Genomic DNA, 130,890 nt, shown 5'->3' on the forward strand with positions numbered 1-130,890 from the left:
TTGATGGTCATTGTGTTTATTGCTCTAATTATGTTGTTGTTAAATTTTATCCTCGTATTTTAATTCATAAAAAAAAATTTTTATTGATACTTTCGAAAAGTGTTTTTAAGTTTTACAAATTTTATCTAGTTTTGAGATAATAACAAATGAATCGATAATGCTTACATTTGTTGTTATTTTTGTCTTATTCTCTTTTAAAGCTAAATTTTTAATGGAAATTTTGAAAAATATTATCTTTTTATCGATATTCGTGTGACAATTCACATACATTTTATGCTAACATGGTATTGTTTGTTAACAAATAATTTAAAAATTATAAAAATATTCAAAAAAATTAGCATGATGTGCATGTAAATTGCCATGTGAGTGTTCTATGTAAAAAATAATAATGTTTTAGTTAATATTTTTATTAAAAATTAATTCGACTCTTTTTAAAATTTAATAGTTAAATTTGACTATTTTTAAAATGTTATGGGCCAAATTTAATTTTAAAATAAAAGATCAAATTGACGAAAAATATAAATATTAAAGACTAAATTTATCATTAAGTATATTTTTAATTGATTTTTCTAAAATTTTCATGCCACTTAAAAATTGAAATTGAATTTCTCATATGTTTGTATTGGTTTTACAAAATTAACATTCTATTTTTCAAAAAAAATTAATTCACATTGAACTAGAAGCTTTCAAAGGAAATAAGTAAAATAATTTTCGATCTAGCCTATTCAAAATCACTTTACAAATCGATTTCTCTATCAATTCCGATCTAATCAATCAGATTCAAACAACACTACTTCATATTCGATATTTCTATTTTGGTCTTAGTTCTTAATTAGTCACAAATTGATAGTGATACATCAATTAAAATAATTTTTTCCTAAATTAGAAATATAGGTACAAATTTTTTAATCCACTTGTCACACATCCAATTGTTACAAATTGCTTAACATAATGGTATACTTTAGTTATCTCAATGTGGGATATTATCAATTTTAGCCCCTTCTATTTTTCAAGCATTCATTTAAGTCAGTTTTCAACATAACTTCTACCTTTGCCCCCTTAAAATTTTATAATTTTATTTTGACCCCAATACTGAATTCTTGGCTTCATCCCTACTCAAAATCAAACATTGCTAAGAAAAAAACTACGAATTAGTCTTTCATAAACCGTGAAACAAACATGAACAATAAATGAAAATTAAATATTGTAATTCACCTTCTTAGAAACTCCTAATTAGCTAAAATAAACTATAAAACATTTACTAAGTGGAAAATTGCAAATTTTCTTTTTGGTCACAAAAATAGAAAAAGCTTGACTTTTTTTTTTTTCCTTTTAAGAACTTCCCACACGTTTAAGACCAAACTGGCATGGGTGATGGACAACTTGCTTTTTAGGTTAATGCATATTACTAAATACAAAAATTGTATGTATTTTAGCCGAAATTTCCCTAACAAATAGACCCATTGAGTCTTACTTTGTGTTATTGTTTTTTCTTGAAGTCTTGAGGTCAAGTGCAAGTGGACCTTTCCTTGTCTTTATCATCATTTACTACTACATTCATTACTTTCAAATATTTATCTTCTTTTTTATAGAAAAAAGAATCGTAATTTAGTGATAAGAATAGGTTAACTTATGGGCAAAGTAAGCCTTTTAGATAATCTTAAGCCAAATGTCGTTTCAACCTTGTTGGCATATTTTCTTCCGGGAATAGGATTACAAGAGTTTTAAAATAATCATGTTGAGTATGAACTTTCAGAATGTTTTATCTAAACTGACAGTATGAAAGCAGTTAAAGTTATTTATGACTATTTTATGTCGTCTTCGAACTTTGCATTGATTAGACGTATACGTCAAGCGCCGGAGGAGGTTGGTAATTGGTTTTTGTAGTATATTCTCAGATAGATATAATAAGGATGATGATTGTATAGCTAATGTGGCATTTGATAGAGAAGAACTCCTAGAGGGGTTCCTAGAGTCTTAACTTAATGTAATCTTTGTTATGGATTGAGTTTTAGCTCAACTGGTATTAGTATTATTGTCAATGCAGGAGGATGCGAGTTCGAATACGTTGAAGCGCATTATCTTTCTATTTATGAGTTAGAGAGAGGTTATAAGTAATTCTAGGTATTGCATCAAAAATAACATATATATATATAAAAATTTGCCTAAAAATCAATTGAAGCTATAGTTATAATGAGAAAATTAATTGCTTATCATACATAGTATTTCGGGTTTAAATTTCATTATGATCAAAATTTTATTGATTTATTATAAAAAATAGCTAATTTATTCAGGCCCGGCCAAAAAACTATTACCCAAGGCCCAACCTGTTTAGGAAATAAACCTCATTTTTTGTCCATCTTTTGGGTCTATATTTTCTTTCAAACCCTCCAATTTTTCGGCCGTACCGAGCTGGGCGGCGTGACCATGATTAGGTCTATTTGTTATGCATGTAATTTTTTTTAATCAATCCAATATCTCTATCATATCTAACTAAAATATTCCCTATACTAATATGTATTTAATGGTAGAAAGTTTCTTTTTTTTACCTGAAACACAGTTAAGTTTTCTTTTACTCTAAACTTTACATGCATATAATGGTTAGATTGTTAAGATATAAATCATAAAGAAAGTTATGAAAAGATGTTAACCCAAATTAATTTTACACCGATGTAAGTAAACTGTGATTCATTATTCACCTTATATGTCTTGTCCGATGCACAAGGACAAAAGAGTAATTTGAGTGAGTATATTTTGTTGATTCATACATATATGAGGCTACAATTATTGAAGGGTTAGAACAGAAGGTTACTTAGCTGGTAAGTTAAAAGATATAGAAATCAAATAATGAATAGAGCAATGGACTATTGATTAATTTAATTAATAAGGTAGATAGAAACTATTAAATCATTTTCACTATCACAATCCTCATTAATTCACATTTCTCAAACAATTTTATTGCATTAAGCAAACCCTAATTCACTCTACAGATTTTAAACATGAAAATATTATCTACTAAGTCGTGAGTAATTTAGGGAAAAAAATTGACCAAAATTTCATTAATGATAAATTAATGACAAAAAACAACAGTTTTAAATTTAATTAAATCAACAGCTTTATTTGATAATTCGTTAATAAATTAAATCAATTAAAATTAGTTTAGGGTTTCGACTCCTTTTCATTTTGACATTTTAAAATTTTTAAAATTTAAATAAATAAAGATAAAATTACACTTTGATCCTCTAAAATAATAAACTTTTATTTAATCCTTTAAAATTTATATTTTACTATCATAAAATTATAATTTAATTTTGACTCTCTAAAAAATTTCTCGCTTTGCTACTATTTTTAATATAATATTATACGTTAAAGATCTTTAACGTTTAAAATTTGATTTTGGTTAAAATAACTTGAAATTTTTTAAAATAAGGATGATAATTTAAATTTTATATTTATAAAATAAGTAGTAAATCATTTACAGAAAAAAAATTATAATTTAAATTCAATTAATTGTTCATAAATTGCATATAAATTTACAAATATTTGACTACAGTGAAATTCTTTATAAGCTCTAATCATATTTTTTTTTAACATAATGTCTAGAAACTATCCGTAATCTCTCTCAAACCCATCAATAAGAGAATAATACGCTTTAATACACTCGATCGTACATCCTCCTGCATTGACAATAATACTCATATCAATCATAGTAAAATTCAATTAACATGAGTTGAATTTCTTTTGCATCATTGAATTGCTAAATTAAAATAATTAATGTGAACAAAAGAATCTCAAGTTTACGAGAAAAATACGAAACATCCTAATAGAAAAAAAATCTCATAATTTTAGGCCAAAAACATATGGATATGAATAACACGTTCACGTTTATTATTATTTTTTGAATATTATATCTTTTCAAAGAAAACGTGTATAATAAAATTCTATTAACAGTTCAAAATTAAAAATAAAATTCTCCCAAAAATATGTCATTGCTCACCTACCTGCTTTAAAGATATACATGCTTAAATTAGATAATTTTGAAGAAAAGAATAATATTATATTATGGAAATGAAGTTTAATTTTTTTGGTGAGTTGAAATTAAATTATATATTTTTATGATAGTAAAAATATAATTTAAATCATTTAATAATATATATATCTTTATAACTTTTAAAAGATTAAATCAAATTTTTATTATTTCGAAGGGTGAAATGCATTTGTACCATTACTAATTTAAAATTTTATAAATTATAAAAAGTTTAAATGAAAAATTTTTCATTTTAGTCCCCGACTTTAGGTATTGTATTTGTATTTAAATTTTTTGGTACAACTAATCATTTATATACTATTCATTTTACACTATCAACATGAGGTTGGAGAATCTTTTGGATAAACAAAAGGCATAGAGATAAATTTAGTCTCTAATATTTATTCATTTTGTTATTTTGTCCCTTATTTTCTTTTTTTTTTCATTTTGGCCCCCAATATTTAAATTTTAGTTACATTGCTTGCTTTTTGATAAAAAAACTGTTTGAACCCATGTCACTGGCATCTATAAAACTTTATCACATTCAGTAAAGATTTATTTTAAGAAAATCTTTAGACTTGTTAATGTGTTATTATATTAAAGATACTATGGTCCATTTATGGAAACCAATATTTGGTTTCTGAAAATTGGATTGGATACGAGTGAAGCAATTCAACCCTTGGAATGTAGAGATTTGATCGAGATTACATTGCTGAATATGGAGTGTATATCTTCGATTGATTGCACTTTGAATGTTAATGATGTAATAGTTATGTCCAATAAGTTACTTTGTATTCACTTAGATTCTATGTTAGCAAACCAAAATTGATATATGCTTTGAGGCTTGTTTAAGTTTTGTATGAAAGGTTATTGGAGTGCATTCTAATCTATTTATTGAGGAACTGTTTTTGTTAGAGAGTGCCTACTGAATTGTAAACATTTTTGAGTGTTTACTGTCCAATTTCTTAGGGAGAGGATTTGGAGGTGAGTGTTTTAGTCTTTAGGTACAAATGTGATATCTCTATACTTGGGGAGTGATAAAGTATGAATCAATTGTTGTATTTGTGATTAAAGATAGTGGAATTACTCACTGAGTTAGGTTCCATAGACATAGGGAAAACGAACTGTATAAACAAAATTTTTGTATTTTTTATTTTGTTTGCACAGTTTTCGCAGTGTCAAGTTGTAGTGGTCACTACAGTCGAGCACTTCCATTTACATATTTGTATTTCAGCAAACAAGCTACTTAAAGTAGCAACAATTTACAATTTGACTAAAATTTAACGGTTGAGGTCCAAAATGACCAAAAAATCTAACATTTGAATTTTTTGTTGTTGTAATATTTTAAGGATTATTATTTGATACACAAATAGTGAATTTTTTTTTTTAAACTTCACAAACAAGGTTAAAATACCATTACGTGTCTCATTGATATATTTTTATTTTTAAAATATTAATTCAAGACACTTGTCAATCTCTTAACCTCATTTATGGAATTTAAAATTTTCCTTGTATGTGTATCAAATAATTATTCATATTTTAATTATGAAAATACCTAATATATTTTAATTAGATTAAACAATGTAATTAATGAATTTAAAAACAAATATGTAAAACCATGTGCAACACATGTGAAATTAAGGACTGGTATATTATAAAGCAGGAGGATCCACTTACACCAATACTAAAATAGTTTTACACCCTTTTGGATATTTTTGTATGTTTAATATTTTGACAATCTAACAGATGAATTTATTGATATAAGTGTACTTGTCATGCAGGTAAAGTTTTGAACCGATCCAATATCTTTATCATATTGATCTAAAATATTGTTTATATTAATATCTATTGAATGGTTGAAATTTGTTTACATAAAACAGATAATTAATTTTTTACATCAAACTTAGCATGCACGATCTATATAAATGAAACATAAAATTCAACGGTTGAATTGCTAAAATATTAATTGTAAAAAAAGTTATGAAAGGAAAGGGTGTAAAACCGTATTAGTTTTACACTGGTGCAAGCAGATCTCTTCCCATTATAAAAAAATTTAAAATATATTTTTGGTCATAACCAGGGTATTCACCATCAATAACAATGATTAATCCTCTCGTCACGGGTGATCTACAAAAAGGTAAATGGCTAGCTATGAAATATGTTCCATTCCCATTAGTAGGATCAAATCCTTGATGAAACGAACAACCATCACACCACATCTCATAATTATATAAAAATATTTTTTTAATTAATTTAAAATCGAGTTAGATGGATTAATTTTTGTGAGGTTTGAACAAAGAAACTTGTTATAGAATTGGCAATGAAAGTATGAACAAATTATTAGCAGCCATGCTCCCCAGCCTTCAAATTTCTGTGAAATTTAACATATAAAGAAAAATGGTAAGCACAATATAGAAACTAGACCAGTGGGCAGTGGTAGTTAGGTTAGCTAATTCATATTAATATCAATAAAGAATTAAAAAAAATAGAGAGAGAATATTTCATAATGCACTCAATTTAAGTTTGGTAACATGTTCGGTGTTAATTCATAGCACTCGAACTTATATCCTTCTGTATTGATAATATTTAAATGAATTAAGACTCAATCGAGATGCAATTTACTAATTATTATTTATCATTAATAACATTTAAATGAATTTTCATTTACACAAATTTTTTTTCTCCAATTGATGATTTCATTACATACTTAAAAAAATTAAAACTTTGAATATGACTTAGAAATATTGACTTGAAATTTGCAAATTTTCTGAAGCTTGTGCTGCTCACTGGGTCAAATTCAAAGATCCACTAGGTTGGCCCTTTGGATAGGCAATTTGAACCTACCACCACGCACTAGCGAAGTTAGCTGCCAAAAGCGACATAGACCCCCCAAAAAAAACCCAATTTCTATTTCAGACCTTATATTGTATTTTGTCCCGTTTACTAAAAAATGAGTAAATTAGTCCTTAACCGTTAGATTAAAGAGTAAATTACTCTTTTCTATTAAAAATTCCATCCATTCTTACTGTTTAAAATTAGTGTTGTTGACAAAATAATAAAACAGTTATACGTGGCTTTCTCACGTATGCCTTATTCTGACATACAAAGACTAAACTTTAGTAATAGAAATGGATGAAATTTTTAACAAAAGGATCAATTTGCTCTTTGATTTAATGTACAGTGACTAATTTACCCATTTTTTGAATAGAAAAAATAAAATGCAATCCTACTTTTAATACAAGGACCTCTATAATATTTTTACCTATTTCATTGCACTAAAATAATCAAAATTGAAATGTCTAGTTTTTCAAAACTTTGAAGTCCCATAAATTAATTTCCTATCTTATTCATACCTAATACCCCTAATGTATTCCATTAGTTGATTAAGATATTGGGAATGTGAATGAAATATCAAAATAAATGGAAAAATGTTATAATTTTAGTCATTTTCAAAAATTAATAATATCATTTTTAAGTATTTATAATACAAATGTTTTAACTTTGACCCCTCAATTTTATAATCTTATCTCAGCCTTTTCTAAACAAAATTTCTAGCTTCTCCCTTATTTGTAAATCTATTCTATGATCAAATAGAATTTCGGTTTAATTTTTTTCTTTTTACCCGACTTATTGACTTGAATTGACTATTCATTTAATATGAAAAAATCTTTAAAAATATTTTTATTAACTTTTTAAAATATTTTACAAATAATTTTAATATAAAAATAATCTTTTGAATTAATAGATAATAATTCAATTGAAATAAGAATGCCATATAATAAAACTGAAAACAGATAAGCCTTTAGAAGGGAAACTTGTGTCCCGGGATTTGATCCATTGCTGTCGATCTCGGTTACCATGGCATGCGTTACCACATCGCCGAAAGACTTGGAATTTTGCCGGTGATGGCCGGTGTTGTGATTATGGGACAATGACATATTGTTTACCACATCCATAAGAATGTTGTGCAAGAAGCAGCAAATGAGAACAATGCTCGGCCTTCTGAGAGCAACAGCTACTTGATTGTTTAGGAACAAAGTGCCATTTTTATAAGACAAGCTCGATTGTCTAGCCATCATATCTTCCTTCCCTAATGAGCAGATATAGTCGAATGTCTTTGTTGAAATTTTGAAAAGGATTAAATGTCATTTGTTGAGGTACGTATTTGGTAACTGTTCTCACATTGGAGTTAAATTTTTTTGTTGTCAAAGTTAGGCTAAGAGTTTAGCAATTGTTTTTTAAACGGGTCGGGCCTTAGGTAGAATTTTGACATGGGCCTAGCCCAAATCACATGCCTATATATATATTTGTATTTTTAATTTAAGTAAACTATAAAAATAGTCACTTATGTTTAAAATGTTACGTTTTAGTCACTTACTATTAAGCTCTATTACCTCCCTAACAGTGGCCATATGTGATAGTCTAAATAAGCTTTAAATGTCAACTTGGATGTCCACTCTGACAGTCCAAATTAAATTTATTTAATTAAAAATATAGTTTCATACCAGCATCTAGACATCCAAGTTGGCATTTAAAACCTATTTGGACTACCACGTAGGACTGCCGTTATAGCGGTAATAAAGTTTAACGGTAAAGTGACCACTTCATAATAAAACAATAACGTAAGTAACTAAAATATAATATTTCAAACATAAGTCATTAAAATATAATCTGAGGTAAACAAAAGTGACTATTTTTATCGTTTACCCTTTTTTAATTTGTGGAGAAATATTTATTTTAATATTTTAATGTATTTAATATATTATATTTTTAAATTTATTTTTATAAAAATAATCTAAAAATTTATTACAATCAAACCGAAAATATGAACCAGACTTAAACTAGGACAAAATCCAAACCTAAAAAACAAAGTTAAAATTCTATATCGAACCCACCTGACCTAACCATAATAAAGTCCAGGTCGAATGCAGATGTGATGTCGACAACAACATAAATCATCCACAAAAATTCAAAAGCATCAATTAACATCAAACTCATTTGCTAACAAATGTCCATTTGTCACAAAAGAGCAATAGTAATGGTTGAATGTCCCTTCATTCGAAACATATTGGCTTTTTTTTATAAAAATAACCCTAAAAAAAAATTAATTATTAAAATAATCCACTTTTTTAATTATGTACAAAAATAACTCATTTTTTACAGTAAAAAGTGGTGGAGCCATATAATATGGCGCCATCACTTTGCCACGTCAACCAGAGGTATTAAAAAATTATTTTTTGATGGAGCCATGATGAATGGCGCCACCAGTATAAAATACTAGAGAAATACTAAAAAATCTGGAAAAACAGGAGACTTAAAAAAAAATTTATTTTTGGGTGGAGCCATTCTAAATGGGGTCACCACTTTTCTGATTTGTCAGGTTCTAATATTTTTTTTTTACTTTTTTTTACTTTTTTTACTTTTTTACTTTTTTTCTTATATTTTGTCTCTTTCTTAGATTTTTTCTTTTTAAGTTTTATATTATTTTCTTAATCTATTTTGCTTATTTAATTTATATTATTAATTTCAAAAATTTGTAAAATATATTTAAAATGTTTTATAATATTTTTAAAATTTTAATTATTATTTTTAAAAATATTTTTCAACTTTATATATATTTGTGAAATTAATTTTTATAAATTTTAAAATGTATTTTTCAAATTAGTTTTGAAATTATTAGTTTTATAATATTTGAAATGTATGTTTAATATTTTATTAATTTTACATATAATTTTAAATATTATTTTAAATTCTTTTTTATCATTAGGTATATATATTTAAATTTTAAAGTTTAAATTAAAATATATTTAAATTAAAATATATATATTTATTATAACTAATCATATCATGTCATTGATGTGACTATTAATAAATTTAAATATAAATATATTAAAAAAATATTAAATATTATTTTATAAATATTAAATATACTTTTTCCTTTTTGACTCTTTTTATTGTTTTGTTTTTTTATGTTTAATTATTATTATTAACTTTAAAAATTTGAAATATTTTATTAATATATATATATTTGTAAATTTTAGATATGTATTTTGAGATTATTTTTAAAATTTTAAATACAATTTTAAATACATTTAAAAATTATAATTTTTAATAATATAAGAAATCATAATATTTTAAATATTTTTTAAAATTTTGTCTTTTTCCTTTTTTACTTTTTGAAATTTTATGTTTTTTCTTATTTTATTTTGTTTATTTATTTTATTATTAATTTTAGAAATTTTGTAATGTATATTTAAAATGTTTTATAATATATTTTTACAATTTTAAATATTATTTCTAAATTCTTTTTTAACATTAGATATATGTATTTAAATTTTAAAGTTTAAATTAAAAATATATATATATATATTTATTATAACTTGTCACATCATATTAGTGATGTGACTATTAATAAATTTAAATATAAATTTAAATTTAAAAAATATATATTAAATATATTTTTATTATTTTAACTCTTTTATTGTTTTGTTTTTTTTAAAATTGTTATATATATGGGTGGGGCTTGGTCCCCTTGTATAGATGAAGAAGTTGAGTGAGAGAAAAAAAAAAAGGTACGTTTGTTAAAATTTTATTTTTTGTTTTTATATTTTATAGTTAATGTAATATAATAAATAATTGTATTGTATGTTTGTTTTTTATATTATACTGATTTGAAGATGTCTTCTAGAGCAAATCGGATCACACTTCATCGATGATCGATTTAAACAGTAAAATTTATTATAAATTAAAAAATTCGATTTAGTTTTCCAATTTTTTTGCTAATCACTACTCTGTTGAACATGTTTTGACCGCTTTAAAATACTTATCTCTAATTAGTTGTTATTTAGCTTCATTGAACATTTTAGATTATTAATTTGATTATACTTTATAATACTTTATTTTTGTTATAATTGATTTAGATATACATTATTTGTAATTGTATTTGTATACTTTAAAAAAAAGTTAGTAGCACTCACCTCCAAGCGTCTAATTTAATCACACAAATTATAATAGAATGATATATTATAAAATAAATTAGGATATTTTCATTTTTTAAATAACTACCCTTAAAATCGACTTACTTAAAACTTTACTCTATTTTTACTAATTTCATACTTAATTTATTAGACGGTGTGTAGGGATTAATCATAAAACTATTACTTGACGAGCTCGATTTATGAAAAAAATTCTTTTAATTTTAATTTTAATATATATTATTAAAACAATAATAATAAAAGTGAATATATTTGATTATTTACTAGTTAATTTATAAATAACTAGAAAACATAAGTATTTGTTTAAAAATACTTTATGTTTTTAAATTTTATCATATAAAAAATATTAGTATTCCTTGAAAAATAATTTTTCGCTATTACTCACTTTAAATTTTGAATAAGATATCATAAAATTTTAAAATTAGAAATATATATGTATTGTAGTCATTGGTGTCAAATTGGACTTGCTTGAACCAATCATCTTCTATTGGATTGCTTTCTGGTTTGGACTTATTTTTTACACTGGTTTGGAAATCAACCTACGGTGGAGGTAAAGGATCAACATATGGCGGAGCCCGACTCGGAGGACCAAGTTTTAAACACATCGGAGCAATGGGTTGACACTTTTTGTGATGAGTCCCAGAGTAGTTCATATAACCCGGACATAGGTGGTTCGAGTTCATATCACCCGGACATGGGTGGTTCGAGTTCATATCACCCGGACATGGGTGGTTCGAGTTCATATCACTGGGATATAGGCGGTTCGAGTCCATTTGACCTAGAGCAACCACCGACATCAGTTGATATGTTTGGTAATAACATGTACTCCACCCCGCCTCAGGCCACGATCGACCCAGTTGCCAATCCTTCAGATGTGTACAATACACCTCAACGTCCACCCCGTCAACGAAAGCCCATAAACCGTTATACCCCGAACGATGATACCACTCCTGGTTCTTTCCAATTTTAAGTTATGTAAATTTCAAGTATTATGTGATGTTTGTTGTATTGGTTTAAGGTTTCACAACTTAAATATTAGTGTTTTTTTATTTAATTTATTATAAAATCTTTTAAAGTATTAAAAGTTGCAATTATTAATTTTAAATATAATTTTAACACTAAATAATACAAACTTTATTTCTAAAAGATCATAATATAGACAGACCTCAGTTACAACATTTAATTTCTTTCAGACCGTGAAGATTGGCCAGTGTAGACATTTCCATGGGGACATTTGCTCCGATTGTGGCCAACTGTTCTACATATGGTGCAACACTTTGGATCGACTTGTTCTCTTACATCCATGTCGTTTCGAATCCTCGTTATTGTCGGTCTACCTTTGACTCTCCTACGTAGTGACCGATCAGGCAACATCTCGAATGCAGGCGATTGCACTTCCCATGTCGATATATCCCTTAATACAGGGAACTCGTTACCCCAAATACGCAACGTACGTTTAAGTGTGTATACATCATCGATATATTGTTTGACATTCAAACTATAGGTAGCACAAGCTGCAACCACATGCGCACACGGGTACCGTAGTGATTGGAACATCCCGCACTCACACTACCTGTTTCGGAGATCAACTCCATAGGACCATGGCGGGATCCCTGAACGACGACTGATATACTCTGTCACTCGAAAAGTTTCCAAATTTCGAGAATATAGTTCTACATTTATCAACCTAGCCCTTTGAGTGTTATCTTTCATGGCATCTCTTATTTTTTCGACGTACACGTGTCCTGCCTCTAATTGTTTTGCTTGTTTCAACCCCATTTTTGTCATTAAGGTTGCTAACCTGTAAAATGTGGCTGAAAAAACAACTGCAATTGGCAAGTGATGCGTACGCCTTAAAACGGAGTTAACGGCCTCAACAAGGTTAGTTGTTATATGGCTATAACGGTACCACTCGTCAAAATATTGAGCCCATTGCCACGACTCCATGCTACTCAACCACTGTGTAAGAGAAGGTTTGCAGCCCGCCATATCAGTCTATAACCTCGCTAACTTATGTCTAAATCGGTGTGGTTCCAGCTCGTACCCTATGTATATATTCCGATAAAATGCATTAAAATTAGGAAATAGACTAGAAATAATTACAAATACGAATTTAAATACGATATTTTTACCCATGTTGACAATTCGTTTGCGCCAGTCTTTGTTCTTATACTCATTGTGGAAGTTTATAGCGATGTGACGAATACAATAGACAGACCTCCACGGAACCTCCGATTGCCGAATTGCAGCAACAAGACCCTTCGATCTGTCAGATATAATGCAAATATTGTCTTACCTGACAACATGTCTCCATAAGTTTCGAATGAAATATACCCATGATTCAGAGTTCTCCGACTCTACGATGGCAAAAGCGATTGGTAGTACATTTCCATTACCGTCTTGTGCAACCGCAATCAGAAGTATCTGCGTGTATTTTCCATAAAGCCATGTTCCATCAACTTGCACTACCGGTTTGCAGTGGGAGAAGGCCCTAACACATGGATCGAAAGTCAAGAACAGTCGACGAAACACTTTTTTTCCCAGTTTCAATTCTCCATTAGGGCCTCTATAAGGCAATGTTTGCAAGTCCACGACAGTTCCTGGGACATACTCTACCATTACTAAAATCCAACTCTGAAGTTCATTGTATGACTCATCCCAGTCGCCGTACAATTGTTGCATGGCCATTTATTTCGCCCACCACGCTTTCCTGTATGACACTCTGTACTGAAATCGAGCTTGCATGTCTGCAATCAATGTCGACACAGGAATGATTGGGCTATCTTTCACCAGTGGCATGATGCAGTTGCAAATACTTTTGGCATCCAATTTTCAGTGGTCTTGAGACATGCGTGCAACAGTACATGTATGACGCCCTTCTTATTTTCGTATTTGCCACTGTTAAGTCCTCTGTATAAATGCAGCACGAACTCGCCAACCACACCCATCGTCGGCTCTCCAACATTCCCCAATGTATAATGTCGGTGTAGATTTGGAAACCTTGTAATCAATCGACAACTTCATGCTGTACTGATTGATGGCAAACACACAATCCGCATTGTTCTCAAACTGTTGCCCAACGAACAACTCGTCGAACTGTGAATTTGACGCCAATCTATGAGCAGGTACTATATCAGTGTACTCAGGGAACTCGGATGCAGGCGTTGCATCTGGATCTACGTTCAACATGTTGCCCTGTGTTTATTTAAGTAAAATAATACCATGACTCGGGTTCTGAGAATGAAGGGTCAGTAAACATCTTCAACCTCCTCCAAGCTTTCGTCATCGATATCGTTCGGAACCTCATCAACATCGGGGTCACTAAAATCTTCAACATCTTGATCAGAATCTTCACCATTATTGGTCATTTCTCTGACATTTGTCTCAGTGCTTATTATCACCTCCAGATGTATTTGTAGACGGGGACCGAGGGTTGGGTTGTTGTACCAACTCCCACCATAATTAGGAATTTTGGGTATCTGGAACGTTCCACCGCATTCTAATTGGCCTGTCCATCCAACATTAAGATCAAAATCAAATTCGCGATGTTGACTTATTGGGCTAACATTCTCAACAGGCTCTAAGTCTGCTAACTTAGCAAATAATTCAACTGGTTGGGGGTTCACACTCCCAGCGGACCACCATATTTCCATCATAGTGCCCAAGTCATCATCATCTAACAGTTGCATCGCACAAAATTTGAACGGATCTGTAGAGATTGGAAACTTGTAAAATAATTTGGACATCGCCTTTCCACAACGGATAGCTATTTTCGTACTGATCTTCCTTTTCATTTCGCTAGCTTCACATTTTTTTGAATCATAAACCTACTCTTTTGGCCTTGAAATACACACCAATATCACCTTCTACAATTTCACCATCAAAAACAACATACACCAAAAACACCTCATTATTCATTTTTAACAATTTTTTTGAACTTTTCCACTTAACACAACAACTATACCACTCTATATATAGAAGAGAACCAGGAGGTGGAGCCATAAAGAATGGCTCCACCAAAATACTGTAATTTTTTAGAGTATAGGGGGCCCCATAGCAATTTTGCCATTTCCTAGTGGAGCCAAATAATTTGGCACCACCAGTTTTCAAGTCTGACAGTCAACTTATTTGTTTCAGTCTTTTTTTTTTTTAAAGTTTTGACTTTCTTTTTTCTTTTTTAAGTCCTTATTTATTTATTTATTTGAAAAACTTGAAATGTATTTTTAAAAATATTTTATAATATATTTTTATAAATATTAAAATATATTTTCAAATTATTTTTAAATATTAAATATATTTTAATATTATAAAATATTTAAAATGATTTAAAATATTTTTAATATTTTAAATGATTTTAAATATTTTTAAATTTTACATAGAATTTTGAAATTTATAATTTTATTTATTTTAAAAATATTTAACATTTTTAAATTTTTATACAAATTTTATTTAAAAATTTAAATGTTTAAATGTTTTATATTATTAAGAAATAAAACAAATAATAAACTTGAAAGATCATATCTTTAAATTATTTTAATATTTTATATTCTTAAAAATATGGTTAATATTTAAAAATAATATTTATAATTTTCAAAATTAATTTGATAAATATACATTTAAAATTAAAAAAAATCTAAAACTGATATTTAAAATTTTAACAAATATATATTATAGAACATTTCAAATATACATTACAAACTTTTAAAAATTAATAATAAGAAATAAATAAATTAAATAAACTAAAATAAAATAACAAAAAATTTAAAAATCTTAATTTAAAAATTCTATGTAAAATTAATAATATATTAAACATACATTTCAAATATTATAAAAGTAATAAACAAAATACAATAAGAAAATAATATAAAACTTAAAAAAGAAAAAAAATTAAAGAAAAAGACAAAATCTATGAAAAACTAATCTAAAATTTAATTTGAAATGTATAATAAAAACAAAATAAAATAGATAAACAAAATAAAATAAGAAAAAATTAGACTTCAAAAACTAAAAAAAAAAGAAAAATAATTATTTTTTAAAATTTTAAAAATTAATTTGAAAAATACATTTTAAAATTTATAAATAATTAATTTCACAAATATATATAAAGTTAAAAATATTTTTAAAAATAATAATTAAAATTTAAAAAATATTATAAAACATTTTAAATATATATTACAAATTTTTAAAATTAATAATATAAATTAAATAAGTAAAATAAATTAAGAAAATAATATAAAACTTAAAAAGAAAAAAATCTAAGAAAGAGATAAAATATAAGAAAAAAGTTAAAAGTTAAAAAATAAAAAACTAAAAAATATAAGAACTTGACAAATCAGAAAAGTGGTGGCGCCATTTAGAATGGCTCCACCCAAAAATGGAATATTTTTTTTAAGTCCCCCATTTTTTCAGATTTTTTAGTATTTTCCTAGTATTTTATACTGGTGGTGTCATTCAACATGGCTCCACCAAAAAATAATTTTTTAATACCCCTGGCTGACGTGGCAAAGTAGTGGCGCCATATCATATGGCTCCACCACTTTTTACTGTAGAAAATGGGTTATTTTTATATATAATTAAAAATGTAGGTTATTTTGATAATTAATTTATTTTTTAGGGTTACTTTTATAAAAAAAGCCAAACATATTTTAATTCACAATAAACCTAAAAAAAATAAACACTAAACAACACCAGTCTCTTAACTTTGTTAAATTTACATTTTGATCCTTTAATTTTTAAAATTATATAATAGTCATTAATATTATCAACATTTACATTTTGATCACTTGTTCATAAACTTGGTTAAGAGGATGATATGGCACGTTAATTCAAATGGTTAATAACTATTAAAACTTATAAAAGGAACAAAAAGTAAAATCAATAAATATTAATAGAACTAAGAAGTACCCAAACAATCACAACTTTGAAATGAAGAAAAGAAAAAACCATATACATATATAGGGATAATTGCACTAAACATCCCTAAACTATGACCCTCATATTAAATTAGTCTCTAAATTTTAAAACATTCTAATTACATCTCTAAACTATCAATGTTATATCAATTATGTCCTTTCATTATTAAAACCATTAATTTAATCACTAAATGACATGCCAAATATTATATAGTTAAATTTAAAATGAAAACTTTAAAGAAATAGAATGTTATCGCATAACTTTTAACAGTAAAAATTAAAAATAAAATAAAATTGAGGGAAAAAGTTAACAATAAAGCTTATGTAAAAACTTTTAAGACATCCATTTTCATAATATTCACATTTTTTTCAAATTATTCATTTTGAATCATGATACATAACAATTTTAATAACAAAACACTTAATTGATACAATCTTGATTTTAGTAACAATTTTTATAATATTGCCATATGTCATGGTTGAATGCCCCTACTATCAAAGCTACTCCTATCCATTTTACATGTTGCCATTGATCGATCAACCTAACTCTAGTAACTAAATCGAGAAGAGATAGTATGAAACTGTGATTTCACGTCATTCTTATCCCTTTTCAATAGGAGAATGATAAATCAAAATCTTCCTCCTGATTTTTAGCTTTTTCCTCTGAAAAAATTAATTTCAACTAAAAATACTAAAAATTTGGAGGAAAAATCTAAATTGTCATCCTCCTATTAGAAATGGATAAGAATAATGTGAAATCATAGTTTTATACAACCCTTTTTCTCTCTATATATAGCAATAAATAAAACAACAAAATTACATCAAATTAATTGTTCAAAAGAGCCCTTATTTTGTCTTATTGTAGAATCCCTAAAACTTCATTAGAAACAACATCAAAGACTTGTATGTTTATCTTCCATGCTAAACCCAACTTAGCCAAACGATCCGTAATTGTGTTGTCTTCTCTAGATATATACCTAATCTACTATTGTCCTTCAGATCTCAAAACTTGGTGGACCCTCTTAAGTACTGTGATATCTGAATCCTCCAACATATTATTAGTCAAGGCTTTGACCACATCTAAGTTATCAAATTGAATTATCAAATTGAATTGTGACCTTTTTTATATTTGAATGACAAAAAAATACTAATACTTAAGTAATTATTAATATAATTCACCCAAACATTTAATGAATATTTAATCAACAATTACTAATACCATAAGCATTAATATATGTTCATTAAATTCATTCACTAATTTTTTTTCATAAAAATACACGGACATAGCATTTGATTCATTTTAGAAAATTCAATTTTACAAATTGAATTTTATAAAATATTATTTATATTAATATATATTTAATAGTTGAAAATTAAATAATAAAACTCACCAAAATAAAATTATCGAATGATGATTTAATAAGAGTAATTTATTGGTTTAGCGTTACTAATTTTGACTTAGTTGTACGGTGTACCTAAAATACAACGTTAATTAGGCCAAAAACCGGTGGTTGAGCTTCCACGTGACCACTCACGTGCTATATCTACTCCGATCCTCGCCAAGTATTTCCCTACCTACCACCACAAACAGGGGCTATATAAAACGCACCGTTTCGCTCCCATTTCCCACCCCTTAAAAACAAAAATAAAGAAGATCAGCTATCGGAAAATGTCTACGTCACCGTCCGTCACCGAACTCCAGGTGGAGAACTTTACGTTCCCTCCGACGGTGAAGCCTCCTGGTTCCACCAAAACTCTGTTCCTTGGTGGCGCAGGTTAGTATTCCTCGCATTCTGTTTTCGGGAGCCGTTTGATTGCTTCATTTGTTTTCTGCTCATGTTAATGGGTCAATGCTAACGTGCGCCAGGGGAGAGAGGGTTGGAAATCCAAGGGAAGTTCATAAAGTTCACCGCAATTGGAGTTTACCTGGAAGATAGCGCCGTGAATTGCCTCGGCGTTAAGTGGAAGGGTAAGAGCGCGGTGGAATTAACGGAATCCGTTGCGTTTTTCAGAGACGTGGTTACAGGTAATTTCTTACGTTTTGTTTATTTGTTGTTTTGTGTTTGGTTGATGGGGAAAGGTAAAAGAAAATTTTGTTTATCGAAATTTGTGCTAAAAAACTTAGAATAATTATTTTCCTAAAATGTGAGGGAAATGCAAGGAATGCATTGATTATGTTTGCTCATCCTTCATCAATTTCACACATCACTAAACTTCGAATCCAATTTCAAAACATTTTGTCCAGAATTTAAGTTCTTAAAAAAGAAAGTAAATTCACAAAGAGCGGGTGAGAATTGAGACCAGAAAGTTAGAAAAGGACTAGACTTAGCGCCCTTTGGACGAGTCTTTGCCTCCTGCTCGATAGGTTTAACTTTTTTTTTTTTTTAATCTTACTCTGTAGTATCACTATAATATTTAACCTTCCTATGACCGTGGTTTTTACATTAACAATGCACCGTCCTTTAAGGAAGCAATTATTTGTTATTACAATGGATAAATATTCGTTTTGGTACCTAGATTTGACTTAAAAAATTCAAATGGGTACCTAAGGTTTTTTCTCCAATTAGGTACTTAAATTTGACCTCAATGTTCAATTTGGTATCTAAATTTTTTTTGGGTCCAATTAGGTACCTTAACTTAGCTTCATAGTTCAACTCGATTCAAATAATTAAGTATTAATTTGGAAAAAAAAACCAAGTTTAGGCACTTAATTGAATCAAAATAAACTTTAGGTACCAAATTAAACCTTGAAGTCAAGTTCAAGTACCTAATTAGACAAGAAAAACCTTAAGTACCAATTTGAACCCTAAAACTAAGTTAAAGTACCAAAATATATATTACCTTATTAAAATTTTATATTTTTCTTAAATATTTATATATTAATTTAAGAGTTGTTATTCTATACATCGAGTAAAATAAACTTCACAAATAAATTTAATATGACGTCGTTTATTCTGAAAACTCGTATCTAATTTTTAATTTACTCGTAAAATCTAAAATGAAGCACATTTCACAAAGTATTAACAAGTTTGACTTTTAATAAGGAAATAAGTACCATAATATATATTTATGATTACTCTATTCAATATTATACAAAATGACACATAAATATTAGATATGGATATTTTATTATAGGTATCATTTAAACTGGTAAATTTATCAATATAATCATATTTGTCATGCATGTAAAATTTGAATTAATCCAATATCTCAATCATATTGTTCTAAAATATTGTTTATATTAATCTATATTTAATGGTTGAAATTTTTTACTTAAAATAAATAGTAAAAAATCTTTACTTCAAACTTGAAATGCATGATCTATAAAAATATTTTTAAAACATATATAAGTTAATAAATATTTTTAAAAATGTTAAATTCAAGTTTTAATTTGGTATTTAATGTCAAAACTAATGATTAGATTAATCAAAATATTTGATTAAAATAATACTTTAATTTAAAGATTTAATTGAAATATTTTTAAAGTTTAAAATCAACTTAAAATTTAGTCAATTTATTAGGGCAGTTGGTGCAATTAAGCTCTTTTTTTCTTTTTAAGTAGTTCATCTTTTATATCAAGGATGTTTGAATCGAGAACCGACAGATGTATCGATCTGGAGAAAGGTTTTGAACTGATAGACTAGAAATTGGTATAGACGGATTGAATCTGTTAAAAATCAATTGAATTAGGGTTTTTAAAATTGTTTTAAATGTTTGATGGTTTTTCAATCGAATTGATTAGATTGATGGAGCTAGCAAACCGTTGGTCTTGATTTAAAAAACAATTGAATTTGAGTACAAAGACACTTTATATAGCACTAATATTTGAGAATGGGGGGTGATGTATATGTATGTAGGTGATTTTGAGAAGTTTATACGGGTGACAATGATATTGCCATTAACGGGTCAACAGTACTCTGAGAAAGTATCAGAGAATTGCGTTGCTATTTGGAAATCTCTTGGAATCTACACTGATGCAGAAGCAAAAGCCATTGAAAAATTCATTGAAGTCTTCAAGGATGAAAACTTCCCACCTGGCTCGTCCATTCTTTTCACTATTTCAGGCCAAGGTTCCTTGACTGTAAGTCCAAATACCTTTTCTAAACAAAAATGGAAATTCTGAATTGCCTAATTGATCAACAGTCCAAATTACTAACATGGGTCAAATTCATTGCTCTAAAACAAATACAGATTGGGTTCTCCAAAGATAGCTCAGTACCAGAAGGTGGGAAAGTAGTGATAGAGAATAAACTACTTGCAAACTCAGTGCTGGAATCCATCATTGGTAAGAATGGAGTTTCTCCTGCAGCAAAGGAAAGCTTGGCATCAAGATTATCACCATTGTTCAATGACTGTGGAGCCGACAGTGAAAAACCTCAGTCTTAAGTTGAGTTTCAGTGTCTGTTTCAGACCAGCTGATGTTATTGTTTTCTTAAATCTTGTGTGGTCTTTTTATATAGCAATGAAGCAAATAAAGTGTAATTTGAATTCTAGTTTCAAACTCAAATATTCCACTGAATCATCATCTCTGGGTTATCTTTGTTTTCAGGAAATGTTTCCATATTTGAGAATTCAAAGTCTATGTATTTTTATGTATTAATAAATTGGCTGCTCACCATTTTGATCTTGTGCACTGTGATGTTTGGGGGTAATATTCCTGACACAGTGTCATGGTGAAAAGACAAATTGGCAAAATTGTTTGAGTCTAATACTTTTACTCGTCCAAATTTCTGGTGGATTTGAGGTTTAAATGGATAACTCGGCTCATGAGCTAGTTTAGTTTAAAATAGACATTTTATATTTACAAAAACACTTTTAAAATTTTTAAAAATACTTTTTTCGGTTTTTTTATCAAATTAATATAAAAAAAATTAATTACGAAAATGGTATGAGAAACAGATTAATTACGAAAATATGCATTTGTTACAGTGTTTCGTCGGTGCCACTTGATATATTGGCAGCACCAAACTTAAATGTGATGACTTAAAGTATTTAGGGATCTGATATGAAAATTTCCCATTTTGATTGGCTACTAAAAAATGCTTTAAGGGTTTAATTGTTTTGTAAATCCTCCTTGTTATCGATTTGATTCAACGACACGATATAAAATTATAATTATAAAAGCATTAGAAAAACCTTATTATGTATAAATTATAATTATTAGTTAAATTTATAGTTTCTAGATATAATATGAGCAAAAGAAAACTATTCTCAATCCCGTTAACTGTTATATAGGATATGATTTGAACAAAAATTTATTTTTCAAAAAATAAAAAAAAATTATTTCTAGTGGGAATTGGCTTTTTTATAAAGATACTTTTTGTTAAATTTTTTTTTTTGAACTAATTGGTAACAGGCTCTCTACTTTTAGCGTTGAAAGGGAATAAAAGAAAATAATAAGAGGCACTCTTGAAGCCTTATTTCAGCAATCATCTAAATGGGAAATTTATTATTAGATCCTTGAATACTTTAAGTCATTACATTCCAATATGGTGTTACCAATATGTCAGACGGCACTGTTAGAACACTGTAACAAATGTCTATTTTCGTAATTAATTAGTTTCTCATATTGTCGGGCTTTTATATATATGATATTAATACACTATAGTTATTCAAATTTGGTTCGGTTCTAAATATAGACTCAAAATTTTGCATAAACTCCTCATATTTGTAAATAATTAATCAAGTCTGTATTAGATCCACTTGTATTATTGTTTTGAAAAAAAAAAGGTATATATTACTTTTAATTTAAATTTTAGCTGTCTTTTCTTTTATTCAAATTTTAATTTTTACAGCTTAACATAGTTTTTAATGTTTACATGGTATTACATTATTACATATTTAATTTTATGTGGCATAAATTACATAATATATGAAAAAGAATTAAGAAAAATATTACAAAAGTACAAAAACATGTTAGGTTGGACTTGAACGTTAAATGTTAAAATTTAAGCCCGACTCCTATTTTAAGCAAGTCCATTTTTTATTTGTCCAAATCCATTGTTCGAACCTCGTATTTTTGTCCAAATTCTTACCTATTTCAAGTAGGTCTTCAGGATTAATCCAAATGACCTAAGTCCACACTTCCAACAATATCATTTTATATATGAATTTTGATTTAATTTAATTGTAAAAATGAAAATTTTATTTTAGCTCGATTTTCATAAACCACTTATTTGTGCACTAACAATAATATTTATTTGTTGTTCTAAATTTTTGCATAGAATCAAAATAAAAAATTTATGAGTAGAATTAAATTATGATAGACTGAAATCAACAACTTTAGCATAGTTCTAAATTTCACCTAGCCTTCTGCAAATGACTTCAAGCAAAACTACCCCGAAGGATTGAACATGATTTCTCTGTTAGTTTTTGCGTTGTCAAGTATTTCGGGTCGATATATCCAAAGCTTCCTTTCACCGTCGTACTCACATGTGTCCGATCAATATCTGGACTGGTCTTTTTTAGACCGAAATCAGCAACTTTAGCCATGAAATTCTTGTCGAGTAGTGTGTTAGCAGACTTGACATCGCGGTGAATTACTAACTTTGTTGAACCGATATGAAGATAGTGAACTCCTTTGGCTGATCCAATGCTTATCTCGAGCCTCTGTCTCCAACTCAAGCCTGGATGACTTGAGCCATATAGATGATTCTTGAGTGTCCCATTCTCCGTGTACTCATAAATTATGATTATCTCATTGGAGGAGGTTTGTGCAGCTTCAATTCAAAGGATAAATTTTGATAAATCCAGTTTGTTGTTCAGTTCCAATGCTTCAGAGCGGTTCAAAAGCTAGTTGGAAGACCTATTTGGGAGTGCCAGCTTTATGGGGAAGACCTAAAAGTCAAGTGCTTGATGTGATTTAGGATAAAATGATAGCAAAGATGAAGAATTGGAAGCTAATGACTTTATCTGTTGGAGGAAAGGATACTCTAATTAAAGCTGTTGTGAGTGTTGTGCCTACCTATCTTATGTTTTGTTTTAAGTTCCCAAAAAAGTTGTGTGGTGAGATGAATTCAGTAGATAGTTGTTTTTGGTGGGGAAGTCAACAAGAGAAGGGTTCCATTCATTGGAAAAATTGGAAAAATATGACTTCTTTCTAAATTGGATGAAGGAATGGGATTTAAGGATTTGGAGATTTATGGAGAATGTAGCAAGAGCCTAATGCAATGTGAGTAAAGGTTTTAGAAGGTATATATTTTCCTAATAGTGGATTGATGGAAGCTAGAAAGGGTGGTCATGCTTCATGGGGTTAAGAGTAGTCTGATTGAAGGGAAAATTTTTCTTGTTAATGAACTCCAATGACAGATTATGAATGGGGAATCAGTGGATATTTGGAGGGATAAATGGGTGCCAGGACTTTAGGAAAGAACGTCTGAGTTTTCATGGTCAGATTGATACTCCTCTTCCTAGGAGAGTGGCTGAATTGATAGTCAAGGAGGAAAGGGTTTGGGATTTATCTAGTACTGTTGACTACTTAGTGGAGGAAGAGGCTGAGGCAATTAAGGAAATTCAGATAAGTGGTACTGGTGATGAGGATAGGATGGTGTGGCCATATAACGAGGATAGGATGGTGTAGCTTTCAAGTTAAAGCAGTTTCACAAATTAAAACATGAAACTGAGATGAAATTTATAAGTAAAAACGTTTCAATATTAATTACACTATTGTTGCATATTCCCACTTATAAATATCTTATTTCGTTGATCCATAGACACCTCGCCAACACAAACAAAACAAATCCTTATAAGGTCCTCTCCTACTAAAATCTAGTATAATGTCGATATCAAGAAACTCATTGCTTATGTTCCTAAATTTAGCATTCATGGCTATGTTTGTCACAGCAGGAAACGTTCGACAGCTGTTGCCACCATTTCCATTTGCGCCAACGCCGGGCCTGGCACCTTTTCAGCTTGGTGCAGTGCAAAATTGTTGGTCATCCCTTACCAACATACAAGGCTGTATGACGGCGATATCTGATTCATTTTTCTTTGGACAAATAGGTGCCATTGGCTCTGCTTGTTGCCAAGCCATTACTCATATTAGTGATGATTGTTGGTCTAAAATGTTCCCTTTCAACCCTTTTTTCCCCCCTTTTCTCAGGATCTTTTGTTCATCTCCAACACCACATGCAAGACCGATATTGAATGGCATTAGCGAAGTGCTGCCGCAATTGTCGTCTCGAAGTGAAGTTGAAAAATGCTGGTCATCTCTTTCCAACGTTAATGGGTGTATTATGGAAATTTTGAAGTCACTTTCTGGTGGTACAATGCCTAGTCCTACTTGTTGCAATGCCATCATCAAACTCAATGACGATTGTTGGCCTAAATTGTTCCCTTTTAACCCACTCTTCCCTCCATTGTTGAAGAATTACTGCGGTGGCACAGCAGCAACACCTAAATGAACTAAATGTCCTCAACTAGTTCAAGCCCTTACAAAGAGAAAATCAAATAGTAGAAGGAGAGATCCTATGCTTAGATGTTTTCTCTAAGCATATTTAGGTTTCGTAAGGAGGGTGGTTTCTTTTTGGTGTTTTTAGGGCTGACTTTTTATTTTTGATAATAAAAATTTGATTTTATATATGGTTGCGAGATAATAAGTTATATTAAAATGATTTTAAATTTAAGTAAAATATAAGAATTAAAATTGAAATTCGATTATGATCTCAAAATTATATTTAAAACAGAAATTTATGCGTTTACCATTGAGGTTGAAAAACAGTTTTCAACCCAAACCATGGTTTCATGTTAAAAGATTTGGTAAATAAGTAGCTTTTTAAATCAAATATTTATTTTAATATAAGATTTTAAGCATACAACCCAAAATTTTTTGCTTTTTGACTTTTGGAAACAAAATTACCTTTCTTTATCTTATCATTAAATCTTCTATTTTACGACATCATGTTTAGATGTGTTTATGGGCCAAGTCAGATTCGGGTTAGGCTCAGAGATGATATCAACACACTTCATACTTACCCAAGTCTTATCCAGCCCAAAATATAGGCCTAAAAATTAGCCCAAATCTGTTAATATTGGTAATTAGCTAACCCAAACCCTAAAACAAAAATATATTTATGTTATTTTTAATTTTGATGGTTAATAATTTTATATACTTTTTTATAGATTTAATTTTTATATGTTATAAATTAAATAATATAAAATATTACAAACTTAAAAATATGACTCGGGCTTGAGCCTCGAATCTTTTAAACTTGAGCTCGGTCCATATTTTAAATGGGCCTAAGTTTTTTTCTAAACCTATTTTCTAAGCCTAATATTTTTACCAAAATTTCGGGTAGGCCTTCAGGCTTGGACACGTGAACAAATCTAGTCTAAAATAGACATTTTGTCTTCCTAAAAGCACTTATAAATAACAATAGTAAACACCGTCAAATTTTTTAAATGCAGTTTTTCATAATACTTTTTAAAAGTACTTTTCAACCTAAATGAAAAGCGAACCCTTTAGTCATTACCTTTTCATAAAAAAAATGGACAAATATATGTAAAGAAGACCTTAATACCTTCGTTATACCTAGAGGTGCTAATGGTTCGAGTCGAGCCCAGTCAAAATTTTAGGCCAATTTCTTAGGTTTGAGCTTGGCCTAGCCCAAAAATGGGCCTAAAATTTTGTCCAAGCTCGGCCCAGATAAAAATGCTAAAATTTGGATCCGGTCTGGTTGTATTAATTTTTCATATTATTTTTAAAATTATATATTATATCAAAAATACTAAAAATATTAAAATAAATATTTCTCAACAAATTAAAAATAAATTTTAAAAAGAACATATGTATACTTAAATAACACTAAGATAAATATAACTTAACAAGCGAATATTTCTAAAATAGTAACAAAATTAACAATGAAACAAAAGTTATATAATAACAACAAAATAGTAGTATCATAATAGTGAAATGATAGTAAAATAGTGAAAAAAAAGAGAAAAATAGCAACAAAATAGTAAAAAAAAATAGCAGTTTTTTTGTTGCATATTCAGGCTGAGCCGGGCCAAAAAAAGCCTTTCCCAATGCTCTAAATGTGTCTTACTTTTTTGTTCAAACCTATTTTTCGAACTTATATTTTTACCTAAACCCTCTCACTTTTTTTAGTGGATGCTGGACCCGGTTGTAGTTATACCTTTGTTTTATATATATACATTAGCAAAGTTTTGTTTTCATTGGAAGTTCACTTCAACAGCATTCTTTAGTACTAAGTATAAAAATATTTTGGAGCTTCAATTTGTAGATCAATTTTCTTCAAGATTAAATATAAATTTTTTTAGATTTGTGGTTGCTTTTTTAACTAGAAGTGTTTATGAGTAGGATCAATTAGGTTCGGGCCTATATATTATTAGTATATTATATTTATTTAAATTGAATCTACTTTAAATATAGGTTCAAAATTTTACTTAAATTAGTTCATATTTGTAAATGATTAATCTAAGTCCATTTTAGGTCACTCATATTAATTTTGTAAAAAATTTACTTTTAATTTAATATTTTTATTTTATTAAAATTTTAAATTTTCACTAACTTAACATATTTTTTGATGTTTACATGGTATTAAATTATTATATATTTAATTTTATGTGATATAAATCACATAATATATGAAAATAAAAATATATATATTACAAAAGTATAAAAATACGCTAAACTAGACTTGGGCCCTAAATGTTAAAGACCAAGCCCGACCCTACTTTAATTAAGCCTATTTTCTTTGCTCAAATTATGAAGCCTTCAAGATTACATCTACTCCCAACAATACCATTAATACCATTGCTTATTTGTACACTAACAATTATATTTATTGTTCTAAATTTACATAATTGAATTAAAATAAAAATTTTATGAGTACAATTAAATTAAAAATATTTTTTTATGAATATAATTATACTAAATTAAAATTCATATAAGTATTTCATATTAAATCGAAACTTTTGTTTAATTTTAAAATTTCACCATTAAAAAAAAAGATTTGGTAAAATTATATTACAAATGGCCCGGCATATACAAAACTCAAATGTCAAAATTGACGACATCATTTTTCACACAGAAATATTGACATAACTGTTAAAGTTTTGTGACTTGAATCCATCATTTGATTTTTATCATTAGTGAATATGTTTTTCACATAAAATTTGTATTTTCTTAATTTTCTTTTCTTTCTTAGTGATTTGCGATTGTTCTACTGTGGTTATCGAATTTATTATAACAATAATAATTTTGGAACAATGCAAAAGCATCAAAGCTGCTTCAGGTAATAATGAATCCATATGATAAAATCCCAGTAAATAGAAATGCAAAAAAAAAAAAAAAAACTACAGAATTTGCAACCATAACAAAAAGCTTATACAGACACTGGAATGAAATGAAATTCAGCCCCTCATTTGCTCTTGTTCACTCAACAGTTGAGCAAAAACTGTAGTCATTGAAACACCAGCAAGTTCGCCTACGCTACCGGTTCGGCTGAACTCTAAGCTTGTTTCCGAGTGCCCGCCATGGCTGATTTCGGAAGAAAGCTCACCATTGTGATTGGTGTTTGTTTCATTCCCTTGAAGTTGAAGTGCAGACTCCAAGTTCCATAGGACATCTCCCATTGAAGGCCTATAAATTCCATGTTTCCCCAAACATTTCTCAGTTATCTCCCAAAACTTGTTTAAAGACTCTTTTCTTATTTCACCAACAACACTAGGATCTACAATGTCTTCCAATCTCCCATTGCGGCGAGATTTCAATGCCCAGTCGACTAAATTCACCTTTTCTCTCGGAAGGGATGGATCGATAACTGGCCTTCCACAAAGGACTTCAAGCAAAACTACACCGAAGGAGTAAACATCTGATTTCTCTGTTAGTTTTTGCGTTGTCAAGTATTCCGGGTCGAGATATCCAAAGCTTCCTTTCACTGCCGTACTCACATGTGTCCGATCAATATCTGGACCGGTCTTTGATAGACCGAAATCAGCAACTTTAGCCATGAAATTCTTGTCGAGTAGTATGTTAGCAGACTTGACATCGCGGTGAATGATTGACTTTGTTGAACCGGTATGAAGGTAGTGAAGTCCTTTGGCTGATCCAATGCTTATCTCGAGCCTCTGTCTCCAAGTCATGCCTGGATGACTTGAGCCATATAGATGATTCTTGAGTGTCCCATTCTCCATGTACTCATAAATTATGATCATCTCATTGTTTTCATCACAGTAACCGATCAAAGATACTAAATGGCGGTGCCGGAACTGAGATAACATTTCGATCTCGGTCCTGAATTCTACGAGACCTTGACTCGATTGCGGAGTTCCCCTTTTGACTGCAACTTCGGTTTCATCTCTCAATACTCCTTTATAAACTTTACCGAAACCGCCAACCCCAATAACCAAATTTTCATTGAAATTATCAGTGGCCTCTACGAGCTCTATGAAAGGAAAGCGGGCAGTCCCATTGGAGTATACGCTTCCTGTCATAGGAATATTTTGTCCTCCACCCCCTGAATCCGGCTTTCTTCTTCTTCTTCGGCAGAAAAGGAAGACAAGTGCAGCCAAAACAACGAAAACAAACAATCCAACAGCCACACCAACTATTAGTGTTGTCTTGGAAGTTCTTGAGGGGACAACTTCAGGGACATCAAGCCTGCCCTTATCATTATTTATTTTCATGATCTCCAAACCATTGAGAATGACACTAAGGAAGTTGACTATATTCGAGGAACCGACGCTTACATTAAGCTTGCGACTTGCACTGGCCCTTGTGTAGACATCCATGAAATATGGGACACCTAAAACATGTGATGTCTGAGAACCAAGATCAAGATGACCTGCTGAATGTGTATTGATGAAAATCTCAAGAAAGACACCTTGCTGAGTAGAATTACTTACGATATCGCAAAAATGAAGCCGGACAGCATAATCGAACCCCGGGTCAACATCAAAGCTCCATGTCAAATTCGCATTCAGGTTCGGGTCATCCAAGTTAAACCGAGTGGCAGTGCCATATACAGAAGCTGGAGCAATATCTTCAGTCACCAATCCTCCAGTAAAATTAACAGCTGAGACAATTGACACAAATGATCCTAGATTTTTGTCTATCAAATATGAATCATCTGAAACCCAAAGTCTCCATAAGGTATCATTTTGTGGAAGCACTGTTGAATTCCCCATATCCACCCTTGCAACTGTCTCCAATGCAAGTTCCCTCAAGCTTTTCTTATCGCCTTTTCGATCGACTGTTTTAGCGTCTTCGGGAACGACATTCTCAGGGATCGAAAGAACTTCCAAGGCATTAATGAAAGCAAATGACTTGGAATCCGGGATAAAACTAAGAACCAGGTTATTAGAAGTAATGTTTAAGCTGTATTCCTTAACAACAGAAACATTCCCTGATTGGGGTTCTCTAGTAAGGCTAAAGTTTTGAGCTGAAACAGAGAATTTAGCCTTGCTCATATCATACCCTTGGAAAGCAAATGGAAAGAAATGAAGGCGAATCCAGTGCCTCCCTTGTTCTTTGATTGAAAAGCTGTAATGGGAAGGTCCATTGAAGATTCTAGCAGTTTGATACAGTGTTGAATCATAGTAAAGTGAGATGGAGTTCGAACTAGAATTGGCAGAAATATGCTCTGGGGTTGAAAGTGTATGAGATGAAGTATTTGTATTATCAGCTACAAACACTCGAACACCGATTGATCTATTTTTGAAGGATCCACAATCTATCAAATAGTTATCTACAGGGTTGAATCCTAGTGAAAGATTAAGTAAACAAAAGAGAAATGAAATCCCAAAAACCAATCTAAAATTCCCAGGATTCTCCATGAGAGAACAAACTGCACTTAAAAATGGAATATATATATAAACCTAACAAACTATAACATAAAAAGAAGCTAACCTGAGATTTGTAGATAAGAAAACTGACGAGCTAAGAACTTGTAAAAAAAAACCAGTAAACAAAAATCAATGAAAAGAATGATAAAAAGAGGGGAAAAAAAACCCAATTTGAAGAAAGGAACAAAAACAAACAAAGATATATCACATTACGAAAGTAATGAGGTTCACAAGCTGTTCAAAACTTCAAATTATCTTTCAGAACACCTTATGGGAAAGAAACAGGTAATGAGAAAAAGACTAGAAAAAGTAGATGGTTTAATTGAGTAGAAAAAGGCAAAATAAATATAATAAATAAATGAAAAGGAATGAAAATTCTGGGTCAAAAGGATTTGAAAGTTTGAATAAGAAGTAGATATAATTGAAGTACGAGAGGACAGCTATGGAGGGTGGCTGAGTCTCTCACCTTCCTCGCGTGTCTATGTTAAATACTGTTTGCTTTTTGTTAATTACATTTTACCCCTTTTATTTTAAAAATCAACAAATCAGTCCTTATTTATTAGATCAAATAGTAAATTAGTTTTTTTTTTAAATTTAATCAATTTTTACTGTTAAAAACTGGTTCTGTGCGTTAGCATGAGATATACGTGGCACACCACATGTCATTATTTAGTTATTTTGTCAGCCATGTTAATTTTTAACCGTATAAATAGATAAAGTTTTTAATAAAAATGATCAATTTACTCTTCGGTTTAACATATATATGGACTAATTTGTTCATATTTCTTTTTAAAGGGTAAAATGTAATCTAACTTCTAGTATAGGGGCCTCTACAATATTTTTAACATTTTATATTTCAAAATAAATTAGAAAATGTTAATTTATAAAATCCTAAATTATATTTACATTAGAATAATATTTTTATTATTAAAATTTATATATTAGAAATATATTTTATGAAAAGTTGAAAGAAATTGTTTGAAGACGATATTATTAAAAGGAAATTTATGAACATCAAAAGGAGTAGTATTCATGAATTATAAAGCAGAAGAGATATGATAGTTGTAATAAAAACATTTTGAATTTAATTATTTTTTGTAATATTTTAATTATTTAATTAATTTATTAATTTAAATAATAGTAGTATTAAAATAATATTTTTATATAACATTGAAAGTGGGATGGAATGAGAAGGTTGAAACTTTGTGTTACAAGAGCTTAATCACTGCTCCATATAAATCTAGATTAGTATAGTATTAATATAGCTAAAAGTATTATAGAAGTCCTTATATTAAGAGTCAGATTACATTTTGCTCCTCTATTTAAAATGGATAAATTAGTCATTGTACATTAAATCAAATAGCAAATTAGTCATTTTTATTAAAAATTTCATCTATTTGTACTGTTAAAAATTGACATGCTTAACATAATAGTTAAACAGTGACACGTAGTTTGTTATATATACATCATGTTAATGTACGAAGACCAAATTTTAATAATAAAAATATATGAAATTTTTAACAGAAGAACTAATGTACAAAGGCTAACTTTCTCATTTTTGAATCGAAAAATAAAATACAATCTGATACGTAATATAAAAACTTTAACTATACCTTTACCTATTATAATATTATCTTTTATCAAAAGAATAGAATTATAATGTTATCGAATAAAGGTGACATGTTTGAACGTAAAATTCATGGTTAGATTACAACTTGGACCCACAATTTTAATTTTATTATTTTAAGTATTTTGTCTGTTTTTGGTTAAGAATTACGTTTCGTAATTTTATTTTGAAAATACAATAAAAACAAAATTTGCCAGTTACAGTTTTGAAAGCATATTTTCGTTTTCACTTGTAAAACATGTTTTTTTTTATATTTTTTAAATTTTATGGGTAAATTATTAAATTAGTCATTTTTATTTAGTTCCGGTTATATATTAGTCGCTTATGTTTAAAATATTACGTTTTATTCACTTACATTAACGTGTTGTAATATTTTAGTCACTGAGTCATTAATTGTTGTTAACGGTATAACGATAAGCTAACGTAACATGTTATTATACAATCGGTCTCCGTATTTTTTTGTTTTGAGCATTTTTTCTTTTATGTTCTTTTAAATTTTTTTCTTTTTTTTTTTTCATTCTCTTATGCTTCTTTCTCTATTTTTCTCCCTTCTCCATCTCTTTTAATGTAGTTTTTCTATATTTTTCATTTGTTAAAACTAAAGGCGAAGAAAAAATGAAAATAAAGAAATAAAAAGAAAAAAATAAATTGTTCAAAAAAATAAAAGTATAGGGCCTAGTTTTAACAAATAGAAAACATAAAAAAAAAACTAATTTAAAAGAGATAGAGAAGAGAGGAAAACAAAGGGAGAAGCAGAAGAGAATAGAAAATAAAGAAAAAATTAAATTGCTCAAAACGAAAAAATATGATGACTAATTTTATAATTTAACTTAAAATTTTATTTGAAATGATGATTTAATGTGCCACGTCAACTTATCATTACACCTTTAATAGTAATTAATAACTCAGTGACTAAAATATAATATAAGATAAACAAAAATAAATATTGTAATAATTTACCTAAATTTATAAAATAAAATTATTTTCAGAAAATAAATATAAATATAAAGATGAACTAAAATATTTATTTTAATAAAGAGGATAATATAAATATAATTTTTAATGAAACATCCCATTGATGCTGTTTTATTTCTTGTCGCTATCGGAATGATGTGGAAACGCGTTTTCTAAATCAAACCGGCGCAAATGACGGCGAAAAGAGAACATCCTCTGCGGCCACGTTCGCGGGTTCCTTTTAATACCCAAACAAATTGAACAGTACAACAATCGTATGATGCCCGGCGTCATTTACTTTCCCAAATTTATTTATAGAATTATAAAACAAAATTTAAACACAAATTATTTTAATTACGGGAGAATATTTTCATAATTTTCTTAATCGAGTTGGTGTTCCATTAACTAATGACATCAACTTAGCTAATAACTTAAATAATATTATAAATACTAGAAATCTTATTGCACTTGTATGGGTGTAAAATTACAAATTTAGAATACAAATGTCTGTTAAAAATAACTTATTTAGCGAGAGTATATAAAAGTATGAAAAGACTAAAAGACCATCAAAATAATAATAGTAGTCATTTAATAAATAGATATATTAGTCATTTCCTAGTCGAAATTTGGTACAGGTTAACCCGTGACACAAACTCAGTCAAGAGTTTTATTAATAGTATAATATTTTAATTTGATTATTTTTAGGTGTGTTTCATTATATATTGAAAATTTTTAATATTTATTTTTGTAAATGTTTTATAATTATATTAACTTTTTCCTTATTATATAAAAATTTCAAAAAAAAGTGTTGAATATAATAAGTAGATATTAATGTTGAAAATATTAAATTAATTTTATTTTTAAAATTTTATTTATAAAATAAATTATTTTCTATTTTATTGAAAATAAAATATTCAAATTATTAACTTTAATTTTATCCAAAACTAAAATAAATAATACCATATTAATAATATTAAAATTATGAAATAATTAATTTTAAAATCAAAATTTACTATTATCAAACAAAATAATTATATAGAGTGCTTATTTTTATTAATATATAAAATTGTTTTATAATATAAGTTTTGTGCTTATAAAATTCAATTTATCAAATAAACCCTTAGTTTTTATACTTTTCAATTTTTAAAATTGTCAATTTTGATCAAACGATAATTGTTAATCTTATTAAGTTAAATTATTTTATTTTCAAATTTTTATGCAGCAAACAAATTATCACATGTATAATTTCATGTTAACTTATTATTTTCACATAATACTCATAAAAAAGCTACATTATTTTAGTTAATAGATTTAACGCCTATCATTTATCGAAATTGAAGTTTGAAATTTTGAAAAGTATATGTGTTAAAATGATAAATTAGATAACATCGATTAAATCTACAATTTAAGAGGACCAGTAACAGAATTTGACCTAATGGATTAACTGATTCAATTTGGTTTAGGATTAAAATTTTAAAATTTGAAAAGTATAATAGCTAGAAATGAATAATTTAAAAATCACAGGGCAAATTTTGGCCAAATCATAGTATAGGGATTACATCCACAGTTTATACATAGTATAGGATCTAATATCAAATTTTGACCCATAATTGTATAAATGTATCGCATATATTTTACATTAAATCAAAGTTTGTAATTGGTAAAAAATATGGGACCGACAATTGAGTGTCTAAGGGAGCTTCCACTCCTTGACCACTAAAGGTGTTTGAGACTGTTTTCATATTTGTAATGTTAGCAATTTATGAACCATGTTTATGGGATGTGTTAATTACGTGGAGGATATCTAACCCATCTTGGGAAACACATTTGGAGAATCGGAGAATCTTATCTAATCCCTTAGATCATGAATATTGGATTGGATTGGAACACTGCATCCTTAGCTGCCAAGAGTCTATATTTACTTTGTTCTTTATTATTATATTATATTCAACTTATAATGTGGTTGTTTTATAATGATTGATATAGATATTCTTATGTTATCAAATCTCGAAATATTTTATATAATTGAAAGACTTGTTTAGGTTGTTATAAAGAGAGAATTGAGCAGTTAATCTATTCAAGTGATGAACTTTATTTTATGAGTGCATATTAATAGTAAAACCTTTTGTATTATGGTTTTATTTGTATTTATAGGGGTGAATTTAGTGATGAAAGCGTCATTCTTCAAGGATTCATGGTACAAAAGTGAGGAAATTGTCACGAGTGCGTGATAGATTAGTATCACTTGTTGTAAGTGTTGAATATAGTGAATATTTCTCATTGAGTTAGGCTTCACAGACATACCGCAAACTTAAGGAAACCGAACTGCGTAATCAACTCTTGTGTCTTCTGTTTGTTTATTATTTACATTGTAATGCTTGAAGGAGTGTCCACTCCCTTATCACTCCTTTCAAGCATATAGCTTATATCTCATCAACGGTTTTAAAACTTCAATACTAATTTTAAGATTTTTACCTCTAATTTTTTAAATATTTTATAGAAAAATTCATAAAAATAAATAAATGTCGAAATAATTTTTTAACAAAAAAAATTGTCTTAGTAAACAAACGTCGCATTCATTTTGAAACATTTTATTAGATAATTACGTTTATTTCCTTTAGATTAAGAGTTATTTTTTTAAGTTCATGTATAATTTATTTATGTTATTATTTTTCACATATAATTATCTTTCCAGAACTTTGCTCATAGAATGAATCTATTAAATGATTTTCATAATACACTCAATAATTAAAACCCTAACTACCAAAAAAACATAAGGATAAAAGTAGCCTTACAATGTACAATTGTCTGTACTCACTATTCCCAAATTGTCCTCACATAGAAGTGAAATAACTCTCCAATAAAGCTGATAATATGAAAGATGGATCTACCCTACAAATGTTCTCAAAGTCAACTCAATAAAGCCCTCTAAACGCATGCTTAATCAAGCCATTCAATAGCCTTTATATAGGCAGTGCATATGTAGTATTTCGCTTGGATAACCTCATCCTATCAACTTAAAATTTAAACTTTAAATGGCCTTTGAGCAATCAGGCGATTATCCTTGATTTAAATAATGTGCTAAGCCTTTTAAATCTTTGTCTTGCTGGCTAGATTATTTGTCTCTTGAATAGAAGAGTCATTGTGAAGTTAAAAATTGTCAAAGCTTTTTATAAATAATCTTTACATTTGCTGCTTATTTCGAGTTACAAAAATATCTATCAAGATAGATATTGATTGTTACTATTTTCGGTTGAAACTCATGTTGCAACATTAAGTGTAACAAAACTTTGCGTCCATCAATGTTCCAACAAACTCTAAACAACACCTAAAGTTAAAATTTTCATTAGGCAAACATGTCATGATGCACTAGCTACCGAAGACAACATGGCCAAAAAGAGCAAGGCATAAAGACTCGAGGTGCTCGAGGTGGTGTAATGGAAACAAAACCATTTTGTCCATTTGCAAGTGTAGTGTGGGAGACATGGCCAAAAAGAACAAGGCATAAAGACTCAAGGTGCTCGAGGTGGTGTAATGGAAACAAAACCATTGAACATGTCTTGTTCTTTTGTCCAATTGCAAGTGTAGTGTTGGAGGCTTGCAGTCTCAACTATAAACGATAAGGAATGACTTACAAAAATTTTTAAGTTTGGTTGGAAGGTATTGTTTCCTCCTTTTCGAACTTTGGCTCTTTTCCTTTTTTTTTTTGTCAGGTTATTTTTAGAACGAAAAATAATTTCGTCATTAATAACATTAATAAGGATCCTATTTCAACATGGTAAGGAGCTTTCCTCCTTTTCTCTAAAATCATGATGTACCTGTAAGATCGGTCACATGATCGTATTACCGATTACTTGGAAAAGGTTACCTCCAAACTTCTTTTAAGATCAATTATGATTCTTCAATGGCAAAAGGTGAGACATATGCTAATATTGTGATTGTTTGTAGGGATAGTAATGAGATTATTGTTAATGGTTGAAAGGCAAAATGTTCTCATTGAATCCAACCATAATCATGATATAGTTCATCACAAGAGAAGCCAATATGCTTGCATGTAAAATTGCTAAATGTACTGGTCCAAGAACAAAAGAAAAAAAAAAAAAGCCACCAAAAGTTCATTTAAATAAAATTATAATTAATGTTTCCCATACTTCTTTACAATTCCCATTTTTAAATTCAACTCTAATGGTGCCGGTTGAGTCTTAGTTTGATTGGCATGAATATTATTGTCAATGCAGGAGAACATGGATTCGAGTGCGTTGAAGCGCATTATCCTCCTATTTATGGGTTGAGGAGGAGCTATGGATAGTTTTTAAGCATTATGTCAAAAAAATAAATATGATCATAACCTATAATGAGAACGTATAAGGACTAATTTTTAACAGTAAAAAATGAGTAAAATTTTTAACAGAATGACCAATATGTTCTTTGATCTAACATTGAGGGATAAATTTATCTAATTTTTAAATAAATGAGACAAAATACAATCTAACTTTTAATATAAAGGCGTGCATAATATTTTTACCTTAAAAATAGTAATAATCCCAACTTAAAATTTATTGAATTTTACATGAATTAAGTTCTAATATATATATCCATATGTTTTTATATTTCATTCAAATCATAACATCAATGTGATAATAAAAAAACTAAAATATGCTGCTAATCCTTGTATTTGTATAAAATTAGTAATTTAATCCTTATATTTTAAAAACTAAAAAGCCAATCCTTTTATTTTAAATTTTATCAAAATACTGGGATTAACAATATATTTTAACCCTGCTTGCATTATTTATTACACAGCTTTCTCTATGTATATATCTAAAATATTATCATAATATTTTGTTTGTATGTATGACAACAAAGAAATCACTGTTTCCAATTATTTTTAAAATAAACTCAATTAATTGATTCACAGAATCACGGACACAATTTTATATAAATTAATATTTATTTTTGTCAATTTGATCCATTTTAGATTACACTTAATTTAACCATTAATGGTGAAGATAAATGATTCTTCAAATTAACTTTAGCCATCCCTTAGTCCTTATATTTTTGTATATTTAAAATTTAGTCATTGTATTTTTATTTCAAGGAATTTACATTTTCTACTTTAATTTCAAATTTAAAAGTTCAAGTCTAATTTTAACATAGATAAAACTCTTTTGTCAAATTCAGATTCATTACAATGTAGAGGAAAATTAAAGTAAAAAACTAAATTCTAATTTTACAAAGTATTAAGGACTTATAGTCAATTTTAACCAAAAATACCATGTGCAACGTGTTATGCACCCATTGGTCAGAATGATCGCCCACGTACACCTTCTCTCCTAAGAAAAAAGAGGCTTCGTAGATCTCAGATCAGATAATTTGGTTCAGCCAAAGAGTATTTACAGTACTTAATATTATTATTTATAATTATTTTTAAATATTTTAAATTTAATTCATTTTAAAAATATATAGTTTTATAAATCTTATTGAAGTTACCTTTTCAGTTTTCTCTTAATCCGTTACACTACCCAACGAAAACTCTAATAATAAAATTAATTAATGATAATAATAATAATAATATAATTACCAAATAATTAACATTTCACGTGAATTCTCAAGTTCTATAATATAATAACCAAATTTGCAGAGATTCATCACGCAAAAAAAAAAAAAATGTCTCGTATTATAGCTGAAAACAATGGAGGTGGTCAAGTACTAGACGCCGCGACAGGCGACGGAACTCCGGTCTGTGAAACCAGCGTTGATGTCGCGAAGCTGCCGTCAATGCCATTTCTTCTTTCTTTCAACCATCTTACTTACAGTGTAAAGGTCGGCCGCAAGATGCCGCTGTTTCCCGGCGGCGATAGAACAAAGACGTTGCTTAATGGTATCTCTGGGGTGGCTAGAGACGGCGAGATACTTGCGGTGCTCGGAGCAAGTGGGTCAGGGAAATCAACACTCATCGACGCTTTAGCTAATAGAATATCTAAAGGCAGTTTGAAAGGTAACATCACTTTAAACGACGAAGTTGTTGAATCTCGGGTGTTGAAATCGATTTCGGCTTACGTTATGCAACACGATTTGCTTTTCCCAATGCTCACCGTCGAGGAAACCTTAATGTTCGCCGCCGAGTTTCGGCTTCCTCGAACCATGTCTAAATCCAAGAGGAGAACTCGTGTTCAAGCTTTGATTGATCAATTAGGGTTAAGAAATGCCGCTGAAACTATTATCGGTGACGAAGGCCATCGAGGTGTTTCTGGCGGAGAACGACGTCGTGTGTCGATCGGAATCGATATAATTCATGACCCCATTATTTTGTTCTTAGATGAGCCTACATCAGGGCTTGATTCCACAAGTGCTTTCATGATAGTGAAGGCATTGCAAAGGATTGCTCAAAGCGGAAGCATTGTTATAATGTCAATTCATCAGCCAAGTTATAGAATTCTTGGTTTACTTGACAGATTGATAATTTTGTCTACTGGCCAAACTGTTTATACCGGTTTACCGACGAATCTGTCGCTATATTTCTCCGAATTTGGGTACCCCATACCGGAGATGGAAAATAAAACGGAGTTCGCTCTCGACTTAATTTGGGAACTCGAAGGATCTCCTGAAGGAACAAAAAGTTTGATCGAATTCAACAAGAAATGGCAGAGCAAAGAGCCGGTCCGTCTCTGTTCGTCGCTAAAAGAAGCAATTAGCGTCAGTATTTCTAAAGGCAAACTTGTTTCTACTTCAACAGCCATGGTCCCTAGATTTGCAAACTCTTTCTGGAAAGAAATACTTGTTTTATCAAACAGATCGATCTTAAATTCAAGGAGGATGCCGGAGTTGTTCGTTACTCGATTAGTGGCGGTTTCAGTGACAGGGTTCATTTTAGCAACCATGTTTTGGCAACTAGATAATTCACCAAAAGGGATACAAGAAAGATTAGGGTTTTTCGCATTCACAATGTCAACGATGTTTTATGCTTGTACCGACACTCTCCCTGTTCTTCTCCACGAAAGGTACATTTTCATGAGAGAAACAGCTTACAATTCTTACAAAAGATCATCTTACGTTATATCAAATGCTTTGGTCGCTTTACCGGGACTAATCATCCTATCATTTGCTTTCACGACGATAACATTTTGGGCAATAGGCCTCAACGGCGGATTTTCAGGGTTCTTATATTATTTCTTGATCATATTCGCTTCGTTTTGGTCCGGAAGTTCACTCGTCACATTTCTATCCGGTATTATCCCACATTTGATGTTAGGTTACCCTATTGTCGTCGCTATTTTAGCATGTTTCTTGCTCTTTAGCGGCTTTTTTATCAATCGGGACCGAATCCCGGCCTATTGGATTTGGTTTCACTATTTATCCGTTATCAAGTATCCTTATGAAGCGGTTCTACAAAACGAATTCAATAATCCGACGGAATGTTTCATGAGAGGAATTCAGTTATTCGACCACATGCCATTCGTAACAATTCCAAATGCCATGAAAGTGAGATTGTTGCAGTCATTTAGCGATGAATTAGGGACGAAGATTACAAGCTCGACATGCTTTTTAAGGGGAGTTGATATTTTGAGAAACCAAGGGATTACAGATTTGAGCAAATGGGATTGCTTGTTCATTACCTTGGCATGGGGATTCTTTTTCAGGATTTTGTTTTATTTCTCTTTGTTATTTGGAAGCAAAAACAAGAGAACATGAACATTGATAAAATAAATTTGCTTTAATTTGTGTTTTTTTTTTTTAACTTCAATTTGTCTTTTTATAGAGGTGAGTTCATCAACTTTGAAATTAATTGTGGGATTAGATAGTAAGTGCGTTTACTTGCGATTAATATATGATAGTGAAATTAAATATTGTAGCGATATTGTAGTGTAACTAAATGTATCGCAGTGCCCATCCAAACCTATATTAAGAATTATTAATCAAGAAAAAAAACGCTAAAAATAGACTTTCATGTTTTAACATGAAATCAATACGTATATATTAACTAAATCTCATGCATTATTTTGGGAGACCCGTCTTGAAAATGGCTTTGAACTAATTAGATTGAGAATCGGTATGAATCGATTAAAAAACCGGTTGAATCAACAATTAAACTGAAATTTTTGAATTTTTTTAAATTCTTTTTGAAGTTAATATCTTTTTAATCGGACTAACAAACTAGTGTCCTAATTTGTTGGACCGCCGGTCTGGTTTAAAAAGAGCATTGCTCCCAAGTATATCACTTTTATCATTTTTTTTACAAGCATAAAATTCAATTCGCCCCCAATATTATAAAAAAAATTCATTTTAGCCTTCTATTTAATTTTCACCTTTTTAGTTTTTGAACTTGTAATTATTTGTCAAATCACCTTCAAAATGAACAAAAAAATTAACAAATGTTAACTTTGTTGACGTGGTGGTATCACGTGGAATGTCACGTTAGTAATTAATTTATCTTTTCAAAAATTTAAAAATATATTATTTTATAATTTTTAAAATTTTAATTAATTGATGATATGACAATCCACATGTATATCATGTCATCCAAGTTAAATGAATGTTAATTTTTTTATCTATTTTGAGGCGATTTAATAAATAGCATAAATTAAAGACTAAAAGAGATGAAAAATTAAATGAATAGCTAAAATAATTTTTTATAAAGTTGAAAAATTAGATTTTTATAGTTAATATAATTTTCATTAAGATATGATACTTAAAAGTTTCCTTCTGTTTCATGGTTCAATCCAAACGACATAAAAGAAGGGCTAAATTTTTAACCTAAAAATCGCACCACGTGTCATATTCAACCTATAATAACACACCATGTGGCACATATAAAAATACTTTAAATTAAAATTTCAAAATAAAATTATTTGTATTTTTATTTTCAAATAAAATGAAAAATAATAATAATTATGAGTAAATGAAAATTAATTACTTTAATGTCTTTAATTAGTGAATAATTATTATTTTTCTAATTGCTTCAATTAATAGAAAAAGTTACAAATACTAATAATTCCAACTTAAGATTTATCAAAGTTTACATGAATTAAGTACTAGTTTAAAAATAATTAAATCAATCTTGGATTTATTAAATATTGACATAAATTAACTACTAAATTAAAAATACAGATTGATATACATATAATTTATATCCTCATATGTTTTAATATTATATTCAAAAATCATATTAATATGATAAAAGATAATCAAAATAAATTATTTATTATTAGATTATATGTGATTAAAAGAATATTTTATTCAGGCCGCTCCTTAAAATAAAAAATTTTCATTTGAGCTATTTAAAATTTTTAAAGATAAAATTACACTTTAAACTCTTCAAAATTATAAAAATTTGATTTAATCTTTTAAAAATTATAAAGAGATAGAGTATTAAAATAAGAAAATTACCTTTTTACTATAGTAAAATTCCTTTGATTTTCTTGATAAAGAATTTATATATAAACCATAACTAGCTGATCAGTTAAATTCTGAAAACAGTGGATTATACTTCCCGTGTCTGTATTTCTTATTTTGGAATGTTTGCGATTGTAGGGATGGTAAGTTTTGTTGAGAACTAAGGAGCAAAAGGTGACCAACAGCCATCAATTTGCATCAAAATCTCAAGGGTAAAGACATATATACACTAGAGTTGCGTTTGCTAGGATCAGTAGAGCTAAATAAGAAAAAGGAAACTAGAAAGGAAGAGGATATCCACGGAGATACGTCGAATCCACACCCGACTCCCGCACCAGTGCCACTCTTCCGGTCCGAGCCACCTTCAACACATTAAACAAAATAAATAAAGGTTGACCAACCATCTGGGCGTTTTTACCAACTAGTTATAAAACTTGGTAAAAGAAACTTGAGCCACAAACCTCACAAATTCCATAGGGCTCTAATAATTTCTGAAGAGCAACCATCTTGTTTAAATCACCGGTAAGCTGTAGAAAGCAGGACAATAATAATGATCATCGAAATATAAATTCTGAAGAAGGAAGCAATATGTCAAATGCGTGAAGGTGACTTAAGGTATATAACAAGATTTGACCTCGAGAGTAATCGTGTGATCAGACACGTCAACAGCTTTGGCTCGGAATATGTTAGCAATGTCAAGGATGTCCCTTCGAGCAGGAGGGCTCACAGCAACTTTTATCAACATTAGCTCTCGCTCTGCAAATGGTGAGTGAGTCATATCCTGCACCTGAACCACATTATTGAAATAAGTCATTTTTTTCTTTACCTCAAGGCTGAATTTTCTAAAATTTAAAGTTCTTATCCTATGCCTCTCACCTCATATAGATCTACTAACTTTCGAAGCTGCTGAAACAATTTTGCTAGTGTCTCATCTGTCCCAGGAATAACGGTTGTAATGCGAGAAAGTCCGTCTTTCTCAGCAGGTCCCACAGCTAGACTCTGGGATAGTCGATAAGCCTTAGATGAGCTAAATAGAAGGCATAGAAAAAGCAGCATGAAACAAAAACCAAGCTGACCTGAATGTTATAGCCTCTTCGGGAAATAACCCCAGTAACCACATTTAGAACACCGGGAGAGTCATTCACAATCATAGATAAAGTATGTGACCGAAGCCCACTTGACTGAAGCATTGAATTAAGCACAAAAGGAACACACATGAGAAATAGATTATTAATATAATGTGAAGATCCATCAGCGAAAAAGAAAAAGTTATCTTACATCTTCATCATAGAGAACCCCCCAATGAGGATCAAGAACTTCATTTACGGGGAAGCCGTCAAAAGGTTCCACAGGATATACATCACCCTTCATGCAACAAATAGAAAACTTGAGATTATCTAATTTCCTAAGACTTGATGCATGGTGAAAGTACACAAAAATATTAAATGAAGAGTGTAGAACAATGATAATGCAAATTCAGCAAAACACATAGACCAAGCTATCCAAATCTATTTGCAAGCTTTTGATTTATCCTCGTATGGGACTTGGGATGCATAAATCAGAAAAGGAAAAAAAAAAAAAAGTACCCCTTGTAAGTGTCCCTTCAATTTCCCAATGGCATGATATGCATAATTTTAAATGGAAAATTGTTTAATAATCGTTAAACAAAGAGGCGTATACAGAGAATAGCATGTAAAGCCTTCCAAATAGAAGTAAAAAGTGGATACCTTTGAGTATGTATTGATATCACCATTAACTAGTCGTTTTGCATCCCTTATAACCACACCATTGGTTGATCTACCTTCAAGATCAGGATAAGAGGAAGCAGAAAATCCCCAAAAAGGAGCTGTTTCCCCCATCTTCTCACGCCTAAGAGCAATCTATCGTCATGTTCAACCTTAGTAAACATAATGATCTGATATCTTGATAGGAGGCCTCAAAGGTCCATTCTTTTACGTTACTATAATTCAATGAAACTTTCACATTAAGTCACAGTAAGTTCACAAAAGTACGAAGCTAAAGTGTGATAAGCATCTAACCTAAAATCAACTGGCAAAAGAGGAAAGATTCAACTTTAATATAAAGCCTCAGAGAACTGAAGACTTAATAGTTGTCGATAAAATTAAAATGGGTGGTCCATCTCACATGAGGCTAGGCAAGAAGATGGACTACATTTGGGTTTTGTTACCATGTTAAGCATCCAATCTAAAACCAATGGTAAAATGCTAAGTGCCACCTGCATGAATATAAGACCATAGGAAACCCAAGACCTCATAGATGTCGAATAACACCATTTAACAATGTGAGAGAAGAAAATCAAACGAAATACTTTTGCTCTCTTTAGCAAACATCTAAGCACATGCACAACAGAGGCAAATAAACATACGTGAAAGGAGAGATCAAGTACATTATTATGATATAGAAAACCGAAAACCAAACCATCACGCATTAATCCCAATAAATAAAGATATAGTACAAAGAAATTTCATAAACATAACTTCATTTGAGGCATGTTCAAGAACTACATCGATAACACATGCAAAGCATAGGAAACATTATTGACACGATCCTTTAAACATACCCAGTGACCTTTCCAAGTAGTGTAGCACACCAATGATTCCCGATTCATAGTTTATGAAAGAAGATAGTGACTTATTTGAAGATCTCAAGTATAGAAGGCTGGTTAGGAAACTGAACTATCTTACAATAACTTGTCCTGATATTGCATTCTCTGTTCATGCTGTCAGTCAATTCATGTCTTCTCCAACAATTAGATATTAGGCGGCTCTGGAACAAATTCTTTGTTTTTTAAAGGGAACTCTAGGACAGCATCTATTAAGTAAAAATTATGAACACACTAACGTTGAGTGTTTCTTAAATGCAGATTGAGCAGGATCGGTGATTGACAGAAGATCCACTTTGGGCATATTGCATCAACTATTAAGTGAAGTCAGTTTAAAAACTACATTGCTGGCAAAACTTTGGTGTGAATCCAAGCTGCTCTTCATATATTCCATAATCCAGTGTTTCATGAAAAAACTAAGCATATTGAAATTGACTATCATTTTGTCCATGATAAGATTCAAAACAATTTCATCTCTACAGGCTATGTTAAAATTGGAGATCTACTAGGATACAACGTGAATGCATACAAGTTTTTCTCTTCTCATAATCTCTTCTTAATTTTTTACTTATGTAACAATTCCAATCATACTCTAAAATGCTACTAACGAAAATCTAGTGAAAATCTAGTGAATCTCATGCACATACTATTTTTTCTTCAAGAAAACTATTTATACAAGTTCATGGGAATTTCATACCTTCCCAGTCCTTGCAAGTTCTTTTATCCCAAACTTGCTCAAGTTTCTTTGAACCGCTGCCATCTTCCCTGGGTCTCCAGTAACCTAAGATATGCACATGCATTCAAATAATAAATGAATAAAAATTTCAAAACATAAAGATCAATTTTGCTTTTTAATAAAATCCGCATATTAAGAAGCTTGTAATAAAATCGATTCATTCACAATGCTGATGTCAAGAGCAACTATGACACTTACAATGCCAATGGACAATAATGTCCAACTTAGTAGTGTTGATTATCATTTGACTGTACAAAGATTGCAAATTATTGTAAAATGAAATAATCACCTCACCTCAAGAAATAAACATCCACCTAAGATTATAAAGTTGTGATAATTTACAGTGTTTTTCTTTTCTTTTCTTCAACAATTTTGCTTGTCATAGCTTTTGATATTTTCACTAGTCCCATACCAAGATATTTAAAAGTAAATATGTCTAATTGCCAAAATCATACATATACAAATAAAACTAATCATGAAATATTAGAAGATCAAGAATCCACCTCAATAGTTAAAAAGTGTTCTGATGTATCCACAATCCTTGCTCGGAAAATGTCTACTAGCCACATGATCTAAAAAGTATAGTACAAATTAGAGATTGAACGCAGAGATGTAGGGAAAGAAATAGAATTGAAATCAAAGTTTCCAATGAAAAAGGATTGTATGAAACAATGACGCCACGTTATTTGTATCTCTTTCCAATAGTTTTATGCCACATCAGTATTCTTATCCTGAATTTCAGGATTTTATCCTGAATTTTAGTATTTTAATTTGGACTTAATTTTTTTCAGGATAAAATCCTTAAATTCAGGATAAGAGTACTGATGTGGCATAAAACTATTGGAAAGTGACACAGATGACGTGGCGTCACTGTTTCATACAATCTTTTTCCGTTTCCAATAACCCTTTAAGAGAACAATTTCCATCAACTTGGCACAAAAATTAGTTGAGCAAATAATTTTAGATGCTCACGTAATAACAAAAAATTAGCTACTCCAAACAGGTCAATACTTGCTTCCAAACAACACGATACCTCAGCACGAGTGGTTGGATTAGTGTTGAGTTTTATAAGCATTAATTCACGTTCTACATGTGGTTCCATCGAGATATCGTCAACCTAATAGACAAGGTAGTTAATGCACAAATAGAAAAATAATAGATATTCGTCAGTTCCAATAGAAAATATAAATAATAATACCTATGAGCATTTACTTCAAAAAATTCCAAGTGATATAAATTCCGAGCAAAGGAAAAAACTGAGAAAACATTGGTAAGATTATCTGCATTACTATCAGTTTGAGATGTATGACGGCTAACTAAAGTTTAGGCAAGCAAATTTATTACTAAAAATAAATGTGTCATTTTAGTATTCTATAATCTTTTAGCTTAAGAAAAGTGTACATTATTGAACCCTCGTTGACCAAAAACAACAATCAAGTAGATCCTTCCATTAATGAAAACCGTCAATTGACTGATTTGACCGTTAACATCAGACTAACAAAGCTGATGCATGGCATGCCACAAGGATAATATTCTGATGTGGCATGCCACAACCATATATTTGTTTTTTTTTTTTTTTTTGTGATTTAGTTCCTCATGCTTTGTATTTAAGCACTTTATCAAATGAATACAAATACTTCATTTCAACTGGTCTATCTGCTAATAGCAAGGCCTGCATTCAAAGGCGGACCATAATGGTGGCTTAGGAGCCTTAGCCCTCCAAAGATAGAAAAATCTTGATTCATCCCTTGAAACTTTTAGAAAATTTTAATTAAGCTCCTTAAATTTTTGAAAATTATCACTAATCTCAGAAAATTTTAAATATTTTAATTAGACCCAAATTTTTTTAAATTCTAATTAAACTACTATCATTTTTGAAAATTTTTTTAAATTTTACTAGGCACTGCAAAACTTAGTTCCAATATCCTCCACTTCCTGCATTGTTTTGTTTGTCAGCAGAATATGGAAATTGGGTACTTTGGTTGAATGAATATTATGTTATCAAAGTCTGTTGTTATAAAAACAGATCAAGAAGCTGAATTTATAAAAGCATATCATGATGTAATTGGCAATTTAGAAAGATCAAACCATATCTTAAAGCTAAACTATAATTGGAAAAAAAGACAAAAAAGAGTTGAAAAAGTTGAAATTATTATATTACCTTGATGACATTAACAAGCTTGTTTAATTGTTCAACGACTTGTCGCAAAATCCTTTCAGTCCCAGATACAACTATGGTAAAAAGAGCCTTGTCCTTGTTGAGACCAACAGCAAGGGACTCAATATTGTAACCTCTCCTCGCAAACACCCCTGCTATTCTGTTTATGATCCCACTCTCATCCCCAACGAACACTGAAATTGTGTGGCGTTTAACCCTGTCCCTGAAGTTACAATTTTACAAATCAATTTACAAGAAATGATTCTAAAAGAGAAATAGTTAGTAAAGGCACTGAAACTGTGAATACTTACTTGGAAGCAGTGGGAGGAGATACAGTATCTATGGGAGGCAACGCATTGGCTTTGTCAGTAGTGGCAGAGGGTACATGCAAGGCCTTTGAGCTTGAGAGTTCAAGAGCTAATTCCTTAGCTTTGAAACTGGGTTTAGACCCAATATTGTTACTACGAATGCGGCTGCGGTTTGTGGAAAATGGGTTCTGAAATGGAACAGTGGCTGAAAGTGAAGCCGCCGCCATGTATGGTTTCTTTGCAAGTTACTGCTACTGGACTTGGCTTAGGAAAGGGGGGAGAGAGTTAAAGTTTAATCAGGCAAAGCAAGAAACAAACTCTTTTGTCGCGACTCACGAGCTACATGTGAATATGCAATACTAAGACGCATTTTGTCAGGTTCATTACAACACGTGCTTTCATTTGCCAATTTCAAAAGATTCCCGGGTTAATTTAGAGAGCAAACTAAAAAGAACAGTATATCTGCTTGTTTCTCATTATATTTTAATTATTTATATTTAAAATATTACGTTTTAGTCACTTACGTTATTTTTTTACGTTATTTTTTTATTACAAAGTGGTCACTCTACCATTAAACCCTGTTACCTTCTTAACGGCAATTGTACAACGCAGTCTAAATGGATTTTAAATGTTAACTTAGATGTTTAGTTGTTGGGATAAAAATATGTTTTTAATTAAATAAATTTAATTTGGACTGTCACGTAGAATATCTAAGTTAGCACTTAAAACCTATTTAGACTGCCATTAGAACCGTTTTTCAGGAGTTAAATAAGTTTAACGATAGGGTGATCACTTTATAACAAAACGATAATGTAAATGACTAAAACGTAACATTTTAAACATAAATAACTAAAATATAATCTGAGGCAAACAAAAATGACTATTTTTATAGTTTGCCCGTTAATTTATAGGTATATATCGTTTTCTTTCTAATATTTATGATTTTAAGCGTCTTTTTCTAATATTTATGAGAGTAGGTTGTTTTTCGAGAGATAATATGAAAACGCGTTTTGCAATGTCATGCTAGTCAAATCGTATCCTACAAAGCACATTTTCCTTTAAAAATTGCAAACTTAGTTTTTCTTTGAAAGTTAAATGTTAACTTTTTTTTTATTCTTAGGTCCTAAGTTCAATTCTTCTCTTACTCACAAAGTAATTTGATGAAAGCGTAATTATATCGTTATTCCTATATCATGTTTGGTAAAACAAATTATAATTACATAGTTATATAATTTATATTTTAAAAATATTAATTGCTATAAAAATTAGCAATGTAATAAATTTTTTTCTAAATAAGTAACAAAAATTAAAATTAATCATCTTATATAATATGTTAGTTTAAGAAAGTAGTCGATAAAACGGTTACCAATAAAAGTAAAAAAAAAAAACATCGTGTGCAATTTTATGTAATTGATTTAGCATTCCATATGTGTTGCTCAAGCTATTCCCTTAACATTTAACATATACTCATTATCATCATTTGTTAGTCATTAACTGAGGTCTTCATCGTCTAAATTTGATTTTATATTATTGAGATTATTAATATCTTATTCTTCAATGTTCTCTTCAAAAAACGGATCATTCCAATTCTATCCACGAATGAAGTTATGAAATATGCAACATACTAATATGAACCAATCTTATTATTTTATGCTATACTAAGGTGATGTTAATATGATTTTTTTAAATAACAAATGTCCACTCAAACATATTTCGAAGTTTTGAATGTCTCAAATTAAATAGCTCGCAAGCCATTTCTAGTGCGTGTACCTGACTCCATCCTTTCAAATAATATTGTAACACTAAATATTGTGTAAAAGAACATTTTGTATTTGTATAATTAGCATCTACCACGTAATAATATGGGCTCATAGTGCAAACAATTAATGCTTTTGATTATATAAACTTAATTTGGAGAAATATTCATACTAAATTATAACATTTTATAATACCTAAATTAGGTAAGTAATAATATAAAATATAACATTTATAAAAAAATTAGGCTATAACTTTAGAATTTATAAATAAATTATGGCAAAAACTATAATATATGTTTATAAATAAGTATATTATTTTTATAATATATAGCATAGAAATTAAATAAGTTATATTTATATCTTTGGGCCATAATTTTTTATAAATAAGTATATTATAATACGTAAATAATCTTTATAATATATTATTTGACCAAAATTTTAGAAATATTTTATGATTTAAGTAATATAATTTTTTGTTATAACATTATAAAATACACATAGGGGATGTTTAGTAAATAGAGTTATGAGCTTTTTCATCTAATTTGGGCACAAATGAAAAATTGGGCAGTCAAACCCTCAAATTGCAGTGTTTGGTGAATGGAGGTTCATAATAGCTTATTGAGCTAAAACCTTCAAAACTAAAAACGTTGGGTTAGACAATTTTTTTTCAACAATTGATTGTGAATGAGATATGTGATATGACATATCTCACTATACTTGCTAAAAAATTATTCCATTTGCCATATGCTCTCAAATCTAATAAGACTGTCAAGATATCAGTAGCCTCGATTCTCTCATTTTCAGTTTTAACTCCAAGTCCAAAGTAAATCTAAAAAAAAAAAACCTCCATCGTGAATTTACAAAAATCAACATTGTCGTTAGAAATTTTCAGTCGAGCCCATTCGTCCTTGAATATTTATGCAGTCTTAATTTATTTTCAATTTACTTGTGAAAATGATTTCTTATTTAACTTTATATTAATTGAAATATGCTACTTGACAATTTTATTCAGTGACATAATTATCACGAATTTACATACTAAAAACATGACATAATCATTACTAATAATATAATTTACAATTATATTGATACAATATTAATATTTATCAATTTCCACAATGTTAATATTTGTAAATGAGGAACTTAAGAAATTTATTTATATAAAATTTAAAAATATTCACTAATTAATTTTCATAATGGATATTTTAATTCATTGGAAATAGCGTTTTATTTCAATAAATTTACCCAAGACTAAAATATTATAAATAAATAAATACTTAACAATAAACAAATAGATATCAGTTAAATTTTATCAAACACTCTTAAATAAATCATTAATAAAATAGGGCCATAACTTATTTTTATAATATAATTTTTAGGATTTATAATATAACTTTAAAAATGTTTGGCTATAATAGTCTTAAACACTCCTGGTATTCATTCTTATAATATAGTTTTTATAACTTAAACTTGAGTAAAAGGTTAATTTTTAAAATTAAATTATAAGTGTTTAAAAATTATAGGATAATTAGATTTAATCCTAAAAATTAAAGCTCTAATTACACTAAATTTAACTAGACCTGTACGTTATAATGATTAACCAAATATACAAGCTCTAAAAAACCTTCAAATTCTCGTAAAAATAAAAATATTAAAATAAACACATTTTAGAAAATAATCCTAAATTCAGCATGTTTTAGAATTTAAAAAAAAAAATTCAAATAAATTGGACGGGGCCTAGAAATTACAACTGGTCGGGTCGGGCCGGGCTCCAGTAAGACCAGCAGCACCAGTGTTTGGAAAATTGCCACTTCTGCAAGCCGAATATTGTGATTCCACGAATGTGAATAAGGGTTCTTTTGGTAATTACAGAATCTCTGATTTTTCTTGACCGATCCTTATCCTCAGCCCCTAAATATATAAGGAAAACGACGGGTTTAAATTCTATCTCTGTATTCTCTCTTCGATAACTCTAGGGTTTTTCACCTTCTTCGTCCCTCTTCTCAAGTTTCATCGTAAGCTTATTTTCTTCTTTCAATTTCTTATTTTTTAAAAAAAATTGAATTCTAATGCTCTTATTTGTTTAATTTCTTGATTTTTTTTTATCTGTAGATCTGAAAGATTATTGAGCTTTTAAATCTGAATTCGCTCGTTTTTATGTTACTTGTTTTTCATGCATATTATTCACTGTTTAGGGCTTAGGATCTGTATTGTTTTTGGCTTTTTACATTGTTACAAATTGAATTCTGAAAAATTAAATAATACTCAAGGTGTTTACATTTCATGTTTAAATATAGGTTTCCATAAAAAAAAAAAGATTGTGTTATCTTATGATACTTGTAATAAGAGATGATGCATAGAAACAACGAGTTCATTTAGGCACTGTTCGTTGTTGCTTTTATTTCTTTATTTTTACTTGTAATTGGATCCAAAGCAAATGATATTTTTGAAGAATTGAAAAAATCTTACTGAGTTAGTATTGCATTCCAATGATGTTATTTTAAAAGTAATTACTAATTTTATGTTCTACAACAGTAACCTTTTAAGATTTCTCGAGCTTATTGTATACTATTGGTTTTTATATTGAAGAGAAGAAGTCTTTCTTCTGCTATTTGTTCTAAGAACTAGAGTAATTTTATTATGTAAATATGTTTGATTGTATTGTTTTGGTTCTAATGGAAATAATTACTGCAGGTAAAGAAATATGCCTAGGTATGATGACCGACGTGGTGGCACTCGTTTGTATGTTGGTCATTTGTCTTCAAGGACAAGATCACGTGATCTAGAGGACATGTTTAGCAGATATGGGAGGTAATCAAGTCTTTTTTCATTGTTGAGTAATTTGTGAAATTTGTAGTTATTGCAATTAGCTCTGATTGGTTTACCGGTTGCATTTTTTTTATTTATTCCATTTGGGAGTTATATTCATTTTTTATGTAATATGGCCATTCAGATAGGTTCAGGGTGGGAGAAAATAGAGTCCTTGTTTTAGTGCTTGACATCTGGTCTTTCTTATATGAGCGAGAATGTTGTGACCCTCCACGTGTCTGTGTGGTTAACTTGAATGATCTTGTTGAAGGCTGTTGGCTTTTGCCTAACCTGGAGGTCTATGGTGAGAGGGTGACCTTGGTGGATTTGGCGTGTCTTTCTATAGTGTTATTGCGTGTTTTTAGCGAAATGGCAACAATCTCAAAAGTGGTGTTTTTGGTTCATCTGTGAGGGGCGAACTATCAACCCTTCAATAATTGTGTCATGATGGCCTTACTGTTTCTGGCACCCGTTTACGCAGAGTACGTGATGTGGATATGAAGCGTGACTATGCATTTGTTGTACGTATTTCTTTACTCTTTTTGTTTAATCCCGACGAACATTTCTTATCTATAATATTCTTCACTATTTTAGTAAATATGATCATTTTGCTTGGAACTTTTTTCCTTCTTTATGTTTTGTATATTGTTGGCCTCCTTGATTGTAGGAATTCAGTGATCCTAGAGATGCCGATGATGCAAGATATGCATTGAATGGTCGAGACTTGGATGGAAGCCGGATGATTGTTGAATTTGCCAAAGGAGTAAGTTTTCTGATGACTTTTCCACATACTGTAGATTTTGCTAGCTTCTTTTTCTTTTTAATTGTTAATATCTCAAAAATGTAGAGAAGGTGGTAATTAATATATGTAAGCCTTTGGTAATTTGATCTTTTAGTGGTTAATCTTCTGGTCAAAAACAACTCTTTTATGTAACTACCTGAGTCAATATCATTATTTGCCACTCGGTTTTCACATTTTGATAAAAGTGGTAATGGGGAAAATCGTATTTTAGATGAACTTTCATTGAAGTTGTGGACTGGTTTTCCTATTTTGAAGGTTAAACTGGTCTGCATCATTTTATCTTGTTTTCTGTGACTCTTTTATCATTATTGTCCTAGGATTCTTCTGTGAGCTCACTAGCTGATATTGTTTGAATGTTGTTCTGATTTGATTTGCAATTTAGGTGCCCCGTGGTTCAGGTGGATCTCGAGATTACCCTGGAAGAGGTCCCACTCCTGGGTCAGGACGCTGCTTCAACTGTGGAATTGATGGTCATTGGGCTCGTGATTGCAAAGCCGGGGATTGGAAGAATAAGTGTTACCGCTGTGGAGAACGAGGCCATATAGAAAGAAATTGTCAAAACAGTCCAAAGAAACTAAGGTCATCCCCCTATCCTTCCCATTGGTTTTTCTTATTCTGCTCGGTTTTATCTGTTAAACATTCAAATCTTCCATTTATTTACTTTGAAGACAACTCTTTTGATGCAGCCGCAGACCACGCAGTTACTCTCGCTCACCTAGCCCCTACCGTGGTAGAAGCAGAAGCCGCAGTTACAGCAGGGGACGCAGCGACAGGTTTGGATTTAGCTTTCATTGGCATCTGCTTTTGGAATGCAAATTACATTTGAGTTTTTATTTTAGTGTTGACCTGGAGTAAATATTCTTCCAATTTTTTCGTTAAAGTGTGCCTATGCAATTCAAGAATCAAGAAAAATTAAATCTGTCAGGAAATGATTGTTCTTTGTGCTGAATCTTGGCCTTTCTGCAGTAGATCAAGATCACCTGTGAAGAGAGACCGAAGTTACGAGCGCGAGGATAGAAGATCAAGGAGCCCTAAGCGCCACAAGGGTTCTCCATCACCATCTCAAGGGAGGAAGCATAGTCCAGCACCCGATGAAAGAAGGCCCCAAGAAGGGGGTAGTCCTTCCCCAAAGGACCGCAGGCATGCGAATGGTTCGGATTATAGTGCAAGTCCTAGGGGAAGGAGCAGAAGCCCCGATGCTGATGCTGGGGCTGAGGATGGGGCTTATCGGAGCTCTAGGAAGGAAAATGGCCACAGCCGCAGCCTTAGTCCACCCCCTAGGAATGACAGGAGCCCTGTTTACAATGATGATGATGATAATCATGCGTCTCCCAGACGCAGTGAATCAAATTAAGGCAGGCAGGCAGGCGGTGGTTCGAATTCATGTTTTAGGGACATTGTGTGTTTTCGCAACAACTTTGAATTTTTGTTTTATATATTGATGGATATTTAAGGTGCTGTTAAAGACTATATGGATTCATCTTTTTTATTTTTGCATTTGGTTATAATTTCAAAAGTATGCAGAAGGTTAGAAATATTGAAATTTAAACAAAGAGGAAGTAGATATCAATGAATAGTCAGAAAAGATCTCGATTTTGTTTGGTAATGCTTCACACGTCTTAAAATAGGAAATCCTGCTAATTCTGACTTTGTTTTTTATAATTAAATAAATTTAGCATCATTTCTTTTGTTGTTATCTGGGAGCAATGTAATTAAAAGGATGATATAGTAAATTTAAATTTAATAAAATAATTTTAACACTATTAATAGTTAAACTAAATTCAAAAAATTAAATTTATAAAATAAAAATACAAAAATTAAATTGAAAATTTTTGAAGAGTATAAAGGTTATGGTATGGTAGTATTTGTCTGCTTTTACTTATTTAGTATTTTTGTGTAATATGGGTGATTAAGGTGACGGAGGTCATTTGTCACATAATATATACACATGTAAAATAAAATCCAATAATAATAATAATAATAAAACAAGAAAAAGAAAAAAAAAAAGAGACTATTTGAGTGAGTCCCTAAATGGAGATTGGGTTTTACGTTGGGGAGACATAGGTGTGAAGTCTGTAATGACGGAGGCTTTGTGGTAGTTATCTTTAAAACTTTATTTTAATCCTCACATTATCATATTTCTTCTGTTTCTAGTTTCAGGTTGTTGTAGATGTATAAGCATATGGTTTTGGTCCTTCGCACCCTCCAAATCCAAAATTGATAATGTGAGAATTAAAATAAAGTTAACGCCATACATATATTTGGATAAGTAAATTTCATTTCATGCACAAAAAAGGAAAAGAAAAGAAAAGGTAATGCTTTGTTTTTGCTACAAACAAACAAAAGCAAACTTAAGTTACTAATCATCTAACAAACCCCACAAAAGTTTTTCGGCCTTTCAACCAATAATTCAAACGCTCGTCTAGTATAACTTGAGTGTGACAATGCCCTTCTAGTAGAAATTTTGTTAGCTAGTGGAGTTGTTTTTAGTGGGTTGGTAGAACTACGTTTAACGAACGATTTATTCCAACGAGAGAAAAAATCGTATAAAATTGTGATTACACATCATTTATATCCCTTTTTTATATTTTTTTCTCCTCATTTTTAGCTTTTTCGGTGGGATTTGAAATTTTTAGGAGAAAAAAGTTGAAAACCTGAAGGAAAAAGTTGAAAATTAAGGGAAAAAATTTGATTTGTCATTCTTTTATTGAAAAGGGATAGGGATGACGTAGAATCATAATTTCATACAACCTTTTCTCAGAATTTGACATATCCAAAAGATAATAGAATCTGACAGTAGATCAAATGGCTAAGTATGCAAATAATGATACACTAAGACTATTATTGTTAATGGATCTACCAAACTTAATTTAAGAAATTCTAAGTAAAGACAGAAATATCTATACAAGAAGTTGAGATTTTAATGTAATCGTTTAGAGGTATTATTTTCTAAAATAAAAATAAAATTCCAACCAATAATTCAAACAATAAAAACATTCAAATTTATAATCTAAAGGCCGAAGATATTAAAACACATAATGCAAATTCCATTTAAACTCCAAAATTTAAAAGCATAATCCAAACTAATCCAATGTTCCAAACTCAATTATCCATAGTTTGCATATGAAACAAAAACAATAGAACACATTTTAATTTTAATAATCTTCATTAATATTCCAATTGTCTTTATTTTCATATTGATCATTGCTTCCACTAGCCCCAACACATGAAGATCCAATCCATTTTGAACTACGAAAACATCACTAACATTATCATTGGACACTTTATTATCAATATTCGACTCATCTAAGGAAGTTAATGTTTAAAATGAGAATATGAATAATTTTAAACATTATATTAAAAATAGTTCCGAACTTATATTTTTCTTGAATTTTTCTATTCTTTTTGCTTAATTTTTTTAATATAATAAATTGGTTTAACTAATTATCAAATCGGTTGAACTGAAAAGTGGTGTCTGGATAGACCAAAAACAGCTATATTATGTTGGCAGAAAACAAGTAACCCATATCCTAACACTTGCCTCAAAACCAGCCAGACATGGCAGTTTGCTATATTAGTGGTATTGGCTTTGGCCCTTCCGCTACCTTTCAGGATTCACCAAATCGTACAATACCCTTCTCATCCAATCAAATAACAACAGCAGCACTACCCAGAACCAAAGCCTTATCTTGTTTCCACCATGCCACAACTTCTGTCCAACCAACTTTCTCTTTTCACTGCAAAACTAGAACCCAATTCCCATTTCGCCCTCCATTGCCTGCTTCAAACAAACCTACCACCATTTCTTCAGCAATGTCATCTGGGTATGTAATCCATTCTTTCTCCTTCTTCTTTACTTGATGATGTCAGTCAGTAGGAAAAGCTCTTGATTTCTGGGTTTTTTATTGTCTTGATTCTTGGTTTTGTATTATTTTATTTCAAACCAATATATATCTACTTACAGATATGTGCAAGAGGATCTTCCACCAGCTCTTGATTCTACTTCAGACCCACCTCCAATCTTTGATGGAACAACAAGGTGAACTATTTTAGTAATCTGTCGTTTGGCTTTGCTTTTTCCTTTTTTAATCAGTTTCGAAGTTTTCAATACCCATATGATTGTTAATTCCATGTGAGTTTTCTAGATTTGTAATTAAGAATCTGGTTCTTAACTTTGGTTGGTTTTCCATCGTTACAATGTTTAAGGTTGTATATATCTTACACATGCCCCTACGCTCAGCGTGTTTGGATTACTCGAAACTGTAAGGTACTTTTCTTTTCCTTATCTAAGTTCAAGCTGAGTTAGAACAAAAAAACATGAATTTGATTTGTTAATTATCAAGTCAAGCTCAAGCAGATCGAAATATTAATCAAGTCGAATTCGAGCTTAGTCTTCTTGGCTCGAATGACTCACGAGCCTACTCAAGCTTTTCATTTTTAATATATACTTTTATATTATTAAATTACGTTATTACTCTTAATATATATTATTAACCCTAAGCTTAAATTATCAAGTCAAGCTATAGTTCAAGCTCGAATATGAAAATTGATAAACGAACTTAATCAAACTCTAATTTGAATAGCTAAATTATATCTCAAATCTAGCTCGAGCTTGACAATATTCAAGCTCTTGCGACTTGATTACACTCCTACTTTTGCCGTTTGTTTGGTTACCTTGATAAGTAGAGAGGGAGGGGAAATGTGTTATGTTATTGTTAATGCTGAAAAACCTGAACAGGTGGTCGTTAAACCGGTGAAACCTTTGGCTCCAGTTGGACTGATTAGTTTGATACATATATACATGACTAAGGGTATAGGATATGATCTTCCAAATATATGAAAAACTTAGCTCACTTTGTGTCTGGGTTAACCAAAGCCAATTTTGGGTTCATTTTTTTATTTTCCCTGTAGGACTGAACAGTATCATTCTTCTTTGCTATTTCTGAAAGCAGGGATTGCAGGACAAGATAAAACTAGTTCCAATCGATCTAAAGAACAGGCCTACTTGGTACAAGGAGAACGTCTACCCACCTAACAAGGTCAGACCACATGTCTTATGATACAGCCTGGACACTATATACAATAACATAAGATGGTTGCATATTTGTTCCTAGACCACTTGCCAATTAACTCTGTCCTAAATATTATGGAAATGAAACTGCCAATTACTAATTTAAGTTTCTCTAGTGATGGTAATGGCTACCAAGAGCACCTACCAGACAAGGATGATGGTATAAAGAAAGTCAAACATTAGATTCTAAACAATGTTTCTCGGACTTGGGTGTGACGTGTGAGTGTTGGATACAAGTATGCGTCAGATATGGACATGTTTCAATTTTTTTCCAAGTCTTTTCTTGTATTTGGAAAGTCCTTGAAGGGTTATATTCTCGTACCCAATTACTTTGAAGAGTTAGAGCAACATATATGCTAAAGGTCTGGAAAATGTAAAATAACAGAGTATTGTAGTCCTCTTTTCTGCACTAATGTGAAATCAATGCAGGTGCCAGCATTGGAACACAATAATGAAGTGAAAGGAGAGAGTCTAGACTTGATCAAGTATATAGACAGCCACTTCGAAGGGCCTTCACTTTTCCCCGATGTACAATCTCAAAAGCTCTTGATTAGTTTGTTTTTCAGCTCCATGGTTCTTATTTCATGCTCATACACTAAAAAACAGGACCCTGCAAAGAAACAGTTTGCAGATGAGTTATTATCCTACATTGACTCATTCTATAAAACAGTGACTTCTTCATTCAAAGGAGAGGGCACTGAAGCAGGTGAGTTTGAGCACTTAATTTCACTTGATTTTGGATTCTGTAAATGAACTTGTGTCACCGTAATCTTAGTCTGTAAACTACACCAGGCATTGCATTTGACAACATCGAAACAGCTCTTACCAAGTTTGAGGATGGACCTTTCTTCCTTGGGCAGTTTAGTCTGGTATGTGACTAAAACTGTATCATTGCTCTTCAGTTATTGATATGCTCCTAGTTTTCATCAAGTTTCAGAAAGTAGATTGTTAAACATTGACTTCCTTTCCAATGTAATATGTATGCATATATGTATGTGTACATATATAAATATATCTGTGTCATCTTCAGGTGGATATAGCTTATGCACCGTTCATTGAAAGATTTCATCCTTTTTTGTTGGATGTGAAGAAGTATGATATTACTCTTGGCAGACCTAAATTGGCAACTTGGATTGAGGTACCGCTAGACATTGCTTTATTCTTGTTGTGGCATTGCAGTTTATATATACCTGAAACTTTTTTTTCGGCATTCCAGTTAAGGGTGGGAAACATGATATTTTGAACTTTGATATCATGGCCTAACCATGGTTCAAAAGTTCTATTTTTTTTAAGTCGATTCTCTATCAAAGGGTAATTGATTATCTAGAAAACATGTTCAATGTCAAAATGGCTTCATGATTCTGTACAAATTGTAGCAGTTTGGGCTTTTTGGCCTTTAGTACATCAATGGGAAATCTATCCTTGACAGGAGATGAACAAAAACGAGGGTTACACACAAACCAGGTATGATCCAAAGGAATTAGTTGAGAGCTACAAGAAACGCTTCATGGTAATCAAAATTTAAGGCTTAAGCAGTATTAAAAGTTGTATGGGATATTACCCTCTATCCTCCCCAACCCACTTTTTTACCTGACTTGTTTCTTTTGCAGGCTCATCTTTGAACAAATGATTTCCTAGTACAAAATCGAGGAACCTAGTCTGTTATTTCCAATGGCAAGCACTAGTATTGTCTGGTTCATGCTTTTATCATTGTTGAGAAAAATAGCTCCCTCTTTCCGCCGATCAGAAAATGGAAAAATAAGCATATTACTTCAGTTATGCAAAATTGATGTACTCTTACGCAAATGAGCACTCAACTTGGATTGAAAAAGTTGCTTTATTTCTAAAGCTTTTGCCTGAGATTGGGTAATCAATGGAGAAGTATCCATTGTTGCTTTGTTCAACAGAATAGAGGACCTGTTGTTATTAAAACAATGAAACAAGTATTAACCAGAAAAAATACGCTTGTCTATCTGTTATGTATGGCAGAACTTTTAGAATCTAGTTATGTCACCAATCATAGTTTTCTGTTCTCTTCATTTTTTCTATAACACCCGAACACTCATATAGTTGTTTGACACATTCAAATATGAGTACCAGGATATTATATTTGTGTTAGATATATACTGGAATCAATTACATCAAATCCTGAAAACATAAAGAGGTCAATGCCTAAAGAAACATTACTCATGGGGAGGTCGACAGCAACTTACTATTGAGAGAGAGACCTACATCCAAATGTTTCAGAAAAAGAAGCTTTCTTATCAGGAAACTCCATGAGGAACTAAATCTAGAATTTGCTGAATACCCTGTGAAAGCATAAGCCTGCCTTTATGCTGATTGAAGAATATTCAAGGAATGTGCGCTGATTCTTTAACATCAATTTCATAATCTATTCAACATAAAACTTGGTTCATAAAATGACAAACGTATAACAGGGAAAGCAATTACATTATACATAATATAATCTGCTTCAAATATTATCCATCACTTGTGTATAAGCTGTGTCCAGCTACTTGACTAGTAATTGGCATTTACAGTAGAATAACTCAGTAAGAATTTATCAGTCTCAAGTTGCAGTTGCAAATTATGGTGTAAAATGTGTTTCTATTGGGACTCAATTTAGGTACTCAGCATCCTCCACAAAAATAAAAGATGGCTCGTCCCAACATCTAAAACCTCATATCATTTAAAATGACCCTAAAACAATTATGAATTTTAAAACATAAGAACAGCCCATGAATATATGAATGCTGTCATCACCAAAATAGCTTAATCAAAAAGGACATTCCAACACGTGAACTTCAAGAAGCAAGGGCTTTCTAGTTAATCCAGTGAATAATGGCGGCAGCTTCAATGTGTGAAAATATTCATCATAAAGGGCATGAAGTAGCATGAGAAATTGCCACAAACAGTCCACGACAAAAGAACGCAGCCATTGCAATCCAGCAGGTGAAGTTCACGACTCCTATAATACTTTCCGTATCTTCTCCATATACACGACCAATGACATTACTGAGAGACCAGCTGAAAGATAAAGAAAAATAACACCCAAAGCAACTAAGATCCCAGTTTCTCCGAGACTGCATAAAGAGGGAGGAAGAAAAAACATGACAGTCAGATACTGCAACCAAGCTTGTTTGGCATTTATCATTTCATATTGGTCAAGGAAGAAATTTAATAAACCTGCTATCTCGTGTAGCCAGAAGGATGGTTAGTGCAGCCATTTGCGTGGCAGTTTTCCACTTCCCCAGCTTATTTACGGCAACAGCCTGATTTATGTATCAAACTTAAAAAATAAGCTAGAAGCAAAACTCAAGCATTTCCTACTTTAATATAGTAAAATAGGTAGTTTTTTGACATCCAAGGGAGAGAAACATACCGCTAAAAGCTTACCATTTTGAGAAGCAGCCCATTCCCTAACAGCGGACATAGTTATCTACAAACAAAATGTCAACTATTTGTAAGATATTTATAAATAATTCATACAAAGTATAGAACAAGACCAGCTATGGAATATATTACCTCCCTTCCAATGATGGCAATTGATGGTACATTCAGTAGCCATGGCACTTGCCCAAACACAGCAATGTTCAAAGGTCTAGAACATAATAAGACCAATGTAGCAGCAACCATAAGCTACATTCAACAGGCAGTGATTTCAGCAATTAAACTCAATCCAATGAATAACTTAAACGTTTGGAAAATAAAAAGGAAAAAGAGAAAACACCTTGTCTGCAACTGGATCCAAAAGAGCACCAAAGGCAGAACATAACCTCATCTGAAAGACAGAAAAACGATTTTACTATGATGAATTATATAGAATAACTAGCCTCTTATAAAACAAGAGGAAAAAGAAAGGCTTCCATAGTATTACAACAAGAGGGTGTGGTAGAAAGCATACTCTTCGAGCAATGTACCCATCAAGCCAATCGGTTATAGCAGCCGCCATAAATATGCTAGTAGTAGCAGTCCTTCCCCACCAACTATCAACAGAAAAGGCTAAAAAGAAGAAGAAAATCATTTCATTACTCCCGCAACATTGGCAATACAATTAACAATTGCCACTAAGAATCCAAAAGTACACCATCCATACAGCTAACAATAATCCATAGATTTCTTTACACCATCTAAACCATATCACATTGCAACCTATCATCATTGGTTGTCATAATTCACAAATTTATTCCAAATGCAACTAAAAGCTACAATTGCCAAAAATCATCAGAGTTTATCCTAATTCATGGCCCAAAACATGAAAATAGCAAACAAACCAAGCTGACATAAACAGTCGCATGATCGTTAAGCATGTCATCACTTAAAACGTATAAAAAACCCAAACGAAAGCAAACCAAAAACCTCGTTAATGGACACTTGATTTTTTTTATTTATCCAAACATTAAACAGATCAAAATTAAAGATCCAAACCATGGAGTAAACAACAAATCCAGATTGCACTGCCTCGAAATCGAAACGCCATTGTCAAAACATAGTCATCATAATTAGAAAATCCGAATAAATATTCAACAGGTAAACCAAAATCTAAAATCGCAGTTGACAAGAATTCAACTAAAATATTGCAATATACGAAAGTAAGGAAAAAAGAAGAAACTGAACTGAAAATCAGCAACGGCACGGCGGCGACGCGGCCGAGAGTTAAAACAGTGGGCAAAGTTAAAATTTTGGAAGAAGAATGATTAGAATAAGCTAAACTTTGGTGGTGGTCCAGTTGCTGTTGCAGCAAAGGCTCCGAATCCATATCCGCGAGAATGCCGGAAGACCCGGATCCCGACCCGTTAAAGAATCCTTTATTGATCGCTTTTGAAGAGGAAGAGAAACAACGCAAAGCAGATCTAATAAAAGGTAAAGATATTTTTGTGTTGTTACTGGGATACAAAATTGGAGATAGGGTTAAAAGGGGAGATAAAATGCGCCGGGTTAGGATGGTGGCTGTGGCGGTCACGGTTACGGTTCGCACTTTAATTTCACCAACTTTCAGGTTGTCAGCAGTAAATCTGTCTTTTTTTTTGTTTAGGCTTGGTTAAAAAATATCATTTTTGTCAAATTATGTTTTAAAAATATTTAGTATATGACACATTAATAAATAATTATTTTAAATTTTTTATAATTTTATTTTTTAAATAATTTTAATAATACTTAATTTTTAAAATATTTTTAAATTTTTAAATTTAAAAATAATTAATTGTTGACGTACATACTACATAAATAAAATGATATAAACAAATAATATAAATTTTAGAGTTAAAATTGTGAAAATTAAATAGAGCACAAAAATAAATTTTTTATAAAATTAGAGGTCAAATAAATTATTATACCTTCTTCTTATTTAATTTTAATTTTTATTTAAATACTAAATGCTTTTATTTAAATACTAATTTTATTAATATATGATATTTTAATTATCCCATCGTTAAATCATTAATAAATTGTTTTCATGGTTTCTTTATTTTCATAGTAATAAATTTATTTCTTTATTTATAAAAATTTATCAATTTAATCTTAATTTTAAAATTAATAATTTATAGCTTGATTGATTTACTAAGGCTGTAGCACCTATGAATGTTCCACGAGAACCGAATGGACGCATTGAAGCTTGGAGGTATAAATTTCACAGCATTCACAATTTTTACCAGGGATAGCAATAAGGCGAGGTGGAGTGGATTTTATCCCCTTACCTCGACTCTAAAGAAAAAATTCACCTTAAACTTAAATTCGAAATTTAGTAAAAGGTTCGATTTTGTTTTGTCTCATATCGAATTTTATTTTATTATTTTATTTTTATTTTGAAGTTATATATTTATTTATTGAAAGTAAAATTTTAGTACATATATATTAAGGGTATTTTTGTGAATATCTCAAGATAGGGCGGGGCAAATTTACCTTAAATCCGACCTTGGCCCATCTTGAACCTGATTTTTCAAAAAAAAAGAAATCTAACTTTAATAGATCGGATTGAATTGAAACTATCGGAGTCGAGGTTTTTGCCATCCTTAATTTCAACCTTAAAGATCACATGGGGATATGATGATGACTATTAATTGTAGCTTGAAAACTACTTGTTGGTTAGGGATCACCATAAAATTCTCAGCAATGATGAAATCATATACCATGGTTAGGACGGATAAGAGAATATTCACGTTCAGTGATTTTAAAGGAAAAATTTAAAAGTTATATATATTTTTATCAAAAAATTTAAACAATTTTATATTTTTTGAAAGTATTTTAAATTTTCATCTATTTTAATATTTTTTATAGAACTTAAATTGAATGAATGTATAAAATTAGGGCTAAATGTGCTATTCTTTTAGAATTAAAATCAATGTGATAGAATCAGTAAACATTCGAGAGTTAAATTTGTTATTATGTCAAAAAGGCTACATTTATGTTCTCTTAATGATTTAACAATGTATGACCAAATTATTAAATGTCGATAACATTATTATCTAAATAAAAAATTTTGGAGTTAGATGACTAAAATAGAAGTATTTTAATAGTTGTGCAACTATTGTTATAACTTACGTAAATTATTTAAGAAAATATTTTTAAATTTGTTAGTTTTTAATATTACATGTTTTACATGTAATTTTATATTTTACAATTTATTGAATAATGTATCTATTACCATATTTAAGTGTTTTCTTGGTTGATATCAACCTCACTCTGGTCACTCGTTGAATTTATCAAAAATCCCTCACTCTTAATAAGAAATATATATTATTCTAAGAGTAATTTTGTCTTTTTCATATAAAATCTAGAAAAATACTTGTATGTAATAGTATTTGAACCCAAATTATTGTGATATTTGGCCTGTTAACTTTACCATTTCAGTCAAAGACATTTTATTGTTAGGAATAAATATCAAAATTATATATGAATTTTGATACAATTTAAACTTGAAAATATGTTTATCATTTACCAAGACATAATAAATGTCTTATGAAATTGATTATCCTTTTTTCTCTTCGTCATCCTTATAAAGAAATCACAATAACGTGGATAAAAGTATCATGTAAATTCTTGTATTTGAAATTAAATTGCATTTGTCTTTACCTAAAAAAATGAACAAATTACTCATTGTACATTAGATCAACGAGCAAATTGATTTTTAACAAATTACTCTATTTTTACTGTTAAAAGTTGATCCATGTACACCAACATGTGGTACATGTGACACGTCACGTGTAATCATCTAATTATTTAGTCAGTCATGTCAATTTTTAACAGTAAATATGAATAAAATATTTAACAAAAAATACTAATTTACTCTTTAATATAACATATAAAAAATATTTACCTATTTTTAAATAAAAAATTAAAATATAATCTAACTTATATTTTTATCGTAGTTTTACCCAAAAAGGTGGCGCTAATCTCGCCTTTCTTTTGCATGGGCCTGCCCGCCCTTCCATCCATTTTCCCTCCCTTTTCCATCCTAACAACCAAAACCGAAACTCCCTCTCCACCCTTTCTCTCCCTTCATTTTCTCTTCGCTTCTTTCCTTTCTTTTCCGTTACCACCAAATTCTCCGAACGATCCTCTCCATCCGTAACCGTCACCCTCCAAAATCTCAGTCACAGACCAATCAAATCCATCCACCTCATCAAATACTGTAACCAAAATGACATCCTCCACCACCACTACCACCGCAACCACCACCACCAAAACCGTGAACCCCCATTTAACCTTCGAACACAAGAGGTACGCTTTGCTCGCCACGTGTCCCTTGTATTCCTCTCTCTCTGATCCATGACAGTTATGATCAGATCCTTTTCCCCTTTTTTTAGTGAAAAATATTTAGACTGTTCTTTTTTTTCTACTCCGAATTTTTATCCGCGTTTATTGATTTGGATTTTGATAATGTGAGATGTGATTTAATTCTTTTGAAAACTAATTTGAGTGGAAAATATGAGCATATGTTGTTTTCTACCGTAACTCGGCAATCTTCGGATGCCGATTTCAGGTATATTCAAGCTCCATTTTCATTGAAATTTTCATTTTTATTTTGATCATTTTTTTGTGATCAAGATCTTAACGAATTTCATCACGGTTTGTTTTAGTAACCGAGGATTGTGCTATCTGGTTGCTAGCGATTTAATTTTGTTTGTTTCTTTATTTTTATGAGAACTTTGTTTGAAGTTTGTGATCTTTCATTGAGAAAAAAAAAGTTTCATGGAACCTGGTGTGGTGTTTGTCCAAATTGAGTGGAAAATATGAGCATATGTTGTTTTCTACCGTAACTCGGCAATCTTTGGATGCCGATTTCAGGTATATTCAAGCTCCATTTTCATTGAAATTTTCATTTTTTTGTGATCAAGACCTTAATGAATTTCATCACGGTTTGGTTTAGTAATCGAGGACTATCTGGTTGCTAGCGATTTAATTTTGTATGTTTCTTTATTTTTATGAGAACGTTGTTTGAAGTTTGTGATCTTTCATTGAGAAAAAAAAGTTTCATGGAACCGGGTGTGATATTTGTCCAAATTGAGCGGAAAATGGTGATAATAAGAAGTAGACTATTTTAAGGTTTGACTAGGATACGTTTTGTACTGTAACTAGGCAATGTGTGGAAGTTGATTACAGGTAACTTGGAGCTGTGCTTTTGATTATTTTACATTCTATTTTGCTTTTTAGTTTGATGCTTTAGCTTATTTCTTGCTCTAGATTTTATTTTGCTGTAAGTTTAGGTTAGAAAGTTGTGGAAATTTGCAATCTTTCTTTGAGCTTCTTTTCTTGGAATAATCTGCAGTTAACTTGAAGATTTGTTGAATTTTGGGGTTATTAAATCTATCTTTTTATTTTTTTTCATTTTATAGGGATGCGTATGGATTTGCTGTGAGGCCTCAGCATGTACAAAGATACCGAGAATATGCTAATATCTACAGGGTATTTTTCATGACTCTGTTACTCCTTTCTGTTTTAAGCTCATCGCCTTCTTTTGGCTTCTGAGGAAAGGACAGGAAAATTAAATGCCAACTCTTATATCTTGGTGAACATTGAATTTTCAAACCTCTCTCTCTTCCTCATTGTTTGGATACTAAATGATTACAAACTCTATAGTCAAAAGTCAGAACTTTGATTTAATCTCGTATATTCTCATGACTTTAGGAAGAAGAGGAGGAAAGATCAGGTAGGTGGAATGATTTCTTGGAACGCCATGCAGATTATGCTCAATTGCTTACCAATGAGATGCCCTCGGAGGGAAGAAAGGAGGTCTCGCACATTGAAGTTACAGAGGATGGGAATAATGAAGCACGAAAGGGAGTTGAAGGAGATGATTTATGCAAAAAGAAGTTGGGTTCTGATAGTCTGTCTGCTAAGGATGATGCAGAAAAAGAGAAGGTGCTGCCTGCTCCAGAGAAAAGAGGTCGTCAAACTGCAATATGGACTGAAATTAGACCATCCCTTCTGGCCATTGAAGATATGATGAGTACTCGCGTAAAGAAAGGCCGTTTATCTGAAGAAGAGCAAGAAATCAGTCGAGTAAAGCCACTATCTCTTGCAGAAGATGCTAGATTCAGTAAGGGATCATCAGAAGATGATTTTGAGGATGAATTTTTTTATGCTGAGAGATCTGACCCAGTTCAGGATGCCCCTACACTTGACAGAACCAGAAGTATAAGAGGTGCTGCTGCAAATGCAGTTTCTACAGAATCTTCATTTCCCTGGAAAGAAGAGTTGAAAGTTCTTGTCCGTGGTGGAGTACCAATGGCTCTTAGGGGAGAGGTATGTATTTGATAAGTCTCTCTCTGTTTGCCACACTCTTTCTTTGTCTCTCTTGTGAATTTGGTCATTACAGATTTGGCAAGCCTTTGTTGGTGTAAGGAGACGCCGAGTAGAAAATTATTACCAGAATCTGCTTGCCAATGAAACTAACTCTGGCAATAACACCAACCAAAAGAGCTACCAGTCAGATGGTAAGGGTTCAGCCACCAAGTCTGCATGTGGGCCTGAGAAATGGAAGGGGCAGATTGAGAAGGTTGTTCCATTTGCAGTTTGAAATATGTAGTAGTTTTATACCCCTGCAATGGGTGCTGCCTTTTTTACTGGTGTTATTAGTTTGAGATCCCTAACTACTGGTTCTGGAAACAGGATTTGCCACGAACGTTCCCTGGTCACCCTGCTCTGGATGATGATGGTAGAAATGCTTTGCGACGTTTACTTACAGCCTATGCTCGACATAACCCCTCTGTTGGATACTGTCAGGTATTAGGTTCAGAAATATATTAGCTATGGTCATGGTTGCAGTGTTATGGCTTTCTGGGTTAAGTGTTTTCTTATGCAGGCCATGAATTTCTTTGCTGCCTTTTTACTCCTCTTGATGCCTGAAGAAAATGCGTTCTGGTATGTTGAGAGACTTAGTTGAAAAATTCCTTGCAAATCCAAGTATCCATTGTTCTGTGAAATTTTTTAAGGTTACGGAGCAGAGCATATTTTGTTGCTTGAACATGATAATTTTTGTAATCCCATGATTTGCATGTTCTATTGTCTTGTTTATTTGGTGGGGGTTCTCTATTTTTAATTGCAAGCATAGCTTTCCAATTTTAAAATTAAGCACATGATTGGTTTTATATTCTTCTAAAATATCGTATTTGCTTCAGGACTTTGAAGGGTATTATCGATGAGTATTTTGATGGCTATTTCTCGGAGGAAATGATTGAGTCTCAGGTAATAACCTGCATTACTCCTTTTATTCTTTGTTGATTGATTTCTACTATCTGTTTCTCCTAAATGAGATTGTTAAAGTGGCTGATGGAATGATTATTCTTTCTATCTCTCTTGGTAACATTGTGGCCTTTTGTTAGGTTGACCAACTTGTTTTTGAAGAGTTGGTGCGTGAGAGATTTCCAAAACTTGGTTTGTTTTTTCAATATTCGTCCTTTCTTGTGTTTGAAATTTCTCAGATGTTATCTTCCCATCATGTTTTTTTGGGCAGGCAGATTATGATTGACAATTTCATGTTTATTGCAGTCAGTCATCTAGATCACCTGGGAGTACAAGTGGCGTGGGTTACTGGACCATGGTTCCTTTCCATTTTTATGAACATGCTTCCATGGGAAAGTGGTCAGGTTTCATACCATGTCTTTTAGCAATATTTAACGAGTGCCTTTGTTTCTATTTTACTGGTGTTTGTACTCATTTTATAATCGGAATAACCCGTGCTTAGTTACAAGATTCCTGATGGATTTGTCCTCACTACAGTGCTTCGAGTCTGGGATGTGTTCCTATTTGAAGGAAATCGTGTTATGCTGTTTAGGACAGCACTTGCTCTTATAGAGTTTTATGGTATGGAGTAAAAGACGCAAGAATTTTGAACTTCTATGATATCTTTACGGTAATTGAAGCCTGGAAATTATGACTAAATGAACTGCTTTATTAAAATGTTAATTTTCTTACAGGCCCTGAATTACTTACAACTAAGGATGCGGGAGATGCAGTTACTTTGCTACAATCATTAGCTAGCTCAACATTTGACAGCAGTCAACTCGTATTGTCAGCTTGTATGGGTTACGAAAATGTAAATGAACAAGTATTACTTGAGTTAAGGGAGAAGCACCGGTCAGTTGTAAAAGCTGCAGTTGATGAAAGATTAAGGGGGCTTCAAATTTGGAGGGAATCACAGGGCCGGGCATCTAAGCTATATGCTTTTAAGCATGATTCTATGTCAGCGCTTAGGAAAACAAGTAAGACAGGAGAATTGGTTGATTCAAAAACTAATGGAGATCTTTCACGTTCCAAGTCCGAATCAATGAATGAGGATGAAAATCTTCTTTGTCTGACAGGAGATGCTAAGTCGGATTCTGTTCCAGATCTTCAACAGCAGGTAGTATATAAGTTTTCCTTTTGATGAATACAATATTTTATTACAGACCAAACTAATGTTTGGCAAGTTGAATAGATAATAGGCTACGTCTTACTCAAAATGTATATTTGCTTGCCTTAAGTTCATGCATGAGAATTTTGTTGGCCTCTTTTGTGATGTTTCACTCTTTAATTTATTATAAACATTCACATCAGGTTGTAGGGTTAAAGGTCGAGTTGTGCAGGTTGCTGGAAGAGAAAAGATCAGCTGTTCTCAGGTTAATAATTTATATTATGTCTATTACTTTTGGTTCTTCGATTGTCAGTTCTCTATTACCTCTGTTATGTCATAATGTTTTATAAATTGGATATAAGTGACTATTTAATCTTTGCATTTTAAGGAGGAACTTATCTGTTATTTACTTTAGAATTGTCTTTCTTCAGCTGAAATAACCCTTGACAAATGTGACATTGAATTCCTCACTTGTATCAGATCTGATGAACTGGAGACAGCATTGATGGAGATGGTTAAGCAGGACAATCGACGCCAATTATGTGCTAGGGTAAACTGGAATAACATATTCAATTTGCCAAAATTTACAGTCAATTGCTGACTTGTTTTTAAAGATAATTATAAAACTATGTCATTCCTATCATGCAACTCATTTTGCTTGCTTTTACCTGGCACCTTAGGCTGCTTCATGAAATTTAATGTCAATAGCATTACCAGAACTTGCTAAAAAACCCTTGTTTCTGGTTTTCATGATTCATGAATTGAAAGTTGCTAGTTTTCTTAGCAGGAATATATTGCATACTGAGCATCTGTTTCTCTTCTTTAGGTAGAGCAATTAGAGCAAGAAGTTGGTGAGCTTCGTAAGGCACTGTTTGAGAAGACTGAACAAGAAACTGCAATGCTTCAGGTTTGATTTGTTCTCCTCATCTTCAATCAGTTTGAAGATTATTTTCCTCTATCGATATGTATGTCTTTATGATAATGATGTTTGTTAAATATTTCATAGATCCTAATGCGAGTTGAGCAAGATCAAAAGGAAACAGAAGATGCTCGTAGATTTGCCGAACAAAATGCAGCTGCACAGAGATATTCTGTTGAAGTGCTTCGGGTACTCATCGTGTTTAAATCTCTTGTTTTTTTGTTTATAAATTTTCCCCTCAAACATACCTTACTGAGGCACTTAAACTCCTTTTTTTTTTCTTGTGAAAAGTAAGCAGATATTGTATGTAATTTTCCCGGTCCCCTCACTGCTCTTAGCTTCAACATTTATGTTAATGCAGGAAAAGTATGAAAAGGCCATTGCTGCGCTTGCTGAAATGGAGAAAAGAGCGGTAATGGCAGAATCAATGGTGGAGGCTACCTTACATTACCATTCTGGACAAACTAAAGCTCAGCCGTCTCTTTCTCCACGGTGTGTAGTTGACTTCCCACTTTCAAATCTTTTATGCTTGGGTGAAAAACGTTTTATAATGGATGATAAAACCAAACCAGACCAGCTGGTTCAACTAGTTCTACAGAGAACCTGGTAGTTTGACAGTTCAACTATATAAATTGAACTGCAAAATAAAAGAATCAGCCAAAACTCGGGGACTGGCGCAAAACCGGTCAATTAATTGCTGGCCGGTCGGGTGTGTGGTTTGGGGAAGACTCAATTAACTGTTGTTTTCTCTTTCCTATTTTTTTGCAACGCCTTTTTAAAGCTTTGCTCTTTACAATGCCTATTATTTATATTTTCCCTTTTCATTATCTACCCTCTTCTCACCAACAACTTAGTGAAGAACTGAAGGAAAAAATGCTTTAATTTTCAGCACATTATTTACATGTAAAAAAAATGTTGTGAGCCTCTCTGTTTTCATTCTATGCTTATCGTTGCTTTTGGATCGGTTTCTGCTATTTGAACATTGGCTTGCAGATCACCCCAGCCAAATTCACCACCACGCAACAATCAAGAGCTACAACAAGAGAATCCTGCCAGCAAGCTTAATTTACTTGCTCGACCATTTGTACTTGGCTGGCGAGACAGAATCAAGGTTAGTTTTCACACGTTTACCTTCTTCCTAGTTGTGGGTGATCAGATGTGTGTTGGACATACATGTGTTTGACACGAGTATACTCAATTTTTTCTAACTTTTTCTATGTATTTAGAAGTCCTCGTTCTACTTCAAGATTGCATCAGACACTAGTGTCAAAGAAGTAAACTTCTCAATTTTGACCCGAACTCAGAAACTCAACCTATTAACGCGAGGCAGCTCAATCCGATTTAATTATAAAACATCAACAATTCAAATTTGTTAAACTTGAACCAAAAGTGATCCAAATCCAAAATTATCCGTACTAAAAATGATTGAACCCTTAAAACTTTGACCATCAAATTTGAGCAACAAATTTGACTGACTTCAACACATAAAACACGAGTTGCAAATTCAAACGACTTGCAAATTCAAATGACCCGAATTCCAAATAAAGCTGAACTTAAAATAATTGAACTTGAAATGATTCGAATAAAAATATTATGAACCTAAAATGATTCGTAAAATGTAGAACTCAAATTGACTTTACCTGCGTTGATCGCTTTCAAAACCAATTTAATCCACTTATTTTCCAGGCCTATCTACTTATAAACCTTTTTCATCATTTATGTATTAAACCAAGATTGTTATGACTTATGGAACAAAACAGGGAAAGATCAGTAATGCTGATCGACCAAATGATGGGAAGTCCTCTAGTGAAGATCAGAATACTGCAACACATCAGGAAACAAACACTAAGGAAAACAACGCCGGGAATACAGATGACAAGGAAGCAAATGGCAACGAAGTTCATGGTAAGGAGTGTACGATTGCCGGTTTTTCATGTTAATAATTGCATACATATCCTTCATTTGCTGCCTTCAATTCTTACATTCATTGGCCTCGGTATGTATTTTTTTTTTTAACACTGCCATTTCTAGAGAGTAGTTGCTTGTTTGCCTCTATATTAGAATAAAGATAATGTTAATTATAGTTCATAATACTTGTAGATATTTGAAATCTTAGCTTATATTTTTCGTTTGAACATATTTGGATTTCTCTCTGACAGCTGATTTGATACATCATGTTTCAGATTCAAGTAGATGAGTTAACCTATAAATTCTAAAATTGCTAAATGTTACTGGGACTGGAGAAAAAATTTGAATAAAATATTGACAAGCAGTTATGAATGATCTTTAACTATGCTGTTGGACTTACCTTTTGATAAATGAATAAGGACTAACTTGATTCTATTTAATGGTATAGGGACTGATTTTGAACTAATCCTTATAATAGAAAAGCTTTTAAGTACTTTTACCGATTTGGAATAGGTAAACCTTTAAAAAGAATCATATCTGTATATTCATATCCAAATAGGTAAAAGTAATCGAAAGGCTTTTCTATTATAAGGATTAGATCAAAATCAGTCCCTATACTATTAAATAGAATCTAGTCCTTATATTAAAAAATGTCATTTTTACTACTTAGGTAAGCTTTTATGGTTTTACAAATAAAACTTTTGTTTGGAGTTGAATTGTAAGTGAAAAATAATAATTTTTGTCATTTTTAAATAGTAAATTTATTAAAATTTTAGTTTTTTTACTAATACATAAATTAAATTGATCTATTTAATAATAAAAGGACTAATTTGAAACAATTCCTATAACAGGGTATCATGAAATTTGACCCTACAATTATTTAGCTACTAGGATTACGTTCTATATTATTCTTTTCATGTTATAATCGCATTTAAATTGTAATATCTATAGGTCTTCCTTCTTTGATACTTGACTTGCTCCTCTTTTTTCTATAACAATAATGGTTAATTTTTATTTTAGTCCCTCTACTTTTTAATTATATAAAATAGTTAAATTTCAAATTTGGTTTTATACTATATTAAAATTTGAGAGGCCTTCTTTCCTTGACACTTGGCTTGCTCTTTTTTTGATTCTTAACAATAGTAATTAATTTTCAATTTTAGCCCTCTACTTTTTAGTTATATAAAAATAGTTAAATTTTAATTTTGGTCCCTATACTATATTAAAATTTGAGATTTGATTTTATACTTGAATTTTTTATATAATTTATTACGCCAATGTTTATAATGTCATTAGTTAGTCTAAATATTTAAAGATTTGTTAACATTGTTAATTTTTTTGTTAAATTCAAGTTCATTATAATGCCATTTTGTATGTTATGATTATCGAGTGAGTACTATTTTTAAAATTTTAAAACATCACACCAATAAATTTAATAGAAGAATTTTAATGATGTTAACAATTGGACCTAAATTTTTAAATTTAAAAATAGAACTAAATTCTTATAAATAAAAAATTAGAGATTAAATTCCAAATAAAATGACAACATGAGTAAGAATAATTATGTAAAATTTGAGTTGTTAATAATTCATTTTAATATATATATAATTTTTTGTTTTATGTTTTAGGTTTTTCTCGTATCATGTCTCTCAACTTTCAAAAGTCCACATCATGGAGGCAAGCATGGAAGTAATATATAAAAACCTCAGCCAAGCCCAAGGGATACATTTCTTGCCTTACAAGCAAGGCTTTTGTTCCCCTTAGCTGCATTGTTTCTTTTTCATTCTTGGAGTGGAGGAATCAACCTATGCCACAATCCTTCAACTGATCCAGTTTTAGGATCCTACTTTCTTTCTTTTTGATAGACGCAAGTTATATATATGTCAAAATTTTATTTAAATTATAGTTCTTATTCAATTATTTGTATAGATTTTTTTAAATATTTGTAACATTTTCATACCTGATCTGATTATTTGATCAATGCACCAGAATATCACATTAATTGTCTAAGCAATTACAATTAATTGAATACTGATTTAATTTTTTTATTCAAGTTTCTATGCTCATTACACATTTATAGCTTAATTTATAAACAAACTTTATGCAAGCTTATGAAAACTCTCTTGATGTCCTATAGTTGATTAAGGACTAAAATATAAAACTTTAAACTTTACTCACTGACTTAGCTCATCACGACAAGATGAATTTGACGTTGCGATGTGTGTTCTGTCTCTATGAGTCCCATGAATTTCAATTCACAACTCCTAAAACAATGTTCATGTCTAAGGTATTTCTTGGGCCTTGAGGGCTCAATATAGGGATGATGTGTGTCCATATGAATAGTTTAGTTATGTTTATGATATTGAATGAAATTAAGTTAAATGTTTTGATTATACGATAATGCTCCATAACCCTAATTTGATGATGGAAACGAGTTAAGGGTGTTGCAGTTCATATACCAAAATTTAATCAAATTCAACCATTTGTTTCAACTAAAAATATTTTACACATTCTGTGTTTTACCTATGTACATCTCCTATTCTATACCATAAAATTTTTTTCATACCACTTTTCTTCCAACATTTGATGATGTGATGAGATTTGTTGAGATTTTTACTTCCAACAACTTGAATCTAGAGCTTTAATCCAATATTTCATCTATGCATTTAAAACATGCATTAAGTTCATGAAAACTTAGTAAGTATATCAAGAATTAAACTTACAGTTACCTTAATTAAATTTAAGGCGTCAATACTTTAAATATAACAGAATGAATTAATTAAATGATCATTAAATATTTACTTCCACTTACAATCTTATCCTATTTCACTTACAGGCTCACTATTGATTTCACTTTACACTTTTCATTTAGCCCACAATATACTCAAGCAAGATATGTAGAAAGAACATTGAAATGCACCAAAGTGCAGAATCAATTAAATGCTCTAAAGAGTCACTATCACTTATTTGCACCGAAGTGTTATTGTCACTATGCACACTTAAAGTTTCCTAATAGCATGCCATCTATATCCAACAGGTTCAAATATTGTCTACTTGAGCATTTATATTAGCAATTTTCATCGTCGTCACTTAGTAATTAATAACATATAAAACTTTACATTCTTTACAATTTAGTCTTTATTTTCATGAAAATAAATATTCACTTAATTATAACTTTGATTTCACTTAGAATTAAATTCACTATCATAAACACTTCATTCGAATTTTCAATTCGAGTGTTTTTATTTCATACTTCTAATTTTTTTACGCTCTTTGCAAATTAATCCTCTTTACACTAATTTCACTACACTTAACTTTACAATATTTCCAATTTAGTTCTTGCTAACATATAATTAAATAATCACTTTCTCCTCACTTTAGGATACATTTCACTTCCATATATTACTTCGTTTAAACATTTCATTACAAAATTTTACAATTTAGTCCTTATCATTATAAAATTTCATAATCACTATAAATCCACTTCAATATCACTTTAAATTTAACTTGCTACCATATAACACTTCAATTAAGCACTTATTCATAATATTATGTTCTACACATTAATTTTTGTACACTTTACAATTTAATCACTTATTCCATATTTTCATTACACAACATTAATTCACCTAGAAAATTAAATTAAATGAATATCTTCACTATACTTTAATCAATTTCAAATTAAATAATAACACAAATATTTTTAAGTTAATCACACAACTACTAATATAACAATTTCACATATTTTATACTTGATTTTAATAGGTATAGCAAAATTCTTGAAGTACTTGCCTCTCTTTTGTTAGAATTTCACTATTTTGCCTTTAATTTTCTTCCTTCCTCACTTTTGTCACTACCTTTACGTTGTTTCCAACACTTGCATTATTTATTCTCTTTTTCTGTTTCATGAACACATTAAATACATCATCAATTTTTTTTTTTACTAGAAATCACTTTCTCATATCTCTACTTCAACTAAACATAAAATTCATAAGAAAATGCTTAAAAATTCTTACATTGCCTCTTTAATCTCTTTGCTTTCTTCTCGATTTCTCCACTTTCAATTCTAATTTCTTGTTTCCAAGTTGATAATCAAGCTCTCTAGAATCTCTACTTCACTTTTTATTTTTGTGGTTATGGAAATTATCAATATTTTTAGTGAAAAAGGTGAAATTGATGGAAAATGATTAATTTATGAATAAATGAAGGTTTCTTTTTTTATACTAATTTTTTATAATTAAAATAATAATAAAATAACTAAATAAAATATTATTAAAATAATTAAATAATTTAAAATATCACTAATATAATGATTACAATCTAATGTTCCATATTTTATACTTCAAGGCTAAGCAAATCCAATGAATTCATCCACACATTCAATGGCATTTTGATAATTTTTTCCAAAATTATCTTTTTAGCTAAATGACCATTTTGCACTTGATCGAATTTTATATCTCCAATTATTTCCTTTCCACTTTTGGGCATTTTCACTTTTAGTGCTTTAACTTTTTAAATCTACAATTTAATCCTTCAACTTTTGAATATTCACATTTTGACCCATCACTTTTTACTTTTTCATAATTTAGTCAATCCCTCATATTTATATCTCACAACATAGTACCTTTTTCAACTTTCTCGGCATCCAATACCTTCATTTACTAACACCAATGTACATTATTTCATTTACTCGATAAATTAATTATACACATTTCGAGTATAATACTTTACAAATTCAACATAATAATTTTAGAGATGTTACAATATTCTTGTTTAAAATTAATATTTATTTACATTTAACTCAGTAGATTACATTTTTGTTTGTTACTTTCAAATATATGTTTCGATCTACTCAGAATTTGTAGAAATTATATTTATGAATGATTTTTAAAACTATATGTACAAGGAATTTAACTCTTATTGATGATTTAAAGATATGATTACAATGATTAAACTAATAACTGGTATTGTAAATTTTAACTTATAATAAAATTTAGATTAAAAATTATATATAATTTACATAGGATAAAATTTAAACTCAAAATTTAAAAAACGAATTCAAGTTTTAATTTTATCATTAAATTAATGTCTCATTGATATTAAATTTGTACCCAAAGTTCACTGATAATAGATTAAAAAGTGAGAAAGGATTGCTTAAACAAAAAAAAAATTTCACCATTTTAATAATTTATATTTTTTAATTTTTAAAAGATTAAATCAAATTTTTATCATTTTTAAAAATCAAAGTATAAATATTTTATTAATTTAAAATTTTAAAAACTTTAAAAGATCTAAATAAAAATTTTCTATTTTACAGAGTTTGAGACCCTTTCCAACCCCTATCTAGCATTGTATACTAATATATATATATATATATAAAGCATTGAAAAGATACTTTATAGCTTTATATTTTGATTATAATAAACAGGCATTAGCATTTATTCCTAAAAAAAAATCAAATTACACATTTTCTAAAGTTCCTCCAACCTATTAACATCAATCTCAGGGACAAAAATTAAAAAAAAAAAGTTGAATTTTTAAAAAAAAAAAAGAATATAACCAAGTTGATTAATCAAACAATCCTGAGAGCAAATTTTAGCTTTTCAACCTTAAAAACCGTAATCTCTAAAAGATACTTATACCAATGTCACTAATTTAATTAAAAAATATTTATTTGTTAAGAAAGGGTTGGTTTCAGATTCTCAATGAAAATATTATTTTGTATCGAAGTTTTATTTTTGTATTTGAGAAGTGTCCAATAAATTTACACAGTAGCGAAGCGTAGTGGATGATCTCCTAAAATAATAAAATTTTAATTTAAATTATTTATAATTTATAAAATTTTAAATTAATAATAATAAAATTATATTTTAGGCCCAAAATGATAAAAATTTTATTTAACAATTTAAAAATTATAAAGATGTAAACTATTAAAATAATAAAATTATATTTTATTATTATAAAATATATAATTTAATTTCACTTTCTAAAATAAAATAAAAATATTTCAAGACAATACCTCCTTTAAGAGTATAAAATTGAAGATATGAGAACCAAGACTCCAACACCAGGAGAATATTTTCATTGAAAGTCTCTAAAATTTTAATGAATTTAGAATTTAAATTTTAAAATTTAAAATTAAAAAGATAAAAGTTTTTGAAATAAAAATTTGACATTAAATTTTAAATTTTCAAATATATTTTAATAAAAACAGCAGAAATATGAAAGAACTAAATCCAAATCCCAACTTTTCTATGTTCCTATAAAAAATATTTGATTCTCCCTCCATCTTCCAGTCTATTTAGTTCCCTTCCCATTACAAATCAATTTTCCATTCCAAACCCTAACAAATGGCACCTTTGGACCCTCACTCCTTCACTGACTCTCACCACCCTTTAACCACTGACATCTCTCTTTCCCTTTACTTAGACTTCCCTTCCGCCACCATCCACGGCGTCGCTTTCTTCATCCTTAAATCCCCTCATGTCGGTCAACTTTCTTTTGATACCCGTTCCCTTTCCATTCACCAGGTCCTCTCTCCTATTACCCTTTACCCTCTCCCTTTCTCTCTTTCCTCTTCACCTGACCCTATCAAAGGAACCCAGCTTTCCATCTCGCTACCAGACGACGACGTTTTGAACTCCTTCTTCATCGTTTTCTCTACTTCCCCTTCTTCTTCTGCTCTCCAATGGCTATCCCCGCCGCAAACGTTTAACAAAAAACACCCTTTTGTTTATACTCAATGCCAGTGTATCCACGCGCGTTCCATTTTCCCATGTCAAGACACTCCCGCGGCGAGAATCCGTTACTCTGCTTTGCTCAATGTCCCTCGGGAGTTATCCGCCGTTATGTCCGCCCGCCATGTCGATAGGAGGTCACCGGTTTCCGGTGAAGGACATTCGCATTTGTTGCCCGGTGGGTTTAATTCGTTGTGGTGTTCCGAAACGAGGGTAGTCGAGGAATTTCAGATGAACCAAACTATTCCGCCGTATTTGTTCGCGTTTGCAGTTGGGGAGCTGGGTTTTAGGGAAGTTGGACCGAGGACTTGGGTTTATTCGGAGGCAGTGAATAGTGTATTGGATGCTGCGGCTAAAGAGTTCGCCGGGACGGAGGAAATGATCAGGCAAGGGGAGAAATTATTTGGGGATTATGATTGGGAAAGGTTCGATTTGCTTGTTTTGCCACCGAGTTTCCCATATGGTGGAATGGAGAATCCAAGGATGGTGTTTTTGACCCCAACTGTGATTAAAGGGGATGCCAGTGGAGCTCAGGTGGTCGCGCATGAGCTTGCTCATAGTTGGACCGGCAACTTGATTACTAATATGAACAATGAGCATTTTTGGTTGAATGAGGTAATTTTCTTATTGGTCAAATTTTGATCTTTGCAAATTGGGCTAATTTGATTTCACCTTGTTTTTCTTTTCTTTGTGGCTATAGGGTTTTACAACATATGCAGAAAGGAGAATTGTTGAGGCTGTTCAAGGTGAAGACAGGGCTATATTGAACACTGGAATTGGTTGGAAGGGTTTAAATGAGGAAATGGAGAGATTTAAAGACAATCTAGAATTCACCAAGCTTAAAAACAATCAAGAAGGAGTCGATCCTGACGATGTTTATTCCGAAGTTCCATACGAGAAAGGGTTTCAGTTCCTATGGCGAATCGAACGTCAGGTATGTTGAATGCTTTTTCCTTTAAAGTTTTAATAAATCATGTTAGTACGTCATTATGTATTTGTTTCTTTGTGGAATGTTTAGATTGGTAGACCAGCCTTTGATGAATTTATCAAGAAATATATTGCTACCTTCAAGTTCAAGTCAATTGACACCCACACGTTTCTTAAATTCCTTAAAGCTAATGTCCCTGGCATAGAGAAAGAGATAGATCTAGTGTTGTGGACCGAGGGGACTGGTATTCCACCCGATGCATATGAACCGGTATCCAATCTATACACCAAAATTGTGTCATTGGCGAATGAATTTAAACTCGGGAGGATGCCGAGGGAGGATGAAGTTGCAGATTGGCGAGGGCAGGAATGGGAGCTTTACTTAGAGAACCTACCTAAAGTTATTGAGGCTTCTCAGGTAGTACTGGTTTTCTCTTAAAGCTTCATTTTCGTATGTTTCTATAAGATGTAATGATCGTATAATGCTTTCTTGAAAGTTTTTAAGATTACTCGAGTTACCTTGTACTGCATTCCACTTTCTTTGGCTGCTGTGAGGGTTCAATATCCTTTTTGCAGAGGATGAATTTGCCTATGTTGCTGAATATAAAGCTTTACTGTTTACTCTGATTCAAGACCATTTTTAAGGTTTTAGTGTTTTTGGATGTAATCAGCTTACTTTCCCTGGTAAACTCTAGGTTGTTCTTGAAGATGAGACTTTTCTGCACACCTTTAGATTTGCCTAAATCCTGTATGTGGTGCTGCATACCATTAGATTATGCTTGGCAGGCTATTAAATTGTCTCCTGTATGTGGTGCTGCATACCATTAGATTATGCTTGGCAAGCTATTAAATTGTCTTTGTGCTGCTAAATGTCTTTTGGGAGTAAAATTACTATGGAGGTCCCTGTAGTAGAATTTAGATTGCATTTTGCACGCTCTACTCAAAAAATTGGCAAATTAGTCTTTGCATGTTAAATTAAAGAGCAAATCTGTCCTTTCTGTTAAAAATTTCATCCATTTCTATTGTTAAAATTTGACAAGGTTGATGGACTAACTAGACAGTGAAATGTGGCGTGTCATGAGTATCTCATATTGATTTACAGGAATTAATTTTTAACAGAAAGACCAATTTGCTTTATGATTAAAAGTACAGTGACTAATTTGCCAATTTTTTGAGTAGAGGGTTAAAATGAAATCTGACTCTTGGTATAGCCGTATAGGGGGCCTTCATGGTACTTTTACCGCTTCTGGGTTGCCAAACTGGGATATATTTGACATTTCTACTTTATCTTGGAAGATAGTATCTTTTGTTTTTCTTGTTTGGTAGTGTGTGTGTAGGTTTCACTAGAGCTCATGTGTATGTCTCCTTCTTTGATACAATTTCCGGAGTTGAAAACTTCAAATCATCGCATTTCATAATTGTCTCTGGTTTACAATACTGTTGTTTGTGTCATGCAGGTCTTAGCGTTGGATGAACGCTACAGGCTATCAGAATCAAAGGATTACGAGGTAAAAGTGGCTTTTCTTCAACTAGCAATTATGTCCCAGTGCAGGAATTTCTACGGCGAGGTGGAGAAAACTTTGAAAGAAGTTGGGAGAATGAAGTACCTTCGGCCACTTTATAGGGCTCTCGTACAAGGTAAAGGGAAAGAGGAAGAAAAGATTTTGGCCAAACGAGTGTTTTCGGAGGCTCGTGAGTGTTATCACCCCATAGCTCGAGGAGTTGTGGAGTCCATCTTTGCCAAGCACCTCTAAAATGGAACATTAACACTTAATGTAATAAATGGTATATAGGATTCTAAACCGAAAACAATGCCTAGAATAGAGATTCACTTGTGATGTTGTTGATAGATGCTTCTTGCTTGGGTGACATGCCTTGTTGCTTTTGGGCAATGCATGCTGAATTCTTACGCTTGAACTTCACTCTTATGTTATCTTTAACACCAGTGGAATATTGTTTCTGTTGGGATTCTTTTTCCTTTGCTAATGAAGGAATATTGGATTTGATTGGACCCAGAATATGTCGGGATATTGGTCTGGGCTCCGGAATAAGGGGTTAGAATGCTTAACCGTGTGCATGAATGACCGGTGGTTAACTCGTTTTTTTCTCTCTAATTTTTATGTTATTTTAATTTATTCAATTAAACTGGATAAATCAATCAAATCGGTTGAATTAAAAATAGATAATTTGATTGATTTGACCACATGTTCGATTTTGGAAACTTATGTAGGATAGGATTCAAGAACCAAGAATTTATAGCAAGTATGCTATGTCAAAAACACATACCATTCTTTTTTATCATTCAAACATGCATTGCCTTTTAGTTACAAACTCTTAACTGAAGAAACTTCCTTGATTCTAAACAATATTGACACCTTTGATTAGGGTTTTATAATTCTGATGTGCAGGATCCATATATATGGCAAGCAAAGGGCATACTCTATCAAAACTAATAGTTAACTTATAAGCTCAACCTTGTCTAAAAGGAAATCCAGAGAGAAAGCAAGAGAATTTAGAAAGCTCTGGATCTAAAATACACTGATATCTTATTAGATAAAAACTCGATAATCTTACAAGGTGAAATACATCTTCTTTTATAGATAAAGGAGATAGAAACCGACAAACATAGTTGTACAGACTAATAATGCATCAATACAGTACACACTCATATCTTAAAAAGCAAAAGTAAAGATTCTTAATAGTACACACTCGTGACTTATTAAGGAAAAGCAATAAAACAAAAGTGGATTCTTCAAAGTGCTTTAACTGTTGGCATTGGAATGAGGAAGCTGTGCACTGTCCATAGAGCTTCCACTATAGTTATCTCTACACGTATCCTCATCTTCATACTTATCTTCTTGAATTGAGCTATTATGAAGTCTTATTCTTTCCATCTTGACTTGGCTATGGGACGTTGGATACGCTTGGGACCATTCAGTGGGATTTGGAATATTGACTTTATATTCATGAAGTGCTTGAAGAATTTGTTGATAGGCCTAGCATAGTATCCAAGGAGCATCAATATTTGGAGGCTTGAATGTACTTTTTTTCTTGCTTGGAGGTGCTATGAATCAAAGTTTTTATAGACCTAATAGGAGAAAAATGAGTTTTTAAGTAGAATAAAGATTTACAGTAAGAAGACCTATAGGTTGAACCTTATCTTCTTCCTTAAGATAATCTATTTCATTTTTGATCTAATCAGTATTTGGACTTATATTTTATCGCTCAGATGGGTACTTAAACTAACTTCTTCAGTTTATATTGATGTAGCATTAATAGTTAATCTAGTGACGACACATGAAAACTTTTCAATATGCCATGTGATATACATAAATTAAAAAATTAAAAATAAATAAATTAATAAAAAAGTATAATATTTTTTCATATCAAGAACGAACTCGAATAAAATGGTTTTAAAATACATATGAATCTAGGAGCTCGTTTGTCTAAATTTATTCTAGATGAATTTTTTTAGTAATTTCATATATTTTAAATTTTATAAAATATTAATTTTAAGTTATCAACATTTCAAAATATATAAAAAGCTTATAATATTTTGAAAAATATATAAAAATTGTAATATATAATATATAAATTAATAAAAATAAAAATTTACAAAAAATAAAAGAATTAAAAATTACAAATTTATAAAAAATATATATAAACAATAATTAAAGTTTTGTCTAAATTATCAATATAGATAGTTCAAATACAAATAATAATTAATTACTTTTTAAGAAATTGGGAATCAAGTATTAAAGCAAACAAAAACAAAAACTTATGAAAGCCTTGAAAAAAGAAAGTATGTTTTGTTAAACAGAAACTCTGGTATCAGCTCATCCATGTGAGGCTTGTGAGCTTCTCTTTCTGCAACTATTTTCTCTCTTTCTGAGTCTTTTTTAATGTATATCCTTTTTGGGACTGACAAATCTGCTTAGAGAATAAGATTCTAGGGTCACATTTTAAATATATTAATATAATCAAATAAAAAAACAAACTAAAAATATTAAAAGAAAATTAAAATATCAAGACAATGTTTCCTACATCTTCCATTAATTATAAATGAAGAACTAACTGCTCTTTAGAAATCTAAAGGTTTATAACCATCCTTCTCATAAATGTTTCGTCCTGTGATTTTGTTAGAGCATCGATTTGTAGAAATAATGAAATAGAAAAGGTAGAGAAGATCGAACATAAACTTTACGTGAAATTTTTTTTCGAAAAAGATAAAAGTCACAGATCAATAAACGAGAGTTTGCTTCCATGAGAACCTTATGGAATAGCAAATCCACAACACCTTTTAAGTCTATTAGAAGTATCCGTCAAGGATGCTCACTTCCACCCTATTTTCAGGGTGAAGTCAGAATTAAATTATATATTTTTATGATAGTAAAAATATAATTTTATCATTTTAATAGTGTATATATTTATAATTATAGAATATTAAATCAAATTTTAGCATTTTAAAAGGGTCAAAGTATAATTTTACTATTATTAATTTTAAATTTTATAAATTATAAAAATTTAAATAAAAAAATCATTTTAGAGTAGATTGGGCCCGTGTCAGCTCCTTAGATCGGACCCCAGGGCTTATTTGTTCTTTGCATGGAGCATTAGTGATAAAGCATTAATTATGCTGTGGAGACGGGCTTGTAAAAGCCTATTGTTCTTTCTTTAAATAGACCACATCTTTTTTTTTTTTTTTACTAAAGATTTAGTACTCAAGTGAAAATTTACAATGCTTTTAAAAATTGGATTGGTAATCAAATAGGGTAGCGTATCAACTCGTCAATCCAATCTGTTTGATCGGTTTATTCAGTTCAATTAAATAAATTATAAAAAAATCATAAAAATAAAAATATTGGTTCAACTGAATTTTTTTCTTGAATTAACCTATCCAATGTCTTTCTTCAAATTGATGCTGTTACGATTTCTAGTACAATCGGTCCGATTCAACCATAAAGATTTAAGCTATCCATGTGTCAAAATTCTAGGACTCCGCATAAATATATTCATCTTTTATGAGAATTGAGAAGCTTCAGTTTTAAATATTATATATAATATATAAGATTTAATTATGTGGAATTAAAGAAATAAATTTAATTTTAAATAAAAATATTATTTTATCTATTCAATTAAACCTACCAAATTAGATAATACTCTATTTTTGGTTTTTAAATTACTGTTCATTTTATAGTAAAAGTATATTTTATATTAATATATTATAATCTATATTCTTGAATATCTATTATGTTGGTTTAAAATAATATCTATGACATTGTGCTTGGCAAAATAGAATTAAATTATAAAAAATATTAACTGAAAAATATCACAAACATATAAAATAATATATATTCATCATAATTCATATAAATGTATATATGTGTCAAAAATAAACAAAAGAAGGCATAGCATGTGGCTGCTGGGATTCGAGCCCAGGTCTCTACGGCCACAACGTAGAATTCTTACCACTAAACTACAGCCACCGCATCTGTAGTTTGTAAACTATAGAAGACCATAACTCATTTCTTTTCTGTCCGATAAAAGAGACGTTTGTAAGGATCGACTAATGTAATAAATCATAAACAAATTTGGAGAAAGAAAAAGAACTGATGAAAGATTGAAGACGAGGCACTTTCGAAAGGGTTTCTTTAGTATACTAGTTTTACAAAGTAGTTCTCCAGTAAACCAACTTAAATAATAAGAAAGTGGACTCGACTTAAATCAAGAAATCAAAAAAAATGTGAAATTGATCGAGAACTATTTTAGATAGATAAAAAGCATATATTAATCTTAAAAGAAAGGATATTGAACACAATGTTGGTGATGTGAAAATGAAGAATAGAAAGAGAAAATAGTAAAATCTTGAATATAAGTGAAATCAAGAGAAATCACGTTTACGTAACAAAGTATGGAGTAATCGCTCTCTCTTTCTAAATTCAACTAATAACCCATGGTGGGTTGGGTGCAGAGGTGATCATGAGTCGATTTAGATAAAAATGTCAAAACTCGAGTCTAATCCACATTAATTTTTTTATATTATTATTTTTATATAAAATAAATTTAAAAATATAATACAACAAGTACACTAACAACAATTATGAGAGAACGTGAATAACAAAAATTTACAAGAAAAGTAATGAATGTCAAAAGTAAATAAAAATATTAATGATTTTTAGGTTTTAGTATATAGAGATAAATTAATTTTTTATGTAACATAATTTATTTTATAAGTATTTTTTTCTCAATTTTCTGGGTAAATTTACTATTTATATCAATTTTTTATAAAGTAGTTTATTAAAATTTGTGGGGTCAATTGACCTCAAAATCTCTTACTCGGTTATATCTTATATATACTAATAATCACTTGTTTTTTAATTAATTTAACTTCTTTTATACAATATTTAGAACTATCTATAATCACATTTCATCCCTTAAATAAGAGGATTAATGCACGTAAGCACGCTCGAATCCACGTCTTTCTGCACTGACAATAATATCGATGCCAATCAAACTGAGATTCAATCAAAAACCAACATAACTTTTTTTTGAGAAAAAAATGAAATCCATTAATGAATAAAAGCTTTAAGACAACAAACAGACTAAGGATATAAACCCGAGCCATCAGGCAACCAACATAACTTTTATATCTTAATTTTTATAATTTTTATAATTTTTTACTTCATCATATATAATCTTTTCCAAACGTAGAGTAGGTGTACCAATTTTTAGTTTTTAATGAGACTATGATGGTAATTTCTTTGACTAACATGACATGAAAACTATAAGTTTTAATTCAATAGTTGGCCCTCAAATTATGTCATTTGTTTGAATTAAGTACTTAAATTATTTTTTGGTCGAGTTAAATATTTAAATTTTATTTTCACAACCCCTTACTGTGACATTTGATAATAAAAATCCTTTCAACCAATTAAAAGGTGACAGATCATTAAAATCTAATTTAGCTAGGGCCAACTGTATAATTAAGCCAAACTATAATAACATGGGTTCAAATCTCATGATTCTCGTTATCAATATGTACTTTTCTAGATTTATCAAAATATAAAAAGACTTAAATACCCTCAAAATAATATTTGTTCATTTATAAAAAGGACGTAATTTTAGTAATTTCACAACTGAGTCAAGACCCGATTAAGGGTGACACAAACTCAATCAAACACTTTATATATAAAAGTAATATTCAAATTATATTTATAAAAAAAAAACTAACTAGTAATTGAAGGCTCGGGTACATTCCTTAGACCTTACATTCCTTTATTACAAAAATACTTTTAAGTAATCTCGTAGACTGAATTGGTGTCAAGTTATGATAACACATTATATATAAGTGTGTGTGTATATATAGATAGATAGACAAATAAAGGATCCAGCATTTACACCAATAATTTTACACCATTTCAGTATATTTTTGTTAGATTAATATTTCAACGATCCAATTGTCATATTTTTATTCTATTTATATAGATCATGCATGTCAAATTTGATGTAAATTAAAATTTGCTAACTAATTATTTTATGTAAAAAACTTTTCGATCATTCAATAAAAATTAATATATACAATATTTTAGATCGATATGATAAATATATTTGATTGATTCAATAGTGGGAATCTACTTATACGAATATAAAACTAATATAATTTTATGGTATCATGACTTATTTAGCTCTCCAACTTTATAAAAACAGTTATTTTAGTTTTTTATTTAATTTTTCGCCTCTTTTAGCTTTTTAACTTGTGTTGCTTATCAAATTACCCTAATATAGATGGAAAAGTTAACGGACGTTAACTTTACTGATGTGGCATCCACATGACAATTTATGTCACGCTAGCAATTAATTAATTTTTTATATTTACAAATTTTATAAATAAAAAATTAAATGAATTTTTAATATTTAAAATAATTAATTGCTAACGTGACATATATATAAATGTCACATTATCAAAGTTAACAAATGTCAACTTTTTCATCCATTTTGAATTTAATGTAAAATTAAAATAATTTTTTATAAAATTGAAGGACCAAATAAATTATTATTCTTAATTTTATATCATTTCGTAGACTTTTATACGATTAAATTAATATTTTAGGAATTGAGTTTAATTAATTAAATCTAATCGTTGCACACCACAGAACCAAAATGACCAAAAAATGGTCGCTAATTGTGGCTGCTGGGATTCGAGCCCAGGTCTCTACGGCCACAACGTAGAATTCTAACCACTAAACTACAGCCACTTTGCTGGTTGAAAAACAGTTCATTCGCTAGAAATCATAAAATATAATTACGGGTAGTATACAATGAGCTCTTCAGAATTTTGAAATTTAGTCCTATACGTTTATTTCTAAAAATTTAGTTATCTACTTTTAGATTTTAAAATTCAAGTCAAACTATTAACACTGTTAAAATTATTTTATTGAATTCATTTTTATTACAACGTTATTTTTTAGTTACATTACTACGAAGTGAGTATTAGTTTTATTTCAAAATTTCACCACTAACAAATTTAACAAAAAAAAAAAAGAAATTAACAATGTTCACAATTAAACTTAAATTAAATCTAAAAATAAAAGACTAAATTCTTAGAAATAAAACTACATAAAATAAATTCCAAATTTAATAAATTTAAATTATGTAAAAGCTTCAAATTTGAGTTTTTTTTAACAATTCTATAAATTTTACTAAATTTTACTTTCGTAAATTTTCAACACCAGCACTATGGTTGGGCAATGTGAAATATTAAGTTGGTGGTAGTGCTATTTACTAAGTTTATATTTATATAATATTAATAAAATAAAACTAATTTACAAATTGGGTTGCAATTATTAAATAAAGTGAGGGATTCTCTTTTACTGATTGATGTGTTGGATTAAAATCCTCAATTATGGACGCATATGTATAATGCATAATGCTATTATAAAGTGTGATACAAAATTAAGTGACCAATTATGTTATAAGTGTTATAGGTATTAAAGTGTCATAGAAATAATGTGTAGATACCATAAGTTGTATTTATAATTTGATGAGGGGTCAAATTATAAATACCCAAAATTGATTTAATAATAAGTTATTTAAAGAGGTAGTGGTCCCAAGAACTAGGGTTATCTCGTATTTCTTTTTCATCCCCATCAGAGAGATATACTAGGAGAAAAACTATTTACTTGGAAGATCAAAACTTTCTGGGTGATCTCAAACAATAGATTTAGATACTCTTTCGCATATAATATTATTCTTAATTTATTTTTGATGATCGACATAACAGATATTGATTTATTAAATTTTATATTAGATCTTATTTTTACTATTATAAAATAATACAATCACTTATAAACAATATTGGAGAAGAAAAAAAAAATGAAGAAAGATTGAAGGCAAGGCACTTTCAAAAGGTTTCTTTAATATGATAGTTTCTTGTTACGGTACAAAGTAGAACTTTATTATGTTGGACTAAGCTTGGTGAGGATAAGCTAATAGGACCGGACCTGATTCAAGAAACCAAAGTAAAGGTGAAGTTGATAAGGAATTATTGAAAATTGCTTCTGATAAACAAAACTCATATGATGCGTTTAAAAAAGGGATATCGAATATAATGTTGGTGAAAAAAGTATTTTTGAAAGTGTTACTGTGGAAGAAGGTTTAAATTTAGTGGAAACAACAAGCTAAGTCGAGGCTTATTGGTGCGTATGAGATCCTTGAATGTATTGGCCTAACCTACAAATTAGCTCTATTATTAGAGTTAGAAAAAATTCACAATGTTTTTCTTGTTTCAATATTGAGAATATATAGGTTTAATACTTTTTATGTAATCACTTTTGATACGGTTGAAGTTTAATTAGATTAGACATACGAGGAGGAACTGATAAAGACCTTAGCTCGAGAAATCAATGAATTGAGAAACAAAAAGACTTATTGGGTAAAAGTTTTATGGACAAATCATAATGTCGAGAAAATCACTTAGGAGAGTATAGAAGTAATGTGACATAATATCTTCAATTATTTAATTTAAGTAGATTTTAGGGATGAAGTTTCTCAAGAGGAGGAGAACTGTAACATCCCCAAAACTCGCGGAATTTGATAACGACACTATTCTAAAGCATGGATAGTAACTCTAGAATATTTACGCTTAAACTAAATACCTTGAAATGGAGTAGCTAATGGTAAAAATAGTTGAGGGACTGAAATGACAATTAATTACCGTTCAATTGAATAAGGTAGAAGGATGTAAATGGAAATTATACCATGGGTAAATTTTTCACGTCAAACATCATGTCATCATTTTTTCTACAAAAGCTATCATATTATCATTTAACAACCCTTTAGAGATTTCACTGGAAAAATATATTTCAAGAATTTACTTTCGATTAAAAATTTAATTAATTTCGATTTTCATTTAAAAATTTGATTTTACATCTAATTAAATCGGTTTAACCATACTAAAATGAGAGATGTTAAATATGTAAATATTATTAAAAATGTTTATAAACAACGCCTACGTAGGTATATAAAATGTGCAAAGGCAAAGGAGCAAGTCCCTGTTCGTCTAAGCACAAAAAAAGCAATGTGGCGTTCCATTCGCCAACTCCCTTCTTTCTCCGTCCGTACAACCAGTACCCAAACGCTGCCTTACTCTTCCATTCTCTCTCTCTCTTCACCTCTCCCTAAACCCCAACCCTCCTCTTTCTTCTTCGCTCCCGCTAAAACCCTACGATCCGCCGCCACGTCATATCCCTCCTCCATCATCTTATGGACATTCAACAGAGGTTGCTGCAACGCTACCCGAAGTATCGCCGTCAGGTGCATTTCCTCGTTCCCTACTCCGCAACCGGAAATGGTGGTCGATTGGAACGACGCCGTTTCCTGCTCGGAAGTCGGAGATGGTGTTGAAGACAAAAACGGCGATGATGGAACGTTGGAAGAAGGCACTAAACGCTCTATTCCAGTTCGAGCTTATTTTTTCTCCACCAGGTTTTTGTTAATTCAATTGTTTTTTTTTTCAATTAATTGTTGGTTTTTTAATGGAAAATGATTAGAATCATTTTGTTCTCGAAAGCTCCTTTTTTATGCTGGTCGAACTTCTGAATTCTGATATTAAACCCTAAGTTTATTTACTTATTATACACTTCAATTTGTTTTTTTTTTTTTGGGTGTAGTGTGGATTTAAGAGGATTGGTGGAGCAGAACAAGCAGAATTTTATACCGCCGACATCACGAATGACTAATTATGTAGTTCTTAAGTTTGGAGATCTTTCTAGTTCCTCTGTAAGTTAATTTTTAACATTTATTGCTAAGATCGGTTACTCTAATCAATTACAATTTTGTATGATGATATATATATTTTGAAATGCTTTCTAATCACTGATAGTGTTTGTTTCTTGTGTAAAATATTTTTTTGAAGCTAAATTTATTCATTTATTTTATTTCACATAACTGTGACAATCAGGGTAAAAAAATTAGCTATTTTATAGAGGAAAAGATAGTGAGTTTGAATTGGTGGTAACTGCCTATGAACCAACAATGAACCCTTGAAATGAGATTATGCTTCTTGAGTTTCAGCACTTACTTAAAGTTAGGGTTTTTTGAGGGTTTCTCGAAAACAATGTAGGGAGGAACTTGGTTCTGCTATGTATTGTTGCGACTGCCTTTTTATTTAAAAGGGTTTAACTGTTTATGTATCAGGTGTTTAGGACGGATTAGGATTCTGTTGTTTTCAGTATGGAGAAAGTTGATGAAAAGCTTTCTCTGTTTTTCTTCTAGGGATGACGTATTTGAGATATTGCAAGTAAAACCGAAAACTTTTAGTTACGAATATCATTCCTCTTAAGAAATATTGGAAAAGTTGAAGAATAAGGAACTTCCTTGTCTCACCTGGTGTGCAAAACTTAATAATGCTTGCTATAATCCAGATTTAATTTTAAGATGTGTCATATTGTTGTTTATACATTTGCAGCTTGTTTGCTCTCTATCTCCTTTTGGATTCAAGTGGCATTTATCTCTAAGCCTTCTGAGTTTCTTTTAGAGCTTAAATTACAAAATGACAACAAGAGGAACGTGTACAAATATATGGTTTTCATCCTATAAACAGCCATATGTGAAAATGTTTCTCGACAGATTTTAAATTTTTTTATGAAATTTCTGTATAGATGTGAGATTTGCCATCATCGTATGAGCATTCCCATACTCCTGGCTATGTTTTCTAGAAAGCAATGTCTCTAACATTTAAATGACGCATCTTAGTATTCTCTGGTCTCTTTTCATATACATGTGTGTATGTGTTTGTTTCTGGATTGTTCATGTATGAGTAATCAAGTAAAGTGTGTTCTTGAATTGATAAGTTCCTTATTTCAGGGTCCTGGTGTTTTCACAAGTGGAAGCGATTGCTGTTTCATGGTGGTATTCCAGTATGGTTCCATTGTTTTGTTTAACGTTCATGAATGTGATGTGGATCAGTATCTTAAAATTGTTGAAAAACATGCATCAGGATTGCTTCCTGAAATGAGAAAGGATGGTGAGTTTGTAAATTCTTATTTATCACTATTTTACAATTACGCGTAATTTGAAGTAGCTGGGAATAGAGACCGACGACCATTAAAAACCAGTACATATACATAGGATAATTAATGTGGTCATCATGCAAATGAGTTCCTTGGTTGGCCATGTCCTTTCTTTTTTATTTAGCACGGTAATACAAATTCCTTTCGCCATCTATCTCCATACCCTCTTCCTGTGAAGGATTGATTTGAAGTCGTGGAAAATCAATGGCTTAATTATCTTTTGTCTATTGCCCTCATGTATTTTCCTCAACTATATTTTATTTTTAATTTTCTATTAACCAGATTTCTTGCCAGTTCCTTTCTCTCTTGCTTATGCATGCCCCACACTTACATTCTCTAGGTATGTTGTGGTTTCTCATATATATGTTACCATATGCACATAATTACATATACAAGGGCATGTGAAATGGGTTTTGGTGGGAATGTCATTTTCCGTGTATTTCTTCTTGGTAAAGATTTTCATTCACTTGATGCTATATTTTATCATTCTGTTTTTGATGAAACATTTTTTTCTGAACATATTTGGGTTAATCATAATAATTTTTCTGCATTATGACCTTGTTGTTAGAGCTAGATCTGTTGCAATAGAGTTTTTGTTTTTTTTATTGTGTTTCAAACTTGCAGAGTATGAGGTAATAGAGATGCCTACTCTAAACACATGGATGCAAGCTGGGTTGGATTACATTATGTTGCAGTTCTTGAATATTGATGGAATCCGTACCATTGGGAGTGTTCTTGGTCAAAGTATTGCTCTTGACTACTATGTGCGCCAGGTGTGTAGTACTATATTGTCAACCTCTATTTTTGAAGTATTTAGCTTGATAATGACAATCAATACTTCTTCCTTAGGTTGACGGGATGGTTGCAGAGTTTACCGACATAAATCGTGGGATGGAAAAAACAGGAACATTTACCATGGACAGCAAAAAACTTTTTCAGATAGTTGGAAAGGCAAACTCTAATCTTGCTGATGTAATTCTTAAGCTCGGACTTTTTGAGAGGTAACTTTTTACAGCCCGTTATTCAGAAGGTAATCGACCCCCAATATGTATTATGACCATAGAACTTTGTATAGGGCTACTATTTCCAAATTAATTTGTAATAATCCATGATATTCTGGGTTCATCTAATAGTGGGACAAAAGTACCAATAGGAATGTATCTCTTGGAGTGTTACAATTTAGCTCATGTGTTTTTCTTGGTTCTAACAGATCGGATATCGCTTGGAAAGATGCCAAATATGCCATAATATGGGAATTTCTACGAGACGAATTTGAATTAACTCAAAGATTTGCAAGTCTTGATTTTAAGTTGAAGTTTGTTGAGGTATGATATTTCTCTCTTACTCTCTTACACTTATATAATGTATATACATAAATGATATTCTTTTATGGTAAAACCGTATAATGTATATACATAAACATATATGCATGAAAACGAAGTCGTCATAAATGATCATTTATGGTAAAATCGTATGAAATATTGTAGATTACATAGCTTCCAAGTTCTCTAACATGTGACATCCTTTTCTCTTTGCCTTTGCAGCACAACATTCGGTTTCTTCAAGAAATTCTTCAAAACAGGAAATCAGATTTTCTGGAGTGGCTCATCATCGTGTTGATAAGCGCCGAAATCGTTATATCCCTTTACGACCTCATCAAGCGGTCGCTATGACACCCTTGGACAGGGGTTAGTAATTTTTCACATCGATATTTGTAGTAATTGCAATTCATAAAGAGACATTAGTGAGAAAGCGGTTTCCGAGCAAAGGTGACTGTGATGTACATTTACTTTCTCTAGTTAGCTTTTTGCTTGTAACGATTAGATTAATTACATGACCATCTAGTTTGTTGTAAATGATAAGGGTTCATACATATTTGACTTTCATATATATTTTGACTTTCATTTTCCTTTTTTCAGAAAACAAAATCTGAGTTTCTTTTTTTTTCTGAATTTAGTAAATAGTTAAATTTTGATCTTGGTATTAAGAACATTGATGGATTTAAGGAACTGTTCATCATTTCATATTATTTTCCTTTTAATGCTGAAGTGAAACCTTGGCATTCAATTGCCCCATTAACTGAATCTGGTTTTAACCTCTAATCTTTTAGCTTTATATTAAAAACAATGTTAAAATATGCTATAAGCACCTAATACTCTTCTCAAATTTGAAATTTAGTCTTCATATTTTTAATTTTAGGAGTTTAGTCCATCTATTTTTTGGATAATTTAGGTCCAACTATTAACATCGTGAAGATTATTTCGTTACAATGTAACATTAATAAATTTAACAAAAAAAAAGTTAATAATTTAATCAAATATACATGCATGTAGTAGGGTATAAGTCTTATTTTGAAAAATTTATTAAAGCATCTCGTACAACCCCATAATATTATTAATTAATTAGTTAGCAGACATTTAACAGTTGACATGACTTAACCAAATTCTATGTTATATCTCATGCATACCAGGCACATGTTTGTATCCAAATCACACAAAACATCTAAGGCTTACCTCGATGACTAGCGACTCTTCCACCTGCACTTACGAATTAGTCAAGCTATTAATCAAAACATTCATCAAGTAATCATAATCTATCATTCAATTATCTATCTAAAGCACTAGTAAAACTTCCAAATTAAACCAATTAAATAGTCTATAGCGTCCAATTACAACTCGACAATTGTAACTAAGTCTAATTTTAAATCTCATAATTTAGCCCCACATTGCTTTTCTTATTGGGTTTGGGAACACAACAACATACTTTGGTGTAGCATCGTTATGGATCACTTGCACACTATATCACTGCAATATTATAAAAGAGTGTGTAAGTTTATAAAAACTCAGTGAGTAGTTTGACATACTACATTTAAACTCCTATGCATAGGCTAAGGTAAAATATGCGAACCTCTACTTAATTAATATGCGAACCTTGATTTCTTCTGTGCAAATCAATTTTTTTTTTTAATGTGTTGTGTATTTTCTTCTACCACTAAAAACACTTTTATCACAATAAGAAAACAATTGGTCTAACAAATAAATGTAGTAAAGGCAAATCCTTTAATTTACAAAAATATTGACATACTATTATAAATAAGGTGCAACTTCACTACAATATTTTGGTTCAAATTAATACATCTTCATTAAAAATTATATTATAGTTTTAAAACAACAATACTGTATAACAAAACTGATCTTTGAATGGTGAGCATCCAAAGAATAGGACCAACTTTCATTGAAGATAATGGGATTCCACCTTTGAAGGCGATGACTTATGGTTCTTACGCACATACTTACGAGCCCAAACATGCTTTCCATTGATTGAGAACTTAGCTTTCTGCTTCCCATTCAGTATCATTTCAATGTCTGAACCATAGTTCACTACCAACTTTGCATATAATGGCTGCTCCCCTTCAACCACTTCTTGCATCTCAATTCCTTCAAAAATTTTCCCAAATTTCCTATTACACCAACATCACATTATCACTATCAAAACTAAATAAATTCTATTTCATATATAATTAAGGAAAAAAAAAATAAACACATGTATAAACACCTGGTGAAGAAGTCTCTCACTTCAGCCTCAGAAACAGAGTACCCTTTAGAGAATGTTAAGAAAACAGTTCTATCATCTGCTTCAACTTCTTTATTTTCTTTCTTCTTACCATTATTCTCTTCCAAGCTTTTAATGTTAATATTATGTATACCTTTCCAGAGATCCTCCATTTCATTGCTCCTTTGAGCTCCAATGAGAAAACCCAAATTTGGCTTCAAATTTTGCTGATTTCCCATCTTCTTCTCACTATAAACAGGCATAATCAATGGATCATGAATCAATTTCATTATATCATCGAAGGCTCTTAAACAAATGTGGCGAACAAGTTGAGTGATCCTACAAACAATCTCGACACGATTTTCGTGAAAGAAACGGAGAGAAATTTCGTTGCCGGTTAACTTTCGAATCAACGGGATTGTACATTTATCGTCATGGAAATGACTGAAAGGGAACTCGTCGGTGTTTAAACAAATCAAGCATTGGACAGCTTCATCGGCTAATGCATTGATGAGTGGATCAGACCAGGGTTGGATATTGTAAACAAGGTTCAGACCAGGGGTACAACTATAGTTTTCGAGCCAAAGGAATAGAGCCATGACGTGCATTGACTCGAAGGGTTGGCGTTGAAGGTTCAAAACAAGCCTGGAGAAGATGGCTCGGTCTATGGTGTGGAACAGCTTGAGTTCTTCCAAGGAAATTGTGTGGTTCATTGAAGATGAAGATGAGTCCATTGTTGGGTTTTTTCTGGAGGGAATGGGGAAATTGGGTTGTTAATGAGAATTGATTTAGGGGATTTAAATTTATAGAAGGGAAAGGGCGCCATGGAAGAAGGGTTGAGAGTGATGAGTTGGGAATTCTGAAGAGACGCCATGTTTGAGGTTTTTGGCAGAAATGGAAGGTGTGAGAGGGGTTACTTCATTAAGAGTTTTGGAGGCAACGGTCATATATTGAGCAGAGGCTTCGTTTGGTTTAAAGAAAAAAAAATCATAATTTATCAAAATTATTTGGCGGCAACAATTACAAAACATAACCCCAATGTCTAAAGTTTTATAGAAACATGACAAATATTTTTTAAAATAAATATATTAATTAATTTTATTTAATTTAAAGTATATTTTTGGATTTAATATTTCTTTTCTTTTACTTTGGCTACCAACTTACCAATTTTAGTTAAATTGTTTTCTTTCGTACCTATAAAATTTTAATGATAATGACATGATAGTTTATGTGTATTAACTTTTAACATGGATAAATTTTTTAAATCTTTAATAGATTTTTAAAATTTTTGAATTTTAAAATATTTAAAAATATTTTTAATTTTTATGAAATATACGTGGGTGCCACGTGAGTGAACACGTGAGTGCTGTTAAAATTTTAATATGTTGTTTAAAAAGATTTTAGAAAAAAAATATAGATAGTGCAAAGGATGTGTTAATGAAATTATTTATTTTTCTACTTGCATTGAAAATTTAATATATGAAAAAAAGTTATAGTAACCATATAGTTAAAAGAAAAATTAAATTAGTTGATTGAGTCTTAACTCGATGCATCAACATTGTTGTCAATGTAAGAAGATATTGATTTGAATGTGCTGAAATGCATTATCCTCTTATTTAAGAGTTGGAGAGATGTTATGAGTAGTTTTAAGTATTGTATTAGAAAGAGGAGATATGATAAGAAGTTAATGAGATAAATGTTCAAAAAAGAAAAAAAAACTAAATTGTCACACTTGATCAATTAAGTAACACAAAAGAAATAAATTAGTTTTATTATAGGCCTCGTTCATTTATTTTGAGCAAACTCTCTACCAGTTCACTTTAATAGGTAACTTTTGGTCTCATTAGCATTGTGTTGATAAATGTGTATAGGTATTACCTTCTCTTTAGATGTCACGAGCAACTACCTTAAAAATTTTAAACTTTGAAGAGAATTTAAAAACACCTCTTAATATATGAATAAAACTACTTGAGCTTGTGAAATTTAAGATATAGTCATCATAAATGTAAATATGGTATCACTTGGACGACCTTTGATATGACCTCTATCTCTTAGAAATCAAGAGACACTTAAAAGGGCGAAACGTTTCATGAGCAGGAGAACTTTGGTCCCCCAACAATTTTTAAAAAAAAAATTAATTAATATATATATGTATAGTTAAATCAATCAAATTAACCTCAAAGATTTTTTTTAAAATTCTTAGCATATGTTATAAATTAAATTAAATTATTAATAAAACTAAATTTTATAATTTTGTTTATAATTTAATTGACACTTTAAAATGAGCTAAAGATACTCGGTTGGGGTTCTGATTTTTATTCTATATGCAGTCTAATAACAATGTTTGAAGCAAGTTGTTTTGTGCTTGAAATTATTGAAGTTGAAAGATTTACTTATTCTCAACAAGAGCCAAATAATAGGTTTAGCATGCAAGCACTGCATGCTTTGAAACCAAATGAAGAATACACTTAGCTCAAAAATATTATCATTTTGAAAGTTGAATTTGAGATTTCAATTGAAGCGTTTTGAATATGACATGCACAATGATGTGAAGCTACAAAATTTGTTCTGCTTGTCACAACTATGCCTCGTTTTAACAGAGACAAGAAGATCAAAAGTTTGTTATCTTCTTGACAAATTTATTAGATTTGTTTTAATTCTTTCGGTGTCTACAACAATTAGTGAGCGGCTTTTTTCAACTATAAAAATTGTTAAAACAAGATTGTGGAATAAGATGAAGGACGAATTTCTTGCAAATAACTTGGTTGTCTACATCAAAAGAGAGATTGTTAAAATGTTTACTTCAGATTCAAGTCTTGAAGATTTTTGTTTCTTTAAAAGAACATCTTCACTAAGTTACAAAATAACTAAATCTATGCCACCTCTAAGTGAAAATGGCAGAAGTAACTGTAGTTGTTATTTTACTTTTTGAGAGCCTAAGGTTTATATCTCTAGGTTAGTTAAGTTTGGGGTTGATGGTTGTTGATGGAATACTAGCTCTCTTATTGGAATAAGTTTTTAAAATGTTTTTCTTTGAGGGGTCGATTCAGACCTTAAACAGTTAAGTATTGCTTGTAGAGTATTTATATCCGAACAACTACATGGTGTTACATGCATGCTCCTCCTATTAGTGCAATCTAATTGCAAATCTAATCAGAACCAAAATCATTCAAGTTAACCTGATCTAACCCCTAATACAACAAAGCGGGACGAACAGTGAAGAAGAATTGTTACAAAAGCTATTGGAGAACCAGGCTCAATCATCATGCTTTTGTAAATCAGCCCAATATCCTTGGATTTTGGGTATAATTTCTTTCATATTTATTTATTATTCATGTTAATTTCAATGTTGTATTTTTTTAAAAGAAAACAAAATATTACATTAACTTAAGACATGAAATCTTTTTAGGAGTAGCTTCAAATAATATCAAATGTTTCTCTCTATTAAAAGCCATTTTAGTTATGCAATCATTATTTTTGTTTCCTTCTTTAGAAATATATTATAGGAATAATCGTCCAATCTTCATCAAGAGTTAATAAATCTATATAATCAGAACAAAGTTCGAAAATGTCGTGACAAAGTCTTGAATAGCCTTCACAACTTCCACACTATTAGTCTGAATCAATACTCTCTCATAATTTCAAGGTTATATTATATATACTCTTATTATATATATTTGTTTTGGTAAGAATTAAGGTGTATACAAATTGAGCTTAATAATTTTTTAAAAGATTAATTTTTATTGTTATTTTGTTTCGGTTTCTTTAAAAATATTTTTGTTTTTTCTTATTACTGTTTTAGGCCAATATCTTAATTGGTTCATGGATAAATAAAATATATATAAAAAAACATAATTTATATATAGTAATCATATATTTGTTAAATCTTATAAAAATTTAAAAACAAAAATTATTTAATCGAATTTAATTTAACATATATAATTAAATCGTGCATATCACGAAAAAATTAATTAATTATTTTAAAATTAATTTTTAAAAATATTTTTATTAAATTAATATCAAATTTACTCGAGACACACTAAATTAATCAAGCGCTTCAATAATGTATATATATTTTTCCTTATTTATTTTACTATTCTTTTGATAAGTACCCTTTAAAAATAATATAACAAATTATCAATTTGTAAATATTTGAAAAGTTATTAATTTGTTGGCGAAAGTATACTTCATGCAACTATACACGTGCCATGTTTTCATTTGCCGTTGAATATAAAAAATTACCCGTTTTGGTTACGTTATTATATTCCCATTTTAAGACAAAAATTTAGAATCTTTCCATCTTAATTCATGCTCATAACATCCGCTCCAAGACTCAAATTAATTAGTAATAATTACATATTAATTGTCAAAAATCTTCAATTTTTCTAAATTTTTTAAAAAAGCTCACACTTTTTCCCTCTCTTTTCTGTCTCACTCTGTTTTCTTTTCTCAGTTATTTTCTTTATATGCCTTTCAATTCCAATGCAAGAAATAGATAATAAAGAAGGAAAGCGAAATCTTGAAGAACAAATTGTCATCCCAAATGAATATTTTGCATGAACTTCAATTTCCTGGTACGTTATTTTTTCTGGGTTTTTGGTTTTTCTTTTTGTTTGGATGCTGAGGGAAAACAGAGGAATTTTAGGAACACTTTCTTGAATTCTTAGTGATTCATTGTTTCTTTCTTGGCTTTGAAATGATTGGGTTTTATTAATTTTCTGTAAAGAATAAATCTTTACGTTTGGTAGTTAATCATATTTCAAGGAAAACAATATATTGATGATCTACAAGTTTACTAATTTTAAAAATGATATCTGGATTGAATTTTGATCAAATTATTGTGAAAAAATAACTTTAAACCATTGAATTGGGGTTGATCTTTCCCATTCTTACTGTTTATTCATTGAGTAGATCAATTTCTTGATGGAATGTTATTGATTTAGCAGAGGCTTCAAGGACCAGAAAGAAGGTTGATATTGATGGATTCATGCTGATGGAGGCTTCAAAAGATGAAGCATGTCGAAAGGAAGAAGAGAAAAAGACCGATGGATTGGAGTCCAAGTATGATCTTCGCAAGAGTTTGGCTTGGGACAGTGCCTTTTTCACTAGTCCAGGTTGGTTTTTAAGCTTTTAAAATGACTGGTACAATTCCCCAGTAAATATCAACTCATTCATTCGTGATTCATGTTATTAGGAGTTTTGGATCCTGAAGAGTTGTTTGAGACTTTGAATATTAATGGTGGTGACAATGGACTTAAGGAACTAAGTGCTTTACCTTCTGAATCCATGGCAGCAAGTAGGATTGGTGAGTGTATTGCCCGTAGAAGTTTAGCTTGGGATGCTGCCTTTTTTACCAGTGCAGGTATGCGTATTTACACTTTTTTTTTTTGGTCCTATGAAGGAGTTTGTAGATGTTGAGATATAAACCTATACTAGCAGAATATTGTATCTTTAAGAGTTACTGTATGAACCAATTAAACTAAACTCGAGTTCCATATTGTATTGTTTTCAAGAATTGGTACCTATTTCCACTTTTTTTATGCTTAGGTGTATTGGATCCAGAAGAGTTGTCTTTGGTAAATAATGGATATAAGAGGTCTGAAATAGTAACACATATATTGCCTGGAACTGAAGAAGAGTTCTGGAAATCTACTGAATCAAACTCAACAATGGAAAGTGAATACTCTTTGTCAAGTCTTGAGATTGATCTCTTTGATGATATGAGAGCATCCATGCACAAATCATGCAAAGCGTCAGATTTGTTGAAATCAAGTTCCAAATTTCAAAGTCAAACAGGCATTCCAAATCCACATTGTAAGTATCTACTTCTTTCAGCAATTCTTCATGTGGAACTCATTGAAGGCCAATCATTCTCTAGTTTGCAGCTAAATCTATTTTATTATAGGTTTGACTGTAAAGTTATGCATGTAACCTATGTTACTTGGACTCTTGGAGTTGGTTGAGTGTAGTATATGCGTATGTTAAATTTTTTTATGTATTTAGAGGATTTTTTGAATGTCATATTCCATAGCCACATTCGATTTGGTCCAACATAGCAACTAACCTACTTGCTATAGGCTTCTTCAGGATTAGCAAGCCCAAATTTAAGTTCTAGTAAAATAATTTATAACTTGTTCATATGATTCTTTTACATCATGAATTGGTTCTTGAACTTTTTTGCCTTACTATCAATTCTGCTTCTCCTTTGCAGCTTCAAAAAGGGTGGATACTACTTCAATGAGGGTTTGTAGATTTTCTTTTTGATGTCAAAACTGACACCATTTATGTTATTTTTGAGACTCATTCGTTTCAAAATCTTAGGTTAAAACCTTGCCAGCTTCCAGAAGGCCAAAAACTACGGCAGATGGAGTGGGGAAGACATTAAAAGAAGTTACCAATCCTACAAAATCACAGGTAATTTTCAGTTCAAGATACTGCTACAGACTTCATGGTTCTGTTACTCAGACTTAGGGGTAAGTTTTGGACGGATAATGTGTCTGATATTTCCATGTATTTGAAGTGCCCTTGAAGGGACATTATCCCGTACCCATATATGAGTATGTGTCAAACATGAATGTTGGACATGGATGCCTTGGGTAAATGATGAGGTGGGATTAACATAGCTTCATGGTATTACACATGTGCGCCTCATCCATGTTTCATTTGAGAGCTCAGATATAAGCTGACCTTTATAGATAAGCAATTTCCTATATTACCTTTCACATATGGTAGGCTCAAATTCTACGTAGTCGTATTTTGCTCATGTTATTTTTTCATATAGTGTATTGTGTCATGTTTTAGTTATGTTTTTCGTATAGTATTCGTGTAATTTTCATGCATGATTGAGTTGTTACGAACTAACCTTTGGATCTCACTGACTTAACTTCATTACTTATGGTTAAACAAACAGCATGGCACTCGAAGTGGAGAACTTGATTCATCATCTTCCCTTAGGCTGTCCAAGGCATCTAACCAGGCCAACCCTTTCTCACCTGGTGCAACCAAAAGAGCTTCATTGGGTGCAAACCAGATGAAAATTAACAATAAAGTTAGAAAAGCTGTATCGGGTAAACATTGCCATTAACTTTGATTTACTCGTACAATGTTTATATATCTTTTTTGCTTAAATATATATTTTTTGGATTCTGTTTGATTAATGATTATAGGACAGAATATGTCAAAGAAACCTTGTATTGGTGACCGTGGTACACCACCTCCCGAATCAACTTCACGTGTACATATTGTCTCTAAAGATCTTTCAGGATCTGTTTTTGGTCACAATGCTTCTACCCTTAAGTCTCCGAGCTCTCTTAGAAGAAAGAATGATTTGATTGCTTTGGATTCAGATGCTCGGACTCCTTCAAAATCCTTAACAGGGCACAAAATCAAACAGATAGATTCTTCTCAGCCAACTGGTTTGCAATCCACACCAAAATCTACGAGCACATCTCTTTGTAATTCCATGGATTGTTGGTCTTCTGAAACCTCAGCTTCTTTGAATCATGTCAACAATGATGCTTCTCAAGGTTTAGACACTCAGAACTGTTCTAATGATCAACTTGTTCCAAGTGGAAGTAAAGAAACAAGGTTGCCACATCAAGATGTCGGTAGATTCTCAAAGGGTAGTTGTCATCCACCATCGACTGTTTCAAGAGAAACAAAGCCTTCTGGCCTTCGACTGCCATCCCCAAAGATCGGATTCTTTGAAGTGGTGTGTTTCTTTATTCATTTGCTTTGCTTTATCTTGAGTTTTAACATCACATTCTAGCTGTTGAATGATTTGTTTTTTTTTTTTCCTCGATTGACAGGGAAATTCCAGGGAATTTACTCCAAATGGTGTGAAGTTCCATTCTGGTTTACAAAATAATTGTAAAACCAGAACAAGTGTGAATCATATCAATGGCACACCAAATAGATCAAGGTCTGGAAAGCTTCAATCACCAAGAACATCATCAAGAACTTCAAATCTAAAGGAGAAAAAACTGGGTTCCCTTCAAAATGGAACCCGAAGTTCCATGGATATCAAGCTTAATTGTGCTGCAAAGCTTGAAGTAGAAAAAGCATCACCCGGGACTCTTGAAAGCTCTTCAGCTGCAACTTCAATGGCTGAGACTGAATTATCTTGTGAGTCAAGCAATGGATATCGCTTGAAAATTTACGGTTTTGGATCATATGTAAAAGGAGATTACAAGGGTAGATTTCAATCTGAAAGCAAAGAACATGCCACTCAATTGGTTGAAAAGTCATCACAGGATCAAAAAGAAGAGATTATAGCACCTAAATGCGATGAAAATGAAAACTTATTTAGTTTCAAGAGTCGAGTGGATGTCTTAACTAAGCAGATCGAAGCCATTGATGTCAATGGGGGGATTCGGTGATAGATTTGTAAGGTGAAAAAGAGCGAGATAATCATTCAAAATGTGTTTAGCTTTGATGTTAATCTTGTAAAACATGGTTCATTAGTCCATATATTTTCCGAGTGTAGTGTGTAAAGGCTGTGTGTACTTGTGTGTACTTCAAAGCATTAGAATCAAGCTTGTCAATTTTGCCCAAGTAACCTAAAATGACTTTAATCCAATGCGACCCAAAACTGAAAGTGACAATTTTTAAAACCTAATTTGACTTGAGGTTGACTTGACGTCCAATTGACAAGAACTTAAAATGAAAAAATGTGAAGCTTGTGCTATTTGTTTTTTGATTTTGAAATAAGTAAACAATATTGAAAGAAATTGCAAAAAGGAATAAGTATACTTGTATCAAATGCATATCCATATACCTTACACTCATCCTCAAGTCCAAATAAACATAGGCTATGAATGTAACAAAGGGGGTAAATTTGGTACAAGGTTTTGTGATGGTAAGAAAGAATTACCAGTTTTCTTGGTTTAAGGATAAAAATCACACTCCCAATCAAATGGGAAACATATTACAAAAGTATATTAAACAATTTTGGCATAAAAAGGTATTTGCCATCAAACCGAAGACATAATGAAAATTAGCAGTTCAGGTCTGCCAAGACACTGACAAATTCCAACAAATTCAGGTTGCTGCCATGTTTTTCCTCATCACATCATCTGCACGATAAGTTAAAATGCATAAAGTACGAATCATGTCCATGTAAGTTGATCTAGTTTCCATTTCAAATAAGAATATGAGCCAGGGAAGTTGTAACTGCAAACAAGTTGCATTGCACAAAGTGTCCCAGACTATGCTCTTGGTTTTCGGGGATGATTCTATATAATATTGTTTTTTTATGCCAGGAATTTCTTATGATAGAAAACAATAGATGTATGGATATGTCGATGATAACCTTGAATAAGTCGCCAAACATCCCTTGAAGCGGATTTCTACGCTGTACACCATAGAACTTTTCTGCAATTTCATCTAGCAACTGAACCATCATGTTTGTGTTAGTATCATATACGTGTAAGCTTTAACAATAAGCCAAAGAGATGATAAAAACGAAACATAATGGCCAGAACAGTTACATGCCCGTTGGGAACTGAAAATAAAGTCGAAAACATGTCTTAAAGGAGAGGAAATAACAATTGGAATAATAAGAGTATTTATGATCTGCAAAATCGATTGCCCACCTCATTGAATGCCGGTTCTCTGTCTATGCTAGACTTGTAATTCATTCTCAACATGTTAAAAAGTGGCAAGGCATCTCTCTCCAACCTGCATGCAAAAAGAGTCTTCAGAACAATGTATTGGACTATGTTAAAATTACCAAATATGGAAAGAATATGCTCTTAGCCAAAAACCAAATACGATGGTTTTAAGTCGGTTTTTTTCATGGATTAAAAAATAAAATACAAGCATTACTTAATCATCATTATTGCAATTTTATGGTTTTTATCCATGTTACTTGGATTGAGGTGTAAGCAGATATGAGAAAGTGCCCGACATGAGTATGTTCACTTTTTTCTAATTTTTTCCATGTACTCAAATGGTTCTCGGAAGATCATATCCCCATATGCATGTCCAAAAATGTGTTGGAAATAGTGCTTCAAGAAAAATGAAGATGAAGAGTTGTAGTAACACAGGTTTTTATAGCTTCCCAAACCAAAACCAAAAAGAGTTGTGATATGTTTTGGAGATGGGAGCAGGTTTGTTTATTATACTTTCTTCATCAGTAATTATCTTAAGGCCAAGGAAGTTCAATCCAGTCCAAGCACATAAACCTCGAAAATCTGACCACTTAACTGAGGATAAAAACTAGGTCGGAAGGTGAAGTATATGCACCAATATCATCCTTAAACTAAATTGTAGAGAATGCCGACTTCTAACAAGGAAGGCAGTATTGTCAACATTACATGATACCCAACAACATTGCATCGACACCTATTCGCATCGAGAATAGGAGGACCATCCCCTATACACATGGAGCATGAAGTGATGAAAGAGCAAAAGAAAAATAACTTACGTTAGCAACAGAAAGGTGATAAACTGAACCAAATCTGATTCAGGGAAATCAAGCTCCTGGGATTCCACTTGCCTCTTCAATTCATCCATAAGGCAATTAGCACCCCGAAGATTACCCATGGACAAGTACCTATAATGTAAAAGTCAAATTTTCTTCATTAGCTCACAATTTATGACCACATTAAAAATAGAAGAAACAGTCTCCATTTTATCAAGTTTGGACCACGTAAAGATTGAGGGGGGGAAAGGAACCTAAAATCCTGATCACAGATGGAAATTTATAAGTCACGTATGAAAGTTCAACAGATTTAAGTGACATAAGAAACACAAAAGGCAATGGCATATCATTGTAATTCAGTTGTTTTCCATCCATGGATTTTGTTTAGCCTACTCAAATGAATCAATGTATGCTGAAAGATCAAGCAATAGCTAAGTTCTAATTCTGCAATCCAGTTTACTTTTGAAATCAACAGAAAATTTTCAGTCAATGAATATTTTTTAATTAAAAAATGAAATTAATATATAGGTTGAAAGGGAAAACCGGCATGTTAATAATCAATGTATATAAATGTACAAAGGACCACTTTGAAAGGGGGGAAATGGAACCATAGAATTTTGAATTTGAGAACAGAAATTTATGATGTAATGTCAAGATTACAGCACATAGCGACTATAGGTTTCAACGGTAGTTACAACAGGAACAGTAAATTACAGGCCAACTGAGCAGGTTTTCAGCAGGCTTACATAAGAACTGCGCGTGCAATTGCTATATCATCTTCATCAGGATAACACTGCATGGTGGAAAAGCATATCAGTCGATCGCATTGAATAAGTATCAAAGGAGAAGTAATCCCTACAGTTGATCATAGAGATGAATCAAAACCCAAGTTCATCAATTGAGTTATGCCATCTTCCATGCACTCTAACTCAAAACTCTTAATTATTTAGAACTCAAAATCCAAGTACATCGACTGAGCTATGCCATCTTCCATGCATTTTTTATGGCAAATATTCTAATTCCTTAAAACAAGCATAGATTCTTAACCCAAAACTTTAAATTATTTATATACCTTAATTCTTTTGAATACTAATAAGAAATAGGCTTAGATGTAGGATCACCCTAGCAGAAGTAGCAATACATGCAATCGAATTTGAAGACTGAACCTTCCCAAAAAGTATTTATGTCCGTCTTTGATACACTAGCATTGGAACTTTTTAACTCCACAAGCAGGTAAAGAGTTTGTTGTGTGCCACACTTTCTAATTTTAAATAGCTTTTTTTTTTAAAACTTTTTATTATACCTAAGGGTATGTTTCACCCTGTTAAGGTCTCACTGTTCATCTATTATATATTGTATTGCTGCGCGGGGAATATGACTTTGAACTGTGTGCCTCCAACCATATTCATAACAAGGAGAGAGAAAATAAAAAGAAATTTAACCTTGCTCATGAAATTTACTAAAGTAGAAGCAAACTTCTTTGGGTTGTTTCCTCTAACAAAATGATATGACACTTTAGCCATGTTCTGCAAAAGAAAAAAAAAATCATATAATTGTTGGCATCCACAATCCACATGCATGTTAAATAATGAATGGACAATGAAAAACAATGTACAATGAGGAGCAAGAAATAAGGTCACTTTTCAAAGTCTTGCATGGATTAAAAAGGAAGCATCTAATTTATTGACCAAGCATATTTTAACAGAGAGACAAAGGACCTCAAGAAAGACACCACAATGAAAATGATGATTTTGCCATAATAATAAATACAATGAACGTAATAGGCTTACTAAAGTTTTAAATGCAAAATCCCAAAATCTCGATACATGACTAAAGCTGAGAAGGTTTCAATAGGTGTAAATAAACTAGTTCAAGCCAACCAATCAACCAACAAATATGGAGATATCATTTTCGAGTACATAACGAACAATGTATGGTTACTAGAACAGTGTACATGTTCTTTTACTCATTTTGAAGTGAATATAGGTTTCAGATTGGGATCATCTCTGCATGAAGTGCTCATACATACCATGCCAAGAGCCTGCTTCCTTTTTATCATGAAGGATGCATACATTTACTGAAGTTATTCACATTTAGAAATTATATAGAATCTACCCATCTTAATTACAAATGTAAACGAAATGAATGTATCAAATAATGCTAGTGCATTATCTGTAAAATATTAAGTTTTTCATTAGCATACAGTAAATTATTAAAACCTTGTAAATCAAGACAAAAGAAAAATGTGGTTGAAGCAAAAGCAAAGTCAATTTTACGTCAAAACCTACCAACTCGGTAGACTCGGAATATATGTATTCAGCCAGCATAGCATGCAGTTGCGGATCACCATTTCTGGAAGCACCGAACTCTGCAGACCACCTAAAACCGAAAATAATAAAAACAGTTCAGGGAAAATAAGTAGTGTTACCATTAAACACAAATAAATAAGTCTTTTATTCTCTCTTCTGTTTTCATGTCTTTCATTTTCGTATTACTCGTGACCGTAAACAGTATAATCTTATGCCCCCACACATATTGCAAATGTTGAGAGGATGTCATTCATCTCTCAAATAAGAAGTATAACTGGAGAGGCCGTTCCATAATAACTTCAATCGACATGCCAATACTTGGTATAATAGCAATTGGATAATCTGCCTAATATAATTTATCTCATGAATACATAGCACAGAAATCATAAAAAGAAAGAAAACAGCTAATCAACAAAATAATATGGGAGTGATGCCTCACTTTATTGCAGCTCTTAAGAACGATGAGCAGCCCTCTAGACGTGTTTTTGCTGCCCCAAGAGCTTCAGTAAATTCTCGAACATCTTCATCATCTAACATGTTACTAGGCAAGGGCACCTTAGGAAACACCTCATAGATTTTCCTGACACGGTCTAACATACACATTTTGTTATAATCACAAGAGAAGAAACGGCAGAACTAAATAAACTGAACAGCTATATTTAAAATGGCATAATGAACTTTATGGTATCTTTTTTCCACACTGATAAGCAAATCAAACTACAAGCATGTACTGACCAAGGATGTCTTCATTATATGGAATTTTCCCTTTGACAAGTGTATCAACAAACAAGACAGCAAGCTCTGCCCCACAAGTAACCTGAAAATTCATTCCTGTGACTTCAATACAATGGCCTATGAAGGACAACAATGAAGAATACCAGCACAATGATTTCTTCATGCAAATTTCACATAAAACAGCACAACCGTTTTTAAGTGATTATCAAGTAAAATCCAATGCTAATTTGCATTTAAAACCATGAAATAATGCTAAGCTGCAGTAGATAGCTTATCCTAGCCTTTCCAATGCTAATTTGCATCATTCTTACATATGAAGTTATATTTTGAATAGGAGGAAGGTCAACCATGTATGTAAAGCTTATAAACCATGAAATAATGGCATTACTATAATGATGTCATCTTATATTACTGTCAATTTAAGCTTTACAGTAGCCTTTCCAATCTGAAAACCCACACTCTAACCTGAAGAATCCTAAGGAGATAAACGAAAATAGACTGATACCAATCATCTTCACTACATTCTGAAGCCAAATTTCAAATAACCAATGTAAACTACATTATGCTTTAGCACAAAACATTGAGTAAAAAGTTTACTAACAATCTCTGGACCAATGTAATTGAAGGAGGAAAAAGAAAACCTGGCCATGCTTCAACTGGAGACATGCACCCGACTCAAGCAGATCCAAGGCCTCAGAATATCTTTCAGCAGATACATATCTGAAATAAAAAATGCATGTCTCAAAATCAAAGATAAGTCTTCCAAAGTAAACTAAGGCATCAAACGTGGTATGCACCATTGCTAAATTTGTCCCAACTGCATAATTAGTAACATAAAATAAAGAATAAAAAGGGAAAACTCAAATTACTTGCTCCCTTACTTAACTACTAAGATAGAATCCTAAAGCAAATTGGAAACAAAGAATAATGCAAGCAGAACATGCTAACCTACTCAATCTTAGAAGCCTTTTATCCAACCATAAGGGGATTTACCCCATTAAGCCCCATCCAAGACTAAGTACAGTTAATTCCTATGTTGCTCAGGCTCTTTTCTTTTACTTTATTTGTGAAGTCCCTCTGTTTGACATGTACAATGGGCATGGCATTCCAACCCGACATACACCCGAGAAACGTAGAACAATAACAGTTCTAGAAATTTTTAACTCTTAAAAATAATAAAATAAAACTGGTGATGGCAAACAGTCATAGTGTCATACCGTGCACTTATTGATTTGTACATCTGCTGAGCTCCATAGAAATTACCCTCATTTATAGCTTTCTCTAATTTATCAATATTCTGCATTTCATATCAAACGCAAAAACCAAAGCAATTAGAAATCATTCTTCACCAAAAAAATAAACTCATACTTCGATAGAAAACTACACTATTAATTGGTCTAATTAGAAACCATTCCTCAGCATAAAAATAAAGTAAAATCATACTTAAATCTAAAGCTACACTCTTTATTAGTTTTCTCTTGAATTATAATAAGCTTGTTTTTTCAAAGAACAGAACTTTCCACATGCAAATACTACAAACCCAAGATTAAAATAACAAAAAGGTTTAAAATCTCCTCTTTTTGAATGAAACTTTCCATCCTTCCAACCTCCTACACTTCTATTTTCTTACCAACCAAACAAGAGCTTAGGGAACAAGTACATAAATGTAAAACATACAAAATTATCAATTTGTTTCTTTTTTTTCCAGTTTTCCACGAAACAAATGATGGGTTATTTCTAAATTTTTTTCCTTCACTGAAAATAATCTCAAAAAAAATATATACTGAAAGCAGTAGAAATAAAAAAGAACACCTCTTGAACAGGAGGAAGTGCGGCTCTTCTTAGTTTTTCTCTTGACATTTTCCCTTGATATCCTCTTTCACTTCTACTTCTTCAATGGAAAGAAAGTACTGAATTTTCTTCTTCTTATTCAGAAAGATCTGATTTCTTTTTCCTTCTATTGATTTTTTCAGTTCACTTCGATCATCTTTCAATTCAATCGGAGAGAATTCAAACAAGTCGAAAATGGGCTGGGCCTTTTTCAACAAATGGTTTGGCCTTTCACCTTTTTTTCTTTCTATCACTAAAAAGGTTAATATATAATTTATCCTGAATTTGTGCGAAAGCACTTAGTTAATACTCAAATCTCGTTGCTCACTTTCGCACTATCAAAATTAATTTGTACTGATGTGATATCGGCAGTTAATTCAATAATGACTCCTCTTAATATGGCATATAACGAATATAAATTTAAAAATTAAATATATATAAATTAATAAAATAATATTTTCGTTACATAAAAATAAATCTAAACAAATAGTTATTCAAATACATTCGAATCTTGATACTTCTTTATCTAAATTCATTCTAAAATATCAAGTTATTATTATTTAAAATTAAAAATATATAAAATAAAAAAGTATAAAAGTATAAAAATTATATGAAAAATAACTGGATTATCCAAATTCAATGTATTTTTAAGGTTTAGAACCCACCATCCCATCAGACGGGTCTTCCTCCTTAAACTGAACTTTCTTCGTAGCCCGTCCAACATCCCGCAGCCCCACGCCGTGGCTGCCGCCACCATCACTCACTCCCATCGACACATCCATTATATATAATATATTTTCAAGGTGTTCGTTAACAAAATTTAAATTTATCAGTCCATCACCAATGTATTAGTCCCTCCTTTTTTAACTCTATTGCCTTTGTTTAATGATTCATTTTCTCAACTATTAATTTTATATTAAATAAATTAATATTTTTTATCCATATAATTATAAATTCAATGATTCAATTCATTAAAATATTATAAAATTATATAAAATTAATTGTGATTGGGTTATCACAGAGTTTTTTTTTTTTGGTATATTTCATATTTATTTTATCGTTTATGTTTGAAGTTCGTGACTGCTCATTCTAACTATGTCATCTTCAAGGTTTGAATCTAAGTCTTACCCTTGAAAGTGTAATATGCCTTACTATTAGAACCAAGAAGCAAACAAGCAACAAATCATGTAAATTTAAGGATAATGTAAATCCTGACATTGGTAACCTCCATACTCTGCTTTCACTTCATCAAAACAGATTTGGCAATCTCCAAGTTTTCCTTGTTTTAGGAGTGGAGAAGAAGATGATGATGTCGCGAGACTTTTGATTTTGAGCGGCAATTAAGTGCAATTTGTCTGGACTTGGAGGTGGCATGGAAGACATATATAAGAAATAAACTTGCCAATGGTGCCACATGCATTACAATTGAAGGAATCATTTCTGAAAAGCAAGCTGGATGGATGCTCATGATACCTATTATCTTCAGTGACAGGTCTTGGCCAAATGCATTATCATCGTCTTCCTTTTGACATTCATCGCAAAAGAATTTGGTTTTATCAAACTGAAGATGAAGGGATTATCATCCCTATGATTTTCGAGGAAGATGAAGGGATGTTGGTGGCCATCATCCTTGAACACGTCTTTCTTTATCAAACATAAAGCACATTTGATGTTAAGACAAAAGGAGCACTCGCCGCACGTATAAAACAACATTTTACATTGTTCCTTGCAGAATGCACAAGCAGCCTTTGAATTCCACTCTTTGGAGTATAAGCCAGTGATTGGAAAGGGTGCCACATTATGTTAGAGGGAGCATGGGCACATTCCCTATGAAGGTGATTGTTGCAGTGTACACAACTGAAGCGTGAAGCCGATACCACTTCCCCACATCCCGAGCTGCAAGCTTTTTCCCAACACCAGTAGATGCTCATGAAATTCATGTAAACTATATATGCATAATCTTGTATTCATATAAAAATTCTTAATTTTATTCAACAAAACTATAACGTATAATAATGTGTTGAGTTGGATGTGTATCTATAAAGTTGCTTCCTTTTGGGTTTTTTCTTGAAAGAGTAAGAACATTGTCGGATGACGAGGTTAACCAAGATTTTCTTTTTCTTTTTTTGGAATAATTCTTAATGTTTTTGCAATTAATTTTCTATTTAATCAAGTTTGTTGGATTCACATATAATATATATTGGTAAAACTACCTTACTTTAGGAGTCAGATTAATTTTGCTCTTATTACTTAAAAAATAAATTAATTAATTCTTGTGTTAAGGGCCAGTTCTTCGTTGCTTTTGAAAAGTGTTTTTGAAAAGTGTTATGGAAAAGTACTTTTGAGAAGTGCTTTGAAAAAATTTAAATGTTTGATATTGCTGTTAAAAAATACTTTTGAAAAGTAAAATGTCCATTTTAGACATGATATTATAAAGTAACAAATATGTATTTAAATAATGTTCAAATTAGTTAATATTATGATATTTTAGTAAAAATATAAAAAAATTATTATAACTTATTGTTAATATTTTAATATATAATATTAATTTTAAATATTTCTAAGTAATTAATATTAATTATTTATTAAATTTAATTAGAATATATAAACTATATTTAAATATTTAAATATAATAATTAAATATTTGTAATTAGATATTGACACAATTATATTATTTTAAAAATATTTTTATTTTTAATTAATGCTTTTAACATATTTGTAAAACTCATATTAAATAATCAAGAAAGAGAACACAAAATAATAGCATCAAACACATTTTAAGTCAAAAAGTAAGGTTAAAAAGGTAAAATAATAGCCAAAAGTGTTTTTTGGCTGAAAAAGCTAAAATTTACTGCTTTTTCATCTCTAAAAAAGCTCATCCCAAAAGTTAAAAAAGTTGCCCTAATGATATGTGTTCTTCATTGCTTTTAAGAGAAAAGCACTTTTTTTAAAAAAAGTTAATCCCAAAAGCAATGGAGAACACACCCTAAGAGTCAGCAAATTAAAAGTGTTATGTAGAATTAAAAGTTATTACTTCAAAAAAATTTTATGTGAGTGACATGGAATTAAAAGATGAGTAGGATTAAGCAAAAGTGTTATGTAGGTCCTTGTACTAAGAGTCAGCAAATTAGTCGTTATACGTTAGATCATAGAGCAAACCGGTCCTTCTATTAAAAAATTCATCAATTTCAATTGTTGGGTGATGACGTGGCTGATGAAGCAACTAGATGGTGACACTTAATGTGTTGTGTGTAACTCATATTAATGTGACCTTTTTCCATGTAAGCAACTATTTAAAAAAAATTGAAAGTCCCAAAAATAAATAATTTTTAATAATTGTTTAAAAACTATGTCCAAAATGAACAAGGATAACCATGTCCATTAATCTTCTTAAGGCAATTCAAGCCAAGAACAAAGTCTTAATTCAAGTGAATTACCTCAAAGTTTTCTTTACCTTTCCATTGATCGATCTGTAGCTCAACTCATTGTGTAACCCCTACAGTTGGGATCTCTTTGGAATTTACTGTTTTGTTCTTCTTAGTCGATTTGCTAATTGAGAGGCTAAATTTACCCACAACTTTTTCAGATATGAACAAGTTTGATGCCCCTGTATCAATAAAAGCACCCCTTCTTTGACTTGCAATGTTGATGTCCACAAACATTAACCCTTTCTGCTTACAATCCCTCTTCGTTTTTGTAAAATTGAGTATCATTAATCCAAGCTTTAAAGTCTTACTTTTTGGCTTCGCTTTCTCTTCTTTATTGATCACTAAATATTTTGAATTGCTTTGGATAGTCCCATATCTTATGCAGACCACAACATAAGAATCGATTCATTGACTTCTTTTCATTCTCTCTGACCCCCTTGGCTTCGATGGAACTCAAGATCGAACCAAGCTTCAATGGTACTTTTTCTGGCTCATCATCCCCTTCGATGGTAGAAAAGATATATCATTTCGAACGATCCTTTACAATATGCTGACTTTCACAAAGGAAGCATCTCACTGACCCCTTTGGTTTGTTGTTGGACTTCCACTTCCTATTATATGGTTCCCCGTTACCACTATTGTCGCTGTTATTCTTATGCCTAGATGGAATTAAATCAATTCCTACAACTGTTTGTCATTTGTCCAAATTTGCTCAAATCATGATACTTCACGAAAACTCCAGAAATGGTTGCTATGATGCAATAATTTAGCAAAGCAATGACGTCAAAAGTTTGTATTTTTGTTTATTTGGTAGTAGATACCTTAAATTGTAATTTTCTCACTTAAACAATAACAAAAAATATTACATCTAGCTTATTGATGATAATTCGATTAACATATGTATTGTTGTCAATATAAGAAAACGTAAATTCAAGTACGCTAAAACGCATTATTCTCCTAAGATTGAAGATAGACTATAAATAGTTTATTTTATCAAAAGAACACACTAATTTAGTTATTTAAATTCGAATTAAATTGATATCACAAGTTAACCAAACACTAACTTAATTATGTAAATTATAAAAATATTTATTTGTAATTAAAATAAACTATATATAATAGAATTTGAACTCACATCTATTAGATAGTAAATTTTATTTATTTATCATCCAATCAAAATTTAATTTTTAATATATTTTATACATTTTTTTAACTGTACAATTTATCATTTTATAAATTATTACTTAAACTATTGATTAATGACATTAACTTAAGATTAATTATAATACCATGATGAACAATTATACTTTATTCAATATTCTTAATATAATATATTTACATGTTTATATGTCATATTACATAATATCATATATATTTAACGTGTTTATAAAGATTTTTATAAATAAATGTATAAAAAAGAATGTTTGACACAAGTCAACCAAGAAGCTCATCTATACTAAAACACTCATCCTCGTTAAAAAGCCATCCACCATCCCACACACTAATGTTGTTATTCCCTCCACAATTCAATGCAATGTCATCCTTAAACTCCAATCCATTAAGCCAACTATAATCCATCTCGTTCATGCTCTCATCTTCTTCTGCTGCTACTTTCGCCTCCTCCCTCACCTCAGCGTTTACATCACTTGCCGTAGCCGTAGTAGACTCCGAACAAGCTGATGTGGTAGTAGTAGGATCGGAACTGTGTGGCATGTTTAAGATAGCTTTTTCACCATACATGGTCTTAGCAGCTTCATCATAAGCTAAAGCAGCTTGGAAAGCAGTGGGGAAAGTACCGAGCCAGAGTCGTTTTCCTTTATTAGGAACTCGAATTTCAGCTACCCATTTACCCCAAGTCCTTTGTCGAACACCTCTGTAAATACAATCTTGATTTTGAGGACCTCCTTTGCCTTTCATACAACCCTTTTTTGAACCCTTTGCAGGGGGTTTAAGGGCTTTTTTGGTATCGGAATTTTCACTCCATTGTTTCAATGTGTCAGCTACTGATAAACCATTTCGCCTCTTCCTTTTTCTAGAAGAATCCGAGAACAGAGGAATACCCACATTCGGATTTTGATTCTCGGAAAAACCCATGGTTTATTTCTCAAAATCTATGAAAATCTGCAGGTATTTTGAAGTTAGAAAAGGACCCCAAATAACCCAGAATAGGGAGACAAAAAAAAAGAAGAAAAGGAAAACGAACCTGTGTAAAGAACAGAAGCAGAAGTAAGAAGAAGACCAACAACCTTATTTATAGGGTCTGTGTTTTTTCTTTTTCTTTTTTGTCTAGTGATCTTCGAAACTGTGTTTTGTCGAAGAAACTGTGAATTATTGTGAAGAACTCTGGTTACTTAGAGAAAATCCGCAGAGAGGGAAATACTGCGAGCCGAAAGAGTCTAGAATCGACTCTCAGATATTTAAATATTTCCGTTGTGAGATATTTTCACTTTTTTTAAATATTTTATACTGTTTGTAAATGACGTGCAGATTTTTAATCGCTCTTGCACGTGTTACTCGAATCTTCCGAATTTATCTAGGATTTTCTCGTTTCCTTCTCTTTTGACTCCAAGTTTTTCATTAATTTCAGATTTGCCACTGGACTGTCCAATTAAAGGCCCAAACTGAAATTATGTACCGTAAACTTTAATTTGAAGCCCCAAGCACCCAATTTTAGTGACGAGGGTTGAGACTGAATATTGCTAAATTTAATATTACCTTCTATTTCATTATCACCTCTGTAAATGTTATATGTATTCATTATCATTCTGTTTTAATTTAATTTTCACTATTTATCTTTAATTTTTTAAATATTTTTAAAGTAAAATAAATATTTAAATATAATTTTTTAATATTTAAATAAAATATTTTTTTCTATATACGTTATTATATTTTTCCTTTTTAATAGTTTATTTATACAATAATAAAATAATAATTTTATACAGTAAAGTAGGTTGGGGCAGGACAAGTGATTATCGTTATGTTCCATACTTATTATCCAAAAGAATAAATTAACCCTGCCCCATCCGCATCTACTTTTGAAACAGAAAATTTATGGTTTGGAATTTATTTATTCCGCATCTGCATCCAACAAAATTGGCTCGGAATTCATCGGGTGATTCGAATTTTACCATCCTTATCCAAATTTAATTTGGGTGGGACGAGATTGGTTAGGTCCTATCAATTTTTTATTTTTTGGATTTTGGGACCATCAATTATAATTTGATTTTGTTTGATTTTCTTTTTATATAAATTTTAGATTTATTTTGACAAAATAAATTTTGTTTTGTGGCTTTTAGATATTATTTTGTATAGTTTCAAAGAGTTTTTTTAATATTTCTAAAATTTTAATAAAAATAATCAATAACTTTTATATGATATTTTTAAAAAATATTTTCTATAAACTTTTATAAATTAGATGAAAAATAACATGCGGTTTAATTGGGGTAACTGTAATTTTTAACTTGTATTCAATAAATCGTTCAAATACTTCAACTCAAATCATATTTATCAATTTTTTCTTAGTCCACCTTAATTATGAGTTTCATTAAATATGATAGATATCATAAATTTGTATTTATTTTGATAAATAAATTATCTTTTATAATTTAAAAGGCATAATGATTTATTTGGCCCTCCGACATTATAAAAAATCATTTAAACATTTCATTTTTCACTTTTTTTTAACCTTTAAACTTGTGTTTTTTGTCAAATTACCCCAAAATGGATGAAAAGGTTAACGTTTTTTAAACTTTGCTGATGTGACAAACACGTGGATTGCCACATGGATGCCACATCAAAATTTATTATTTTTTTAAAATTTTAAAAAATTAATTAAATGTTGACATGTCATCGAACATGGTAGCAAAGTTAACAATTCCATCTATTTTTGGGTGATTTAAAAAAAATATAATTGTAAGTGCTAAAAGAGGCAAAAAAAATAAATGGGATGCTAAAATGACATCTTCTTCTTCTTCTTCTTCCTTTTTTTATAAAATTGGAGGGTCAAAAAAGTTATTATACCTTTTAAAAAATAGTAATGAGAAAGTATTTGTAACACATTTTACCATTTATATATCATTAAACAATTTTCCTAGACACTCCTTATTAGGGATGGCAAAACCTGAACCGTCCGATGGATTTCGAATTGGTTCACTCCTTATTAGAGATGATTAAAATTCGATTCAATTCGAAATATTCGATAAAAAAATTAATTTTTTAATTAAATAGTTCTAGTTAATCGAGTTATTTGGATCAACTTGAATAAAAAAATCAAAATTTTCGGTTTAACTCGAATATGAATCACACAATTCAAGTTATCTGACAATCCAAATAAGAAAAGATAAAACTATGACATTTTGATAAATGATTACTTTTTAAAGTTAAAAGTCAAAATCATTAAATTAAAAGACAAAATTATATCATTTTGATTAATGTTTACCCATTAAGTTAAAAATAAAATTATTATATTATTTATATAGTTAAAAATTTTGTACTTCGTCTACTAGTTAAATAATCGATCTATTTAAACATAATATCGAATATAAATAATATGATTTGTTTACTCGACTCGACTCAAAATTTTTTAACTTAATTCGAAAAAAATTTCAAATTGAATTTGGTTCCTAAAATAAGATTTTTCAACGCGACTAACTTAAAATTTTTTTATTCAATTCGACTCGACTCGATTGCACGCTAACCCCTAACTTGTAGTAATATTACGAGAGGACACGAGAATAAAGCAAAGTGACAAACTCTAGTAAAATAATAATAGGAAGATATAAAAGGAACCTTGAGTTTTTGTTTCTATTTTTAAAAAATTTTATATATTTTTTCTTTGAATTTTATGTATTTTTAAAATTCTGAAGAAAAATTTAAAAGATTTATTTTTTAAAATTGATATATATATTTTTTACTTTTTCTTTATTTTATTTCATATAGTAAACATTTGGTGTGATTTTGCATTTTCCAACCCATCATATAAATCTTTTCAAGGGACAAAAGAAAATTGGACTAATGGATATAGCGATTTGCAATTTAAGAAATAAATTAAATAATTTTTTTTTTCAAATATCAAAATGATGATATAGAGGTGTTTTTGGATCGGGTTAGGTCATATAAATCGTAATGGGCTAAAATTGTTCAGCCCATGACCCACAAATAAATAAACAGAAATAAAAGTATATATTTTTTTAACAACCCAAGATTCAAAAAATAGATGCCCAAACACAACTAAACCCAAACCCTAAATAACCCAAATGAAACCTAGGCCAAAAGGGCCCAAAACCTTAACACTTTCAGCCAACCTAGGAAACCCTAGCCCCTAATACTTGCAACAGCCGCTGCTCCAAAAGCCTCCGTGTCCCACGCCACTCGGACCTCTAATGCCGCACCACTCACACCTCCACGTTAGAGCTCACGTCCACCACGCCACCTGCAATGAAAAAAACAGTTGTAAAAAGGCTATAAAAGCCTCCAAAAATCATTGTAAAGGGACGATTTTTTTGATACACGAAATAAAGAGCAATCAAAGCAGAGAAACTTTTTTAAAGGTGTTCTTTTATTTTTTTTTACTCTTTTGAGTTTTTTTTCGTTTTATTTTATTATTATTATCATTATTTTTCTTCTTATCATTTTTTTCTAAAAAATGGAAAGAAAATAGAAAAAGGAAATTTTACCTTTGGTGACTGCGCGTGTGGTGGCGCGTGCGGCGCAATCTTACCGGTCCCCTGGCCGGATTCTGGAACCCTTCAGAGAAAATAGATTTTTTTTTTCCTTTTATTTTTTTGAAACTGAGGAGAAGAATGAAATTTAAAAAAAAAAAATCAGCTTTTATAGTAGGCCAAAACGGCATCGTTTTGTGCCACAAGCCCAGGCGCCAAAACGGCACCATTTAGGCACACGACCCGCTCACGTGACCCGACCCGGGGAGGATCCTCGTGTTTTCATTAATGGACTATTTGCCACTTTAGCCCTTCCGTTTTTTAGAGTTTTGCAATTTAAATTTTCTTTATTTTTAATTTGGCCCTCGAAATTTTGTTTCTGTTTTAATTTGATCATTGGGCCTTTTAAATGTGAGTATTGAGATGACGCCGTTTGGGAATAGGGTATATTTTCCCTGTGAGTCCCTCCTCTATGACGCGCGTTCCAATTCGGTCCATAGATTGGTCCTATCCTTTCATTATTTTAAAATTGGCCACCAGAATCTCATCTAAACTCCATTTTAATCCCTATGCGCATGTTTCTTTAAGGGTTTACCCCTACATTTCATTTTTGATTCTGATCTAGTTTTTTTATTTGGTTATTTATTTATCTATTTCAACATTTTATATATATATTTTTTGAATTATTTTAATCTTTTTTATTATTTACATCAAAATGGTTCATTACAAATCATTATATTGTTTTATTTTGTATATTTATTGGCTAATTTAAACTATTTTCATGTATTATTTATTTTATTTTTTACGTATTATTTATTTTAAAAGTTGTTTTATGATTATTTATTTTAAGATATTGTATTTTATTGTTTCACGCTTTTATATATTATTCATTTCAAATTTAGTAAATTTGAATTTATATATATTAGTTTAAGTTGTTTTTAAATTAATTTTCTTTTCCCTTTTTAAAATCATTGTATTTTGCATATCGATTATTTTAAATTATCTTATATTATTGCTATTGATAGAAATTATTTTAAATTTGTTTTGTTATATATTACCTATTTTCATCTTGCTTACAATAGTTTTTTTTACTTTTATTTGCTTTTATTTCGTTGTTCAAAACCTTTATTTTTTACTCTTTTCATTATTTATTCAAATCTTGTTCATATCCTCTTTTATCCTTTATTTTGTTAGATATACCATTTTGTGTCATCTCCACCAATTGAAAATGTTTAGATTATATAATATGTGTTTATTATGATCACGGGTATTAGAATTCTTTATTAGTTATTTGTGATTCAATGTTATGGCATTTTGTTTATGAATTATCACTTTGCGTTGTATACTATCGTATTTTATTCACCTAAAAAGTCATGTTTTAATATCATTTAAGTTTAAAATCGTTTTACTTAAAAGTTTCCAAAATCAGGCAATACTCGATATTTAGCATTGACAAGGTTGTGCCCTAAATTACTGGGTTCCAATTTTCCTTCGTTGAGTTTGAGTAACCGAGTACGATTTTCAATCAAAACGTGCAAGTTTCAAATAAAAGTTTATTCTCAGGATTTCGAAGTGTTGTGTCCTAACTCATTGGATATGGTCTTTGTATCTCGAGATAAGGATTTCTAAAAAATAAAGGCAATGTTCTATGTTTGGAATTTTGAGAAATTGTGCCCTAACTTACTGGGTTCCAATTTTTTCTCAGTTGACTCAAATAATTGAATATCATTTTAAACTTCACTGCATGAGTTTTAAAAAGACAAGCTTGGTTTCGGAAATGTGAAATGTCGCATCCTAACTCATTGGGTATGACGTTTTATTTCTTCGAAATAAGAGGGTCTTAGAATCCAATTTAATTTGCTCAAGTGTTCTTTTTAAAATAAAAGGTCCATATTCTAAAATCTTTTCGAATTTTTGACATTAGAACATTAATTACCCAATTAGGTACCAATTTTGGGCGTTACGAGGGTGCTAACCCTTCCTCGTGCGTAACTGACTCCCGAACCCATTTCTCAAATTTCGTAGATCGAAGTCATTGTTTTAGTAAATCAAAATGTTTTATTAAAATGATCAATTTCAGGGTGATCCGATCACACCTCAGAAAAGATTAGTGGCGACTCTTTTTTTTTGTTTTTAAGTCGACTCCCGTTTTTCAAATTTTAAAATGGTTTCGACATAAGTTATCTAAGCCAAATTTTTAAGTTTGGACTTAGTCCAACTCGAAAAACAAGCTTATTTTTTTATCTAAATTCAACCTAATTTAAGAAATATAAAGTTGAGCCCGACTCGGTTTATCTATATTTAATTTTTTAGATTATTTTTATTTAAAAAAATCTTTTAAAAAATATTATACACTAAATGCACCAAAAATACTAAAATAAAAGTTTTCTAACATATTAACAATACATTGAAAATATTTATATTAAAAATACTACCATAAATATAATAAATATTTTATTATATTAAAAAGTAAATATAATAAATATTTTATTGTATTAAATATAATTTTAAAATTTTAAATTTTGGGTTGGGTTATTTAGTTGGGTAAGTTTTATATTAGATTTTGAGTAATGAATTTAATTATTATTGGGTTAATGATTTAATATAAATATATATAATTAATATTATTTTTATAATATGATATATTCGGCTGGGTCAAGCCAAAAAATCTTGCCTAAGGCTCAACCCATATAGAAAATAGGCCTTAAATTTTACCCAAGTCATTTTTCAGGCCTCGTATTTTATTCAAACCTTCTCATTTTTCGGACATACCTTACAGCCTAGACGAGTGACCTAGCTCATGAGGAGGTGTAATACAATACAACTTTAAGGGATAAATCAATTTTTAATCCTATAATTTATTTTAAAAAAACACCCTTTCTGAGATAGGGGTATTCAAATGGTTAACTGAACCGAACTAATATTAATCAAAATAACTGAATTTTTTAATCCTTTAACAGTTAACCAAACTAATTTTTTTCAAGAATAATTAATCGAACCGAATATTTCGGTTAATTTGGTTTGAAATTTTTTTTTTTGTTAAAACAAGTATAAAACATATTAAAAATTTGATAATGTTCATTTAACCGAATTAATCAAATTAGCAATAGCCTAATACATATTATATATAATATTATTTATTAATTTTGGTTAATTATTCGATTTTGAATTGAATTAATTGTTAACCAAAATTTTAAAAAAAATTTAACCGACCTCTGACTGAACTATATCGATTAACCGATTTTCTTTTAAATAAAGAAAATCTAATATTAACTTATGTAATCATTCAAAAGCTTTCCAACTTTTACAGATGAATTGTAATTTTGCAAAATTAATTTCATTACTGAAAACCCTAATTCAAGGAGTTATTTGCGCTAACTTTCACATAATAATCTAGAGCTTCCTTTATGATGGGCTGTCATACATTAAAAAGTAAAAATAAATAACAATAATAATAAAAGATTAGACATTTGCATGCATTCACCACAAAGCATAAGCTGACAATGTAATGATAAAGCAGACACAATGTAATGATAAAGCAGACATAGCAAATTTTGGAAGACATGATTTTGCATTTAAGAATTGGACCCCATTAAATGCATGGATTAGGTTTGACTTATTGATGATCAAATGCATGTGACATCATTATTCATGATTATGCAAACCCTCAAGCCAGTTGTTTGCTTTTCTTTTTTCTTAGTGTTTTTTTTTTGTTTAAAAAATTAAAACCTTTAATCTTTTATTATAATAATGTTTAAGGCTTTTTAGTTATGTCTGACGAGGCTCAATAAGAATATAGTATTCAGGATTGAAACAAAGGCGGTTCTTGAATGCCTGCATTTAATAAGCGGCAAGGGTTTCCAACAATTGAAGTTCGAACGTGATAATGTTCTATTGGTGAAAACGATTTTAATTAGTGGATCTGTCGATAGTAGTTTGATGGAATTATGCGTAATACATTGTCTATTTAATCGGAGTAAGAAGGTACATATTCGTCATGTTTCAAGAACCCAGAATAAAGTTACAGACTATTTGGCTAAATATTATGCTACAGGGTTCACAGGATTATGTTTATTTGCAAAGCCACCTCCTTCATTGCAGAGTCGATGTTTCAATTTAGTTGTCATTTTACAATCGCTTAATATTCTCTTTATCTAAAAAAAAAAAAAACCATCTTGATTGTGGTAACACAAGTCCCATAAATTTTTATAAAAAAACAATTATCACTTCATCAATAATAATTTATTAAAATATTTTTATAAATATATTTTAATGTAAAATAATTTCATTTTCTCAAATTGTTTATGATTATTGATTCTATTGAGAATATTAATAATAAATTAACTATAATTTAAAAACTTAATCACACCAGCATAATCCATATCTTAATTAGAGTTTCTAGAATAATCGATGTTTATAAGAGAAGAGGGTCAAAACCCTTATATGTAGCTTGTATTGGTCTAAATTGAATTATGTTTAATTTATTATATCAAGAAAAGATGATGGATAATCGATGATCCTCATGGATTATATTGTTAATATAATCAAGAAAGATATGGTTAGTGTTAGTATCAATTTTTTTTTTTTTTATATGTGCAAGACAGTCCATATTCCATAGTTTTTTAATGACTATACCTTAGTGGGGGGCACCATGAGAGTGGGAAAAACCCTTTGTAATTAGGGTTTTTTTATTAAAAAAAAAAAAGAAATTTCAGCTTTCTAGTTGACTTGCCCTAGAAAGTCTAACAAATTTAGAGGATGGTAAAAAGGAAAGGGGAATCCTATCCCCTTCACAAAGGTGGATTCTTTTATGAAGGATTTTTAAATAAAGGAAGAGTTAATTTAAAAAATTGAAAAAAATAAATTTAATTAAATTTTATGTCAACAAAATTACAAAAAATAATTTTAATTTATTTATAAAAATTTAAAAATATTTTAAACAATATATAAGGAAAGTTAAAAATTTAAAATAATTTTAAAATAATAAATTTTGAGACCTAAATAAATTAATTAATAATTTAAGTTTATCATACTATTTTTCTTTCTTTGAAAAAGTTGAAAAGTTTTCAAATATATACAGTTTCAAATTTGTGTACTCTAACCTAAAATTAATTATATTGTAACAATATTTTAATTTGACATGTTTAATTTAACTCGAACAATTTCACTCAACTCAATTTCATTTCACTCAATTCAATTCAAAAATATTTTAAATCGAATTAAAATGATAAAATAAAACTCATTAACTCGACTCGATTTAGTCTAATGATTATCCTATTTTTTATAATGGATCTCCACTCATTGCAAGGAGCCTCTTAATTCATCAAAATTTATCTCATATTTTTTGGGTTTCTTTTTTGTTCATAAATTAATAATAGGCATGGGTGGTCATAAAAAGAGGGGTAAAATTAAAAGAAGTCATTGTCTTGGTTGCATGTTGATGTTCCTTTGTGGGGGAGAGGAATAACTTTTTTTTTTCCATTTTAAAAAGAAAGGGCATTTTATTTTATTTATCCTTTTAAAAGGTTGTCTTTTGAAGGTTTAAAAGTAAGTGGGAATAGGAAACTCCACTCAAATTCCCTTATCATTTACAATCTTACTCTTTTATTTATGTATTTTCTTTTTACAGTCCATGTAAAGTATTCATTGAAAATGGTAGTAAAAATAATTATAAAGCAATAAGAAAGTAAATGAAATTTTACTTGACAAAAATAAAATTCAAATCGAGTCGAATGGAGTAAAATTGTTCGAGTTAAAGTAAAAAATTAAACATGTCAAATTAAAATCTTATTACAATATAACTAATTTCATGTTAGAGTATGTGAATTTAAAACCATATATATTTGAAGAAAAATTCAAAGAAAAATAGGAAAAAATTAAGATAATTTAGTATGATAAACTTGAATCATTAATTAACTTATTTAAGTCCCAAAATTATTATTTTAGACAATTTTAAAATTTTAACTTCCTTTATATATATTCTTTATAATTTTTAAAAATATAAAATATGAAATTTTATAAATATTTTGAACTTTAAAATTATTTTGATTTTTTTGTAATTTTGTTGAGAGAGTGAGATTAATTTGCTCATTTCCAAATTTGATAGGAGCAAATTATTTGAGTTATTCAAATTGTAAAATTCAACTTGAACTCGAAACTCGAATTACTTATTCAAGCTGACTTGAAAATTTTGAATAACTCGAAATTCGATTTTTATTTTATTTTTTCAAATTGAATTGAGTTTTGTTCACCCCTAATTAATACGTCAAAAGCATATTACATCCATTTATTTATTTATTCACCAAAAAGGTATTTAATATAGAATTTTAGGTATAAATTTCATACTTAAATTTAGGGATGGCAATTACTGAAAATTAGCTCAATTAGCATAGTTATTATTACAACAATTTAATAGACGTGAGTTTAAGAGCGATTAAGCACATATTATTTTTAATTTAATAATTTAGAATGTTATGAATAATTTAGAAATTGTATAGAAAATATTAGGGAAGACATGTAGGTTACCATACAAAATTTAATAATTTGAAAAATTCAATAATTATTTAAAAGTACATTTAATATTTTTCTCCAGTTTTGAATATCAAGGAGAGTGGTTTTGAAAAATAATGCTTAAAATTAAATGTTTAAATTGAGCACAAGATTTTGAACACTTCCTTATTTTTACACTTTCAACCAATCCAGATTAATGGATGAAGATTTTTGGGCATAGACTTCCACAAATATGAACACAATGATTTTATCAAACCTATATGAAAAGGGTAAATTTTAAAAATAGTCACTTTTGTTTATCCCATATTACATTTTAGTCACTTATGTTTGAAATATTACGTTTTAGTTATTTATGTTATCGTTTTGTTACGAAGTGGTAACTTTGTCGATAAGCTCCATTACCTCCCTAATGGCAGTCCTACATGGTAGTCCAAATGGATTTTAAATGCCAACTTGAATATCCAGTTGGGATGAAAATAAGTTTTTAATAATTGAAAATTTTCAATTAATTACGCTTTGAACTGAAAATAAAAAATTGTTCGTTTCCTTTTTCTTTTAGTTTTATTTTCTATTTTATCTCAAAAAACTCATCCGAACTGGACATTTAAGTTGGCATTTAAAATGCATTTGGACTGCCACGTAGGACTACCATTACGGAGGTAACGAAGCTTAATGGTAGAGTGACTACTTCATAACAAAATAATAACGTAAGTAATTGAAATGTAACATTTCAAATATAAGTGATTAAAATATAATTTGAGACAAACAAAATTAATTATTTCTATAATTTACCCATATGAATATTATTTTCGAAGAAAAATTCTAGATTTCCCGCCGGAATTAATGAATACGTCTTTTTCTTAATCCAGAATATTGAGAATTTATCAAAGCTAATGCTTTATTGTTTTTAATATAAGCTGCACAAATTTCAAATAAAAAAAATTAAGGCAATGTTGAAATTTTCGTGCCAAAAGTTTTGACCATTGAATACCAATTTTTGAGGAGATTAGGGTTCACAGACCAAGGTTTTTGTAAGGAACACTAACGACAGTGCTATTAACAACTTCAAATTATTTTTCAATACTTCTAAAATAACGAATAATATAATAATTTATTTGAGCTTTTAATTTTATAAAAAATTTATTTTCGTTTAATATTTTATTTTTTAGTCTTTAAACTTAAATTGTTTATCAAATCACCTCAAAATGAATAAAAAATTAACGTTTATTGACGTGACATCCATGTAGCAGTCCACGTGTAGTCACAACAACAATTAATTACTTTTTAAAATATTTAATAATATTAAACAAATTTATATATTTTTAATATTTTTTAATAATTTTAAATAATAATTTACGTGTATATATCACGTCAACAAAGTTAACAAGTATTAATTTTTCATCTATTTTGAGAATATTTTGACAAATAACGACGTTTAAAGGTTAAAATAATATTATTTAATTATTTATTTAAAAATATTATTATTATTTAATTATTATCTTAAGAAGTTTTAGTTGTGGTGGGCATTGGACCTAGGAAAGTTCAACATCATTATTATTTATTACGATTTATTGGCCTTTGCTAGGTGTCTAACACAAATCAATGTGTATTTGTCTATTTGACAATTTATTCAAGGAACTTTGTGCCATAAGAATTTTAAAGAGAAAAAATATCCTCTTTACCTATAAAGATTAAAGCAAAATTAATGCTGGCTAGTACACGTAGCTTTCATTATATTAGATTTCTTTTATATATAATAAAAGAAGGTAATTTAGTGCCTTAAATCGACTTTTTTATATAGAATTCTTTATAGGGTTTATCTAATTCACTTATGTAACTAGGAAATTAGTTTATAATTGTAAATAAAAATATTTTAAAGATAGAATAACTATAAGAAATAAAAAAAATTATAAAAATTTTAAAAGAAATTAAAAGGAGGTCTTCAATTTTGATGTAAATTTACTTGAGTTGGCTCCAATAGTGTTTGTTTTCTTCAATATTCTCTGATGGCCTTCTCTTCTCTTCTTCTATTTATTATTTATAGATTTTAGAATGCCCAAAAAGCTTAAAAATTATGTTTTTTCGCGTGTTTGGGATGTGAGTCTCGAAATCAACACATTTTGACACATGGCTGTGTGTCCAGCACGTGTAGGTCTTGAAATCCGCTCTATTTGTCCGATTTTCACTCATTTTGCTCTCAAATGCTCTCTTAAGTATAGAAACATGAATTCAAATGATTAGGAGTATAAGATTTACCAATATGCATAAATAATCACCCCAAAAACGCATTAAGAACGAGATTAAAACATGTTACTTTTATCAATTATCAGTTAGTTGATAAGTTATAAAGGGCTAAAATTGAAAATTTTTTCATAAAATTTTTAAAGTTAGGACTAATTTGACAGGTTTTGTAAATGTTGAGGGCCAAATTAGTTGAATATTTTAGTATTAGAACTAAAATGAAATTTTTATAAACATTGAGAGCTAAATTTGTTGATTTTTTATATTTAAGATCAATTTGATAAAATGTATAAATATTAGAAGACTAATTTTATTACTAAACTAATAAAAAA

The 130,890-nt window shown here is 30.3% G+C and overlaps 15 protein-coding genes and 2 non-coding genes across 33 annotated transcripts; 9 read left to right on the forward strand and 8 right to left on the reverse strand.

Moving 5' to 3' along the window:
* The first annotated feature begins 18,512 nt into the window (after positions 1 to 18,512).
* Positions 18,513 to 21,487, forward strand: LOC108461376 (chalcone--flavanone isomerase). Its single transcript, XM_017761210.2, has 4 exons — positions 18,513 to 18,709; positions 18,802 to 18,960; positions 20,792 to 21,015; positions 21,126 to 21,487. Exons 1-4 carry the CDS (start codon positions 18,604 to 18,606, stop codon positions 21,318 to 21,320), a joined length of 684 nt encoding a protein of 227 aa, XP_017616699.1. The 5' UTR covers positions 18,513 to 18,603; the 3' UTR covers positions 21,321 to 21,487.
* Positions 21,488 to 24,653: 3,166 nt separating this feature from the next.
* Positions 24,654 to 25,512, forward strand: LOC108462397 (uncharacterized). The gene has a single exon (XM_017762344.2). The coding sequence runs from the start codon at positions 24,710 to 24,712 to the stop codon at positions 25,334 to 25,336; it is 627 nt and encodes a 208-aa protein (XP_017617833.2). The 5' UTR covers positions 24,654 to 24,709; the 3' UTR covers positions 25,337 to 25,512.
* Positions 25,513 to 28,153: 2,641 nt separating this feature from the next.
* LOC108461363 (probable receptor-like protein kinase At5g59700) lies at positions 28,154 to 31,196 on the reverse strand. Its single transcript, XM_017761194.2, has one exon. It carries the CDS (start codon positions 30,729 to 30,731, stop codon positions 28,308 to 28,310), a length of 2,424 nt encoding a protein of 807 aa, XP_017616683.1. The 5' UTR covers positions 30,732 to 31,196; the 3' UTR covers positions 28,154 to 28,307.
* Positions 31,197 to 38,977: 7,781 nt separating this feature from the next.
* Positions 38,978 to 41,091, forward strand: LOC108462396 (ABC transporter G family member 6-like). The gene has a single exon (XM_017762343.2). It carries the CDS (start codon positions 38,989 to 38,991, stop codon positions 41,011 to 41,013), a length of 2,025 nt encoding a protein of 674 aa, XP_017617832.1. The 5' UTR covers positions 38,978 to 38,988; the 3' UTR covers positions 41,014 to 41,091.
* A 1,695-nt stretch (positions 41,092 to 42,786) lies between these two features.
* On the reverse strand, positions 42,787 to 48,905 carry LOC108461551 (acetolactate synthase small subunit 1, chloroplastic-like). The gene is made up of 12 exons (XM_017761419.2): positions 48,543 to 48,905; positions 48,235 to 48,454; positions 47,107 to 47,190; positions 46,577 to 46,645; positions 46,035 to 46,118; positions 44,442 to 44,594; positions 43,993 to 44,079; positions 43,791 to 43,895; positions 43,591 to 43,713; positions 43,349 to 43,501; positions 43,176 to 43,241; positions 42,787 to 43,076 (listed from the first exon to the last, which is right to left on the reverse strand). Exons 1-12 carry the CDS (start codon positions 48,764 to 48,766, stop codon positions 42,993 to 42,995), a joined length of 1,452 nt encoding a protein of 483 aa, XP_017616908.1. The 5' UTR covers positions 48,767 to 48,905; the 3' UTR covers positions 42,787 to 42,992.
* Positions 48,906 to 52,166: 3,261 nt separating this feature from the next.
* LOC108464575 (serine/arginine-rich splicing factor RS2Z32-like) lies at positions 52,167 to 55,459 on the forward strand. Of its 5 annotated transcripts, none has more exons than XM_053024401.1 (7): positions 52,167 to 52,311; positions 52,991 to 53,107; positions 53,586 to 53,625; positions 53,772 to 53,867; positions 54,289 to 54,485; positions 54,599 to 54,679; positions 54,876 to 55,459. In XM_053024401.1, exons 2-7 carry the CDS (start codon positions 53,001 to 53,003, stop codon positions 55,258 to 55,260), a joined length of 906 nt encoding a protein of 301 aa, XP_052880361.1. In that variant the 5' UTR covers positions 52,167 to 52,311; positions 52,991 to 53,000; the 3' UTR covers positions 55,261 to 55,459. The 5 variants fall into 5 exon arrangements, with proteins under 5 accessions (XP_052880361.1, XP_017620424.1, XP_017620425.1 ...); XM_017764935.2 differs by having other exon boundaries at positions 52,168 to 52,311; positions 54,593 to 54,679; positions 54,873 to 55,459; XM_017764936.2 differs by having other exon boundaries at positions 52,168 to 52,311; positions 54,593 to 54,679.
* Positions 55,460 to 57,337: 1,878 nt separating this feature from the next.
* Positions 57,338 to 60,937, forward strand: LOC108464259 (glutathione S-transferase L3-like). 5 transcript variants are annotated; one of them, XM_053024128.1, is made up of 10 exons: positions 57,338 to 57,730; positions 57,871 to 57,945; positions 58,113 to 58,173; positions 58,856 to 58,945; positions 59,407 to 59,505; positions 59,584 to 59,683; positions 59,770 to 59,846; positions 60,008 to 60,115; positions 60,407 to 60,487; positions 60,588 to 60,937. In XM_053024128.1, the coding sequence occupies exons 1-10, from the start codon at positions 57,465 to 57,467 to the stop codon at positions 60,597 to 60,599; spliced, it is 969 nt and encodes a 322-aa protein (XP_052880088.1). In that variant the 5' UTR covers positions 57,338 to 57,464; the 3' UTR covers positions 60,600 to 60,937. The 5 variants fall into 5 exon arrangements, with proteins under 5 accessions (XP_052880088.1, XP_017619941.1, XP_052880090.1 ...); XM_017764452.2 differs by having other exon boundaries at positions 58,859 to 58,945; XM_053024130.1 differs by lacking the exon at positions 60,407 to 60,487.
* Positions 60,938 to 61,536: 599 nt separating this feature from the next.
* LOC108464260 (CDP-diacylglycerol--glycerol-3-phosphate 3-phosphatidyltransferase 1, chloroplastic) lies at positions 61,537 to 63,987 on the reverse strand. Its single transcript, XM_017764454.2, has 7 exons — positions 63,595 to 63,987; positions 62,882 to 62,979; positions 62,708 to 62,758; positions 62,503 to 62,616; positions 62,360 to 62,416; positions 62,164 to 62,249; positions 61,537 to 62,060 (listed from the first exon to the last, which is right to left on the reverse strand). The coding sequence occupies exons 1-7, from the start codon at positions 63,734 to 63,736 to the stop codon at positions 61,946 to 61,948; spliced, it is 663 nt and encodes a 220-aa protein (XP_017619943.1). The 5' UTR covers positions 63,737 to 63,987; the 3' UTR covers positions 61,537 to 61,945.
* A 2,367-nt stretch (positions 63,988 to 66,354) lies between these two features.
* Positions 66,355 to 75,688, forward strand: LOC108463010 (uncharacterized). Of its 8 annotated transcripts, XM_053024232.1 has the most exons (20): positions 66,796 to 66,958; positions 67,164 to 67,263; positions 67,812 to 67,881; positions 68,104 to 68,721; positions 68,795 to 68,974; positions 69,088 to 69,201; positions 69,281 to 69,339; positions 69,597 to 69,663; positions 69,801 to 69,852; positions 69,967 to 70,059; positions 70,198 to 70,281; positions 70,395 to 70,819; positions 71,014 to 71,075; positions 71,291 to 71,360; positions 71,637 to 71,717; positions 71,817 to 71,918; positions 72,091 to 72,221; positions 72,723 to 72,840; positions 73,490 to 73,634; positions 75,266 to 75,688. In XM_053024232.1, the coding sequence occupies exons 1-20, from the start codon at positions 66,946 to 66,948 to the stop codon at positions 75,328 to 75,330; spliced, it is 2,649 nt and encodes an 882-aa protein (XP_052880192.1). In that variant the 5' UTR covers positions 66,796 to 66,945; the 3' UTR covers positions 75,331 to 75,688. The 8 variants fall into 8 exon arrangements, with proteins under 8 accessions (XP_017618432.1, XP_017618430.1, XP_052880193.1 ...); XM_017762943.2 differs by lacking the exons at positions 66,796 to 66,958; positions 67,164 to 67,263 and adding an exon at positions 66,355 to 66,696 and having other exon boundaries at positions 75,266 to 75,657; XM_053024234.1 differs by lacking the exon at positions 67,164 to 67,263 and having other exon boundaries at positions 66,767 to 66,958; positions 75,266 to 75,687.
* A 4,159-nt stretch (positions 75,689 to 79,847) lies between these two features.
* LOC108464460 (leucine aminopeptidase) lies at positions 79,848 to 83,319 on the forward strand. Its single transcript, XM_017764773.2, has 4 exons — positions 79,848 to 80,989; positions 81,075 to 81,308; positions 81,393 to 81,719; positions 82,759 to 83,319. The coding sequence occupies exons 1-4, from the start codon at positions 79,988 to 79,990 to the stop codon at positions 83,053 to 83,055; spliced, it is 1,860 nt and encodes a 619-aa protein (XP_017620262.2). The 5' UTR covers positions 79,848 to 79,987; the 3' UTR covers positions 83,056 to 83,319.
* A 3,396-nt stretch (positions 83,320 to 86,715) lies between these two features.
* Positions 86,716 to 86,787, reverse strand: TRNAH-GUG (transfer RNA histidin (anticodon GUG)). The gene has a single exon. It is a non-coding gene; the product is annotated as a tRNA-His (tRNA).
* Positions 86,788 to 89,484: 2,697 nt separating this feature from the next.
* TRNAH-GUG (transfer RNA histidin (anticodon GUG)) lies at positions 89,485 to 89,556 on the reverse strand. Its single transcript has one exon. It is a non-coding gene; the product is annotated as a tRNA-His (tRNA).
* A 2,237-nt stretch (positions 89,557 to 91,793) lies between these two features.
* On the forward strand, positions 91,794 to 95,798 carry LOC108461562 (protein RETARDED ROOT GROWTH-LIKE). The gene is made up of 7 exons (XM_017761433.2): positions 91,794 to 92,284; positions 92,470 to 92,578; positions 93,665 to 93,824; positions 94,495 to 94,643; positions 94,720 to 94,871; positions 95,081 to 95,195; positions 95,415 to 95,798. The coding sequence occupies exons 1-7, from the start codon at positions 91,878 to 91,880 to the stop codon at positions 95,541 to 95,543; spliced, it is 1,221 nt and encodes a 406-aa protein (XP_017616922.1). The 5' UTR covers positions 91,794 to 91,877; the 3' UTR covers positions 95,544 to 95,798.
* Positions 95,799 to 96,986: 1,188 nt separating this feature from the next.
* LOC108462395 (uncharacterized) lies at positions 96,987 to 98,309 on the reverse strand. Its single transcript, XM_017762342.2, has 2 exons — positions 97,426 to 98,309; positions 96,987 to 97,330 (listed from the first exon to the last, which is right to left on the reverse strand). Exons 1-2 carry the CDS (start codon positions 98,154 to 98,156, stop codon positions 97,102 to 97,104), a joined length of 960 nt encoding a protein of 319 aa, XP_017617831.1. The 5' UTR covers positions 98,157 to 98,309; the 3' UTR covers positions 96,987 to 97,101.
* Positions 98,310 to 101,716: 3,407 nt separating this feature from the next.
* On the forward strand, positions 101,717 to 105,986 carry LOC108463206 (uncharacterized). The gene is made up of 9 exons (XM_017763146.2): positions 101,717 to 101,996; positions 102,369 to 102,536; positions 102,617 to 102,784; positions 102,970 to 103,236; positions 103,634 to 103,665; positions 103,744 to 103,836; positions 104,333 to 104,489; positions 104,589 to 105,133; positions 105,231 to 105,986. Exons 1-9 carry the CDS (start codon positions 101,966 to 101,968, stop codon positions 105,798 to 105,800), a joined length of 2,031 nt encoding a protein of 676 aa, XP_017618635.1. The 5' UTR covers positions 101,717 to 101,965; the 3' UTR covers positions 105,801 to 105,986.
* A 187-nt stretch (positions 105,987 to 106,173) lies between these two features.
* LOC108461569 (protein GET4-like) lies at positions 106,174 to 113,023 on the reverse strand. 2 transcript variants are annotated; one of them, XM_017761443.2, is made up of 12 exons: positions 112,702 to 112,990; positions 112,107 to 112,186; positions 111,531 to 111,609; positions 110,890 to 110,971; positions 110,594 to 110,744; positions 110,134 to 110,224; positions 109,288 to 109,371; positions 108,592 to 108,638; positions 107,849 to 107,977; positions 107,016 to 107,100; positions 106,733 to 106,813; positions 106,174 to 106,496 (listed from the first exon to the last, which is right to left on the reverse strand). In XM_017761443.2, exons 1-12 carry the CDS (start codon positions 112,747 to 112,749, stop codon positions 106,488 to 106,490), a joined length of 966 nt encoding a protein of 321 aa, XP_017616932.1. In that variant the 5' UTR covers positions 112,750 to 112,990; the 3' UTR covers positions 106,174 to 106,487. The 2 variants fall into 2 exon arrangements, with proteins under 2 accessions (XP_017616932.1, XP_052880429.1); XM_053024469.1 differs by lacking the exon at positions 106,174 to 106,496 and having other exon boundaries at positions 106,797 to 106,924; positions 112,702 to 113,023.
* Positions 113,024 to 117,530: 4,507 nt separating this feature from the next.
* LOC108463445 (dehydration-responsive element-binding protein 2A-like) lies at positions 117,531 to 118,559 on the reverse strand. Its single transcript, XM_017763383.2, has 2 exons — positions 118,351 to 118,559; positions 117,531 to 118,268 (listed from the first exon to the last, which is right to left on the reverse strand). Exon 2 carries the CDS (start codon positions 118,239 to 118,241, stop codon positions 117,582 to 117,584), a length of 660 nt encoding a protein of 219 aa, XP_017618872.1. The 5' UTR covers positions 118,242 to 118,268; positions 118,351 to 118,559; the 3' UTR covers positions 117,531 to 117,581.
* Positions 118,560 to 130,890: the final 12,331 nt, after the last annotated feature.

The sequence above is a fragment of the Gossypium arboreum genome, chromosome 13, assembly GCF_025698485.1.
Source record: "Gossypium arboreum isolate Shixiya-1 chromosome 13, ASM2569848v2, whole genome shotgun sequence".
NCBI classification, from domain to species: Eukaryota; Viridiplantae; Streptophyta; class Magnoliopsida; order Malvales; family Malvaceae; genus Gossypium; species Gossypium arboreum.

Bases quoted from the DNA above. Each gene is read 5' to 3' on its own strand.
- LOC108461376 (XM_017761210.2), top strand. From the start codon at position 18,604: ATGTCTACGTCACCGTCCGTCACCGAACTCCAGGTGGAGAACTTTACG. The intron at 18,710-18,801 runs GTTAGTATTCCT...AACGTGCGCCAG, and splicing joins TCTGTTCCTTGGTGGCGCAG to GGGAGAGAGGGTTGGAAATC. The intron at 21,016-21,125 runs GTAAGTCCAAAT...AAACAAATACAG, and splicing joins CAGGCCAAGGTTCCTTGACT to ATTGGGTTCTCCAAAGATAG.
- LOC108462397 (XM_017762344.2), top strand. From the start codon at position 24,710: ATGTCGATATCAAGAAACTCATTGCTTATGTTCCTAAATTTAGCATTC.
- LOC108461363 (XM_017761194.2), bottom strand. From the start codon at position 30,731: ATGGAGAATCCTGGGAATTTTAGATTGGTTTTTGGGATTTCATTTCTC.
- LOC108462396 (XM_017762343.2), top strand. From the start codon at position 38,989: ATGTCTCGTATTATAGCTGAAAACAATGGAGGTGGTCAAGTACTAGAC.
- LOC108461551 (XM_017761419.2), bottom strand. From the start codon at position 48,766: ATGGCGGCGGCTTCACTTTCAGCCACTGTTCCATTTCAGAACCCATTT. The intron at 47,191-48,234 runs GTAATATAATAA...CTTGTCTATTAG, and splicing joins AGCTTGTTAATGTCATCAAG to GTTGACGATATCTCGATGGA. The intron at 43,242-43,348 runs GTCAAATCTTGT...TGCTTTCTACAG, and splicing joins ATCACACGATTACTCTCGAG to CTTACCGGTGATTTAAACAA.
- LOC108464575 (XM_017764935.2), top strand. From the start codon at position 53,001: ATGCCTAGGTATGATGACCGACGTGGTGGCACTCGTTTGTATGTTGGT. The intron at 53,626-53,771 runs GTACGTATTTCT...CCTTGATTGTAG, and splicing joins AGCGTGACTATGCATTTGTT to GAATTCAGTGATCCTAGAGA. The intron at 53,868-54,288 runs GTAAGTTTTCTG...TTTGCAATTTAG, and splicing joins TTGTTGAATTTGCCAAAGGA to GTGCCCCGTGGTTCAGGTGG.
- LOC108464259 (XM_053024128.1), top strand. From the start codon at position 57,465: ATGGCAGTTTGCTATATTAGTGGTATTGGCTTTGGCCCTTCCGCTACC. The intron at 57,731-57,870 runs GTATGTAATCCA...ATCTACTTACAG, and splicing joins TCTTCAGCAATGTCATCTGG to ATATGTGCAAGAGGATCTTC. The intron at 60,116-60,406 runs GTACCGCTAGAC...TATCCTTGACAG, and splicing joins AATTGGCAACTTGGATTGAG to GAGATGAACAAAAACGAGGG.
- LOC108464260 (XM_017764454.2), bottom strand. From the start codon at position 63,736: ATGGATTCGGAGCCTTTGCTGCAACAGCAACTGGACCACCACCAAAGT. The intron at 62,759-62,881 runs GTATGCTTTCTA...TCTGTCTTTCAG, and splicing joins ATGGGTACATTGCTCGAAGA to ATGAGGTTATGTTCTGCCTT. The intron at 62,061-62,163 runs GTTTATTAAATT...CTCTTTATGCAG, and splicing joins CTGGCTACACGAGATAGCAG to TCTCGGAGAAACTGGGATCT.
- LOC108463010 (XM_053024229.1), top strand. The intron at 71,718-71,816 runs GTTTGATTTGTT...AATATTTCATAG, and splicing joins AAGAAACTGCAATGCTTCAG to ATCCTAATGCGAGTTGAGCA. The intron at 71,919-72,090 runs GTACTCATCGTG...ATGTTAATGCAG, and splicing joins ATTCTGTTGAAGTGCTTCGG to GAAAAGTATGAAAAGGCCAT.
- LOC108464460 (XM_017764773.2), top strand. From the start codon at position 79,988: ATGGCACCTTTGGACCCTCACTCCTTCACTGACTCTCACCACCCTTTA. The intron at 80,990-81,074 runs GTAATTTTCTTA...TTGTGGCTATAG, and splicing joins AGCATTTTTGGTTGAATGAG to GGTTTTACAACATATGCAGA. The intron at 81,720-82,758 runs GTAGTACTGGTT...TGTGTCATGCAG, and splicing joins AAGTTATTGAGGCTTCTCAG to GTCTTAGCGTTGGATGAACG.
- LOC108461562 (XM_017761433.2), top strand. From the start codon at position 91,878: ATGTGGCGTTCCATTCGCCAACTCCCTTCTTTCTCCGTCCGTACAACC. The intron at 92,579-93,664 runs GTAAGTTAATTT...TCCTTATTTCAG, and splicing joins GAGATCTTTCTAGTTCCTCT to GGTCCTGGTGTTTTCACAAG. The intron at 95,196-95,414 runs GTATGATATTTC...TTGCCTTTGCAG, and splicing joins TTAAGTTGAAGTTTGTTGAG to CACAACATTCGGTTTCTTCA.
- LOC108462395 (XM_017762342.2), bottom strand. From the start codon at position 98,156: ATGGACTCATCTTCATCTTCAATGAACCACACAATTTCCTTGGAAGAA. The intron at 97,331-97,425 runs GTGTTTATACAT...TTGGTGTAATAG, and splicing joins GTGAGAGACTTCTTCACCAG to GAAATTTGGGAAAATTTTTG.
- LOC108463206 (XM_017763146.2), top strand. From the start codon at position 101,966: ATGAATATTTTGCATGAACTTCAATTTCCTG. The intron at 102,537-102,616 runs GTTGGTTTTTAA...TCATGTTATTAG, and splicing joins TGCCTTTTTCACTAGTCCAG to GAGTTTTGGATCCTGAAGAG. The intron at 102,785-102,969 runs GTATGCGTATTT...TTTTATGCTTAG, and splicing joins TGCCTTTTTTACCAGTGCAG to GTGTATTGGATCCAGAAGAG.
- LOC108461569 (XM_017761443.2), bottom strand. From the start codon at position 112,749: ATGTCAAGAGAAAAACTAAGAAGAGCCGCACTTCCTCCTGTTCAAGAG. The intron at 112,187-112,701 runs GTGTTCTTTTTT...TATGAAATGCAG, and splicing joins CACTTCCTCCTGTTCAAGAG to AATATTGATAAATTAGAGAA. The intron at 107,978-108,591 runs GTAAGCCTGCTG...TTTACATTATAG, and splicing joins ATTGCACGCGCAGTTCTTAT to GTACTTGTCCATGGGTAATC.
- LOC108463445 (XM_017763383.2), bottom strand. From the start codon at position 118,241: ATGGGTTTTTCCGAGAATCAAAATCCGAATGTGGGTATTCCTCTGTTC.